The sequence below is a fragment of the Equus asinus genome, chromosome 14 (genome assembly GCF_041296235.1).
Source record: "Equus asinus isolate D_3611 breed Donkey chromosome 14, EquAss-T2T_v2, whole genome shotgun sequence".
NCBI lineage: Eukaryota > Metazoa > Chordata > Mammalia > Perissodactyla > Equidae > Equus > Equus asinus.
Genome location: NC_091803.1, coordinates 42,444,761 through 42,586,191, shown reverse-complemented (window position 1 = coordinate 42,586,191; position 141,431 = coordinate 42,444,761). Strand labels below are relative to the sequence as shown.

General features: G+C 51.3%; 2 protein-coding genes and 1 long non-coding RNA gene across 14 annotated transcripts; 2 read left to right on the top strand and 1 right to left on the bottom strand.

Moving 5' to 3' along the window:
* Nucleotides 1–11,755: 11,755 nt before the first annotated feature.
* METTL22 (methyltransferase 22, Kin17 lysine) lies at nucleotides 11,756–32,382 on the top strand. Of its 10 annotated transcripts, XM_070484952.1 has the most exons (13): nucleotides 11,809–11,884; nucleotides 13,559–13,650; nucleotides 14,868–15,034; nucleotides 16,511–16,852; nucleotides 22,172–22,212; nucleotides 22,302–22,446; nucleotides 25,753–25,824; nucleotides 26,072–26,152; nucleotides 27,321–27,374; nucleotides 28,397–28,477; nucleotides 28,928–29,030; nucleotides 30,680–30,848; nucleotides 32,275–32,382. In XM_070484952.1, the coding sequence occupies exons 3-13, from the start codon at nucleotides 14,929–14,931 to the stop codon at nucleotides 32,308–32,310; spliced, it is 1,230 nt and encodes a 409-aa protein (XP_070341053.1). In that variant the 5' UTR covers nucleotides 11,809–11,884; nucleotides 13,559–13,650; nucleotides 14,868–14,928; the 3' UTR covers nucleotides 32,311–32,382. The 10 variants fall into 10 exon arrangements, 6 of the variants coding, with proteins under 6 accessions (XP_044602492.2, XP_044602493.2, XP_014705441.3 ...); XR_011494333.1 differs by lacking the exon at nucleotides 13,559–13,650 and having other exon boundaries at nucleotides 11,756–11,884; nucleotides 30,525–30,848; XR_011494335.1 differs by lacking the exon at nucleotides 13,559–13,650 and having other exon boundaries at nucleotides 11,756–11,884; nucleotides 26,072–26,310.
* Nucleotides 32,383–49,580: 17,198 nt separating this feature from the next.
* ABAT (4-aminobutyrate aminotransferase) lies at nucleotides 49,581–138,566 on the top strand. Of its 3 annotated transcripts, none has more exons than XM_014849953.3 (16): nucleotides 49,581–49,720; nucleotides 98,829–98,943; nucleotides 105,352–105,449; nucleotides 107,434–107,463; nucleotides 109,114–109,231; nucleotides 112,723–112,772; nucleotides 120,244–120,324; nucleotides 120,972–121,064; nucleotides 121,546–121,608; nucleotides 123,971–124,034; nucleotides 124,516–124,664; nucleotides 127,498–127,635; nucleotides 128,458–128,625; nucleotides 129,786–129,932; nucleotides 134,221–134,332; nucleotides 135,338–138,566. In XM_014849953.3, exons 2-16 carry the CDS (start codon nucleotides 98,874–98,876, stop codon nucleotides 135,457–135,459), a joined length of 1,503 nt encoding a protein of 500 aa, XP_014705439.2. In that variant the 5' UTR covers nucleotides 49,581–49,720; nucleotides 98,829–98,873; the 3' UTR covers nucleotides 135,460–138,566. The 3 variants fall into 3 exon arrangements, with proteins under 3 accessions (XP_014705439.2, XP_070341049.1, XP_014705440.2); XM_070484948.1 differs by lacking the exon at nucleotides 49,581–49,720 and adding an exon at nucleotides 52,401–52,483; XM_014849954.3 differs by lacking the exon at nucleotides 49,581–49,720 and adding an exon at nucleotides 81,465–81,703.
* On the bottom strand, nucleotides 92,862–96,850 carry LOC123276744 (uncharacterized). Its single transcript, XR_006513254.2, has 3 exons — nucleotides 96,401–96,850; nucleotides 95,649–95,922; nucleotides 92,862–95,338 (listed from the first exon to the last, which is right to left on the bottom strand). It is a non-coding gene; the product is annotated as an uncharacterized lncRNA (long non-coding RNA).
* Nucleotides 138,567–141,431: the final 2,865 nt, after the last annotated feature.

Below are 141,431 nucleotides of genomic sequence, written 5' to 3'. Positions count from 1 at the left end.
AAACCTATACTGAGTATCATGGAAGGCAAGAGGGTGATATTTCTAAGTGGGGAGAGGGTTATAAACAGGCTTCTGGGGGTTCCAGGAATGTCTGTCTCTTGAACTGAGTGGTAATTACGTGGATGTTGGCCTTATAACTATTGACTATATTTTACATCTATGTTGCATGGATATGTCATATAAATTTTATATTTCATAATAAAAATGGTTTAAGAATATCATTAGAGAATTGCAGACAAAAACAACAATGAGATACCAGTACACACCTATGAGAATGGCCGACGTCTAAAACACTGACACCACCAAATGCTGGTGAGGATGGTGAGCAACAGGAACTCTCATCCATGGCTGGTGGGAATGCACAATGGTCCAGCCACTTCGGAAGACAGTCTGGCAGTTTCTTACAAAACTAAACATACTCTTAACTACCGTAAGATTCAACAATTGTGCTCCTTGGTATTTACTCAAATGAATTGAAAACTTATGATCATGGAAAAACCTGTATGTGTTGTTCACAGCAGCTTTACTCATAATTGCCAAAACTTGGAAGCAACAAAGATGTCCCTCAGGTGGTGAATGGATAAATAAGCTGTGGTCCATCCAGACGGTGGACAACGACAACAAAATGGAGTAACATATGTCAAGGCTTCTCAAATGGAGCCTGGAGGCCATTAAGGAAATGGGCTTAGGCACAGACCCCACGTCTCTACCCAGATGGAATGTAACTTTTGAACTGTGTTTCCCTGCTGTCATCTTGACCTTCTTTCAAGAAATACACTTACTCCCATTGATAACAACTTTTTGCCTTAGAGATGGCCTTAGCAACCCATCACGTATAGCCAAGAAGTAACTATTGTTACCAGCACCGGTCACAAATTCTGCAAAACAACTCGTGTAATTTAACTCTTTTTGCCTCTATAAACCCTTGTGTCCTTTGTCTTCCCTGAAACACATTTTAGGTTTCTATCTGTATCTGTGTCTCCCAAAATGCAATTCTAATTGCGCAAATAAATATCTGCTGTTTAAATCACAGTGGATTTTTTTTCCTCACTCGCCAAGACAATGGAATATTATTCAATGCTAAAAAAAAAAAAAATGAGGTATCAAGCCATGAAAAGACACGGAAGAAAATCAAATGCACATTACTAAGTGAAAGAAGCCAATCTGAAAAGGCTACATACCCTATGATTCCAACTACGACATTCAGAAAAAGACAAAACTATGAAGATATTAAAAGGGCCAGTGGTTTCCATGGTTTAGCGGGCAGGGAGGGATGAACAGACAGAGCACAGAGGGTTTTTCGGGCAGTGAAAATACTCTGCATGATGCTGTAATGGTGGATACATGTCATTATACATTTGTCCAAACCCGTAGAATGTGCAACCCCAAGATCAACCATAACGTAAACTATGGCCTTTGGGTGATAACGATGTGTCTGTGTAGGTTCATCAGTTGTAACAAGTTTACTACTCTGGTGGGGATGTTGATAGTGGGGGAGGCTGCACATGTGGAGGGGGCAGGGGGTGTATGGGAAATCGCTGTACCCTCCTCTCAATTTTGCTGTGAATCTAAAACTGTTCTAAAAAATAAAGGTTATTAATTTTTTTTTAATGTTTTAAGAAACGAAGGAAAGGAAAGGATGTTGAGCCCATGACTTAACCTCTCCGACCTCATCTGTAAAATGGGAACAACAGAACTTCACTCACAGGGTCCTCATGAGAACCAAAAGCAATAAAACATGAGATGCCTGGCACATGGTCCATTCATCCAGGAGCTACTAACCAGGACATGGCTTTGCACATTCCAGAGTCATTGCCCCTTACGCAGCTAGAAAACATCAATCCATGCCCAAGCTTGAAGGAAACAGATGGATTTTAAATAAAAGGAAAGAGAAATCAGATGAAGGACCCAAAATGGATGTTGGACAGTGACTGTTGAAAAGTGGCTAATCCTGCTCTGGGGGGATGATGCGTTAGCCTCCCCACTCCCTGCCCTTATCACACTGTGGCTGTTGCCAGTATTCAGAGGTACTATTCCCCACAGTCTGGATCCCCAGCGATTGCTCTGGGCCCCTACAATAAGTGCTAGGAGACTGCCGCAATTGGAGGAGGCAGGGAGCCCGGCCAGGAAGACACGTTGCCGCTCAAAGTCCTACACCAACATCTTGAGTCCTGGGTTAACTCACCAGGAAGAAGACAAACAGAGCAGACTTGTGACAGTGGAAATATGCATTATTCTCCCGAAGCCAGACACAGGAAAGAACAGGGTGACTTCTTAAGCCTAGCTCAAAAGAGAACGCTTTGATCCAGGTCTAAATGGATCACTTCAAACCTCTCCTCCAGCACAACCAGAAGGACCACAACTACAATACACAACTGTGTACTCGGGGGCTTTGGGGAGAAAAACAAACAAACAAAACTCAAACAAAAAAACCTCTCCTCCCCACCATGCAGAGGGAGGAGATAGGGTGTCAACGGCCAGCTTCTCCGAAGTGACATCTTCGCGATGACACCCAGGCACAGACCTCCAGTCTCTGGTTCATTCTGCAAATAGTCCCTGAGCCCATGTGATGCCCAGATGCTCAGCAATCTAACAATGATCCAGACAAGCAGGGCCTACTCTCACGCGGCTTATATTCTAGCGCAAGAGATGGACAAGAGACAAGTAAACAATAAGCAACGAGTCATTCCAGAGAGTGACAGGACTATGCAGAACACAAAACAGGGGTGCGATGGACAGGTGATTGGGCAGATGGTCAGGAGAAACATGATAGGATGGGCGGGGAGAAGCTATCTGAGCAGGGAATTTTAAGCTATGAACTGTAGGAGGAGAAGGAGCCGCTCCTGAAGGTGAAAACTGGGAGGGGCCCTGGCATTCTGAGCCAAGGGGACAGCAAAGCCAACAGGCAGGAACCAGCTGAGACTGTCTCTGAGTCTCTTAGAGAACCACAAATCGGGTGGCTTAAAACAATAAGGATTTATTCTCTCTCAGCTTTGGAGCCCAGAAGTCTGAAATCAAGGTGTGCGGGTAACCGAACTCAATGGGTTCGCCTCTTGGTGAGTGTGGAGCCGCAAAGCACAACTAGGGCTGAAGTGCATGAAGAAAAAGCTTTATTGCTTGCACAAGCAATGGCGAACAGCAGGGAGAATTCCCACAGCAGTGCCCCAACCCTGAGCTTAGTGCTGGTGCAGACTTCATACCCTAGGATGAAGGGGATGCGTTGCAACTGTATAACAACTGGGCCCCATCAGGGCCATGCACAGGCTATTAGATAACAAGTTCAAGGTATCATTATATAACAGGCTCAGTGCAACAAGCCATAACGAGTTCATGGTAACTTTTGAACACTTAGAGCTGGAGCAAACCGGAGGGGTCTGCTGCAACCATGTAAGTTCCACTGGAAGATGGCAACATCTGCATAAACCAGGACCTCAGCCTCTGGCAAACAGCACATTTAGTTTTCTCCTTGTCTGGAAAACTTTTGACAGACCTTGTTAATTTTTTATCAGATTCTCAGTAACCCCTTCCTTGCCTGGTTCCCCGGCACACGAGCAGCGTTGGCTCCTGCAGGAGGCCCGAAGGAAGACTCTATTCCACACATCTTTCCTAGATTCTGGTGTCGCCAGCAATCTTTGGCATGCCCTGGCTTGCAGACACATCATTCCAATCTCCGCCTCTGTCTTCACATCACCTTCTTCTCTCTGCATCCTCTCCTCTTTTTATAAGGACGCTTGCCATTGGATTTAGGACGCAGGATGATTTCATCTCCAGATCCTTAACTAGTTATATCGACAAAGACTCTATTTCCAAATAAAGATCCCATTCGGAGGCTCCAGGTGGACAGAGAATTTTGGAGGATGTTATTCAACCCACTACAGACCCTCAATTGCGTGATCTTAACACGACAGTGGGTCATCCGCAGCCCACCGAGGGCCATTGAAGGCTGTGGAGGATAGAGGATTGGCTGGGTTTTCCCAAAACAATTCACAATAATAGCAGCAGGCTCTATGGATATCTCACCATAACCCCTCACCCTTAACATTTCCATCCATACGGGCTGACTTCTAAATGGCAGCCCCGGAAGGCTTCCTCTCGTTTCTGGAGTCACCCTGCTCACACATGGCCGGCCAGAAAAGTCAAGTAATCAGTAGCCCTTAACCAAGGACGGCAGGATTTGGTGTATAAATACTCCAGCACCCTTGCCACTTGGGTGAGACAAGTCAGAGCCACAGGTTTTACACTGGTTCCAAGATTTCCCCAATAAGATTAAACTCCAGGAAACTGGAACTTTGACCCTCAGCTGGAGGGAATGTAAAATGGTGCAGCCACTTTGCAAAACAGTCTGGCCGTTCCTGCAAAGGTTAAACATAGTTATCATAGGACCCAGCAATTCCACTCCTACATATGTAGCCAAGAGAAATGAAAACATATGCCCTGGCAAAAACTTTGCATGAATGTTCACAGCATCATTATTCACAGTTGCCAAAAAGTGGAAACAACCCAAATTCCCATCAATGAATGAATGGATAAATAAAACGTGGTCTATCCATACAATGGAATATTATTCCCGTTGAAAAGGAATGAAGTACCGACACATGCTATAACATGGATGAATCTTGAAAACAAGTTAAGCTGAGTGAAAGAAACTGGACACAAAATAGTACATACTGTATGACTCCATTTATATGAAATATCCAAAAGAGAGAAATCCACAGAGACAGAAAGTAGATTCGTGGTTGCGGGGGGAGACAGCAATGGGGAGCAAATGCTGATGGGTACTTTTCATTTTGGGGTGATGAACATGTTCTGGAATTAGATAGTGGTGATGGTTGTACAACATTGTGAATATACTAAATCCGCTGATTTGTACACGTAAAATGGTGATTTTTTATGGTATGTAAATGATATTTTATCCTGGTTTGCTCAGGCTCCTGTAACAGCATACGATAGACTAGGTGGCTAATAAACAGCAGAAATTTATTTCTCAGCTGTAGAAGCTGGAAGTCTGAGATCAGGGTGCCAGCAAGGTCAGGTGAGGGCCTGTGGGAATATCCTGTCCCCCTAAGTCTTTCTCCCCAAGGTTTTGACATCCATTGATGATTGTTGTCTGGCTCAGTCATTATTATGGTAACTTTAAAGAGCGATTTGCTGTTTCTATCCATCCTTCCTTCTACACCTATTCATTGCAGCTTCCCATCCACCCCTTCCCTTTTAAAAAAAATTTATTTTATTACCGTTAGGAACTCATGGATTTTTTTTATTGAAGCAAAATTCACATAACATAAAATTCACCATTTTAAAGTGAGCGATTCAGTGGCGTTTAGTCCACTCACAATGTTGTGTAACTGTCACCTCTCTCTAGTCCCAAGACATCTTCGCCCCCCAAAAGGAGACTTCAGACCCATTAAGCAGTCAGTCCCCATTCCCCTTCTCCCCAGCCCCGGGGAACCACTGGTCCGCTTCTTTTCTCCATGGATGCGCCTTTTCTGGATATTTCATATAAGTGGGATCACACAATATGTGGCCTTTCGGGTCTAGCTTATTTCACTTAGCAAAATGTTTTCAAGCTTCACCCTCATCATAACATGTATCGGGACTTCATTCCATTTCTCGGCTGGATATTATTCCATTTTATGGATTACCACCTTTTATTTATTCATTTTTCAGCTGACGGACATTTGCATTATTTCAACTTTTTTGCTGTTATGAATAGTGTTCTTCTGAACATTCGTGCACAAGCATTTTGCTATGGTCTGAGTGACTGTCACCCCCAAATTTAATATGTTGAATCCTAACCTTCAAGGTGATGGTATTCGGAGGTGGGGCCTTTGAGGGTAATTAGGTCAGGAAACAGAGCCCTGATGAATGAGATCAGTGCCCTTATAATCTAGAAAACTCACTCCTCCCTCCCACCACGGGAAGTCAGCAGTACGAAACCCAGAAGAGGATTCTCACCTCCTGGCGCCTTTATCTCAGACTCCCAGTCTCCAAAATTGTTAGAAATAAATTTCTGTTGCTTACAAACCACACAGTCTCTGGTACTTTGTTATAGGAGTCCGAACAGACTAACACATTTGTTTGACTACCGTTTACATAGATTGTTTTCATTCGATGTGTCACATTTTATTCCCACCGCTATTCATTTCAATGCTCATATTGTCCCACATTTGAGCAGTGAAAGCCCCTTTTCACTTTCATTTTTAAATATATTTCTAACTACATGAGTAATATATGATCCAGCTATTTAAAAATTAAAGTCCCCTTGGACCTGCCCCCATCTCAGCCGCCTCCGGAGAAGGAACCACTGTTTCTGTTTAAGAGCATCTTTCCAGACTTTTTTCTGTACATTTACATAAAATGCACCTATCTGAGAAAACATATACTATTTTGTGAGTGTTTTCTCTTACATGACTGATATTATGCAGTTGTATGGCACTATAACTTGCTTTTTTTAATCTAACAATATGACTTGGTAAAATTAATGAAATCGGTGGGTTCTTTAAAATGCAACAGATACTGTCAGATACTGTCAAGAAGAGCAGGAAAGTCATGCCTGGAACTTCCCACGTGTTATGTTTCACTCATTCTCACAGCAACCCTTCAAGGTAGGTCTTATGATCAGTGTTTGAGAAATTAGAGAGTTAAGTTTCAGAGATGTAACTTGCTCGACTATCTAGCATGTGGAAAGCTCTCCACAATGATGCATTGAACGAGTGAATATGCTTAATCAATGGCCGAGCTGAGGATGTGAGCCCAGCTCTGTCACACCCAAAGGTCGGCTTGGCAACTCTCCACATAGAACGAGGACCAGAGAGGCTGTCACTGCACTGGTTGCAGCTGCTGTTAGAAACTGGTGGCAGGCAGGGGGCAGAATTATAATCCTCTGCTTTCCGCAGTCCTAGAGGAAGAGAGCTCTCTCCAGGAGGACAAAATCTTCTAGGGCTGAGTGGGAAAACACATCAAGCATTTGGTAAATGCACAACCTTTGGAATAGTTACCGTTCTGAATGCCTACGTGAATAGTAAATAACCACCTGATAGCGATTTCCTGCAAACTGGTTTCTTATCACACATCTGGCAGTTCGGCCCCCTGCATTTGTTGCATAAAGGATCTGTCATTAGCCCAGGCGGCGGAGGTAATGGACACTCCCGCGTAGGTGAGATAGCACCCTGACCCTTGTATCGCCAAGCCTGCGGGAGATTCTCAAAGGAAGAGACGTGCTCAGGGTGCTGGAAAGGGGCCTTTCATGCTGAGGCTCCATCCGACAGACTCACTCAGACGTTTCGGAGACCTGAGTCTGCATCCCAGCCCTGCCACTCAGTAGCTGGGTGACTCTGAGTGAGACACCTCACCTGTCTGAGCCTCAGGGGTGGTTGTGCGGATGAAGGAACTTAAAGGCATCTGGGCCAGCAGAGTGGCTTGTATATAATCAAGACTCAGGAATGTAGAGGGTCCTCTCCCTACACCCCACCTTTTACAGGCCTGCAAAGAAGGGCTGGCTTCCTTCCCCCTTAATCTGATAATCTACCACTGTGTTGTAAACTACCCCAAAATTTAGTGGCATAAACAATCACCCTTCTGTTATGTTCATGGACTCTGTGGGTCAGGAATTCAGGCAGAGCACAGTGAGCCTGGCTTGTCTCTGCTCCACAATGTCTGGGAGCCTCAGCCGGGAGGACCCGAAGGCAGGGGGGACGCACACAGCTAGGGGCTGAATTGCTAAGTCTGGAGCATCCCTTCCAAGATGCTTTCTATTGTGAGTCGAATTGCGTCCCCCAAAAAGATATGTTCGAGTCCTAACCCTGTACCTGTGAACATGGCCTGACTTGGAAATAGGGTCTTTGCAGACGTGATCAAGTTAAGATGAGGTCATACTGGATTAGGTGGGCCCTAATCCAATGACTGGTGTCCTTACAAGAAGAGGAAATTTGGACATAGATATACAGAGAGGGAAGATGGCCAGGTGACGACAGGGGCAGAGGTTGGGGTGAGGCAGCCACAAGCCAAGGAACACCTGGGGCCACCAGAAGCTGGAAGAGGCAGGAAGCATTCTCCCCTGGAGCCTTCAGAGGGAGACAGCCTTGCCGACACGTTGATTTCAGATTTCTAGCCTCCAGAAGAGTAAGAGAATAAATATGTTATTTTACACCACCAAGTTTGTGTACTCTGATATGGCAGCGTACATGGCAATGAATATACCCCGAACACACACCCCTGAAAGGGAGTGGGGATGGGTAGGTATGCAAAGGAGATCAAGATGGGCCAATGGGTTCCTTCGGGGGCTTTATCCATATACATCAGGTGTACAGATCTTGTGAGTTTCTTGGACCTCTGGGCAATCCTCATTGTTTGAGCAATGGGGACAGGAAGAATATGCAGTGGCTGTCTTTGGTGGAGGGACATTTGCAAATGACTGCTCAGTAAAAACCCCAAGAAACTGTAGCAGGTCCAGAGCACCACTGTCCCACAGAGCTCTCTGAGACGATGGAGAGGTTCCACACCAGCCACAGGGAGCTCCTAAGCCCTTGAAGTGCGCCTGGTTTGATGACAGAGGACTTGAATTTTTTATTTAATTTCACTTTAACTCATTAAACATAAACTGAAAGCCCACCTGTGGCTAGAGGCTACCCTATTGGACAGCACAGTTCTGGAGAGTTTTAATTTCCTCCTCCTTGTGGATGCCTTCTGCAAAATGAAGAGGGGAGAATGGAAGAGGAAGATGTCCTGGCGGTGAAAACAGTAAGTTGTCATTTTAAGCCACGCGGTTTGCAGTAATTTGTTACAACAGCCCTAGGAAATTAATGCCATTTCACTGCTCACATTTGCAGGGCCTGGTGGGATGGTGAAGAATGGATTCAGGTGGACCAGTTGATTAGAGGGGTCTGCACATGGCCCACCCAGCATGTCAGGGGTGTTTACTAGCTGACCGAACTAGGATAAGTAATAATAATAGCTTATAACTACAGTTGCCATGTCTTGAGTGCTCACAGCATGCCAAGGACCATGCTAAGTGCTTTACAAGCATTTTTCTATTTCCCCTTTTGGATGGAGAAATCCAGCACGGGTTACTGATATGAATCAGCAGCTGCTCCTGCCCCCAAGGCACTCAAAACCTGATGGGGGAGACAGGTAAACAGGTCGTGACAACCAGAGACACAGGTGCTCTGATGGGGAGAGCAGAGGGGACTGGGAGAGCCCAGAGACTGGTCAACATGAGCTGGAGGAGGTGGAATCAGGAACGGCTTCCTGGAGGAAGTGACCCTCAAGTAGTGTTGCTGTTCTGCCATAACGTAGGGGAAGGCCCTCATGGCCCCACATGGCAGATCTCGATTCAGGCCTCATGAATGATGGAAGGGACAAAGTGGTAGGGACCAAGGACTCCTCAGATCCCATTAGGGAAGGGACCCAGGAGCTGCTCCGTGACACTTCCCCTTACATGCCATTGGCTTGCTCCCATTGGTTTAACCCCCTGACCTTACTAGTTGCAAAGGGAGGCTAGGAAACAGTTTTGAATCAGGGGGAGGCATGTGGCCAGCAAAAATATGTACGACTATGGGAGAAGGAGAGAATGGATCTTGTTTGTGGCTCAGGAAAGAAAAGTTAGCAGGGCCCAGAGGGAGAGTTTGAACTTGACCCTGAGGATGATGCGAAGCCTGAGATGGCATGAATCACCTTGACATCACAGTGACAAGCTGCCCAGGCCCCCAGCCAGTCTCTGTCCAGCTCCTTAACACACTCAGGCAGCCCAGAGATGGCCAGCGACATCCAGCCTGCTTTTGTCCACCCTCTCTGCCCACCCACCCCCCGCCACCCCCGCACACTTCCCTCTTACCTCCCTTCATTCATTCAACCAATTGAATTTGTTGAGCAGCTCCTATGTGTCAGGCATGGGTCTAGGCACTGGGAACAGAAGAGCAAACAAAATAGACAAAACTCCCTGCCCCCTGGAGCAGACAGAGAAGCACTTAAATAGGTAAGTGGTCTAGTCTGCCCAAAGGTGAGAAGCGCCTTGGAGAAAAACAAGGGGAGAGGTTGCGATTAAACAGGATGGGCAGGGAAGGTCTCAGTGAGCAGGTGATGCTGCAGCGAAGGCCTGAAGGAGGGAGCGAACAAGGCTGGTGGGTGTCTAGAGGAGAAGCATCCCCAGCGAATGGGAGCAGCCAGTGCAAAGCACTTGCAGGGGTCCATGCTGATCAGCGGGTCTGGAGTGGGGATAGTAGGGGATGAGGTATGGAGGAAATGGCTGTGAGAACACTGGCTTCTCTTTCTGTCCAAGATGGGGACCCTCAAAGGGTTTGAACAGAGGAAGGACATGATCTGACTTTTGTTTTTATACATATATTTTTTACTTTTTGGTGAGGAAGATTAGCCCTGAGCTAACATCTGTGCCAATCTTCCTCCACTTTGTATGTGAGATGCCTCCACAGCATGGCCTATGAGCAGAGTAGGTCCACACCCAGGATCCGAACTCACAAACCCAAGCCATGGAAGCAGAGCACATAGAACTTTAACCACTCAGCCACGGGGCTGGCACCTGACTTATGTTTTTAAAGGATCTCTCTGCCTGCTTTCTTTTCTTTCTTTTTTTTTTTTTTTTGAGGAAGATTAGCCTTGAGCTAACATCTGCCGCCAATCTTCCTCTTTTTACTGAGGAAGACTGGCCCTGAGCTAATGTCTGTGCCCATCTTCCTCTACTTTATGTGGGATGCCTGCCACAGCATGGCTTGACAAGTGGTGCCATGTCCGCACCCGGGATCTGAACCGGTGAACCCCGGGCCATCAAAGCGGAATGTGCAAACTTAACTACTGTGCCACTGGGCCAGCCCCATGCCTGCTTTATTCTACTAGTTTGAATACAAAAACCTCAGGGGTGTGAAAACCACCTTCCTTGATGCCCTCCCAGCAGTCACACACTCCCTGCGGACAACAGAGAGTGCCCTGAGTGAACAAGAGAGAACGAGAACCAGAATGGCGTCCCAGGATGCCCAGCCGGCTGTCACACCATCTATTTCCTTAAAAAAAGGAAACAATCCATTTCTTTAAAAAAAGGTTTTTTCTTATTTATGTTGCTTGGTCACCCTATCAACCCCTCGTGCTTTATCACCAGAAACCATGCAGCTGATGTTGACCCTCTTCGGTCTTGGAAAGAGAAATCCACTTAAAAATAGTTAAGACAAAGGTACTAACTGAGGTGCTGTGTGTGCTTGTGCGCACGCACATATATTTGACACCTGTGGCATTACGTGCTTGGAAGTTTCCTTAGAGCGCAACATTTGTGTCAGATTTCATCTCCCCTTAGACTCAAATTAAGACCGACATTCTTCATTTGCCTGGTGCTGGCTACACGATGAGTGGATGGATGAATGAAATAACGACCATCTATTATTAATAATGAGTACTAAGAGCAAGGATGATCTTAACAATAATTCATAAATAGCTGGCATGCTGGTTAACAGCACAGGTTCTAGCGCCCTGGTACCTGGGTTCGGATCCAAGCCTCGCCTCCTATTAGCTGGGTGACCGTGGGCGAGTTATCTGATAGCCCCCCACGCGCAGCCCCGCCCCACCCAGGCTGGCCACCCCAGCAACCCCAGGCACGTGAGAACAACACCGGCCACGTGAGAACTACACCTCCCCCTGCCGCCGCTGCCAACGCCGCCAACGCCGCCCTGCCTCCTCGGAGCACAGGGCTAAGTCTGCACCTGTCGGCTGGAGGCCCCGTCACGCATGCGCGACCCAGACAGGTAGGCGTGGCCACGGGGCGACAGGGGCGGACGCACGTAGAGGGGGCGGGGCCACGCCTGCGCAGGCTGCTTATCATGGCGGCCGCCTGAGCCCCGCGGTGGGCGTGTCGCGTGGGACTGCAGGCTGCGCCCCGCGGCCGGTAAGTCTCCGGGAATGCCGGCGGGACTGAGTAGGAGGCAGGGGGTCTTCTGGTACCGAGTTTGGCTTTGAAGTCCGGGCTCCCAAGGACCTGAGGCCAAGTCCCCACTCTCAGCCCCAGTTTCCCCTTCTAAGGTGTTCGAGGGTGTTGGGGTAAGGAGTCCATGTCCTTATCTGGCTTTCTGCCTGGCGTTCAAGCACCCCCCCCCCTCCCGCTTCCGGATTAGAAAGGGATGCCCACCCCGCGACTGCCTTTTGAGAGGGCGATTCTTAACCCACAAGGGTGGGGTTCAGGGAGGCGGCAAGACAGAACGAGGAGCCCCGGGGGAACGAGGTCCCAGGAGCCCCTGACCCCGTCTCTGCGCGCCGTGGCCAGGGCCAGGTCTTTTCCCCACATTCCCGGGCCTCGGTTCCTCCAACTTCCCAGTCTGCACCCCTGCCTTCCGTTATCCTGCGCCTGGCCGTGAACCGTCATAGAATCGGCGCCCGGCTCCTGATTGTTGAATGAGTGAGTGAGTGACACCTGTCAGAGAGAAAGACTGGAAGGCGGGGAGGTGTTTCAACCCCCTGACCCCAGCAAACTGCTTTTTGGGGGGCAGCCCTGACCGGGGAACCGTAAGGGAGGAAGGATGACTGCGTCTGGGTCTGGCCTCACAGCCTTGGAAGAGCCAAGGACTCTTGTCAGCAACTGCTGCGGGATGAACCTGCAGCCCGAAAGAGGAGGGGGGGGGTCCCATCCGCATCTAGGCCTCGTTTCTCTGCTCTGCCCCGTGAGGAGAGGGGCCTGAAGCTCAGCCAGCTCCCGCATTCCCAGGTGGAGACTCTGAGTCAGCTATTCCTAAGTAGAGAAACTGATTATTGCCTTTTCCCATCTTCCAGTACACCCTTTAATGTTAGTAACTATTATTGTTATATTGACAATGCTTACTATTATTTATTGAGCATTTACCACGTCCAGAACCCTAAAAGTGATCCTTGACTCATTTAATCCTCACACAGGCCCTGAGATAGGTAGCAGATGCCTCCATATTCCCAGTTATCTGGTTCTAGGAAAATCCCCTTAAAGGAAATCTTCTTCACCTGGTATCTCAGTTGCAGAGTACCTTTCCTAGCAAGCCTGGTTCGTTGGAATTTTAAAACTGAAAATTCAACTAGAAATTAAGAATATGAGTTTATTTTTTGTCTATATTTAAGAAAATTTGGTAATATTATGCTCATTTTTGGAAAGAGCAAAGAACATTCATTTTCTGGGATGTAATTTTCCCAACAAAATTGTGCTCTTGCAAGGACAGCATCTTTTGGTTCATGCTTAACTGTCAGCATCATCACAGAGGATCCTATTTTTTTCCTCCAAAATTATATGCAGAAGTCCTCAATTTTTCCCCAGGACGTATTTCAGTTCTGGGAGCGCCAACTCTGCCTCTTCCTGGGTCTGGTCTAATTTTTTCCAGTCCTCTTTGCCATTTGCCTGGGGGCTTAGCATTTCTCCTCCATCACTTTCTTTACCGTCATGAAATCCTGCATTGATACACGGGATTCACAGCCTCGCTTTGCAGCCCACGTGCTTTGTGCTGGCTTATATAGTGTCGGGTAGGAATGCCAGCGTGGAAACTAATAAGGGGTCCGCTTTTTCATAAAAATGTTTGTGTTGGGACAACTTTTTGCTTCCCTATAGCAAGATCCCATTCTCCACTTGAAGAAGTTCAGAGGCTCAGAGAGGTTTCCCGAAATGCCTCGGGCACACAGCTAATACGCACACCTACCCAGGTAGGAATGCTTCCTGTGGGAGGTCAGGGTTTATGGGCGGGTTTATGTCAAACACCTGAAACCAACCCCAGGCCAGGAAGTTGCTGGTATTTATTAAGAACTGCTGTGAGCAAAGACTCGGCTCAGCACTTCACCCCCCCAGTAACCCTGTGAGGTGAGGACATAGCTGAAGAAACGGGTCCAGAGAGGTGAAGTGACTTTCCCAAGGTCACATACCAAGGAGGGAAACCGAGGTTTACCCTCACTCTGCCCAGCATCAAGGCCCGTGGCTTGTCTGCTCGCTGCTGAGGCAGGATGTTTGGTTGGAGGGAGAGCCTGCCTGTTTTTGACCACTTCGCCTTAGGCGTGGTTTTTCCAAATTTTAGATATTGTGTCACCTTCATAATTTTTCTGCATCTACCACCCATACAATGATTCCCCTAATTGCTTTTCCTTTGAATCCACTCACTTTTTTTTTCAATTTAAAAAGAAAGCTTTAAAACAACAAATGGTGTGGGGGTAGCTGGGCTCAACTTCTAGAATAACAAAGATTAAAGAGAAAATAAATGCAAATCGTAAATTATCATTGAATACTGGTTTGGGAAAAACTGGCTGTAAAAGGCATTTGGGTGACACATGGAGAAAATTGACTATGGACTGGGTTTTGGATGACACAAGGGAATCATTCGTTACCTTAGCTTACTCATGGTCTTGTGGTTACATAGGAGCATGTTCTAGGGAAGAAGAATTTAGGGGTGAAGTGTGATGTCTAGAATGTACCCTCAGATAGTTCAGGGGAGGAAAAAACCGAGATAGATCGAGTGAGCACATAGGCTAAAACGTTGGTGATCATTGAATCTAAGCAATGAGTATATGGTTGTCTATTATGCTCTGCCCTGACTTTCTTATCTATCTGAAAAATTTGTAATAATAAAGTTGGAAAAAATTTAGAGGGAAAGAACTTTATTGTATAAATGGAAATCCAGATCTCTTGCCATGAATGAGAGATCGCTGTGAAAATGAACACAGTGCAAACAAAACAACGCAATTCTAGCTGGTTTCTTTTCCCCAGCCCAGGCTCTGAGATGTTCTCTCCCAAAAAAAAAAACGTAAAAGAGAATTGAAAGGGAAGCACTTTCTCCCGGAGTGGCCCGAAGCTGTTCACCACCTGGCTGGGGTATGTTTATACCCTTCCCCTTTGGGACCTCCTGTGCTGAGGACCTGTTCTTGCCTCGAAGGTGCTGCTGGCCCCTGGTGAATGTGGAACCCTGGCCTTGGTAGCTGGCTCCCACCCCAGCCATGGACGAGGTCACCTTCAGAAGTGACACTGTGCTGTCAGACGTCCACCTCTACACCCCGAACCAGAGACACCTCATGGTGCGGCTGAACAGCATGGGGCAGCCTGGTAAGGTCCTGGTGCTTGTGGAGGGGCCTGTTGGATCCCATTTCGTTTTCTGCTTTCTCATACTTGTTTTTAGGGGAAAAGATTGGGAAGACTGGATTGTTTAATTGTTATCCTCACTCCCCTTAAGTGCCTTTCTTTCATCAAGTAAACTCCTGGGCTTTCCTGAGCACCCACTGTGTGCCAGGCTCAGGACTTGATGCTGGGACTGCAGAAGTGAATGAGCCAAGCTCTGCCCTCAGGGAGCCCATGGTCCAGTAGGGAGACAGGGCCCTGGGGCTCCATCTGCCCACTGTCCTCCGTCCCCACTGCCCCTGCCCCATCCTGCCACCTTCTTACCTTGCCTGGCTGCCTCCATCTCCTTCCCCTGGGGCTCCCTGGTCTGTCTCCTACACACCCTCCCCACACTTATGTCCCCAGCAGCCAAGGGGATCTTTTGAAAGTGCAGATCACGTCACTGCTCTGATTTAGAACCTCCAGTGGCTTCCCCTTGGCCTGAGAATAAAATCAGACTCCTCACCTTGGCCTGCAAGGCCCAGCCCAACCCAGCCCCTGCTGTGTGTCCACACCTCCCGCCCCTCCTCTGCTCTGCAGCTACTTTCTGTCCCTCCCACGCTGCTCGCACCTGCCTCCCTCAGCCCCTTCGCTCTTGCTCTTCTCTCTGCCCGGAACGTCCGTCCGTCTCAGCCCTGGCTCCTCAAATGTCCTCTCAGACAGCTCCTCCCTGGCCACCCTGCCCAGCTCTGGTCACCCTGTACTAGCTTCTCGTCCTGGCGTGATCAGTGATTCCCCTTTCCCTCGTGTCCCAGTTTGGATTCCTGGATTCAGGAAACTGAGGCTCAGAACAGATAAGTGACTTGCCTGCGGTCAGGCGATCTGGGGAGATGGAGGGCCCCAGCCCAGGACTCTCTGCTCAAGTCCTCGCACCCCTGCCTCCGGCCCGCCTCTCCTGGCACACATACTCTTCGTGAAACTCGTCCCAGTGACGTTCTGGCCACCAGATGGTGAGGGACACTTCATGTCCTGTCCTGTCCTCCAGACCTTAAGAGGCGGAGCAGTGTGGTGAGAAGGGCATCAGCTTAGGATTCGAGTAGCCTGGATTTGAGACTTGCCTCAGCCAAAGCCATGCAGCCTTAGTCGGCTCACTTAAGCTCCACGCCTCAGTTCCCACGTCTGTGAGATGGAGCCGATGCCGCCATCCTCATGGCGACTGTGAGGACTCGGTGAGCCAGCGTGGGCTTGGTGCCCGCCCTGTAGGTGCTCATCCAGTGCAGTCCTCTCGGTGGTGGCTGTGGCTGCTTTGGTGGCCCCATCATCACAGCTGAAGCAGACAGGCCTTTTCTGTCGACGTTAGCGTATCTCCACCTGGCCTTGGAAACTCTTTCCAGTTGGAAATCAAGTTTTCCAAAAGAAGGAGAGGAAGAAGAAAAGAACAGACAGCTTGGAAATATTCTCCTTTTGTTTTGTCTTGCCTTTCAGTTTTCCTGTCCCGGTTCAAGCTTCTGTGGAACCAGGACTCTTGGGCAGACTCAGGGGTTGAGGCCGGCAGTCTCAGAGCTGTTCGTGCAGAGGAGACTCCTCCTGCTGGGACGGGCAGCCTGGGGTCCCCTCCGGGGTCTGGCCACAGTGGTGACGGGGCAGGAGCTCAGCTGGACGAGGATGGCGATCTGGATGTCGTGAGAAGACCACGGGCTGCCTCTGACCTCGAGCCGGCGGGGCCTTCGAGAGACAAGGTACATCCCGTGATTCTAACGCAGGAGGAAGACGACCTCCTGGGAGACGAAGCTCAAGAAAGCAGCCCCCACGACGTCATCAAAATAGGTAAATACAGGTCTGGCTCGCCTGCCGCCGAGGCAGCTCCCCAGTGCCGACCAGGGCGGTGTGTGTGTGCGTTAGTTCGGGCCCGGGCCAGGGCGTTATGGGACAAGACGGGTATCAGGACCAGCTCAGGTGACACTAGGAGCCAGTAGTGCTGCTGCCAGCAGGGGAGCTTTCCAGAACGCAGGCAGGGCACCCTCCTGCTCGAGGCTCCTCGCGGCTCCATTGTCCTCAGGGTACAGTGTGGATGGATGACCCAGCCTGGCTCACAGGCCCTCTGACATGGCTCTGCCTGCCTCTCCAGGCTTAGCTCTCGCCACTGACCTCAGGCCTTTCCCCACCTCCTCCCCAGGGCCCCAGCTTGTGCTCCACCTCCTTCCTGGGCCACCTGCCCACAGCCTATGCTTCCTCAACACATCCCTCATTGTCACACATGTCCCAGCTCAGCCCTCGCCTCCTCCAGGAAGCCCTGCTGCCTCTGCCTCCCGCAGCCATGTCCTGATCCAACCCGGTGTGCTGGGGGGGTGGGTCAGGGGTAGGGTTTGTGGAAGACTCAGCCAGCCTGGGCCGGCAGCAGGGGGCCATGGGAGTTCCCGGAGCTGGAGCGTGGCAGAGGCACGCGGAGACAGAGCCACAGTTACGCTGGAGGAGTGCTGTGGGCCCATCAGATGGCCTGGGGGCTGGGGCCAGGGGGGAAGGGGGCAGGAAGGGGGCCTCAGCAGGCTCTCAGAAGCAGGAGCCAGTGTCGACCGTGCAGGGGTGGAGGCGGGCAGAGGGCTTGGCGAGTCCAGGACTTCAAATCTCTAGAAATGCCGGGAGAAGGAGGGAGCCAGCGCAGGGAGTGAGCCAGCAATGGTTTGGCGCCTGCTGTTTTGATAGTGTCCCTACGTCACCTTGTATGGTCCTCACAGCCCCCTCTGAGGGGCTGTACAGATGAGGAAGGGACAGGCCAAGCCCGTGCAGCTTGTTGTCGGTGAGAGAGGTTCTGAATCAGTCCACATGGTCCGTCTCCACAGCCGGGACTCTCGCCACCCCCAGCACTGCTCACTGGGGGAGGAGCTCTGGTTCAAGTCCATTCATTGAGGTCCAGGGTCCCTGATGGTGCCTGAGGGCCCAAGGAGAGGCCTCCCCAGCACTGGCCAGGGCTGGGGACACGGGGTCACTTGGGGCACTCTCAAAGACAGAGCAGCAGGTCTGATATCTACCCACACCTGCGTCCGTCCATTCAGCCATTACTGAACCCCTGCCAGGCACCAGGCAGGCTCTGTTCTGGCCACTGCAGTGGGGGCAATGTGGCATTCTCACCAGAACCTTATTCGTGTTTTCCATGGATCACCTCTGGTCCTCCCCAGGGATAAGCATTCCTTTTTCACAGAGGAGGGAACCGAGGCTCAGAGAGGTTGAGGAACTTGCCTGAGGTCACACTGCTGGTCAGCAGCAGAGCCACAGCTCATGCCCGGGTCTGTCTGACACCACAGCCCATGTTTTTACCCGTCACGTGATCAGAACGTTTGGAAGTGGCTAGGAAGGCACTGTTTCTTGAGGGGGTCAATGGGGATGCCTTTCTCATCCCTCACTTCACTAGCCACCCCGAGGAGGGGGTGGCTGACTTGTTATTCCACAGCGAGGGTTTGGCCTCCCGTGTGGGTGTGTCTAACGCTCTGGGAGTTTACCATCCTGAAAGCTGAGAACAGAGTTTAGGGGAAAGGGCTTGTGCCTGGCTGGCTTCCCTGCCTCCCTTTCCTCTGACCTCACCCAGAGGCCCCGCGCCACAGTGCCGGGAGGGTCTCCTTCTTTCCAGCTCGCTCGGCGGGTCCTACCAGCCCTGAGGGAGGACGGGGAAAGGTAATTAAATGTCTGAGTTGAAGCGATGACCCCTCGTTATTCCATCCACACTATAATACTTCCATCTGTAGGATGGGATGTAGGGGATGGGATCTTGGACTCTGGGGTCCTGCAGAGCTGGGTCTTGAACCCGCCTCCACCCCTCACCAGCCAGGTGACCTTGGACGAGTGTCTTGCCCACCCAGAGCCTCAGTTTTTGCACCTGTGACACGGGGTCAGGAATACTGCTCTCTCTGGGTTTTGGCGATAGTTTAATAATAGTGCCTAGTATGGGCCTGGCAGAGAGGAGATGCTACGCAATGTCACTCTCCTGACCGCCCTTTTCCCCCGATTGATAATCCAAGCCACTTTTTTCAGGTTATGGATCCATTTGAGAAACTGATTTTAAAAACACTTCCCAGGCCAGCCCCAGTGGCCTAGTGGTTAAGTTTAGTGAGCTTTGCTTTGGCAGCCTGAGTTTGGTTCCCAGTCATGGACCTATGCTCCTCTGTTGGTGGCCATGCCTCCACTGGCAGCCCACATACTAAAAAACAGAGGAAGATTGGCACAGATGTTAGCTCAGGGTGAATCTTCCTCAGCAAAAATAAAACCAAAAAAAAAACCAAAACTTCCCTGGGAGGGAGGAGATTGTGTATTCTAAGCTATTTCAGAGGATTGACAAAAACCTGAAAAGTTTGTCTGTGGACCTGCAAGGAATCCACAGACCCAAGGTTCAAAGTAAATTGTGATCATTTTCCCCATTTTATTGATAAAGAATTCGGAAGAGGCAGGGCTGGAACTCAGGCTGCGGGAGTCCCAGTCGTGCGCCTTTTGCACTGGCCCTGTGAACTGGGCAAGCCGCTCAACCTCTCAGAGCTTAGTTTCCGTGTCTGAAATGGCAACAGCCTCCTGTGGCCATGAGGAGCTGAGGGAGACGGCACAGGCACAGCTCTTAGCCCAGGGCCTGGCACGGAGCAGGTGTTGAATGAACGTGAGCCACCGTCAGCTTTAGTTCCTGGGGGTGACCTGAGGGGAGAAGGGAGACCTGCCGAGAAAGAGTCTAGCTTCCCGCAGGTCTAGACTGTTGGCAAATGAGAGCAGGGGTTTTGGACTCCGATGGCGGCAGGATGCAGATCAGGTTCTATCTGAGAGTCTCGTGGTGGAGTTCCTCAGGCCAGGCTTCACGTTCTCCCGATGCCACTGGCATTGTTTAAATACAAACTGACTTTCCACTGGGGCAGGAGCCCCACGAATGAGGCAGTGATGTTATTTGCATTTTCTAAAGGAGCAAACGTGGCTCTGGCACTTGAGTCACCGAGCTAGACCATGGCAAAACCTGTCTGACCTCCGTCCACGTCCTTTCTCAGGGGAAGCAGCCCCACCTTAAATACAGCTGGGAGGCAAAACTTATGTCCACGAAACCCCTCGAAGAAACTGGCCGAGTGTGACCGAAATCCCGATGGGAGGGCAGGTCCCTGGGGCTGGCGAGTGAGAGACCAGGGAGGCTGGGCCGGGCCGACTGGAAGGAGAGGGTGGAAGACGGACGAGGCCCACGTGAGGGGCGCGAGCCACACCCAGGATGCTGCGCGGTGGGGCTGCAAAGACTGGGAAAGAGGGACCGGGCACCCGCGGGGCCACGGAGCAGGGCTGTAGAAGCGAGGACCCCAGGAGGCCTCTTCCCCTCCCCCCCAAGCCTTCAGCCTGCCTCGGGTGGCCCTGCCCCCCTTGCTCTGGGAGCCTCTGCCTTGTTAACCGTGTCCCTGTGCAGCCTTTGGGGTTCTACCCCCATTGGGGAGGAGGCTCTCCCCTCTCGGGTGAGAAGCAGGCCCACAGCAGACAGCCTGACTTGCACTCCCACGTCTGCCACTTGCCAGCTCTGTGGCCCCAGGCGGCCTGTGTCACAAGGCCCCCTCCCCACCCCGACTCATGTTCCTGTTTGTAAGGTGGCCCTGGAACCTGTGGCCTAGGGCGGCCTTGGGTAAATGAGGTCTGCTCGTGAAGCGTTGAGCACGGTGCCTGGCGTGGAGAGGGTGCGCCTCCCCGTCACTTTGACCGCTGCAGCCCTGTCTCAGTGTCGTCTTCTGTAAAACGGGCTGATGGTAGCCGCCTTGCAGGGCTGTTGTGAGGGTCAAGTGGTGACGTCTCAGTGGCACCCAGCGCAGGCCTGGCTCAGGGCAGGTGCCGTCAGGAAGTGTTCATGGGGGATGTCAGTGGGTCGGTGGACATGTTTTTGTTCCAGCTTCAAACAAGTGAATACATGTTGGGCTTTAGCAGTCCGAAGGCCTTCAGACACGGGCATGTTTTACTTACAGTGACTCCTTCCAAACCACAGCATCAAATCCAGCCAAGACGCTGGGGAGCAATGCGTTGGCCTCCTCTGATTCAGGGATCAGGTTCCAGGCGTGTGTGAAGGGCAGCAGCCTCTGGTCACATTTACCTGGAGAAGCCGTCAGAGCAGCTGCCCGGTCCCCAGGAGGACTGCACTCAGCCGCTTCTCACCTGGCTTGGGGACAGATGGCCGCTGCGTCAGTTGAGACCACGCAGAGCGGTTGGCTCATGTTCTAGACCCTGGTTCTATGAGTGGCACCCATCTTTACACACAGCGGCACCCTTGGCACCGGACATGCTCCCACCTTGAGAGCTCCTGGGGACCGAAAACAAACAAGGGCGTGCAGGCTGCCCCCCTGACCTCCAAGGGCAGCCCCTCCCGGAGGGGGCTGTGGCCTCCCCGACTACTCACACCAGGCTGGGCTCCTCCCCCGCCGGCTCCTCAGGCCTTGCTCCTGTGTTGTGAGCATGTGGTTTGACTTGTGGGATTCCGATGAGCGTGCAGAACTGCCCTCCTGTGCGTGTGTTGCGTGTGAGTTGATAGCCATCACCATCTTGCCTACAAACGTGAAAGCCAGTTCTTATTTAAAAGCAAAAACGTTTGACATCATTCCTTTTTCTCCTTAATCTCCTATTTCTACTTCTACCCACCACCCCCACCACCACATCTGATCCTGAAATATCTTGTGCTGGAGCAGACTTCTTATCGTACTTACTTATCATGCTTCACCTAAAAAAGGGTAAAAGTTCAGACTTACTTTAACTTCTAGGGTGGTTCTAAGTATGAGAGAATATTTTAGAATGAGTTGTGATTATTTATTGTCAAACAATTGATCAAAACAACATAAATATATCACAATGGTAATAGGCAGTTATTGAGCATAGAAAAGTGGAGTATTTGATTATTGAGCCAAGACCTCTCAGGCCCGTAGTCCTTGGGCTGTGGGACAGAGGTAACCGGTCATCTGAAAGAGAGGGAGCCGCGGTGCCTGGTCTGCTGGTGACACGCAGACACCTGCTAGCGCAGCCTGGGTTTCTGCCCTTTAGAACACCTGACTCCAACACCCACCCCCCTGCCGTGTCTGCAGATTGCTGTGCCCCATGTGTCTGTCTTCTGTGCATCCCCTCTTTCACAGTGGCCCTTTCTCTTTTGATTTCTGTCCTGTCCAGAGCACACCATGGCCACCCCACTGGAGGATGTTGGCAAGCAGGTGGGTAGGTCCCGTCCACTTCCCGTGGCCCCAAAGGGTCCCTCCCGAGCCTCACGTCACCTGTCATTCCTTGCCTGTCTCCCCTGCAGGTGTGGCGGGGCGCCCTGCTCCTGGCGGACTACATCCTGTCCCAGTGGGGCCTCTTCCAGGGACGCACTGTGCTGGAGCTTGGGGCAGGCATGGGGCTCACCAGCATCATTGCAGCCACCGTGGCACAGACCGTGTATTGTACAGGTAACACCCATCTCAGGCTGAGAAGTGGCCTCTGCACAGAGCAGGTTCTGACTCTCAAACAGTGAGGGAGAGAAACTGGAAGCTGGCCGTCGGCTGCTGTTGCCTTTGCCATGCTGTTCCGCTGGTTTTCTCCGCCTCTGCCTTGTTTTCTCAGTAATGTCAGAATGACCCAGCAAACCCGGTCCACCACTGCAGGATCACCCAGCAGGCAGAGGACCACTTAGCGTCACAGGCGCCGGCCGCTCTGCGGGTACCTCTGCTCCCGCCCCACGACAGAGCAGACGTCCCGGAAGCTGGGAGGAATGGGCCTTTTGCGAGGCTGACAGCAAGCTTATTAGTTTCTCCTGATTATCAAAATCTTGCCTACTCTTTGAGGAAGACTTGCAGAACAGCAAATAAAAGCAAGTCATAATTCGACAGTCCCCAGATTCCTGCAGCAGTGTGCAGTTGACTGAGCCCCCGCTGTGTGGCAGACGTGGTTCTGGATGCGGAAGACCCAGGAGGGAGTGAAACAGAACAGTCAAGTCCCTGTCCTCGGGGAGCTTACATTCTAGCATCTGCATTTTAACTGTTTGTATATATTTTTTTTACAATATTTTTCCTTGTCCTTTGTACATTTTCCCAAATAATAGCTTAAATCAAACTATATATATTCAGAGCTGTATTCTGCCAAAAATACTGAAAAACATTTTTTTTTAAACATTTTGTTTACCCTTTTTCTCTCCAAAGCCCCCCGGTACATAGTTGTGTATTTTTAGTTGTGGGTCCTTCTAGTTGTGGCATGTGAGATGCCACCTCACCATGGCTTGATGAGCGGTGCCATGTCCAGGCCCAGGATCCGAACCAGCGAAACCCTAGACCACTTCAGCAGAGCGCGCGAACTTAACCACTCGGCCACAGGACCGACCCCAGAAAAACATTTTTTTAAGAAGTTTCCAGCCAGCCCAGTGGCATAGGGTTAAGTTTGTGCCCTCCGCTTTGGCAGCCCCAGGTTCACCTGTTTGGATCGCAGGCACGGACCTACGCACCGCTTATTGAGCCATGCTGTGGCGGACGTCCCACATATAAGGCAGGGGAAGATGGGCACAGATGTTAGGTCAGGGCCAGTCTTCCTCAGCAAAAGGAGGAGGATTGGTGGCGGATGTTAGCTCGGGGCTAATCTTCCTCAAAAAAAAGAGCGTTTTCTCATCTCATTAAAAATTATAATTATTCATAAATACAAGTTTTAATGATGTAATATGTCATCTTTTTTTTTTTTTTACCATTCTTTTGCTGGAGATTTTAGTTCCCGTATTTTTGGGGTCTCTTTTTTTGCATTTGTTGGTTGCACTGCAAAGAACAGCGTTGTACATCGTTGTCTGATCATCCTTTCCGATTCCTCGAAGTGGGTGTGAACTTCCTTAAGCTCTTGATACATATTGCCAACTGATTTCATTTTTAATTTTTTATTTTGAAGTAATATTAGACTGACATAGAAGTTGCTCAGATATTCCAGAAGGTGTCATGTCTCCTTGGCCCAGCCCCCCAATGGTGGCATCTTACATAGCCACGGTTGATGGAAGCCAGCACGTGGACACGCGAGCAGTGCTCTCACCTGCCCTTCAGACCTGCCAACGTGCCATTTAGAAAGCTTTATCAGAGAGCACGATCTCATCAGTGGGGCAGTAGTATGGGATTTTTTAAATCTTTAACATCCACTGGTCGGAAAATGGTACCTGCCGATATGGTTTGCATCTCAGTGATTCCCAGTGAGCATTTCATGGCAGTCGTCTCTTGCTTCTGAGATCGGAAGGGGGAAGCTAGGGGTCACCGGGGACTTGGGCACACTTTTCAGATGTCCCGAGGGAACCACTGGTCAGCAGTTTGTGGGCAGCCCCCTGTTGCTGCTCCTGGACAACTTCCTGTAAACTGCAGTGAGCACTTCTGAGGGTCAGGCTGCCAGGCAAGACCCAAGAGCTGTGATCTCTGCTGGTGCCTAATGGCAGGACGAGGTCCAGGTGTCTGACCCTCGAGACCTTGCGTTTGGATGACACGGTACAGTTAGTATAGACTTTTCATGTGCATGAGCACCTGCCTGTGACTTTACAGGGACCCTGGGCAGTTGCCAGGGAGCCTGTCACCATCCCTTTTGTCCAGATGGGCAGTCTGAGGCTGAAGTCAGATGGCTGGCCTGAGGTCAGATACACAGCTGACGACTCACAGCACGGGGCTTTTCCTTACCTGGGGGTTTTCAGACTGTGTTCCATGGAGCAGAGATCTCTGAGCTCCCCCAGGGGTGGGCTCGGGGTCTCCCACCCCCGTTCAGCCACAGTTGCCCCCTCTTACCTGTTTTGTATGTTAGAATCCCACACAAGATCTGTTTAGACAGAGGCTGTGATAAAAGCTTAAAAACGGCAGAACCAGTCGTGTGCTGTTAGGCCCACACCGTCGGTATTCTCTTCACTGGTGGCCCAGGAGAAAGGGACAGATTGGTCCCTTCTCCACCTTTCCCAGGCTCCACATGGCTCCTGGGATGGAGATTGTCTAGCCCCAGGGAGTCTGCAGTGTGTGGGGTGGGGGCGCCCACAGCCACAGGGGGCCAGAAAATGTCATTAACGAGACTTTCTGCACCTTCCACACATACCTTCTCCTGATTGAAAATTAATATCTGGCAAAGCACCACCCCACTCCCATCCTCCATTAAGGGTTCGCTGTGCTGGGACTCAGTTCTGCCGAAACGACGGGAAACCCCACCCCGTCAGAGTAGGAGATGCACATGGCAGCTGCGGTGCATCCCACTCGGGAGAGCGGGCCTCCAGCCGGTGGGAACCTGCTCTGCGTCTCCGTTAGTCACGTTTGAACCCGTTCTGACTCTGGTCAGATTTCTGGGTGTCAGAGAGCGAGCCTAGATTTAGAGTCAGAGACACCTGGGTTCAGGTCCCACCCTGGCCCTTACCGTCACTTGACTGCTCGAGTTGCTGCCTCTGCGCAGTGGGAGTCACGATACCACCATGGGGTCGTGAGGGGCATTCAGGGTGGGCCCTGGAGAGTGCCGTGTGGGTTTCATGTGCTCAGGGGTGTTGGGACCTCTCACTCCTTCCCTCTGCAATGTCCCTACTAGGATGGTCATCTCTTCTTCAGGGAAAAGGTCACTAGGAAGAGCCGAGGTGCACACATTTAACTGGGCAGTGCAGGGCGCGGGAGAAGCCTTGGTTTCTGCTGTGTGCCTTTCTGCGGCCGTGCTGTCGATCGGCCCTCTCCAGGCAGAGGCACGGACAGAAGCGTCGAAACGGCTGGCACCTGACGCACGCCCTCCTGTCATTGCAGATGTTGGTGCAGACCTCTTGACCATGTGCCAGCGGAACATTGCCCTCAACAGCCACCTGACCGCTGCTGGAGGTGAGGCCAGGAGGGTGGGTGGGCGCTCTGTTTGGCAGGTGGGCCCAGCTCCCTGACTCTGGGGGCAGGGTTCCACCCGCTTCCTTCACACCAGGTGAGCGGAGGGAGCAGACGTTGCAGAGCTTCACGTAACTTCAGGTCGTAGATGACTCTGTCCTTGCGTCGCCTCCTTCCCACACCCACCGCCGTGTCTCATGTCAGCTCTCCCTCCTGGATGTGGGCAGTAGCCCCCTTCCTGTCTCCCCAGCTCCTGGTCTGACCCGCCCAAGCTGTCCTCCACGTCGTGTCCAGAGGACCTTTCAAAGACGCAAGCCTGACCCTTTCTGGGGTGAAGTCCAAGCTCTCGCTCTGGCCCCGGCCTACTTTTCCTGCGTCCGCTCCCAACAGCCCCACTGTCCAGCCCTGCTTCCAGCGAGCCGAGGACTCATTTCACATGCTCTTCCCTCTGCCTGGAGTGACCCCTCAGCCTGCCTGCCTGATCCTCAGGTTCCTGCACCGCCTGCGGGAATAAGCTCACGTGACAAATGCCGGCAGCCAGCTCCTAACTGCGCCCCTGGCCAGACCTGCCTCCTCGAGCAGCTGAGGGCACATTTCCAGACTCAGATTAGCGCCCTCCAGGCCACAGCCTTCGGCCCCTTCATGGAGATTTCCCGGTGCTCTCTGAGAACACACCAGCTCCTTTGCTAGTCCCGGCCCCCTCCACCACATGGGCCCCCTCTCCAGCTGTCCTGGCCTTGCTTGGGCTTCCCTCCCCTCAGGGCCTTTGCACTTGCTGCCCCCGCTGCCTGGAATGTTCTCTCCCTCTTCCTCCTGTCAGGTCCTAATTGTGCTCAGGTCTCCAGACCCCCAGCTGAGATCAGAGTCCCCTAACGGACTCTCATGACACCTTGAACCATCACATTTTGACATTTGTTTGTGTGGCTAGTTGATTGGTGTCTGCCAGCCATAGACTCCTGAGGGCAGGGCCCTGTCTGTGTTCAACCCTGCTGTCACAGTGTTTGTTGAAAGCCCGGTGTACAGTAGGCAGTCACAAAGGCACAGGCGTGAGTCCCTGTCTCTTTGAAGCCCTGCCTGACACCCCCGTCTGACACCAGAGCCCCTGTCTCCTCCTGTGCCCCTCGCACGGCCCTTTAACATTGCCCTGAGCACACTGCCTGGTCCGTGCTCGCCTAGGCTGCTGCTTCCCAGGGACGGGGACATGTCTCAAATCTGACTCCCCCTGCCCAGCATAGGACCTGATACTTAGCGTTCAAGAAATGCTGGGCAGGTAGAAGGAAAGGAGAGGGGGGTGGTTGTGGGTGAGTGGGAAGACGGATGGGTAGGAAGGAGGGCGGGCGGGCGGGCAGCAGGAGGCTGCGAGGAGGGAGGGAGGGAGGGAGGGCTAGGAGGATGGCTAGGTGAAAAGGAGGAGGGAGGAGTGGATTTCGGTGCACTGTGTGAGCGTTTCTCTTTCTCCCGGTGGTCTGTAGAGTTTGGGGCTTCTGTGTGTTTTACAGGCGGCGTGGTTAAGGTCAAAGAACTGGACTGGCTGAAAGACGACCTCTGCACAGGTGCGTTTTCCTCTCCTGTCCCATCTCATTCGCTGGGTCCTTGTCATAGCTCGAGGCCATCGGCCTGTGGCCTTGACTGGCCAGCAGAGCCCCAGCTGCTCCCACGGCCCCCAGCTCACGGCAAGTGCTCTCCGTGGCCGCTGGCTGACAGCTGTCACTCTGGGCACACCTGCCGTGTACCTGGCTCCTTACCGCTCACTCTGTTAGTGGGACCCCAGAGCATCACTGTATGGTAGTTGCAGTAATCGATGAATTAGGAGTGAAGACTGATGCTCAGAGAGGTTAAGTGCCTGCCCAGGGTCACACAGCTGGTACTTGGCAGGGTCAGGGTATGAACCTACATCTGTGGGACTCCAGGGCATAGACCACAGTAAACTGTTTGCAGGAAGCTGCCTCCCGCTTGGTGCGCTGCCCTGTTCCCGCAGCAGGGTTGGCCACGTGGGTTCAGGCCCTGGATGGGAGGGTTTTCTAAACTCCCTACGCGGACTGTTTCAGACCTGCGTGCTTGTCTCTGTATGAAAGCTTTTCTTTCTCCTGTTAGACATCAGGTGAGGAAATCACTGCTTGTTCAGAGCACCTGTCACCTTCTGCGCACTTAGCATACATTAGGTCCTTTGATCTCCCGACAGTCCTGTGAGGGAGTGTAGTTATACTCATTCTAGTGTGAAACTGAAACCCCGAGAAGTGCAGCACCTTTCTCCGGGTTGCACAGCAAATGGGGGCAGGAGTGCTGTGCATGCAGGTACAGATCACATTGTGCACAGGCTACTGGCCAGGGCAGCAGGTCAGCCAACATGCGCCTGCCCCTCACTGGCTGAGTGGGCACCACTTTCACCGCGGTTCTCCATGGGGGCAGCCGGGGCCCTGAAGCTGGGCTCTGGGATTCAGGTCTGCCTGGTGGCCACTGCTAAACTTCCCCAAGCTGTTCTCCCTCCTGGAGCTTCTTTGGTCAGCCTCTGGGTTAGAGCCGGTGGCCCGCAGAGAGGAGTGAGCACAAGGCATCCTTTCTTCTCCTTTCCCAGATCCCAAGGTCCCCTTCAGCTGGTCAGAAGAGGACGTCTCTGACTTGTACAGCCACACCACCATTCTGCTTGCAGCCGAAGGTAAGAACATCCTGCATGTCACAGCTGGTGTCACTGTCAGAGCCGGTGTCACCATCATGGGTAGTCAGGTGCAGTGTCCCTGCTGCTCCATGGAGTTCTCCATATTTTAGAACAGTCTTTCCAGGGCCTGGTGGTTAAGTTTGGTGCATTCCACTTCGGCAGCCTGGGTTTGGTTCCCGGGCGCAGACCTACACAGCTCGTCCGTCAGCAGCCATGCTGTGGTGGTGGCTCACATACGAAAAGAGGAAGATTGGCAGCAGATATATCAGCTCAGGGCAAATCCTCCTCAGCAAAAAAGAACAGCCTTTCCAGGACATTCCACCACATCTCTGTGCAGTTGTAATTCCAAGAACTGTCACTGTCCTGCGTCTGTAAGGATTTCCCTCCAGTGTCTGTGGGGTCCTTTGAGGGAGGGATTCCTCTGACATTTGCCCGTTTTCTTCCCCGCAGTGTTTTACGACGATGACTTAACAGACGCTCTCTTTAAAACACTCTTCCGACTCACTCGCAAGTTGAAAAATGCCTGCATAGCCATTCTGTCCGTGGAGAAGAGGTGAGCTCTGCAGCTGGGGCCGTGCCGCCTTCCCGAGAGCCAGGCTCCCACCTTCTGAATGTGTCCCCATCAGTGTCATCATTGTCACCTGCTTTTTGAGTACCTGCTGTGTGCCAGGCCTGTGCTGGTCCCTTACACACGGGGTCTCATTTAATGCACATCCCAGCCCCACCTCTGCGTAGGCGCCGCCGTTCCCGTGTTTCAGGTGAAGAGGGGAAGGCCGAGCAGCATGAGGGGCCTGTGCAGGCCTCAGCTGGTCAGTGGGGAGACGAGGTCTCGAGTGCAACCCAGGCCGTGCCCCAGAGCCGAGCTGCGGGGGCCCCCGTGCTCCATCAGGGCCACTCTGAACAGTACCTCCAGGACGCTGGCAGTCTCCTCGGCTACATGGGTCCCTGTCCTCCCAGAGGCAGACAGAGCCCTCAGTGTTTCCGCCTGGATAGCCTGAGACATTAGGGCTGCTGTTGGCGGAGTGTCCATCTCGTGATGGACATGGTGCTAGACACTCTGTGCACAGTTTTCTCTAATTCTTATGATAGCCTATGACTCTCCTGAAGGCGATTAAGAATATGTAGCAAAAGCCATGAAACCAAACATACTTATCGACCCGGCAGTTCCACCTCGAGATTTGCCCTGTGGAAGCGGTCACGGCTGTGTACAAAACTGTCCGTGGGCGCACATCTGTTGTTTGTACCGATGACGTCGTGGCCCCCGGGAAGGCACACGTGACCAGGGGCAGCCTCACTTGGTTGGTTGGACTCCACGTGGATTCTGATTTTTTAGACCGTAAAGGAAAAAGTCAAGACAGTCAAAAAAAGTTGAACACTGGATATTTGATGTTAAACAATTATCGTTAAATTTGTTTTAGGCAGCAGAATCTTTGTCTTTTCAAGATACACGCTGACATATTCACGGCGGAAATGCTGTGATGTCTGGCATGCGCTTTTTAGCAGTTGGGGGAAGGGTGGAGGGCAGAGGTGACAGAGGCTGTGAGCTGACGCTGGTTGAAGCTGGGCAGTTCATCCCTCTGATCTCGCTCCTTTTATATGCTTGCAATCTCTCTTAATCAAAGATTTTGTAAAGAAAAGGGAAAGAGGCAAAGCATTTGAATTTGGTGTTAAATCACCAGATGAGGGGACAGAAAGGTGCAGGTGGCCAGGCTGGGAGTGCTCATGAGGACCCGGTTCTGAAGTCACCCCCGCTCCCTGACCCCACCAGCTTCCCAGCTCTCTGCCCCCCGCGCTCTCAGAGCCTCTGCACATCCCTCTGCCCTTGTCCATTCGTTGAGTAAATGGGCAGCTCAGCCGCCAGTGCCGTGCTGGGTGCGGGGTGGGGGACAGGCCTCGGGTGTTGGCCCGCCTCCCCCTCACACCAATTTGTGGCTCCTCAGAGGCAGGGACCGTCTTGAGTAGGGTCATCTTGGGCCCATGACTTCACCTTCCTGAGCCTCAGTTTCCACATCTGTAAAATGGAGGTGGTAACCATTTCCACCCCCAGGCTCTCCCACACGTTCAGGAAGGAAGTGCCCTCGGGCTCAGCACGCGGCAGGCACGCAGTTCAAGTCCCCCGATGTGACGGGAGATCAGAGCAGCAGGAAGGCGGGCTGCGATGGAACCGCAAATCCAGGGTGTGTGTCGGCTGCTTGTCTGCAGGCTGAACTTCACGCTGAGAGACCTGGACGTTACCTGCGAGGCCTATGACCACTTCCGCTCCGCGCTGCGCCGGCTGGAGAAGCTCGCCGACGGCCGGCGGCGCTTCGTGGTGGAGCCCGTGGACGCCTCCTTCCCGCAGTGCCTCGCCTATGAACGCATCCAGCAGCTGGTAGGTGCGGCCTGGCCCTTGTGGGGGCCACTGTCACTCTAGCTGACACCGACTCTGGGGTGAAGGAGGCTGGCTGGCACCACGCCTCCCAGACGCGGGGCGGGGAGCAGCTGGCAAGGAGAGCACTGTGGCTTTACTGGGCCCATGGTGGGCTGCCTCCCGTCTCGGGGGTCTTCCGTCCCGCTGGGCCTGCGGGCGCACCTTCCCGCCACCTCCCAGCACGTTCTGTCCCCGCAGTGCCCGCTCCAGGGGACGCCAGGCCGCGGGTGGAGGGCTGCGGGAGGTAGGAGGCCAGGCTGCGGGTGGAGGACCACGGGAGGCAGGAGGCCAGGCCGCAGGCAGAGGGCCATGGGAGGCAGGAGGCCAGGCCGTGGGTGGAGGGCTGTGGGAGGCAGGTGGCCGGCAGGCGCCTGGTCGGTGGAGATCTCGATGCAGGCCTGGTGCTGACAGGCTCATCTTCGCTCCCAAAAGGCGCTGGCCTCGGACTAGGCGGGCTTGTCTCATGACCCATGGCCCTTGTGACCCTCTCTGTGGGAGCCCTCCACCTCGGCCTCTGCCTTCTCCCCTAAGGACGCCGTGCCAGGCGCTGCGCTCCTTCGCCCTCCGTCTCGGTTCATGCTGGGTCAGGGCCGGTCAGCCAGCAGGAGACGCAGAGCTGGGGCGGTCCCACAGCCCCGAGGCTTCCTCTCACCGTTTCAAACCCAGCACTTGGGGAAAATTCGACAGTCAAAATTTCTCTTGAAAATCCCTGAAAGTTTCCAGGTGCTGGCTTCCTAGAAGTGCAAAGGTGGAGAATTAACATCTTGTTCTCTCCGCCTTTGGCTGCGGCCTCCCTCTCTGGGGCTGTGGGAACCAGGCTGGTTCTGAGGAGGAATGGGGACAGGGGCTCCCTCTCACGCTCCAGTCCTGTCCCCAGCAAGCACAGCGCTGCGTCTATGTGGGTGCCGTGCGCCATACGCTGTGAGGAGCCTCCTCTTGCCACGCGGCCTCTGGGCAGCCTCCCGGAGCCGGCAGACGGGCTCCTGGTGCTAGTGGGGACACGAGCTTCCCACTGAGAACTTGGCATGGTCCAGACCTGCCCCACCTGCCAGCACTGAGGGGAGCATCACGTGGCCCAGAAAATCAGCCACACTGCACGGCACTAGAGACCTCCCCAGATGGAGGCGTTGTGGCGACCTGCTGTCCTTCTCCTGGTCCCTTTTGATTATGTGGCATCCTGGCGCCTCCTGGGTTAATGCCAGGACTGACCCTTCAGCTTCTCTCCTGCACTCAAGCAGAGGGCACAGCGCAGAGCGACAGAGACGTCAGAAGAAGCTCGCGCCGCCTGTGTTCGTGTGGTGTTTGTGCTCTCACAGTCACTTCCCCATGGGATTGTGACAGGCTCATCTGCCTACCTTGGGACTCTTCCTTTCTCTGTTTGCTGCAGGAGCTCTGGAAGGTCCTTGTGGAGCCAGTAACGTGACCCGTCGCGTCCGCAAGCACGGCTTCAGACTGTTCCTGTAAGAGCTTCCTAATAAAACCAGAAGCCCGCACAGCAGTGTGCTTGAGATCTTATCCTTTTAGAAACATGGCGGGTGCCCTTTGTATGACCCCGGGCGGCTTCCTGGAGTCCGTCGCTGCCTCCCAGCCATGCTGATCTGGGCTGGGAGTCCATTTAGTCGTGGGTGTTTGCCAAGCTGCCAGCTGGGAATATGTGTTCCAGAATGCTCGGGAGCTGCTTGGTCCAGTTGGGCAACTGTCCTCAACTTGATTCCCCTCCAGTCGATCACTGTAACCATGCAGGTCCCCTGGGGGCAGGGGTCTTTTATGGTCCCCTGTATTAACTGCTTACAGATGCTTTTAATACCATCGCCACAATTGCTGTACTAACGCCACTCAACACGAGGCACAGAAGCCTCATCCGCTTCCAGGCTGTGTGTGCTCTGACCCTGCCCCTTGGTGGGGCCCTTGGGAGGAGGAGGCAGAGGCTGGCTCCTGGACTGAGCTCGCCTGGCAAGTGGTCTCCAGTTTCTGTTTTAACCCTTTATAACCCAAATCAGGTGTGCTTGGAACAAACATAAGAGCCACTCTTTTGGGTCCTGTGTGCCTGTCCCAGCGTCCATGCAGTGTTCTGCCCTGTGGGCGTGTCCCTTCCGTGCCGGGCTGGTTCCGCTGCTCCCCTCCGTCCCCCTCTCCGTCTTGCCTCTGTCTGTACTCCTCTCCTATCCACCTTTCCCTGTCACCCTCCCCCTTCACCTTGTCACTCTACGCCCCTCTCCCACTGTCTGTCCCTCCTCCTCTCTCCTTTCCAGTCTGGGCTCCATCTTGCTGCCCCTGCACACTTTCCTCCAGGGCCTGGCATGGCCCCTCCCAGCCCAGATCTCCTCCAGTGCAGCTGTCCCTACCAACGCTCGCGTCTCCCCAAGCACCAGGCCAGAGTTCCAGGCCCATCGGATCCCCAGTCCTTTGACTTAATCCAGGCACCAGAGCCAAGGCGTTTGCAAGTTTAACTCATTTCGTCTTCCCAAACGACTCTAGGAGGGCAACAGCCTGGTTCTACCCACTTAACAGTTGAGAAGACTGAGGCTCCAAAAGGAAATCTCCATGTCAGGGACCTTGTTTGACTTAATATATTCCTGGCATACAGTCTGGCCCAAAGTAGGTGCTCAACACGTATGTTGAATGAACCGTTGATGTGAATTATTGCTAGAATGCTGTTTCCCACTTGTGGGCAGTTTGCCACCAGGGCATTTGGCAATGTTTGGAGCCATTTTTGATTGTCACAACTCAGGGAGATGGGTGCTACTGTCAGGGATGCTGCTAAACATCCTATAATGCACAGGCCAACCCCCCACAACATAGAATGACCCAGCCCCAAATGTCAGTAGTTCCAAGATTAAGAAACCCTGGCTTGGAAAAGAACTAACTACTTCAGGAAAGAAGAATGAGTCTCAGCTGAACCTGTAGTGAAGGCAATGTAGGGGAAGGAGTCCCCCTCCTCCCCTCTGGGAGTGGGAAGAAAATGTACATGTTATCTCTAAATCTTACAAAGACCCTAAAAGGTGGAAATATCCCCATTTTATGTATGAGAAGTCTGAAGTTCAGAGAGTTTAAGCAACTTGCCCAACGTCACACAGCTGCCAAGTGGCAGAGTTAGGCTTGGAGCTCACACGTGTCTTGCCTGGGCAGGCCCATGCTCTTCCCACGTTCCCACAGGGTGGTGCCCGGACCAGTGGCTAAGGTGGTGGCTTCACCTGGGAACTTGTTAGAAATGCAGCAGCTTGGGGCCGGCCCAGTGGCATAGTGGTTAAGTTCACATGCTCCACTTCGGAGGGCTGGGGTTTGTGGGTTCGGGTCCCAGAAGCAGACCTACACGCCACTCATCAACCCATGCTGTGGTGGCATCCCACATACAAAATAGGGGAAGATTGGCACAGATCTTAGCTCAGGGCCAATCTTCCTCACCGCCCCCCCACTAAAAAAAGCAGCGTCAGCCCAGACCTGAGTCAGAATCTGCATTTTGACAAGACCCCAGATGATCTGTGTCTACAGTAGTTTGAGAAGCATAGCCTTTGGGCTATTCCCATTTTCCAAGCTTCCTACCCAAAAACCGGCCCTGATGGACTTGGGTGATGGAGCGGAGTTGCAGATCACGACAGGTTATGTTAACAATGAGTTCAGGCAGAACCCCAGGGACAGAGCCCCCAGCTGGCGATATGTCGGCGCTGACGGTCACACTTTCCCAGCGCTCCCGGGGACGAGCCCGTAAGTGGCATTGGCACCCAGCAGTAGAGCCATCCCGGCTTTCACCTGGCACTTGAGGGAGAGTGTTTTTGTGTCTAAACCACTCGGCCTGATGGCTTCCTCTCCGTGGAGCCGGGGATTAATCTTGATCCCCATAACTCACAACATCGTCAGAGTTCCACTTCTCAGAGTTGGAACACGCCCCTCTCACCGTGTTTTATGGCTTAGCTGGAGCCTCTGTGAGTGCTCGTTCGGCAGCCGTATTTCAGAATCATCAAACCATCGCGATGTTCTGCTGGGGCGTTAACCTGGGCCGTTGGACTCTTTTTTTTTTTTTTTTTTTTTGACACAGTGTAACGTTTTCAGAGAAATACGTGGCCCAAGGAGGGACTTGGTTGCTGACGCCTGCACAGGGCAGATTTGGCAAAACCAACACGTGACACTGTGGCCTCCAGCACTTCTCAAATTACCGTGCAGGGAAACCACCGGGGGTCTTGCCAAAGTGCCGGTCCTGGCTCAGTTCCTCGGGCGGGGCTCGAAGCTGCGGTGGAATGACGCCCCAGCTGGTGCGGGCGCTGCTGGTCCAGGGACCACTGTGAAGACCGAGGCCGTGCGTGTCGTTTCTGGTTAGGAGCACACGCTCTGGTGTTGTGTTCACATCCTGGCTCTGCCACAGACCCGTCAGATGACCTTGCACAAGTGACTTGTCCTCTCTGAGCCTCAGTTTGCTCATCTGTAAGGTGACTCCTCTCTTCACAGAGTTATCGTGGAGATTATATTAGACAATCCGTGTAAGGTGTCCCACGGGCGTTTTCGGTAGATTGCAGGTGTCCTAATACAGGCTTTCAGTCGTTGGGCCTTTTCAACTTGTGCTTGGTGGCCTGTGTGATGTATGAGGTTGATTGTCACTGTCACCTGCTAGACAAATCATTAGGAGCGATGTCTACCCATCTCTATAAAGAAAATGGATCCCATTTGTTACCCCGTCCTGCAGCAATACCTGGGCGAAGAGCAAATTTGAGAAGTCGTGTTGAACAGGCCACCTTAGATTCCAGGCTCCGTGTTATCCACGAAGGTCACTTTGGAGGCCCTCAGAGGAATAGGCAAGTCATCCTCCACAGGCTGAGCCCCGCCTCCAGCAAGACGTACGGTGGGCTGCCTGTAGGAGGAGACGTGCACCTGGCGAGACGACCTCGGCGTCCAAGCTCTTCGGTACAGAGGGAGGATGGAAGTGGGGTGTCATGTCTGCCCGGTTTGCTGGGAACCCTGGATCCCAGCTGGAACCAGGGCGACCTTCCCGACTGTGCCGCATCTCACACGGCAACTCAGTACGGTGCCCCGAAGTGGGGGCCAGCAGGGACTTGCTCTTCCAACAGTGGTCAGTGACGCCCAGCAACGCTGGGGCGGCCAGCCAGTGCTGCTCACATCCATGGACTGTTAGGTGATGTTATGGTCCCTCTCCCAACAGACTGAGGAGTCCACCTGAGGGTTTGTGGATTGTAGCCTCTGTGAGAACCACAAAGGGCCGTCTGCTCTGGAAGTTAGTGGGCCGGGTCAGCCCCTCAGGCTGGGGGTTTGGGGATGAAAGATGCCCTGGACTCTCGGGGCAGCCCGATCCCTGTCCCCACACGGGCACTCATTCTTGTCAGACCCTCTGGCATTCAAGGGTGTGATTTCTGTGACAACAGGAAAATACTGATGGAATGAATGGAAAGGATGGAGGAAGTGGAGGAAGAAACACCGTCACCATCAGTGATTAAAGGCCACGGGAAATATCTATCAGTTGATAGATAGATGCCTGGTCCAAGTGGGTCTTGAATTGTTTTCCCATGGGAACGACTTGGTGATTTTAAGCGGCAGACTTGTAGCGATGAAAATCTAACTATTCTTGAGCTGCCGCATGTAGCAAAGCCTTAATTAACTAGAACTTGGTTAATTAAACCTGCGTCCCCATCACTAGACACGGCAACAGACAATAAGCATTCATACATCCACACCCTATGTCAGGTTGTGTACCGAACAACCATCCAGTAACCAGAAGTAAGGAGAAAAGATGGCCGTGCTCTGGAGCGTCTGTGAGAGCGTATCCCGGCACACGGCGGATCGGGGCACGAGCGTCATACAAGTCTGTCAACTGCAGATTTTCTTTTCTGTCCAGTAGGAAGATAACCCCACGGGGTACAAAGTCTTTTGCCCTATAGGACGTTAACCAAATTTGCCTAATATGGCGATTTCATCTCATCATCTTTCCCACTTACTATAAAAGTCCCCGTTTTTCGTGTTCTCTTTTGCACCGGCTTGGTCATCCTGCACAGCCCTCAGTGAATGAAATAAGACGTGGGCATGTGCTCACTCTCAGTTTTAAGAGAATTAAGTTTTAATGGTTTGAGAAGTATAACGTTGACAGAGTTGATAAGCTACAAAGAAAAATAAAGCCGTCCAGGAGGCGAGGAGAGCGTTCACCAGGGGAGGCGATGGGGGAGGCGATGGGGGCAGGTCCTGAAGATGAGAAGGAGCCAGTCGTGCCCAGTGAATGAACGGATGAGTGAATGATTGAAGTCAATGGAAGCCCGGAGCTTTCAGGTCTTCTTGCTTTAAGCCAACCCATGGTGGACACGGGTGCGCAGCTTGTTCTTGGCTTCACGCCTCCCAACAAGCCTGGAGGTCGTTTTCTCCTCCCCCGGCTTCCAAGGCTTGAGGAGGCGGGACCCTCTCAGACCCTCACCTCGGCGCTGGCTCACTGGAGGACTCCCGCCACGAGGTGGCGCCCCAGCCTCATGAATCCATAGCGGGAACCAACGCTAGAAATCCAGGGCACAGTCACCAGTCCCTTAGCCACCAACAGCGGCTCCAAAGCGTGTGTCCCCCAAGAGTCACTGGGAACTCTATAAGTAACGCGCTGTACCTTATACAGTGGCACATTTGTGCTGAGAGTGGCCAGCACCCAGCTAGCCCCACACCCTAATTCAGATCAAACCCATGTATGTTAAGCACTTACCATTGATCTCATTTATCAGCCCACCGACACTGTACCCATCTTAGAGGTGGGCAAGCTGAGGCTCCAAGAGCACCTGTGGGCTGTCCGAGGTCACAGGACTCGGAAGTGGCAAGGGTGGGGTCTACACCCAGGTGTGTCTGACTCCAGCCAGCATTCTTTCCACTGCCCCCTGCCCAGAGCAGATTGTTCGTCTGAAGGCAACCAGGAGCCGTGCAGATTGGAGACTGTGCTGTGCTGTGTCCTAGGAGAGATGGAAGGGTTTGACGTGCCAGGGCTGAGACGTGATTCTGCCTTAGGCTTTGGGAAGCAACAGACATCGGAGCCATGCGGGAGCATTTCTCTGGGGCAGGCGTGTCTGGACCAGGAAGGGGCCAAGCTCGGAAATGGGCTCCACAGGCAGATGGTGGAGTCTCCAGCTTCAGAGCTCACCAAGCAGAGAGCCTGGAGTGGATGGTTTGGACGCTGGGGCCAGGACACAAGGAATCGAGCCTTCTCACACCGCCTTCCAGGGGAGGATCCTGAGAGGCAGTAAAGCTTGGTGGTTAGAGCATGGCGCCTGGTGTCTGAACTGGGCTCAAACCAGCCCCAGCACTCAGCTCTCTGAGCCTCAGCATCTGTGTCTGTAAAATGGGCATGCTGCTGGGGCTTTCCTCTCCAGGTCATCCTTGATAATGCGTGTGAAGCGCCAAGCACTAACGTGGCCCCGGGGAGAGGGGCGAGAGCTGGTGGCCGTCCTCATCCTCATCCTCATCCTCATCCTCATCCTCCCTGTTACTAATTATTCGCTGTTGCATTTCTATTAACTACCTGTCTCAGGGGGGTGGAAACTCCCCAAGCAGGCACTTTGCTGAACAGTTAATGATGGTAGAACAATCTCGCCTGCCTAACCACTTTGCCTAAGTGTTGCTTGACTGACAGGATGGGCTATTTTGGGAAGAAAAAAATCAGTCAAGCTCTTGAGTGCGCCATCCCTGAAAGGTTGCCAGGACAACACACACCTGGATGTTCCAGGGGGAGGGCGGCCACGCGGGGAGAGTCAGAACTAAAGTCGAGAGATGGGGAGGGGTCCTCCCACTCCTCCTATTTTTCTGGCTCTTTGTACAGCCCTGGGCAGAGTGCTTCACGTGAGTTCTCTCGCTCTCTCGCTCTCTCTCTTTTTTTTTTGGTGAGGAAGATTGGCCCTGAGCTAACATCTCTTGGCAATCTTCCTCTTTTTGTTTGAGGAAGATTGTCACTGAGCTAACATCTGTGCGACACCACCTCAGCCACTGAAGTGGAGCACACAAACTTAATCACTATGCCACCAGGCTGACCCCTGGCTTATTTCTTAAACCTCACCACAGCCCTATGAGGGAAGTACTATATTCTTACCCCCATTTTACAGATGGAGAAACTGAGACTCAGAGAGGTTAAAACGTGCCCAAGATCCATCAGCTAATCACGCGCTTTCTGGTTTCCTCTGTCCGACAGATGAAACAGAACAGAATCACAGCAGTTTCTCACCCTCGGCACTACTGACGTTTGGGCCGCATCACTCTCTATGGTGGCACCATCCTGCGCACTGTAGATTTTTAGCAGCATCTCTGACCTACACACTAGACACCAGTAGCATCTCCCTCCTCCTTCCAGTTGTGACAACCCCACATCTCCCCAGACATGGCCGATGTCCCCAGTTGTCCCCCCGCCCCGGGCTAGGTAATATCCTTCCTTACAGTTGTACAGCACTCTGCGTTTATAAAGCTCTTTCACAGGACTGTCTCGGGGGATCCACATGTGATCACGTGACTTTGGGGTCCTTAATGGTGAACATCCTGGGGCCAGTGGGGAGCCCAGTGCCTCAGTCAGGGGAGGAGCTCAGGAAATCAGGGAGAAACCCAACTGCCTGGCCTCCTCGGTGGGCAGACGGGTCTCGCAGTGCCACCTTGTTTTATGGGCAAGAGAAGAGGAGAGATGCCCAGAGCTCCTAGAGCCTGTGGGCTGCTGGGCTGGGTAGGACCTTGGCGGGTCTGACTGGAGGCTGCGTGGTTTCCATCGCAGCCTCTAAGGTCCCAAGGTCTCTCTTCATGGTCTCTACCACCCAGCTCGGCTTACGGTGCTGTATCACAGACCTGAGGAGGGGCCGGGCAGCCTGGAGTCCTGGGCACCCCCGCTCAGGACCCGGCATGGCAGATGTCAGGCTCTCGGGGACACATCCCCGGGGATGTGGTTAAGGAAAGTGGCTGTCTCTTCCTGTGGTTACAAAAGAGAGTGGAGGATGTTTCAGTGAAAGCAGGTTTAATGCACTCCACGGTCCTCATAAGGAGGATGGGGGCCTTATGTGGCCTGAGCATTGATTTCCCAAGCCACGTGAACAAGCTGCCACATTTCGTCCTCTCAGCAAGCAGCCAGGAGAAGCCACCATCTCCATTTGGAAAGCTGAGGCTCAGAGAGAGCCAGTGAGGGGCCCAAAGTCAAACAGCTGGGGAGCAACGGCCGGCCTGGGACTGGAACCCTAGTATGGCATGTTCAGGTCAGAGAGAAATCAGTGCCACATAAGGCCCTCATCCTCCTTATGAGGACCACGGACCACATCAAAGCTACTTTCGTTGAAACCTCCACTCTCCTCTATAAGCACAGGAAGAGACAGCCACTTTCCTTAACCACGTCCCCGGGGATGTGTCCCCGAGAGCCTGACATCTGCCATGCTGCGTCCTGAGCGGGAGTGCCCAGGATTCCAGGCTTCCCGGCCCCTCCTCAGGTCTGTGATACAGCACCATAAGCCGAGCTGGGTGGTAGAGACCACGAAGAGAGACCTAGGGACCTTAGAGGCTGTGATGGAAACCACGTGACCTCCAGTCAGACCCATCAGTGCTAGGAAAGAGGTGAGCACAGACTGCGAGAACCCGAAAGATGGCATTTAAAACCTTAGCAGCAGTCAAAGATGACAACGACGGTGATGATAATGATGATGAGGATGATGGAGGAGGAGGAGAAAAAAATCCACAAAAATCTGAACACTGGGGCTGGCCCCGTGGCCGAGTGGTTAAGTTCGCGCGCTCCGCTGCAGGCGGCCCAGTGTTTCGTTGGTTTGAATCCTGGGCGCGGACATGGCTCTGCTCATCAAACCATGCTGAGGCAGCGTCCCACATGCCACAACCAGAAGGACCCACAACGAAGAATATACAACTATGTATCAGGGGCTTTGGGGAGAAAAAGGAAAAAAAAAATCTGAACACTGACATCACCAAATGCTGGATGTAGAGCAACAAGAACTCTCATTCATTTGCTGGTGGGAGTGCAAAAGGGTGCAGCCACTTTGGAAGACAGGTTAAGGGTTTCTTACAAAACTAAACATGCTCTTACCGTATGATCCAGCAATTGTGCTCCCTGGTATTCACCCAAAGGAGTCAAAAATATGTCCCCCAAAACCTTCACAGACATTTATTGCAGTTTCATTCACCATTGCCAAAACTTGGAAGCAACTACGATGTCCTTCAGTAGGTGGATGGGTAAACAAACTGTGGTCCAGCCACGCAATGGGATGTTTCGTTGTTAGTGCTGTTGAGTTGATTCCAACTCCTAGCGACTCTGTGCACAGCAGGGCAGAACTGTGCCTGGTCTTTCTGTACCATCCTCTCACCTTCCGGCGCTCTATCAGACAATGCTCCTCTGCTATTCATATGGTTTTCATGGTCAGATGTTTTGGCAAGTGGTGGCCAGGTCCTTCTTCCTAGTCTGTCTTAGTCTGGAAGCTTTGCTGAAACCTGTCCACCATGGGTGACCCTGCTGGCATTTGAAATACCGTGGCATAGCTTTCAGCATCACAGCAACACACAGCCACCACAGTATGACAGTCAACAGATGGGTGGCGTAGTTCCCTGACCAGGAAACAAACCCGGGCCACAGAGGTGAGAGCGCTGAATCTTAACCACTGGACCACTGGGGCTGGCTAATGGAATATTATTCAGTGCTGAAAAGAAATGAGCTATCAAGCCATGAAAAGAGATGGAAGAAACTTAAATGCATGTTACTAAGGGAAAAGAGCCAATCTGAAGAGGCTACATTCGTTTATATTTCCAACTCTGACATTCTGGAAAAGGCAAAACTATGCAGAAGGTAAAAAGGTCAATGGTTTTCAGGGGTTAAGGGGGAAGGAGGGATGAATAGTGGAGCACAGAGAATTTTCAGGGCCACGAAAATATTCTGTATGATACCATAGTGACGGACACGTCACTATAAATTTGTCCAAACCCATAGAATGTCCAACACCAAGAGTGAACCCTAATGTAAACTACGGACTTTGGGTGATAATGACGTGTCAGTGTAGGTCTGTCAGTTGTAACAAATGTCACATTCTATGGGGGTGTTGATAATGGAAGGCTGTGCATGTGTAGGATCAAGGGGGTATACGGGAAACCTCTATACCTTCCCCTCAATTTTGCTGTGAACCTAAAACTTAGCACTCATCAACAATGGTGATGATGATGATGATGATGATGGTGATGATGGTGATGGTGATGGTGATGATGATAATGGTGATGATGATGATGGTGATGATGATGATGGTGGTGATGATGATGATGGTGGTGATGATGATGATGGTGATGGTGGAGGAGGAGAGGAAGAAGCAGCTGCTGCCGCCCTGCTCAGCATTCCCTATTTCTGTGCACGCTAGCCTGTCATCTACCTATCACTATCTGAGACTCAGCCTGAGGGCTCTCTATGGCCCTCTCAGCCTGCTCAACTCCAAAGGGACAAGCAAGAAGTGTCAGGCAGTTGACACCCTGGGCAGGCAGTCCTTGACCAATGACTGGTAGTAGTTGGTGTATAAACGCCCCGACTCCCTTGACCCTCAGGGGGATAACTCTGAAGTGAATGTTCCACACTGGCTCCCAGCGTTCCCCAGTGGAATGCAGCTCCAGTGCCCACAGCGATCACTTTTCCTTTCCTATCTCACTACCCCACTCCCCTACTGGTGTCTTTGGCATCACTTCCCAGGTGAAGCACTCGAATCCTTGTCCTTCCTCTGGAGGAACGGAAACTATGAGAGTGATGATTATGATAACGTTCCTAGTAATAGCTAATATCCGTGGCATGCTCACTACATGCCATCCACTCTGCCACATGCTCTGCAGACATTTCTCCCATTTAACACTCAGGAGAGCCCAATCGTGCAGGCATTATTATCCTCATCCCCATTTTACAGATGAGGAGCTGAGGCTCAGAGAGCTTAAGTCATTTGCGTAAAGTCATACAACTCTTAATTGTCACACCTAGGATACGAACCCCCATCTCTGTGACTCCAGAGTTTGAGGATATAACCTTTCTGCCACACTGTCTCCTGGCTTTCCTCTTCTGTTGTCTGTAGGGAGGAGAGGGCAGGATGAGGGGGAGAAAGGGCTGTGGGTTTGCTGGCCCTGGGGGAAGACTTTGATCTCCGTTGGGAACGCTGTGAAGTTCAGCTGCTGGACAGCTCCTCTGGGCCAGGCATTCCCCCAGGCAGGGGCCTGAGGAGTCAGCGCCCTCCCTCAGCATCCTGCTCAACACTGTCCTTTGCAGCAGTGAAATTGATCAGTATTAATAAGGCACCTGCCTCATGCCAAGTAGTGTCCTCAGAGATGTCAGAAATGCCAAAGATCTCAGACATGCCTACAGAGTCTCAAAAGTCTCAGAAAAGATACAAATACTTAGCTATTTTCTCCAGCAATGGAGATGAGAGGGGAGCCACATCCAGCCACGGGAGGAAAGAACCGGGAAAATATTAAGCTCCTTCCATATTCTTGAAAGTACATACATGTTGTTTAATGCGAGTTTCTCAACGTCAGCACTATTGACATTCGAGCAGGATAATTGTTTGTTGTCCGGGGCTGGTCTGCCTCTGGGAAGCCCTGCAGGGCCTGGAGGTGGCACTGGGGATGACACAGTCGCTCTGTTGTTTCAATGTGCCTGAGCTGGAAGGGGAACTGCACTTTTCTGTCTCTTTCAGGCTGGCAGCTCTGAAGGGCCTAGTCCTCACGATGACAGCAGAATGAAGCCGTGATGCGTCTGTGACATGTCAGATGGAGCAGCTGCTTCTGTTGGGCATCGCGCACCTACCCACGTGCCCCTGTCTCACCAGGGGCACTCAGGTAAAGAAAGCTGGCAGCAGCCCCCGTGTCTTCTCAGAGCCCCGTGCAAGGGACAGAATGCATGGGAATGAGCACAAGGAAATCCCTTCTCTGCTCCCTCTTAGCATTCAGGCCTCGGCTTAAATGTCACATCCTTCCAGGCGACCCCCCGACCATCACGGTGGAGGTACATGCTCCCACCCTGGGCACATAACCCTATTTTTCATTTCCCTCAGAGCGCTAGTGTCAGAAATTAGCTTCCTTATTTACAGGCCTGCCTTTTTTACATGCTGTCCCCCAGCACCAGAATGGAGGCTCCGTTGGGGTGGGACTTTGAATGCCCAATGCCAAGAACAGCTCAGCATCTGGCACATAGTGATGCTAAATGCACGTTTGTTGACTGACTGAATGAATGAATGAACAGATAAATTACTAAATGAATGAATGAATGAGCTCTGGTCAACTTCTCACAATCGGGTAGGTGAAACTAGTAATAAGAACAGCTGCCAATGTACGGTTACCCACCAGGCACCAGGAATGAACGCCTCTCATTTACCCCAAACGATGACCCACTATGGTAGATACTTTTTTTATTATTGTGTTAAAATACATATAACACAACCTTTGCCACTTTAACCATTTTAAAGTGTACAATTCAATGGCATTAAGTGCGTTCACAATGTTGTGCAACCATCACCACCATCTAGTTCCAGAACTTTCCCATCACCCTAAAAGGAAACCCATACCCAGTAAGCAGTCACTCTCCATTCCCCCCGCCCCCCACCCCAGGCAACCACGAATCTGCTTTCTTTCTCTACGGATTTACCCATTCTAGACATTTCATGTAAGTGGAATCATATAGTGTGTAGTCTTTTGTCTTCAAGATTCACCCATGCTGTAGCGTATATCAGTACTTCATTCCCTTGTATGACTCATAATATCCCATCGTGTAGACAGACCACAACTTGTTTATCCATCCATCCGTTGGTGGACATCAGATGGCTTCCACTTTTTGACTGTTGTGAGGAGTGCTGCTATGAACATTCATGTACAAGTTTTTGTTTGAACACCAGTTTTCACTTCTTTTAGGTATCCACCTAGGAGTAGAATTGGTGGGTCATATGGTAATTGTACGTCTAACATATTGAGGGACTGTCCAAGTGTTTTCCACAGTGGCTGCCCCATTTTACATTCCCATCAGCGATGTATGAGGGTTCCAGGATCTCCACATCCTTGTCAGCACTTGCTATTTTCCACTCTTTTGATTAAAGCCATCCTAGCGTTGTGAAGTGGTATCTCATGGTGGTTTTTTTTTTTTTCCTTTTTCCCGGTTCATAGTTGTGTATTTTTTTTAGTTGTGGGTCCTCCCAGTTGTGGCATATGGGACGCCGCCTCGAACCGGTTAAACCCTGGGCTGCTGAAGCAGAGCGCGAGAACTCAACCACTCAGCCACAGGGCCGGCCCCTCTCATGGTGGTTTTGATTTGTATTTTCCTAATGACAAATGACACTTATCATCTTTTCATGTGCTTGTTGGCCATTTGAATATCTTCTTTGGAGAAATAGCCATCCAAGTTTTTCGCCCATTTTTGAATTGAGCTGTTTGTCTTTTTGTTGTTGAGTTATAGAAGTTCTTTATGTATTCTGAATACTAGACTCTTTTCAGATATTTGATTTGCAAATATTTTCTCCCATTCTGTGGGTTGTCTTTTCACTCTCTTAATAGGGTCCTTTGCCTCCGAAAAGTTCTTAATTTTGATGAATTCCAAATTATCTATTTGTTCTTTTGTTGCTTAGCTTTGGGTGTCATATCTAAGGAGCCATTGCCAAATTCGCGATCGTGAAGATTTACCCCTACATTTTCCACTAAGAGTTTCTTAGTTTTAAGTCTTATGTTCAGGTCTTAGATCCATTGTAAGTTAATTTTTGTATATGGTGTGAGGTAAGGGTCCAACTTCATCCTTTTACTTGTGGATTTTGTGGTAGATAATTTAATGAACCAGTTTACAGATAATAACACAGATGCTGGGAGGGGTAAATGACTTGTCCAATGTCACGTGGCCGTTGGGAGGTAAACCAGAATTCAATATCAGGTCCCAAGCTGGTCCTCTTTCCATCACACCCAAATGCCCCCTGTGATATCCCTTTGTTATTTTGTGGGAAGTTGGTGTGGAAAGCACAGGCCTCAGAAATAAGGCACGCATTCTCCTCTGGCTCTGGGCAAATTCTTCCTCTCTCCAGGCCTCAGTTTCCTCTTCTGTACAATGGGTTGCTGATCTCGAAGGGTCTTTCCCGCTCAGACTGCTGGTGCCCCAAGAGCTTCCTGCTCCATTGCCCTCATTTCTCCTCTCAGGAGGTGCGGTGGGAGCCCTCCCAGCCAGAGCCGCTCTTCTGGAAGGAGCTTCCATCCTGGGCCCCAGCCAGCCCTTGGAAAGCATCCTCAGCTTTCGCTGGAAGACACCTGCAGCCCCGAGCAGCCCCACAGGGAAGCCATGGGGCTGTGGAAAATGCAAGCGTGGCTAATGTGAGAAGGGCTGTCTCCACCTGCTGACAGTTTTCACAAGTGTCCCAGTGACGCTATTTGAGAATCAGCTTGCAAAGCACCCTGGCTTTAAATATCCCTCTCACACCCCTCCTTAGCCAGAAATAACATGGCTCCTCTAAGTGCCCAGGACCAGGGCCTAACCCACAGTGGGCACTCAATACGTGGTTGAATGAATGAATGAACAGATGAAGGAAGAGGACTCCACACGCTTTCTTTCCCGGATGGCCTTAGACCAGGGCTTGGCAGCCTTTTTCTAAAAAGGGCCAGATGGTAAATATTTTTGGCTTTGGGCTATATGGTCTCTGTCACATCCACTCAGCTCTGCCACTGTAGCACAAAGATAGCCATAGATGTTGCAAAAGTGAGTGGCTATGGCTGTGTTCCAATACAACTTTATTTATGCACAACGAAATTTGAATGTCATGTAATTTTCATGTGATACAAATATTCTTCTACTTCTGATTTTTCTCTACCATTTAAAATGTAAACTCATTTTACATCATAGCTTGCAGGTCATACAAAACAGATGGTGGGCTGCATTTGGCCTAGACTTTTTGCCTTTTTGTTTTTCATTTTAAATATTTTTTTCTTAGTACAGGAGCAATATATATTTGTTATAGAATAATTAGAAATTAGTGACATGCAAATAAAGTAAAATTAGAATCATCTATAATTTCAACATACAAAGATAACTACCTCTACTAATTGACATTTATTTTTTCAGCTTATCTGTCTGTCTATATTGGTGCTGTCCAATGTGATAGCTACTAGCCACAGATGACTATTTAACTTACAACTAAAATCAGATAAAATTTAAAATTTCAGTTTCTCAGTCAGCTAGTGACATATCAAATGTTCAATACCTACGTATGACTAGTGGCTACCACATTGCACAGCACAGATACAGAACATTTCCACCATTGCAAAAAGTTCTCTTGGACGGCATCGATCTATCTATATCTATTTATGTAGATTTAACAAAAATAGGACAATACCAAATAAACTTCTTTGGTGAATATCTTTGCTCACTTAATATTTTGAGACGACATTTCCATACTATTCGATATTCAACAGCTTTGTTTTGTTGGAGGCATTCTATTTCATGCAACAGATGTCCCTTTGGAGTCTGTGTTGTTGTACATTTCAGTTGTTCCCAGTCTTTTACTGCAGTAAACACAAGGACAGCAGAGCACTTTATCACTACACTTTTGCACCATTCATTGCCTGAAGATAAATTCATAGAGGTTCAATTGCTAGGTCAAAGGGTAAGCTCACTTTTAAGTTTTCTTTTTTTTTTTTTTGAGGAAGATGAGCCCTGAGCTAACATCTGCTGCCAATTCTCCTCTTTTTGCTGAGGAAGACTGGCCCTGAGCTTACATCCGTGCCCATGCTTCCTCTACTTTATATGTGGGACGCCTACTACAGCATGGCTTGCCAAGCAGTGCCATGTTCGCACCCGGGATCCGAACCCTGGGCCGCCAAAGCAGAACATGTGCACTTAACCGCTGCGCCACTGGGCCAGGCCCTTTAAGAGTTTTTTAAAAATAAGAATACCCAGTTTCTCTCCAGAAAGGCTTTATCATTCATACTCCCATCAGCAGTTCATGAAATTGTCCACTTCCTTGAAACCTCCACAAATAATAGTCATTATATTAATAAAAACAGGGGCCATTTTGGTATCTGAAATTTTTCCATCTCTTTAACTTGTCTTTCTTAGACAAACTTTGTTTCCTCCCGTGATTATGGACCATTTTATTTCTTTGAGCAGGTTTTGGGCAGTAAAGGGGATTATCTGCACGGCTTAGGTTTTAAGGAAAAATTGTTAGATTTATAAACCAGGCCTCATAAAGTTCTTCAAGCAAGGTGGTAGGATTAGCATACCAAAGAAACTGGCAACGCTCTCAGTCTCAGCAGAACTGTGGGCCAATTAGATTTTCTGTCTGTTCCTTTGAATTGTTCTTATTTATTGTTTCTTTTTGGTCCCATTTGTCTGGCAGTTTTTTGTTTATCTATTTGTTTTATATTTATCTTAGTTCCTTAATTCCTAGGCCTACAGTTCTCCTTGCCTAATCAGAGATAGGGCAGTCTGGACTCGTTTAAGGCAGGGAGGAGGGACCTCAGGGCTCTGCAAGATGCCAGCAGTCCCTGGAAATAGCTGATCAGGCAGAGTGGGGAAAACCAAGCTGTATTCTTTCTGGGCCTTTTACGGTCTGGAATCTCCATTCATCCATTCATTATGAGCACTTGGCGATGTCACAGTGTTCTGATGGGCAGTTTCTTGTATCTTTGATTTTAGCACTGAATGAGTGGGTCCTCTTTCCAAATACCTTTAGAAAGCTACCGGGTAATCAGTCATTTACACTTAAATGTTAACTAGTTTTCATCCAGCATTTTAATTTTTTTTTTGAGGAAGATTAGCCCTGAGCTAACATCTGCTGCCAATCCTCCTCTTTTTGCTGAGGAAGGCTGGCCCTGAGCTAACATCTGTGCCCATCTTCCTCTACTGTATATGTGGGACGCCTACCACAGCATGGCTTGCCAAGCGGTGCCATTTCCGCACCCGGGATCTGAACCGCGAACCCCCAGCCGCCAAAGTGGAACGTGCGCAGTTAGCTGCTGGGCCACCGGGCCGGCCCCCCCAGCATTTTAATTTTTATAAAAGCACCTTTCTCACATCTACAATCTCATTTACTCCCATAAAGGAGTTACCACCACTATTATCTCCTCTTACTATTGAGGAGATTGAGGACCAGAGAGGTATAGCGACCTACCCTAGATCATGCAGAAGGAACCCCGGACTCCTAGTCCAGTGCTCTTTGCATTGCCCCCACGATGCACAAGCCATTTGTCCGGAGCTGGTGGGCCAGGAGGTGTTAAGTGAATGGGAGCTCCCAGGACTGAGCGAGAGGGCCCTGACCGCCCGCACTGGGGGGCCGGGGGGACAGGGCATGATGCTCATTCCCCCTCCTTTTCATAGGAAACTTGTCTGACTCTGACCCAAGGGTTCCAGAGCCCAGGATCGGGGGCGCGGGGTGCAGGTCGGGCAGCTACGCTCGTCTGCAGCCGCGAGGGCCCAGAAAAGGGGCAAGGAGTCATTGAGGTCTAGGTTAAATCAATCTATAGAGCCGCCTCCTTTTCGAGAAGGGCTCCTCACCCGCCTTCCTACAGCCTCCCCTCCGGCTCCTTGGAGGTCCTCCGCCGCCTCCTCCGCAGCCCCAGCCCTCGCGGTCCCTCCTCCGGGCCCCCGGCTCCTTCGCCCCCGGAGGCCGGACTCTGCCCCCGCCCCGCCTTCCCTCCCCGCCGGAGGCGGTGGCCCGTGGCGGGCGCGCCCATTGGCTGCCGCGCGAGCGAGGGCCGAGGCCGGCGGCGCTGATTGGCCGGCGCCGCTCGGCGGAGCCAGGCAGCCCCGCGAGTCGCTGGGGGAAGCGGGGCAGAGCCGCGCGCGGCCGGAGCGCAGGGCGCGGAGCCCGCGAGTCGAAGCCCGGAGATCGGAGTCCGCGCATCGGAGCCGAGGCCTGGAGGTAAGGGCGGGCGCCCGGTCGCGCGGGGCGGGCCCTTCCGCAGGAGCCGAGATGGAGTCCCTCGGCCCTGCCCCCAGGGAGCAAAGCCTGGGCATCTTCTCCCAGAAACGGGGCCCTCATCCTCTCGAGACGCGGGTCCCCTCCCCCGAAAAGAAAGGGTCTCCAACCCCCAGGGAGCGAAATAGCTTCCTTCTCCCTTCAGAAGTGGGCCCTTCCTCCTGGCCCCCGACTCGAGAAATGGGATTCCTCTCCCTAATTTACCCCTTGGAATGGAATGTGCCCCCCCCAAGTGGGGTCCAGCCTTCCCAGGTATCTAGGGCCCCCTCTTTGGAGACCCATGCCCCTTCTCCTGACCTAAGAAACTAAGTTTGGCTTTCTTCTCCCCACCCTCCCTTCGGAATGATGGGGGTCTTCTCAGCTGGCGGATAATGGTGCACTCCCTCCATGGAAAATGGAGGCCCCCAGATGTTCTGGGAAATAAGCCCCTCCTTAAGATGAGGAAATCCCAGGGCAGAGACTCTGCAAGTCACCCTCAAACCGAATTCGGACGTCCCTGCATCTCCCACCTCAGAAACTGGACTCCGGGATTTGCCTTTAGAGATGATGGTTCCCCGCAAGACCCCCTCTGTACCTGTAAGAGAGCCGTGGCTGCCTCAGACACCCCCACACTAAAGGCATTTGGGGGGCTTCCTCTCTTCCTCCAGTAAAGGTGTAAGAGGAGGGGCTTTCAGACTCAGAAACAGGGCAAGGGGCTTTCCACCCATCCCCACCGAATCTCCCACCTCCCTCCACCCCTCTCTAGCCTTTCACGCCCATCCCACTAACACCTGACACGACCCCTCCCCCCTCCCCCCACCCCATCCTTCCCCATCTGTGCTCACACCTCCCTGCTCCACCTAATTCCTTCTCTCCTTCCCTCACCACCCTGGCCCCAGATAAGACCAGAGGAAGAGGTTTAGTAAGAAAGGTTTAGTAAGACTGAAACCCTTAAAGCTGGGACCCTGAGCCTAGAGACCCTTCTAGGAGTCTCCAAACTGGAATAGCAGAGATGGCCTGTGAGGCAGCAGGACTAGCGGGGACCCCCCACACACACACACACACACAAAGGGCTGTGTTCCAAATATTGTCCCCTGAGACAGTCCGCCCCCTCTCCTGGAGAAGGGGGTGTCAGTGCAGGGAGAAGGGCCCCAATTTGCTTCCTGGGGCCGCTCCTCCACCCCCCAGCTCCTGAGGGCATTGCCCCGTGGAATTCCCTGGGCGCTTGGCCAAGGGAGATGGGTGCTGCAGGAACCATCCATTGGCCTGGAGACAGTGTTGGCCTTGCTGCTGTGATGAAGCTGGACTGAGGGACAGGGTGTCGGTGACCTGGGTGGGGGTGGGGGCGGGCTGGAAGCAGATCTTCTCTGGTGGGCCAGGTTAGGGGGCAGGGAAGAGAAAGATAAGGAGCTTTGCCTGGCTCTTTGGAGCTGTGCCTGTGACATGGTAGATGGAGAAACTCGCGTCCTGGGTGACCACTGAGGTCAGCCCTGGGCAGAGATAAATGGCCCCGTCTGGAGCCCTAAGACCTCAAAGGGCTTCTAGATCAAAGATCCTGCGCCTTCATTTGACAATTGAGCCAACAGAGGCCCAAAAAGGGGAAGAGACTCGTTCAAGGTCACCCAGCCGGGGGGTGGCAAAGCTGGTCACAGCCTCTCCAGGGCCTGTGGGGTGCTGGGGTCTAGACACTGCCTCCAGTCCTCACGTTTACAACCAGGATGCTGGGTGCTGCTGTCCCCACTTGTCATAGGAGGTGCAGAGGGCTCTGAATGTCACGCAGCCAGGAAGGGGCAGAGCTGGAACCTTGTAGAATCCATTCCTGAGGGTCTGCGCTTCACCACCCACCCGTGTGATCTTTTTATTGAGCCCACTGCGAAGTCTAGGCTTGCCAAAATCCATATCGACGCAGGATAGCATATAAGGTTGGTTGCGATATGCCGGAGCCGAGACGGCTGCAGGAACCTCAGCTGCATAGCTGGGTTCGCCCCAGGAACTTTGGACGGGGCCCGAGGGACCCCCATGCCCTGCTCCCCCCTTCTCTCTCAGTCCCAGCCTGCTCCCTTCAGCCCCAAGTTTCCTGCAGGATCTCCCGTCCCTGCTCGGAACCTGCATCTTTTCCTGAGACACTGGACGGGACAAGAGCTGAAACGCTGGCAGCAGGCTCTCCACGCTGGGCTGCCCAGCTGGGCTGCAGTGACAGGCCCCCACACATCCGAGGGTCTTGAGGTGGGGGCTGCCCCTGCCTCCAGCTAAGAGGTTGGCTGCAGAGCTCCAATTTAGAGCAGGGAGCCAAGTCCGAGGTGAAAGTGCAGAGCGTGAGGGAGAACTGAAGTGCACAGGGGTTGGGAGATTGGTCTCTGGACACAGGTTATCTGAGTCTAGAGCCCAGGTCTGCTACTCAGTGTGATCTTGGGGAAATTAATACGCTCACTGTGACTGGGTTCCCTCCACGTCCCTGTCAAGCTAAAATGAGTTAATCTTCTTCAGGTGCGTAGCACACTGCAAATGGGTGGAAGCAATGATTATGATTATGATTACATTGCACGGTCATAAAACCTCTAAAACTGGGTCAGGGGGATGTGCTTTTGGTTAAAACATTAACCTGCCCTGTAGATCAGCTGCCAGGGGCCAAGGCAGTGGACAGTCGGCCGGCGCTTCGGGACAAGGATGATGTGTTCCCAGAGACACAGTGCGGTGTGCGGGACGGACCACAGACCCTCAAGTCAGGTGGAGCCCAGAGTCGACTCCTTGCTACTGCTGCCTGGGGAACCTTGGGCAAGTCATTCACCTCTCTGAGCCTCAGTTTCCCCATCTTTGAATGTGGTTTGTTGGGGGGTAGCCATCAGATAAGAGCTGGGTCTAGAGCGGGCTTTCTTGTCCTTGGCAGTGTTGACATTTGGGGCCTGATAATCGTCCATCGTAGGGGGCCGTCCTGTGCATTGTAGGATGTTCAGCCTCGTTCCTGCCCTCTACCCATTAGCTGCCATTGCAACCCCCTCTAGTTATGACAAGTAAAACTGTCTGCAAGCATTGCCAGATGTCCCCTAGGGGGACAAAATCATCCCCCCCATTAAGAACCGCTGGTGTAATGTATGCCCCGCACGTAGTTGATGCTTCATCTAAGACAGCACCTTCTCCTCACTCAGGCTCCTCGTTCTGCTTTCTGCACGATGCAGCGGGGGGGTGGTGTCCAGCCGCTCAGCCTCCCAAGACTAACAAGAGTTTTAATACCTCCCATTTAAACAGGACTTTACCGCCTCCAGAGCATGTATGTTACTCTGGGTTTCCCATTTTACAGATGAGCAGACTAAGGAATACAGAGGTTAAATGGCTTGTCTAAGGGCATTACCCGCTTCCCTGCTAGAGGTGAAAGAAACATTTATGCCAGAAACAGTTTCAGAAATAACCTAGTTCTGGAACCTTCTTCAGAAGATCACTTGGCAGTCTCTTTCAGAATTTAAACTGCATGCCCTTTGGCCCTGTAATCCCGCTTCTAGGAATCCCCTATAGAAATGCTCACAGGAGCACACTGATGAGGAACGCAGGAATGTTCCCTGCAGGGCTCCGTACACCAACGTGGGGAGAGGTCACAGGACGGTGCATTCCCGGGGGAAATGAGCGGTCTTTTTAGAAGAATGAGGGAGAGCTACATTCCTGACCTGGAACAGCCCCCCAAACATGTTATTTAGTGAAAATGATAAAGTCACAGGATTATATATACTATAATCCCATTTGGGGGAGGGGAAGATACATGTAAATACATATGAAAATGGATAGTTATGGAAGCGAGGAACATGAAAGGGACCTATATATATACGAATATATTCACGAGGGAGGAAGAAGAAAAGGAATCCTCTAGCCAGCTTCCCAGGCGTTAAAAATGAGCAAAGTGCAGCCCACAGAGGCGGAGAGACTTGCTCAGGGTCCCTCAGTCAGGAAGCCCAGCATTAGGTCCCCAGCCGGAGTTCCGAACCCCAGGCCGGGGCTCCTTCAGCTGCCCAGCCCCCAGGAGGAAGGCTGCCTTTGCCCCTAGTGGCAGCTGTTGGGCATGGACTGAGGGCAGGACATGCCCTCTCTCCAGGGAAGTGATGACGCTGGAAGGCCAAAATGCATGCCTTTGCCCTTCCTGAGGGTTCTGGGGCTGGGAGACAGGAATCTGAGGCCTCATCCCCACAGGCTGAGCCTCTGCCCTGGCCCTGGGGAATTCCTTCCCCAGCATCCCAGCGGGTCTTGGGGTCGGACTGACTGGAGCTGAACTGGGCTTCTGCCAGCATGATGGCCTCAGGCTGCAGCCACTTTGCTTCTCAGTGTCTCCTTTCTCCTCTTTAAAAAGGGAATAATAGTTAAAAAAAAAAAAAAAAAAACAAAGAACAAAGTAGGAGGAGGGTCAGTGGTGGAACTTATCTCACTGGGTTCTTGTGAGGATTAACGCAAGTTGTGGTCCAGCACCTGGTACACAGCGAGCCCTGGCTCTCCCCGCCTCTCTCTGCTGGCCTGCCGCCTGGCCAGAAGGCAGGGGAAAGAGCCTGGCTCCTGACAGCTGGGGAGCCTGAGGCCTTCAAGAATGCTCAGCTGGCTGAATCAATGACCGCCCCTCGACTGTGTCCCAGTGGGAAGTCTGGGTTCTGAGGGTATCTGTTCTCTCCCTCCTCCCCGTGTCCGACCACCCTTGCTTCTCTAGAAGCTCCATGCATTTAACTGATTTACTCATCGTGCGGACAGGACGGCCTGATGTGACCTCTAGGCACACATTCCTTCAATAACAGGGTCGACCCTCCGAGGCTGTCTCACATTCCAGCTTTCGTAGCACATCTCCCTGACTCTCCCCGCCCTCAGCCTGGGCAACCGTTTCTCCTCTGAACTCCGGTCACCCGCGTCCGAGGCTTCCTTGGGTCCAGCATCCGGGGCTTCCTTGGATCCAGCACTGTTGGCCGGTTTCTCTCCAACCTCCTGTTATTCCCTGGAGGGTGGAGGTCACACCTGTGTCCTGAATGCTTCCTGGCACACAGTAGGCACTCAATGAGCATTTAGTGCGTGCATCAATGTATTTTTTTTATTGTGGTATAAATACACATAAAATAAAATTTACCGTTTTAATCATTTTAAAGCGTGCAATTCAGTGACATTAAGTACATTCACAAAGTTGTGGAACCATCCCCCACCACTGTCTAGTTCCAGAACTTCTTCATCACCCCAAAAAGAAACCTCGTATGCATTAACTAGTCACCATCCCACCCCTCCACCCCACCTCCAGCAGCCACCAGTCTGCTCTCTGACTCAGTGGATTTGCCTGCTCTGAGTATTTCGTATAAGTGGACTCATTCGGTGTGTGGCCTATTGTGTCTGGCCTGTCCACGTCGTAGCATGTGTCAGTACTTCATTCTTTTTTATGGCTAAATAATATTCTGTTGTATGGATGTACCACAATTTGTTTATCAGCAGATGGACATTTGGGTTGTTTCCAACTTTTGGCTGTTGTGAATAGTGCTGCTGTGAACGTGTGTGTACAAGTTTTGGCTTGGAGACCTGTTTTCAGTCATTTTGGGTATATGCCCAGGAGTGGAACCGCTGGGTCATATGGTAATTCTTTGTTTAATCTTTTGACGAACTGCCAGACTACACCATCTTACTTTCCCGCTGGCAATGTGTGAAGGTTCCAGTTTTCCACATCCTTGAGAACACTTGTTATTTTCTGTTTGTTATTATTATTATCATTATTATTGCCATTCAAGGAGATGTGAAGTGGTATCTCATTGTGGTTTTGATTTGCATCTCCCTAATGACTAATGATATTGAGCATCTTTTCACATGCTTGTTGGCCATTTGTATATCTTTTTTGGAGAAATGTCTATTCAAGTCATTTGCCCATTTTTGAATTGGGTGGTTTGTCTTTTTGTTGTTGAGTTGTAAGAGTTCTTTATATATGTAGATGTATTTTTTCTGTTGCCATTTCCTCTTGCGGTTAAACATTTGCTTAGCTGCTGGGGGTCAGGCACTATCTTGTGACCTTGGGATATCAAGGTGATGACAGTACAGTTCCTGCCCACAAGGCGCTCACAGATAGAGCAAACTTTTTCAACCTCAACACTATTGACATTGCTATGGGGGCTGCTGTGTGCATTGTAGGATGCTTAGTAGCACTCTGACCTCTACCCCACTAGATACCAGTAGCACACCTCCCCCCAAGTTGTGACAACCAAAAATGTCCCCAAACAATGCCAAACGTCCCCTGGGGAGCAAAACTGTCCCTGGTTGAGAACCACTGGTTTCGAGGCCAAAGTACGTATGTGTATCTACAATTTCAGTCATATTTCTTGTGCCTAAAAGAGTAAATACTGGGCATTCAGAACATATTTGTTAGGTGTTGGATGGGTGTGAGGGTAGATGGATGGACAGATGATGGATGAATGGATGGATGAACACAACCCCTTTGTTGGTTACATAATTGATGGGTGAGTCTGTGAATGGATGGAGGAATAAATGGAGGCAATTTATGAAGTCTGGGCATGTGCCTAAAATTCTACTATGGGGAAACAAAACACTGTTCTTCCAACTGGAATATTCTATCCCTTTCTCTCTGCCTAGCACAGTGGTTCTCACACTTTAGCATCAGAAGACTCCGGAGAGCTTGTTAAAACACAGATTGATGGATCCAGAATTTATGATTCAGTAGAATCTCTGGCCTGGCAGAATGCTCCCAACCCGGTTTCCATGTCCTTTGGGAACCTGCGCCAGACTTCCTTCACCTCGCCAACCTGTCCATTCTCAGAGGTTCCGTAGGCTTAACTGCCAGCATGTCCCATTTAGGTGCTAACATTTATTGCCTCAGACTATCAACAACATGCTGGAAATCTCTCCCTTGGCTGCACTGAGAATTCCTTCAACGCCCCAACCCACTGTGTCATAGCACCTTGCCGCTGGAAGTGTGGTCCAGCGCCCAGCAGCATCTTGTCATCTGGCAGCTGGTTAGAAATGCAGGCTCTTGGACCTCACCCAGGCCTGGAGACTGCAAATCTGTATTTGAACAATATCTGGGGGCAGGGTGGCATTCGTGGGCACATGCCAGTTTGGGAAGCCTATCCTGCGACATCACTATAACCCTCACAGCTCAGAGTTAAGCCCGGGGTAGCTTTGCCGATGGCTTGCATTGACAGCACCTGTTACAATGTAAGTGGTATCTGGGCTGGAACCCTATTAGGGTCTTATTGGGCATTCCTGTCCTTGCCTCGTGTACTTTATTTCTTGGAATGTCTAAACTGACCTTGCTTGACCCATGGGAAAACAGAGGCCCAGAGGGGCAGCACCTTGCTCAAGGTCACACCGTGACCATGAAGCAGAATGGAATTTGCCATCCATTCGCTAAAGGGGCTCTGGAAGGGCTGCAACACCACGGTGGCGATACATGAAAATACGGAGTGGGAGGGCAGCATGCTGAAGCTGCTCTGTTTGTTCTTCAAAAGTGGAGAAAGGTAAGAGCACTTAAAAATGGGCCAAAAACAAGAACTTAAGTGGTATTCTTTCATTTATTCAGCAAGTGTTTGTTGAGTACTCAGTAGATGCCAGAGACTGGCATCTAGGATACGATGCTGAACAAGGAAAACAAAGTCTTGTTTTTGGTGACTTCTGTCTAGTTGGGCAGTATAGGTCATCTGACATCCATTCATTCATTCATTCATGAGCGTGTCCATTTATTCCACAACTCTGTGTGTCCTGTATAGTCCTAGGAGTGTGTGTGTGTGTGTGTGTGTGCGTGCGTGTGTGTGATGAGGGACAGATAAAGACCCAGTTACTACACCAGAGAATCTTCTAGAATAGCTTGGGGAGATGTGCGCATAAACCACTGCCGTTCAGTGAGATGAGTGCTGGGGGAGGATGGGAGTAGTTACAGGTTCTAGTTCGTCCCTTGACCCTGGGGATGCTGGGCAAAAATTTCAGGAGGAAAAGGCAGAAAAGACAAGAGAGATGTTCTCGATAGAGAGATCATACACAGAGGCTTCGTGGAAAACTGTGGAAAGAAAATCTTCAGAAAAGAAGGAGAAAATCATGCCTCCCATCCAGATACAAAAATGAACACTTGTTAATGATTTTATTGAGCTCATTCGGTGAGGGAACCAGGCAGATGTTAGAGCTGGTTCAGAGGAAAAGTCAAATAAAGCACAGTTGTGTATGGAGTTAAGAAATGTTGAAATGAATTGCAAATGGAGGCAAATAGTGGTTAGACAAGACAGAATTTGCTTGTCTGTCAGTTTCCTACAACTTACAAAAAGTTGGAAAAAATAGCTCGACGATCATGAACAGGGCTAGAATCAGATAACAAGCAAGTTTGTGTTGTATGTAGACACTGCATAATTTCCCACTGAGACACAATTTTTTTTCTATAAAACCAACGTTCAGAGGATGGGAGAGGCGTTTGCTGGGGCACGGGGTGGGTGAGTGAGGAGAGGGGAAGCTGCAGGAGCCCCAGATCGTGGACAGCCAGGTGACCCATGATGAAGCATTTGGACTTGACCCAGAGACCAGTGGGGAACCGTGGAAGGGTTTTAAGCCAGGAGGTGGCCTGATTTGATTAGCACTTGAGAAAGATCCTTCTGGAAGCTGAGTGTAGAGTAGACCGACTATAGAAAGATCAGAGAGAGGAGCTTGTTAAAAGATAGGTCGGTGGGGACTTCACCTAGAGTAGGGCTTGACAAGTTTTTTTGTATAAAGGAGCAGATAGTAAATATTTGAGGCTTTGTGTGCCACACAGTCATGATCTCAACTACTCAACTGTCTGTAACATGAAAGCAGCCACAGACCATGTCAATGAATGGGCGAGTCTGTGTTCTAATAAAACTTTATTTACAAAAACAGGCTGGGGGGCCAGATATCCCCCCTCCCAACCGTAGTTTGTAGCAATGTCAGAGAAGCTAGAGCTGTCCATGGTTTTGAGAGGCCTCCTGTGTCCCTTCCTCCCTAGAGGTGTTTAGAATCCATTGGCAGCTGTTGGTGGGAGCTCAGGGCCACCTTCTCCCACTTGCCTTTGAGCCCAGGTTCCGTGAGGGAACCTGACAATTCCTGAGACGGATCTCTGGCCTTCCAGCAAAAGCTTTTAGGACCTCGAAGCTCCTTCGGGGCAGAGTTGGCCAAAAGCCTCTTACAACAGCCAAAAGAGCAAGCCACCACCTCGGCAGGGCTGTTCCCGTGCGGGAACAGAGCCTGCCTCCGCTCTCCTTGCCCAGAGCTGTAAATAGCTCTCTGCTGGCTTTGCAAGCTGAGCACCGTTCTGGGACAGGCTGGAAATGAGCACACCAAGAAGCATTTGTGCAGATTCCTGCCTGCATGTGGATTGGCGAGCCTGGCACCCTGCCCCAGCCCTAAGTGCACAGTCTTCCCCAGGGCTGACAGCAGGGCTCAAAGAAGAGCCACACGCAGAAGGGCATGGACATTGTAACCTGGGGACAGGGTCCAGGACGAATCCAGAGCTGGGCTGTCAGGGCAATGATAAGCTCAAGGGGCAAGAGGAAGCCTTCAGAGGACCCTGGATGGAGTTTCTGCTCAGGCTCTGCCCATCCTAATAACAATGACCCCTAAATAATGGCAGCTCGCGTTTGCTGAGCATTCAGTGAGTGCACAAACTGTTCCAAGGGTTTTGTGTTTTGTGCTCATCTCATTGCTCACAATCCCAGGAGGAAAGACTGATCAGATTGCAGAGGTGGGAGATGCAGGCTTGGAGAGGATGACTACGCGCCCAGGCTCTCGTGGTAAAAGTAGCATGTCTACGGGGAAACCCAGGCTTACAGGCTCCGGGGCCCCAGAGCCACATGGGTGCCTCTGGGTGTGCACACTGCTCTCTCTGGCCTCAGTTTACTCATCAGTCAATGGGAATAAGGATGTCTTATCCCTTGATGATCACAGCAGAGTTTTGGAGGACCAGCTGCCACAGCAAATGAGAAAGCAGGGTTAAAAAGTCAAAAATGGGGGCCGGCCCCGTGGCCAAGTGGTTAAGTTCGCACACCCCACTTCTTTGGCCTAGGGTTTCGCCGGTTCAGATCCTGGGCGGGGACATGGCACCACTCATCAGGCCATGCTGAGGCGGCGTCCCACATGCCGCAACCAGAAGGACCTACCACTGGAATATACAATGATGTCCTGGGGGGCTTTAGGGAGAAGAAGGAAAAATTTTAAAAAGAAGATTGGCAACAGATGTTAGCTCAGGTGCCAATCTTTAAAAAAACAAAAGTCAAAAATGCTGAATCAAACCTGTGGGAGGTGGAGAAAGTCTGACGCACTTCCTTCCCGCAGTAGCCGCCCCCAACCAGCTGGGGTCGATTGCAGCCCTTGGTCAGATTTGCCCCTGAGCAGCCCCTCAGAGGCCTGCCGTGGGCCCGGGTTGGGGTCTTTTTCTTAGACGCTCCTGTGGGGTCAAAGGAAAGATTCTGTATCTGGAAAGCAGCTGTGTTGCTGGCCCCCCAGGTGCCCTGGAGATTGCGGCCCTGGACGTCGGTCTCCTCTGTACAAGGGCAGCAGCAGCACTACGTTTCGAAACAACATATTGGCGGTCATGAGAACGAATGACGGGAGCGAGTGTGGTTGAAGGCTTTCTACTGCCAGCACTGGGCTCTGTCTAGATTATCTCACCGATGCTCTCAATAGCCCAGCTGGGAAGGTCCTCTTTTGCGGATGAGGACACAGAATCAGAGAGGTTTACGTTGCTTGGCCAAGGTCACAGAGGAAGGAAGAACCAGAAACTGGACTTGAACTGAGATCCACCCGGCTCCAAAACCCAGGTCTTCAAACATGCGTTTCACTGGGGACCTTCGAGTGCTGAAGAGTTTGAAATCCCGCCTCCTCTTCCCGGGCCTTTATTGACCTGGTCTCTGCATATTTATTCTGCTTTTTAATGATAATTAATTTTCTGAATAGGCAATGTAGCACGTGGTGAAACTCTCCAACAGCACAAATCAGTATACAGAGGAAAGTAAATCTTCCTCCTTCACTCCTATCTCCTGGGCCCCGCCCGCTCCCAAGAGGCATCTCTGTATTTTAAAAGTGGTTACCGTTTGGCACTTTGATTTTTATCCTTAAAATATATCACAGTTTTTCTTATCCTTTTTCATGGCTGCAGAGTATTCCACAGTGTTGAGCACTTAGTTTATCCGACTGATCCCATATCGGTGAGTCTCTAGGTTGTTTCTGATATTTCCCATCACAGAAGCAGCAGCAATGGACAAGTTTGTACACAGTCGTGTCACACATGTGCAAATATTTCTGTAGAATAAATTTCCAGAAGTGGAATTGCTACATCAAAAGGTATGTGTGTGTTTTTTTCAAATACTTTCTGTAAACCTTTTTCTCATAAAATATAACATGCGTACAGAAACGTAAGCAAAACAGCAAAGAAGAGCTCAGTGATTTTTTCACAAAGGTGACAGTCATCTGACTGCAAATGAGGTCAAGAAGTAGACCACCGAGGGCCAGAAATAGCAGGCCCACATGCCCTTCTCAGTCATTACCGCATCCCCATGTAATCCCACCCAGTCTCTCACAGAGACTCTTCCTTGCCCTTCTTCAGAGTTGCAGTCCACTACCTGAGGGTGCATCCTTCATTCAAGATGAGTTTTGCTTGGTTTTCTTCCCTGTGTTCTTCTGTGTCTTGCTTCTTTTGCAAACCATAACATCTGTGAGCTTTATCCATGTCGTTGCCTGTGGCTTTGTCCATCCATTTTCATGGCTGCGTAGTAGTCCGTTGCATGAATAGGCCACAAGTCATTTGTCTGCTCCCCTGCTGATGGACATCTGGGTTGTTTGCAGTTTGGGGTTTGTCTTAGTCTGCTCAGGCTGCCAAACAAAATACCATAGACCTGGTGGCTTAAATACAGAAATTTACTTCTCACATTTCTGGAGCTGAAGGTGTGAGCTCAGGGTGTCAGCACGGTCGCGTTCTGGTGAGGGCTGTCTGCCTGGCTTGCAGACTGCCGCCTCTTCCCTGTGTCTTCATGTGGCAGAGAGAGTGCCCCGGTGTCTCTTGCTCTTCTTACAAGGACACCTATCCTATCATGAGAGCCCCACCCTCATAACCTCATCTAAACCTGATTATCTCCCAGAGGGCCCACCTCCAAATACCATCGCCTTGGAGGTTAGGACTTCAACTTAAGGATTTCAAGGAAACACAGTTCAGTTTATAGCAAGACTGTGACAAACAGTGTTGCCACGAACATTCTAGAACAGAGTAGTTGCCCACTGGACTCCACCAGCATGTGCCTGTGAGTCCCAGTTTCTCCACATCCTCTCCAGCTCCAGCACCTCGACTTGCTGTTGTGTTTTCTCGTTTTAGCCATTCTGGTGCGTGTGTAGTCGTTTTTGAAATTTCTCTCCTTATTAACTGAATTGGATCATCTTTCTACGTGTTCATCAGCCATTTGGGTTTCCCCTTTCATGAAGAGCCTGTTCAGGTCCCCTGTCCACTTTCTTCTGCGTTGTCTATTCTTTTCTTCTTGCTTTGTAGGAGCCTTTTTCATGCTGGATACGATCTCTTTGACAGCTCCGTGTCTTGCAAATACTTTCTGCTCTGTGATGTGATTTTCATTTTCGGTGGTGACACCTGATGATTGGAATTTTTAATTTTTATGTAGTCCATATCATTAATCTTTTCTCTTATGGTTAATGCTTCTTGTGTCCTATTTCAGAAACCCAAGGTCATTCATATTGCCCCCTCCAGTATCTCCTAGAAGCTTCCTCATTTTCCCATTCAATTTACCTCCACAAGCCACCTGGGGGTGATTTTTATGTACTGGATTAGGGAGGGTGATGACTAATCTTTCTTTCCATATGGATAATCTCATTGTCCCAATATCACTGGCACTTTGTGGGGAATCAAGTGTCGGTGTGAGCGTGGGTCTGTTTCCTCTTCTCTGCTCTCTGTCATTGGTCAGTGTTTATCTTTGCCCCTACACCACATTACCTGAACCACGGTAGCCTTAGAAATGATAGAACATGCCGGGCGCCCTCTAAAGCGACTGCCCCGATCAACACTCATAGGAACAATTCAACGAAAAAGCGTCGTGAGGGCCTGCTACGGTTCCAGACGGTGTAATGCTGGGGGTCTGATTTTAAGCATAAAAATGGCTTAAAGAGGTTTACAGTCTTGTGAGCGGCCAGACATGAACCAAATAAGTTTATAAACAGAGGTACCATGTAAATGTGATGGAACCACGAAGGGGAGTGGTATGTGGGACAAAGAGTGTGCTAAGAGGGGGGTTTGAACTGGTAGGAGAGGGTCAGAGAAGGCTTCCTGGGGGAGGTGCCTCATGAGTTGAAATTAGAAGGGTGAGCAGGAATCAAGGAATCGGAAGCAAGGGAAAATATTTTGGGCAGTGGGAACAGCATGTGCCAAGGCTCTGAGGTAGAAGCCCACGCAGGATGGACACCAGATCCAAGTGGCAGAACCCAGAGGGAGGGGAAGGTGCTGTGCACGGAGACAGGGCAGGTGAGCAGAACCTGACCTCAAGGCCTTTGAGCCCCATTCAAGGGCTGGTTTTTATGCCAAGAACAACTATCCTAAGAAAATAACAGGAGTCTCATTGAATCTCCCAGGTGAAGTTCCACGAGGCTTTTCAGCACGTCGAGGGTGGCTTCTTTGCAGGAGAGCATGTGTGGCAACCTCTGGTGTAACACACCGGCCCTATTTAGCTTCACCCCCGAGCTCCTGGCACCGAGCGTGTCGGTTTTACTAGGAGTGGAAGCGACAGTTCTGCACAGTCAGCCCGAGTCCCGCTGGTAGCAGCATCTGCCGGGCCCCATACCCGGTCTGGAACGCTCTCCCCAGCCTGGCGAGCGTGTCCTGCCTGCTTGGGCATTCCTGGGATGGGCCTGGGGCCAGACACCGTGCTGTGGACTTGAACTGTTCCTCCTGGTTCATCAGCAGCTCTCCTCATCTCCCTAGGGAGGTGTTGTTATTCTCACTCCACGGCTGACAAAACGGAAGCTCAGAGAGCTCAAGTCACTTGCCTAAGACCACACAGCTTCCAAGGGGCAAACATAACCATTTCCAGCTCTCTTCAGATTTTATTTTCTAAACTTGTGGGGAACCTCTTTTCCTTTTCAGAATAAAGAGGGGATCAGAGTGATGGGGAATTTTACCTGCACAGTAACAACAATTTTTTTGAGTCAGGATTCTAAAATGTTCCCAAATCCTTGCCTTGAGCTGAACTGATGATTACCCAGGCCTAAGAACCCTTGTCCTGCTCTTGGCAGTGCCTTCTTTTTTTTTTTTTTTTTTTTTTTTGCTGAGGAAGATTAGCCCTGAGCTAACATCCATGCCCATCTTCCTCTACTTTATATGTGGACGCCTGCCACAGCATGGCTTGACAAGCGGTGCCATGTCCACACCCGGGATCCGAACCAGCAAACCCCGGGCCGCCGAAGTAGGACGTGTGAACTACTGGGCCACTGGGCCGGCCCTGGCACTGCCTTCTTAATTGGGTAGCCAGCATGGGGTTTGGGTTCTTCTTGTACCAAGCAGAGTAATTGAGGAGGTTTTAATCAAGATGTATGTCTGCTGGGTTTTTACGGAATTGGAGCCGGAGGAGGGAGCTCTGTAAACACCAGCACTCAAAATCTCAATAAACAGGTCCATCCTCGTCTCCAGACGGAGATGCAGACACAGCCGACAAGATTGACGGCGTTCTCATGAATCCAGACCTCAGTTGTTTTCCTTGTGGGTTTTGAGGTGGGAATTTGTTGGCAAAAGAAGGAAGAAGCCAGGAGCTTCGGGAGGTTTCAGAGCCTGGAGGGAGGGGGCAGTCCTGGGATAGGCCTGCTTTCCTCTGGGGTGGGACGTGTTGGGGGAAAGCCAGAATATGGATCGCTGTTAGTCCCTCCCCTGTCACACTGAGCTCCCCACATCGGTGCACTTGCTCTGTCTGTTGTGCATCTACTCTGCTTGGCAGGATGTGTGCTGGGGACTGCGAGTCCGCTCTCTGCGGACCCTGTGACGACCCTGTGATGTGACCTCAGACCCATTTTACAGATGAGGAGCTGTTACAAAACTTGGCCCTGCTCCCCAGGAACCCGGGGGGGAGCTGCTTCGTCTGTACGCCTGCGTCTGCATCGTGGCTGGTACCTCTCCTCGGAGCAGAGGACCTGCCCTCGCTCCTTAAGGGTGGAAGCTCTCCACTGGGGCAACTGGGCCCCCGTCCCCCACCCCAGGGGACATTTGGCAAGCTCTGGAGACGTTTTGGGTTGTCACAACTGGTGCGGGAGGGAGGTGCTACTGGCGTCTGGCAGGTGGAGGCCAAGGATGCTCGTCAACACCCTACGGTGCACAGGACAGGCCCCCCCCAACCCACACACAAAGAATGATCTGGCCCAGAAAGTCAATAGTACTGAGGTTCAGAGGCCCTGCTTAAGAGCACGCCTTCCCAGTACACTTTCTAGTGTTTTCAGAGGGAGTTTCTGTTAGGGAGTGCATCTCCCTCTAACACCTTCTCCCTTATGATTTGTTCTTACTGGATTTCTAGGTTTTTCTTCCGCTAGGATAGGAGGGCCTAGACTCTGGGGTGGAGTCGGTAAAATGCCATAGATAAGATCCATAGGAGGGGGCAGCTGAACCCGGGATGTTTGGCTCATGGTAGATTTTCAAAACTCACCATTCTGGAACCCTTCAGGACGTTTCCCATACTGCGGTTTCACCCCTGTGTTGACTAGGAGATTGAGAGGAAAGTCCTCCCACAGGGCCTGGGGCTCTGGGCATTTCCTCCTTCTGGGAATGGAGAAAGTTAGTAAATTCATGCCCTTGCTGCGAGATGAGCTCTCTGCAGTCGATCTCGTGGGAATGAGCAACGGTGCTCAGCTCTCGCCCTTTGTGTGGGGTTGCTCCCTTGCCCAGCTAAATAGAAGGCTCCCCCAGTGTGATTAAGGAGGATTCGCTTGGTTCAGACCTTTGACAGATCCAAAGGCATCTGTAGGAGATAGTAGATTGTAACCGTATTTCAGGGGAGTGGCAATCTTTAACCTGCAGAAGGTTATAAACCGAGGTATCCCCAGCTACCAGGCACTGAGGTTGCTGGGAAAGTCCTGCCAATGCTCAGCTGGGGGCTGCAGGCCCCCCTCTGCATCCTGCCTCCCAACTTGAATGAGCAAGGCCGGCCCAGGGCTCAGGGACGTCCACACACGAAAGGTAGACCCGGAAAGCAAGGCCGACGATGCGAAGGCTGCTCGGGCCTCTGCTCTCAACAGGGAGCAGAAGCACACGAAACCCTTCGACTAGTTTCTGTTCTTGCTGAGTACTTGACACGTATTATCGTTTAGCGCTCAAGGTAGGACCTGTTCTCCTCGACATTTTACAAGCGAGGAAACTGAGGCACACGGAGGTTAAGTAACTTGCCCAAGGTGGAAATTTCCATCTTACGTGATTCAAAGAGTTCAAGAGCAGTCTGGCCCAGAGAGGCTGCCCCTCGGTTTAGGCAGGTCCCCCTTCTCCACGCCCCGGGCCAGTTCCCCCCTCTCTTTGGGGAAGTCGTTGCCCGGGGTCTCCTTCTCACAGGGGTTTATCCCTCTCTGTTGTAAGTCTCCAGTATGTGTGTCTCCAGCACTAGACTGTGGATCCCATGAGGACACAGGCTTTACATGTCCTTTCTGTGTCCCCAGCATCATCCCAGGCTCTGGCATAGAGTGAACATGTGGCCAGCGTTTGTAGAGTGAATACGTGAATACGTTACTTGGATTAACTTTTTCAGGGTTTCTGAGAAGCTTCGGTGTATATTTCAGTCTTGAATTTGCTTTGAGGGATTTCTCTTGTTTCGTCTTGCCCTTTTTCTTCAAGTACGCTCTTTGTTTTGAGATCATTGTAGATTGGCGCAGTTGGGAGAAATAATCCAGAGAGATTCCACGTGCTCTTCACCCAGTTTCCCCCAGTGGTGACACCTTGCTAACCTATAGTCACAACCAAGAAAGTGACACTGATGCCATCCACTGGTCTTTGCAGACTTCCCAGTCTTAAATGCGCTCACCCTGTACGTTTTTACCAACAACGTTTGCTGGTCTCACAAGGGTGCCGGTTAAAACCAGAAGGTAACAGCATCTCGGGGTGACTCGGGGCTTGGGTCTGGGTCCTCGACATGGAGGCTGTGGATGGTGGCGCAGGAGAGCTCTGCAGGCGCCGGGTTACCTGAGAGTCGGGCACCTGGTAGTCGACTCCTAGATCGTCAGGAGCTGGAGGAGTGAAGGTGGATGAGGACGCTGCCTCTGCAGATGTGTTATGACAGTCCCCTGATGACTGCCCAGTAGAGAGAGAGAAAGGTGCTTCTGAGAGAATTCAAGGTGATGTCTAGTAAATGCCCTGGAAGCAGCTCATTTGTTCCCCAAGCCTCATCCTTCTCATTCCACATTCCGTAGTTTCGTCTTATCCAAGCGCCACCTAAGTGCTTGTTTCCGGGTTCGAATTCCAGCTCAGCTGCTTCCCGCAGTGGAGACTTGGGCGTGTTAGTTAACCTCTCTGTGCCTCACCCGTGCAATGGCGGTGATCATCGTACCTACCTCGTAGGTTGTTATGAGGATTGAATGAAGCAAGATGTGGAAACGGTCAGGAGAGCGCCTGACACAGAGCACTAATTACTCGATGGATGTCAGCATTATTATTAACACCCATTATTTCTTTTTTTTCCTGCACTTTTTTTTTTTTGAGGAAGATTAGCCCTGAGCTAACATCCGCCACCAATCCTCCTCTTTTTGCTCAGGAAGACTGGCCCTGAGCTAACACTCGTGCTCATCTTCCTCTACTTTATGTGGGACGCCAGACACAGCATGGCTTGCCAGCGGTGCCCTGTCCACACCCGGGATCCAAAACCAGCAAACCCCGGGCTGCTGAAGCGGAACGTGCGACCTTAACCACTGCACCACCAGGCTGGCCCCTCATCCATTATTTCTTTACATTAAATTGATTTGCTTTCTTTACGGAGCTTCACCCTAAGCAGCCACATGCGCACATTAATCGGTTTCACTTTTTTTTCTTAATGTATGCTAAAATAAAGATTACCATTAAGATAAATGTTTACTTACATGCCATCTAATATCATCTCTCAGGAAACGCAGTTTCAGACCCCAGGACTTGGGGTGGCTCAGTGGGTGCCTCTACCTGTGTGAGTTGGGGCCGCATGACTCCGAGCCTCAGTGGCCTCGTGTGGAGAATAGGCGTGATTGTCGAACCTGCCTCACAGAATTTGTTGTGAGATTTTGGTTGTCAAGCCTCAGGGAGACCTGAAATAGAGCCCTGCTCCTTGCCTAGCACCTCCGATGAGACATCAGACACGTTGCTCATCTTCCCTGAGCCTTGTTTTTTCACAGGTTAAATGGGAGGGCTGGGCAAGATCTCCGAGGTTTTTATCCAACTCGGAAAGTCTTTAATTCGAGATGCCCAGTGGCCGCTGCCCCTTTGCTAAGAGGGGCTTGTATTCCGGCGGAACGGTGGGCCTGGCTGTGGCACGTGTGCTCTGAAGGCTGAGCCATCCCTGGAGTGACTTTAAAAACCTGTCCCTGGGCCCTGTCGGGCAGAGAAGGAAGCAGGAGGAGGAGGCAGGCCAGCACACCCTAACACCTGAGTTCCCTCTGGGGCCTCAGGAGGGCAAGTTCCAGTTTGGGGAACACGGCTCTGTCCTCCCTTCGCCCACACGCTGCCCTCCCCGACCCCCTCCCCGTTCCCGGCGTTTGGCTCGGGAAGACAAGGCCCAGCAGGCCGCGCTCTGCCGGAGCCGCTGGCCAGGGAGCCCGAGTGTTGAGCCTGAGCTGCTGGTACAGGGGACACCAGATCCATCCTCGTGTGATCAGGGCCCGTGTCTCTTTGTGCCAAGTCTCCTCAAGCCTGTGAATTGCAAAGTCCTGGCTTTGCTGGGCGACGTCCTTTGGAAAGAAGAGTGGCATGTTGATGCCACATGGTTTTCGGGGAAAGTTGCTGAGTCTACAAGACAAGTCCTCACTTGAGTTGGCATTGTGGGGGAGAGAGGAGAACTCCTCCGAGATTTCTGTTAAAAGGCCGGAATGAGAAGCAGATGGTTCCTACCGGCGCCGATAAGAGGCCGGTGTCTTGCTCTAGTTGTCGTTTTCTGCAGGAGCCAAATGATTGTAAAGACTGCGTTTCTCCATTTGTATAGAATCACCCCATAGCGCCGTGCTCGTGATTCTGCAGGAAAGCGAGGCACTCAGACAGGCTTGGGTTCAAATCCCAGCTGCCACTTATTTGCTCCAAGAATGGGGGTGAGTTTTGCTTAATCTGCAAAATGATCCAGCCATTGCGTCACAAGTTGTTGAGAGGACCGAGGCTATCTGGAAATCAGGCGGCCGAGAGTGAGTGTGGATAACGCCTGAGCCCCCGAGAGGGGCCCTGCAGCTCTCGTTGCCTGGGTTTTCTGATCTGCTAAATGGGAAGAAGTCTTCCTGTGATGGCGCGATGCTAAGTCTCAAAACGAATAACACTGGTGGGAGTAGAGAGACACAGAGCAGCCGTCAGTGTAGCTGAACAGAGCAGTGTGCCCCTGGGACACCAGCTCAGTTACCGGCCATTCCTCAGGGCAGAGCAGTGGCCCCGGGGGAGTGGACGATCAAACAGTGCACAGCATCTTGGAACCTGGGACCCAGAGGAATTTCTTAGTTATTGAGCCCAAATCTGCCCATCCTGGTTACTTCTCTCTCCTTTTGTTATTTCTCCAGGTTGCAGCCATGGCACAAGGCACCGCTGGGACTCGAACCCAGGTCTCGGTGCACAGTGCATGCCCATAAACCCCGGGCCCTGTTACCTCTGTAACTCAGGGTCCTCTTGCTGCATTCCAGTCTGCCCAAGACTCAGCATAGCTCTGGGCACACAGTAGGGCCCGTGTGACTGCTCAGAGGGCCTCCTGGGGGCTTTCCAGAAGTTTGGGAATCAGCAGTCTGACTGGGTGCTGTGTTCCCTGAGTCCAGGCCAGCCCTTCTGCTCTGCAGATGCTGCCCGGATGATGGGGGCGGTGCAGGAGCGATGCAGGAGTGCTCCCAGGAGCCGGCTGCCCCGGGGGCAGACCTAAGGAGCACTGGTCTCAGACCGGCCTGTCTGAGCTGACCCAAGGCCACCTACTTCGCCGGGAGGCAGCTGCCCAGCTTGAGTCATCATTTGTTGATTTTAGTTTTTCCTCTCACAAAGTCAGCCTGCTGCTCACGTCGCCAGAGGTGCCCACGTCCCAAGGACTGAGCATTCAACACCTAATGATCTTGCACATCCGCGAGGGGATAGAGGTGAATGAGAGAGCAAGGAGCTCGTGTGCTGGCGCAGGGAGACAGACGCATCGCTGGCGCAGGGAGACAGACGCATCGCTGAGCAACTGAGAAACCAGTGAAGGGCCACGGCACACAGAAAATTTAGTGACGTGAAGTAGTGGGCGGCAAGGAAGACCTCTCTGAAGGGTGGTACTTGAGCGGAAGGTGGCACCGGCCATTCAGAGCCCGTTCCAGGCAGGGCCACAGCAGGTGCGCAGCCAGGCCCAGCCCGGGGCCTTGGAGGTTATAGTGAGAAGGTTGGGTTTTCTTCTCTTTGCAATCAGCTGCCTTTGGTAAGTTATTAACCAGAGAGTGACAGCATCTGTGTCCTTTCAAACAGTCCCTCTGGCTGCTCTGTGGAAAGAGAATTAAACGGGGGTCATGGTGGAAGTACCACAGACTGGGGGCTTCCGACAACAGAAATGTGTTCTCTCACGGTGCTGGAGGCCAGAAGTCCAAGGTCAAGGTGTCAGCAGGGCCGTGCTCCCTCCACGTGCTCTGGCCTTCCAGCTTCGTCTGCCCGAGTGTTCCTCCAGCCAGAGGGAGAATGGAGAGCAGCTGAGCTCACTGTTCTCCTCCAGCCATACCTTCGGTCCCCTCCCCCCGTGGCCACTAAAGGCCATCCCATCACAGCTCTCTGAGAGGGGAGAGCTGGATCGATCAGGCAGACCAGCGGGGGTGGCCAGAGAGGTGGGCACAATGGGGCTGTCCCTGGATGGAGCCCCTCTCCTTAGAACCACCTGAGAAAGCAAGTATGGCGCTCATTTTAAGGAAGCTTGGGTTCAAAGAGGTTGAGTTACCTGCCAGAGCTAACAGGGGGTGGCCAGACAAGCCAATATTTGAATCCAGGCAACGTGACATAGAGCTTAGGTCCTCTCCTTCCTGTGGCGGGCTGCCCTGTCCATCAGCCATTGACAGAGCCTCTCAAACCTAGCGGCTTCAGACAATTGATGATGATCTCCCACTTCTGTGGCTTGGCTGGGCTCGGCTGGGTGCTTCTGGCTTGAGGTCTCTCGTGCAGCAGTGTGTCAGGGGCAGCTGGAGCTGGAATCATTCAAAGGCTCGACTGGGCTGGGCATCCAAGGGGTGTCTTCACTCACAGACCTGGCACCATGTGCCTCTCTCCCCACAGGGTCTCAGCCACCAGGACCCTTCCACGTGACTTGGGCTTCTCACGGCTCGGAAGTCTAAGTAGTCCTCTTCTTCCGTGGAGGGTGGCTTCCAAGAGGCTGTCCCTGGAACAGGCACAGTGTCACTTCCGCCATGTTGTTCTGGTTTGTTTTTAACGGCTCTATTGAGATATAATTAACACACCACACAATTCCCCCATTCAAGGCATACAATTCAATGGGTCTGGGTATATTACATTATTAGTGTTTTTAAATTGTGGTAAAATATATATAACATAACATTTGTCATTTTAACCAATTTTAAGTCTACAATTCAGTGACATTAATTACATTCACAATGCTGTGCAACCATCACCACTATCTCATTCCAAAACTTTTTCATCACCCCAAACAGAAACTCTGCAGCCATTGAGCAATAACTCTCTTTTCTCTCCTTCCCCCCAGCAACTGGTAACCTCCGATCTACTTTCTGTATAAGTGGAATCATACGCTGTCTGTCCTTTTGTGTCTGACTTCTTTCACTTGCGTGATTTTTTCAAGGTTCATCCATGTGGTAGCATGGATCAGTACTTCATTCATTTTTATGGCTGAATGATATTCTGTTGCATAGATCGACCATGTTTTGTTTATCGGTTCATCTGTTGATGGACACTTGGGTTGTTTCCAATTTCTGGCTGCTGTGAATATGCTGCTATGAACGCAGGCGTACAAGTATCTGGGTCCCTGCTTTCTCTTCTTGGCGTCTATACCCAGGAGTGGAATTGCTGGGTCACACTCTAGTTCTATGTGTAACTTTTTAAGGAACTGCCAAACTGTCATCCACGGCGTGCCATATTGTTTTGGCCAAAGGAGCCACCGGGCTTCCCAGATTCAGCAAGGTGGAGAGACAGACCCCCACCTCCTGCTGGGGGAGCAAGGTCACAGAGACAAGATATGCAGGATGGAAGATACTGTGTAGCCATCTTTGGAACGAGCAACCTGCTGCCCTGGGCATTGGTTCGTTCTTTTATTTATTCTTTCAGTGAATATTTATCAATGCTTACTCTGTGCCTGGTGGCACTGTGCTGGGGTGGGGATGCAGACGTCACCATCCGGCGTGTGGGTCTTACCCTCTCGGAGCCTACAGTGACTTGGAGAGAGTCCTTAACTAAAATGATGCAATTAATTTCAGGGGAAGAGAGCTAGGTTTTCTTTTTTTTTTTTCTGCTTTATTTCCCAACCCCCCCCCCCCCCCCCCCCGCCCCGTACATAGTTGTATATCTTAGTTGCAGGTCATTCTAGTTCTGGGATGTGGGATGCTGCCTCAACATGGCCTGAGGAGCGGTGCCATGTCCGCGCCCAGGATCCAAACCCTGGGCGGCCACAGCGGAGCGCACAAACTTAACCACTCGGCCACAGAGCCGGCCCCTAGGTTTTCTTGATATTCCCTTTCTCCTTTCTTTTACCTTATTTTAAACTGATGAGTAACTTCATATGGCAAACCGCACTAAACCTAAACGTACAGCTCCGTGCATTTTCACCTCTGGAAATGCCCACGGAACCGGCACCCAGATCAAGATGTAGGGGATCCCAGTGCCCAGAAAGTTGCCTCATGCCCCTTACCGGTTAATTAGTCCCAGAGTCCTTTCGAGTTAACATCTGTCGGCCGAGACCAGCTTTGCCGACTCCTGAACTTCCATGGGCGGAATCACGTGGCAGCTGCCCTTTGGTGTCAGGTGTGTCCCTCCGCCCTGTTTGTGAACTCCCACAATTAGTCTTTAGTTAAAAGCTGCAGTGAGGGCTATGGAGAAAACAGGTGCTGGGCCACAAGACCGTATATACGTTGTAGTGAGACTATATACGTTGTAGCAAGACAGAACCGAGTCTGGAGAGAATAATATCAACACTAGTAACAGAAGAGCTCGCCCTTACTAAGCACTTATTATCCACCGGGCCCTACCCACCCATATGAGGTGGGGGGCTGGACTCATGGTCAGAAGGCCACGGGCTCTGGGACAGTCCCCTGTGGGGCTGAACCCCACCTCTGCTCTTTACTATTGGGCAGGATTCTGGGCAGTTTACTTTAATCTCTGTGCCTCAGTTTCCCGTTTTGTCAAATTAGAGTAATCGTCTCTGCATCATTTCACATAGCTCAGTGATCAAGATAGACACGAAGCTCTGTACCCACGGAGCCGTGTTCTTCTGGGGGTGCAGGGAAGACAGATGACTTTGTAAGGTAAGCAAAACAGGCGAGATGTGTTAAACAGAAGGGGGAGGGGACACGGAGGCCAGGGTGCAATTTACAATGGGATGACAAGGAAGACAGGAAGGGAGCCATGGGGGTCTCTGGGGAAGAGATTTTCAGGCCGTGGAAAAGGCGAGAGCAAAGCTTTCGAGGCGACCTCGCCTGAAGTGCTTGAGGAGCAGCAGGCACCAGCGTGGCTGGAGCAGAGCAGGAGGGGGCTCGGGGAGACGAGGAGACAAGGAGCAGGTGTGGGGTGGGCGGGGTCGTGCATCGCCATGGCTTCGGCTTTTACCCTGGGATGGGGACCACTGCAGGGTTTTGAGCAGAGGGAGGATGGTTGTGATCTGACCTAACTTTGCAAAGAACCACTCTGCTCCTGTGTTGATTCCATCCAGACCGCAGGAAGACGAGGAGGACAGGAGGTGGTTAGAGGCCCTGAGGAGAACCTGGGGGCTTGTGTATGAGGGGCAACGCTGGAGGTGGGAGGAGTGGGCAGACTCTGGATCTGTGTCTAAGGGGGAGCCAACAGGATGTGCTGATGGATTAGCGGTGATGCTGGAGAGGGTCCCCGGAAGGGTGGAGTGGCTTAGAGCCTCGTGCGGGCACCAGAATTCAGGGAGAGCTGACGAACACAGCTCTGTTGTCATTGTGTTCATTTTCGGGGACCTTCTATTTATAGCAGTGATGACACTGCTTTCCAGACAGGATACTGATGTCAAAGTTCCCACTTAAATTTACTTCTGTTAAAAAGCAAGATAATCCCAAGGAAAAAGAAAGGTCTGATAAATACAGAAAAACTAGGCAGACTGTAAATGCTGACTCTGGAGAAACACGCGTCGATATGTTAGCAGAAAAAGGAGACAGTGCCTGGTGTGGAAGTGGCTCTCCCAAACCAGGGTTCGCGTACTTCCTCTAAAAATTGAACTCCTCTTGAAACAGAACGAAACAGATCATCAGGTGGTTATGAGGAAGACAGGACAGATCTGTGGTTTCAAGGCTTCGAATGCCGAGGTCAATGTTCAGCAAACTTTCCCTGTAAAGGGCCAGGTGATGAATATTCTCAGCGGTGTGGACCGTGCGATTTCTGTCGCAGCTACTCAATTGCCATTGTGGCACTTAAAAGCAACTGTAGCAGCCGTAAAGGAACGAGTGTTCCGATAGATCTTTATTTACAAAATCAGGCAGGTGGCCGTAGTTTGCAGACCCCTCGCCTAGAATGTGAATCCCAGGGCAGCAAAGCCTCAGAATGTCGTCTTTCCTCGCCTTCCAGAAATTCCAGACTTCTTAACTCCGAGCTTCCCTTTCCTCCACTGTCTTCAGATGAGCCGAGAAGTGTCACTTTGTGTCGACTACAGACGCACTGAGCTCCCTGACTGTGTTGACCTACTTGCAACTTTTAAGACTTTCCACCTGGGGATCGGATCCACCTTGACCTGGTTCAGTGCCAGAAAACTAATGTCCTTTTTATAGTCCATTTAGAAGCTCATCTCCTCTTTCCGCACCTTCAGGAACCAAATCGAACTCGGATCAATTTTCAAGTGCCTCTGGGGCTCTCTGTTAATGCCATGTCAAGCTATTCAATAATTGTTTTCCCGTAATTAAATGTCTAGACACATTCGGCTGCCATCAGCTGAAGTCGTGCTCACTCTGTTTCGGTTTCTCTCTGGATATTATTCGGGAAAGCTAGCGAGGCATCTTTCCAAACATTTGAATAAATTAATAATACAGGTCATTAGCAGTGGTTCAGAAAATATAAAAAGGTGGAAAAAAGTAGACCGCCCCTCCATAGCCCCGTCTCTAAGATAAAGCAGGGTTGAAGAGAAACACATTTCTTTCCAGCCTTCCTTTCTCATGTGTTCGTTTATGGTGTTGTTTTTGTGCCTCTAACAAAATTATAACCAGACTGCATATAAAATTTTATGGTCTTTTCTCTCCCGTTCTGTGGCTTCAAAAATCATTTCCTTGCCTTTTTACACAGTTGTCGGTAAATAATTAAGTTGTCGCCTCACCGCTTATTTGAGCGTTCCTCTGCTGTTGGTTGTTTACACTGTTTTCAGCTGTCTGCTCTTCTTGTTACACTGTTCCCTGCTGTGAACCCCTCTGAGCACAGGACTGTTCCTTTGTTTAGTGTTCCTCACGTTAGCTAAATTTCTGGAGGTGGAATTATTTGGGGCTAAAATATTTCATATCACTTGATTCCTTGTGGCTATGTTGTTTTCCAAAAAAGGCTGGACCCAGATACCAGCTAGCAGTGTGTGTCTGGAGGGAGAGCCAGAGGTGACGTTCTGACTCTCAGACCTGAGATCAGAAAGATGTGACTCCTGGTTGGTTGGTTGGTTTTTCCTTCTAGATCTTATTTCAGCGAGAGGAAATTGACTCCATACCTAACACACACCCTCAATTTCACAAAGTGGTTAAGAGAGAAGGCAGGCTACATCGTTCCTGTGGCAAACGATGCTGTTTCTTGAGTATAACTGTGTGCCGGCCATCCATCCACCCACATTTCTTGATAGAGCCTCTTGACCCTTTGGGTTAAGACTTTGCACACAATAGCGTATCAGTAATTTTTTTTGATAGTTGTGTCATTTGGGAAAGTTTCTTTTCTTCTGAGCCCTCAACTCTCTCATCTGTAAAATGGGAATAGTAAGAATTTACTCAACAGATATTGAACGTGTCAATCACGTGCGCCAGGCATTGTGCCAGCTGCTGGGGATGCAGACCATCTCCGGGGAACGGGGAATAGCCTGGAAGGCATGCATTAAGGAAATCCACAAATAAATGTGTAAGTGCAAACTGCGATGAGTGGAAAGAAACAGTAACACACGGAGATGGAACAAATTACAGTGGGCAATCATATTTCCATGAAGATAAAAAAAGCTTCTCTGAGGAGATAACATGGGATGTTTGAGCCCTGAGGGATGCATAGAAGTTGGCTAAGGGGGAGGGAGGGAAGCAGTCCAGACAGCAAGAATGGGCGGTACAAAGGTCTTGAGGCCACGGAGCTCTGTGCTTTCCAGGAATCAGAGGCCAGAATGGCCAGAGAGAGTGACCAAAAGGCAGAATGGCATGAGTTAGGAGAGACAGGTAGGCAGGGGTGGCTCAGGCTGTCTCTCAGGCCTCATGGAAGACTGGGAACCGATGTTGAGCTGAGGAGTGACAGGCTAAGGGGGTGGAAGCAGAGGATGATTCTACCCCTGCAGTTGTCCTGGTAAGAGGTGACAGGGTGGTCTGGAGGAGGTCATGGAAATGAGAAGGGGGGAAGCAGATGCTTTAGAGACATATGTGAGGCAGACCAGAGTTCCCTTTCCTCTTCCCTTCTCTGGTTTCATCCTCAAGCCGAGGACCAGGTAATTCTGCTCCTGGTCACAAAGTCAGGGATAAAGTGTGGTTGACTTTTAAGCCAGTTTGCAAGAGGCGAGAGAGGTGCCTGCCTTTTGGAGGCTGCAGCCACACTGTGGAACCAGAGAGCTGGCTGCACTCAACTCCGGTGCATCCTGGCCAGGAGTTAGGGGGTCAGCACCCCAGCTCATGCCTCTCCAGGGCTTTGAACAGGATCATCCCAGAACCAGTCATAAAATCACCACCACCGTCCCCATCCCTGGTAGAACATAGCCAGCGCTCACATGTCGTCATTAAAATCAGCGGCATGTTCAGCCTGAATGGGAAGAGCGAACTGGAGCCACCCGGCCTTCCCACAGGTGATCCCACGTAAGGATGAAGCCACCGTTATGTCCCACAGGGAGCTGCTCTGAGCGGGTGGAAGCCTGGTCCTGCTCGTTCCCTCTAATTCATGTCCCATTGAGACAAAAGGAGGCGCCGACGGGGGAATTCAGTGTCTGGTGTATTACCAGTTCTTGAGATCCCACGCTGGGACCAATTCAGAGTGAGTTACCTACTTTTTAACCAATGCTTAAATGATCTTCTGTATTGATGGATCAGAGTGCTTAAAATTAAGTGGCACAAGTCAAATCCTTTTTTTGGCAATTTAGTTCTTACAGACCCGTGTGACCGACACGTTGTGATAGGAGATGCGGCGTTGGAGGCCACAGGAGGGGCCAGGTTTCTGGAGGGACTTGGCTTCAAACGCCAGCTCCTCAGATGATTAGCCCTGTGATCTTGGGCCTGTTGCCTAAACTCCCTGAGCTTCCTCTTTCTCCTCCGTAGCTCGTAAGAGCACCTGCTGCCCGGGGTCATGAGAAAAGATGGTGTTAATACAGGTGAAACAGGTAGAGCAGAGCCAGGCAGATAGCAGCTGCTCCATAAATGGCGGCCAATGTCACTATTTAGGGTTTAGACTCTTTCCAGGTCTAGATCAGTGCCACCTAAGCTGCCTTCTCCAGTAAAGCCACACGTGGCTGCAGAGCACGTGAAATGCGGGCAGTCAGAACTGAGACGCGGTGTAGGCATGTCATATACATCAGATTCTGAAGACGTAATATGACCCCAAAAAAGAATATTCATATTTATTAAGTGTTTTTTATATTGATTTTGTGTTGAAATGATATTTTGGCTATATCAAGTTAAATAGAACATAAAATTAGCATTCATTTCATCTATTCCTTTTTAATGTGGCCACTAGAAAATTCTAAATGGCACACATGACCTGCATTTATATTTCTTTTCGACAGCACTGGCCTAAAGGTCTGATTCAAGAAGGAGAGTGATTAAGAAATGAGAAAAGCATTTCTGCAGTCAGAAAGTCTTGGGTGCTATTAGGAAAGTCCCTTAACCTCTCTGTGCCTCATCTGTAAAATGGGGGCAAGAATCCCCACTACCAGAGTTGTTTTGAGAGTTAAATGAGATCATATATGTAAGTGCTTCCCTCCGGCAGGCACTAAACAGATGCTCAAATGAAAACGAAGCTTACAGCTTTCATACATGCGCTGGGCTGTATAGGATTCAGAATTAGGCTGATAGATCCCAAAGATCAATTAATAACAATAGCTCATCTGTTTAGCAAGATGACTTTGAAGTGCTGTTTTCCCCACCGTCGCCGCATTTGACCTTCAGAACGACCCTGGGAGGTACACTCAGCCCCTTAGAGAGCGGGGCAGACTGATGCCCAGGAGCCCTTCCAGGTCTGAGCAGGAACTAGAACTTGGCGTTTTCCTGTCGATCCTGTTGTGCTCGCCCAATACGTGCCACGCCTCCGAGGTGTGTTCCGTTCTCGCGTCACCTTGCGGTTAGGCAGCTTCCGCACTCGTGCCCTGAGCGAGGGAGAAAAGTGATTCATGGCACCTCCCAGCAGCCCGCAGGGCCCACCTTGCCCGACGGTGCCGGCGGGGTGCTATGGACTATCTGGGTGGCTCCAGAGGCAGCAAGGGTGTTCCTGGCCTCAACTCTTCTGTTCTCCAGCCCAGTGAAGAGCTAGTGCTGACACGTGATGGAGAAGAGGCAGCTCATAAAGCCATGTTCCCTGGACACTTTGTTACCCACTTAAGTCTCTAACCAACATGATCGCCAAGTGGAGGAGCTGCTGGGGGACACAGGAGGCATTGCCCAAACATGCTCCATTGCAACTTGCTTTCACTTAGATTAAACACTTTCTGTGTCAGGACGTAAAGCACCGCCTCATTCTTTTTATTCTATATTATAGATGTACCAAAATTGATTTAGCCAGCTCCAACTGATGGACATGTGGCTTGCTTTCAGTTTATATCCATGAGACAAATTTCTTCAAGTAGAATTATGCTGGGAAAAAATGGTTGGCGCATTTAAAGTTTTATAGATTTTGATAAATTCCTTTCCAAGATATCTGTATAGATTTATGCTCCCACCAGCAGTGCGTGAGATGCCCGTTCCCCCACACCATCAACATGGCCAGATGTTTCATGGTAATAAGTCAGTGTGGAGAAAACAGAGGGAGGGTGAGGTCACAGCTGCAAGGCCAGTCAGGAGGCTGGGGCAGCTGAGCAGCCATGACATGATGCGTACCTGGACCAGGACAAGAGAAAGAGAGGAGAGGATGGGGAGACCTGAGCCTAGTGTGGAAAATCCCAGGGCGTGGTGGTGAGTGAAGGTAATGAGAAAGAGGATCTAGGGTGGGTCTCAGGCTTCTGGCTTGAACAAGTGGGTAGCAGTGGTTCTGTTTACTGAGATGCTGAACACAAGAAAGGGAACAGGTGTGGTGAAGGGAAAAGGATGATTTTAGTTGAGAACATATTGAGCTTAATATGTAAGACATGCTGTTGGTGGTATCTGCTGGACCAGGAAGGAAGATTCAGGGATGGTGAATCATTTGTGGAAATCATGCATGTGCATGAGATCTCCCATCGATGCATGGATGGATGGGTGGATGAATGGGAGACTGGGTGGATGGCTGAATAGAAAAGAACATGGGTGAGTGGACAGATGGATAGTTGGATGCATGGATGGATAAGTGAGAGACTGAGTGGGTGGCTAGATAGAAAAGAAGATGGATGGGTGGATGGACGGATGGATGACAGATATAAATCTAGATTTGATTTTATTTATTTTTTGCTGAGGAAAATTTACTCTGAGCTAACATCTTTTGCCAGTCCTCCTCTTTTTGCTTGAGGAGGATTCGCCTGAGCTAACATCTGTACCAATCCTCCTCTATTTTGTATGTGAGCTGCTGCCACAGCATGGCCACTGACAGACCAATGGTGTCGGTTTGCACCCAGGAACCAAACCTGGACCACTGACGTGGAGCATGCCAAACTTAACCACAAGGCCACGGGGCCAGCCCCAATTTTTATTCTATTTAAATGGAATCATGTGAAAATTGCTGTTTTTCTTGTTCAAAAATGATCAAATAATTTTATGCAGGCTGAAGTGTTTGAGGGGGAAGGGTCCTGATGTCTGCAATTTACTTTGAAACGCTTCAAAACATAGAGGGTTAACGGATGGCTAGAGGGGTAGATCTCTGATAAAGTAGGCGTGGCCAAGTGTGGACCGCAGAAGCTAGGCGTGGGTGTGCAGGTATGCGCTGTCAGATCCAACTTGGCTGCCTGTTGGAAATTTCCACAATAAATTCACGGGAAATGCTTGCCAATGGTCAAACGTTGGCAATTTCATGTGGTTTCACCTAATGTTTACTCTTCATTTGGCTGAGAGAGCCTTCCAGGTTCCCATTCTGGAGCAACAGATCTGCCTTGAGGAGTCTCCCTGGGCCTTATTCTCCCCGGAGCTGGGGGCTGGAGGTCGGCATTTCCCCCTCCCAGAGCTCAGGTCGAATGGCCCTAACGTGCTTATTACTGCGCGGAGTTCGCCGGTATCTGGCTAGTAATAATTATAGATTTCCTCTGCGATTTGAGCCCATTGGTTGCCACGGCAACGGCGTAATAGCTCAACTGAAGCGCCGTCACCGTGATTTAGAGCCAGCACGGTCTGTCTTGCAGCCTCCGGGCTGGGCGCCCCCACCCCCTTGCCGTCGTCATGGCAACTGATGAGCAGCACGTGACCGAAAGCTCCGCGTCCCCCCTGCGCTCCCCCTCCCCATCTTGTGACCATTCCCCCGCTTCCTCTTCTGGGCCCCTGTGGACGGGCATTGACGCCCCCTCCCCCAGCTTGGGCTCTAATGGGGGTGGTAGAGTAATGGATTCCCCCAACCTCCCCCGCGGAGAAGGCGTCAGGTGGATTTTCAGAGCCGGAGCTGCCCCTCTGCCCCCGGAGGTCTTGGAGATGACTTGGGGCCCCTCCGAGCCCCTTCCTGGCTGCCGCCATGTCATAGGCTGGGTCTGCTGAAGCCCCCGCCGCCAGCGGAGTCCTGGGGAAGCCATTTGGGAATCGAAGGCTTGGGTCTCCGCTTTGTAGCTTCAGGGTTTCCTGGCCTGTTAGAGAAAAATCTAGGAAGAGGCCCCCTGGAAGGAGGAAGGGGAGGCAGACAGCCTTTTTCAGAAGGTCCCAGCTCATCTTTCCAGCTGAAATCAAGCTGGGCTTAAAACATCTTTTTAAAAAAATCTGTGTTCTATTTTTCTCTCTCTGTTCATCTCTTTCTTTCTGTCTCTGTTTCTCTTTGCCTCTGTGAGGGTTTTTCCTTTCTGCTTCTGTCTGAAAATCTCTCTCTCTGAATCCCTCTTCCAGTCTCTCACTCTCCCCGCCTCCTTCACCTCCTCTCCATCCCTCTGCCTCTAGCTCTTGCTGGGAACCAGCTGAGCACATCCTTTTCCAGGAGTCCTCCTCCTGCCTGTACCTGAGCCCATGTTCTGGGGACTGCCTGGAAGTCCGGAGCCTCCTCCCGAGGGGGACCTGGTGCCCGGCGGCCCCTCTTAGGATGAACCAGCCGGTCGAGTCCCTGGGACTCTGCAGAATGACATAGAGGAGGCATTTCAAGCAGTTGGGAGCTGGGCTTGCTTCAGGACCCTGCCAACTGTGAGTGCAGACATGTGTGTGTGTGTGTGTGTGTGTCCTCGTGGATTTGCATGTATCTGCTGACATGTGGAGGTGCGTCTCAGCATGTGTCGATGACTGTTAGCTGTGGGACTGGGCATGCAAGTGTGTGTGTGTGTACCCATGCACACGTGTGTAGCTTTCGGTCTGAAGGACACACAAAGGTACAGGACAGATTTTTCAAGGATGCTTTGTGGAGAGAACACCAGGAGATGAGCCCCTTTACAGCGGGAACAAAATAAACAAAGATGGGTATTAAAGTGACAGATAAGGGCTTTGCTTTAGTCCGTGGGCTGGCAGAACCATTTCTACAGTTGTCTGCCTTCTGGTCCCAGGAAATGAAGTGAGGGTCACCTTGAAAAGGCGTCTTTGCTCAAGCCCCAAAATAAACCCTTCCTTTCCATTCTAAGGGCTAAAACAGCACACACACACCCCTTTCTTTCTGAAACCCAGGGGAAAGGAAGGCTCAGGGATGCGATCAGAGGGCATTTTGCTTTCTTCTCCCCATAAGACAGAAGGAGTTTCCGTGAGAATCACTCGCTTGGCAACCTGGGTGGCTGATGCCCAGAGCAGGTGGAGGAAACTGGAGAGTGACTCCCCTGGCATCCTTTCCTTCTGCGGGCAGTTAGAGGTTCATTTTGAAATTTTTCACAGGAGCAGCCCATTCCCCAAGAGGCGGCCTGAAGGAAGCAGGTTGAGAAAGCCACGTTTCATTGGCAGGGAAGGTGTGGGAATCCTGAGGCTGTGCCCTTTACGATCCTGCAGTGCGTATGTGAGAGCTGGCAGCCACGTCAGCCCTGGAGGGGAGTCGCCATTCCCTGAATATCTGGGAGACCTGGGGGCCAGGCGCTCTGTGACTGGATGCTGAGTGGGGGCTGGACACGCCGTGGGCGCCTGGGGGGCAAGGCCAGATCCAGACACAAGGACCGGCCTCTGGAAGGTTCCGGTCCAAGTAGGAACAGACCGTGATCACGGCGCAGTGCCCTCACACGGAGAGGCGTTGCTGCTGTTTGCCGCTCTGGTTCCCCTACGCGGTGGCCTCTGTCTGCAGTGGCCCTGCCACCTCGGTCACCCGCCAGAGCTCTCATCACCTTGAAGCATCCTCTGCCACTGCTTCCAGGAAATCTTTCACTTCCACCCGAGTGGAGCCAGTGCTGTGCGCCCTCCCTGGCCCGACCCCCGAACCTTGTACCTCGGGCATCCTGTCCCCCGCAGACCTCTCTCTCCCTCCGCCTTCGCCCTGAGCTGCAGTTTATTTTACAAGGCCTTAAAGACAAATAGTGATTAAGATGAAATGCAGGCAGAGCATCTAGCCTGAACTCTTAAAATGCCAACGTCATAAAAGGCAGAAGGGCTGAGGAATGGTTCCAGGTGAAAGGTGATGAAAGGGGCATCTGAGGGATCCTGGGTAGAGCCTGGATCCGGGGAACAAAACAGCCACAAGACACCTTTTGGGGACAAGGGGGGGGATCTGCATGTAGATATATTAGCTAATAGTATTATGTCAGTGATGAATTTCCCGACTGCGAATGAAATACCGTGTATCTCAGATCGTCTGTACTGAGGTTATATAGGAGAATGTCCTTGTTCTTAGAAGATGCAGGCTGGAGGGTTTCAGGGTGAAATATGGGGTACAAATGTGGCAGAGTATGAACAAGCAGTGGTTGTTGAGCTGTGCTTGCAACTTTTCTGTAGGTTTGAACGTTTTTGAACGTTTTACGTGGATCGCCTCATTTAGTCCTCGGAGCAGCCTGGGGGTGAGGGAGCTCTATCATCCCCATTTTCCAGTTGAGAAAACAGAGGCCGAGCCAGATTCAAACCCAAGCCCAAACCCCATTATTCCACGGCCCCACTGCCCACCGTAATTGTGAGATTACGTAGGGTAACTCAGCAGTCTTGTACCTCTAGAAGAAACACTTCTGGTTTGAGTCTGAGTGACTTCTGTGGTGTAGAGCACTGGATCTAGAGCCAGCCTGGGTTTGTATCCCGGGTCGGCGACTTCATGGCTGTGTGTTGTTGGGCAAGTCACTTAACCTCTCTGTGCTCCCATTTCCCTTTTTTCTCTTTTTGGTAAGAGAGGATGATAATAGTAACTACTTTAGAGGGTTGTTCTGAAAATTAAGGGCACTGTTATGTGTCAAAGCTTAAAACAGGGTTTGGCCCAAAGTAAGTGATCGGTAAATGTTGCTGTTGCTGTTATACTCGATCTTGTAATGACAGCACTGCCTGCCTTGGCCCAGGGTGGATAAACCTGGAGGGTCTTTCTCTTCTGCAGCCAGGGCAGGCTTGCTTTCCAGAGCTGGCCTCTGAGGTCCCCCCAGGCGTCTAGGCAGGTGGCCCGTAATAGGTGCTCCAGAGATCTCAGTGTAGGGTGGGGGAGGGGGTACGGGCCTCCGTATGCCGCCTCTTCCCAGCAGGACCGCCCTCCATAACTCCCCCGCAACAGTTACTCAGGTGTGCAGTGAAGGGCTCCGAGGACACCCACCTGTTCCCATGGAGCCCTTGACCCACGAGCTCAGCAGAGCCGCCCAAGTCCGTCCCTGGGGGCTGGCCCCAGCCTCTTGTATTTTGTCTGTCTGTGTTGCCTTCACCCATTGACATTATAGCTCCTCAGACTGATCCGGAAACAGGCCAGATGGGGACCGTTGATAAATTCGCCTGGTTTTGCGAGCCAGATGCTCTCACACTTGAGAAGTCATCCTGAGAGCAGACCGCGGAAGGCAGGGGTCTCAGGCCTAAGCAGGTGGGGCGGCTCCTCAGTCGTCTTGGTCCCCTTCCCTGTCCCCCTTCACGGGGGCGGGCGGAAAGGAAAGGACGGTTGCCATAGTGACCCCAGAGCGCAGGCCGCGGTGGGACCCTGTGGTCGGAGCACCTGGCTGGGCAGCACAGCCAACATTTGTGGACGTGGTGCGGGATGCTGGGGGCACAGAGATGCGGCGGTCACTCGCCATGGAGTTCTGCTGATGCCCCTCACTCATCACAGTGTGAAATTATCTTATTTGTCTACTTATTTGTCATCTGTCTCTTCCGCTGGAACAGAAGGCAGAGACTCTGCTGTCCGGGCCCGACCTTGGTCCTTAGGATTTAGTATCGTGTCTTCAGGCAGTGGGCCATCAGAAAATAGTGCCTGGCGGTGAATCCATGAACGAATGAATGGGTGCACAAGTGAATTTCACAGGCTAAGGGGAGAGACAGAGATGTGAACAGATTGTCACATTACAGGTGACCTGGAAAAGAACGTGTATATAAATTGATGGCAAATGTCGACAGTTGAAACTAGGGGTAGGTATAGCCAAGTTCATTCTGTGTTTGGAAATTTTCATTAGAAAAAAAAAAAAGATAGATTGCTGGAGAAATACAGATTGAGTGGCATCTAACCCTGAATTGAGGCTCAGGAAGGCTTCCTGGAGGAGGTGACCAGAGGTTCGATATAAAAAGATACACGGAGTTAAGGGAATATAAAGAGGAGGTGGGGGCAGAAAGGATGTTTCAACAGACATTACCACGTAAGTGGTGACCTGGAGGCAGGAAAGAGTGGAGCATGCAGGTCAGTGTCAGCAGGGCAGGAAAGGGCAGGAGATACAGGCTCTAAGAGGGCTGGGTGCCCAGCCCCGCAGCTCAGTTTTATCCTGCGGGTAACAGGGAGCCAGGGAATATTCAAGCAAGAGAGCAGCTGGGTCAGCTCTGTTAGGTGAGAAAATAAAATGGTGCACATTTAAAACTCTCCAACTGCTCCTGCAGCCCTTAGCTCTTGACCTGGAGGATGGCTGGGGGGTTTGTACATGTCTCAAAGTGCGTTATTTTAGAGATTTGCTTTTTTTACCTAGCAAGTTTGTTTTCCCCTAAAAGTGGGATGGAGGCCTTTTTGTCAAAGGGAAGCAAGGTGGAGAACGCCTCCTGATGGGAGCCGAGGAGCCCGGAGAGTTTGGACCTCTGGAGGGGTTTTCTCTCCATGGATGTTTGGCTCTGTCTGGACAAAACATTGGGAGAGCACTTGCCGTTGGACAATTGACTGACACTCTTCTAGCCTCGCACGTTGATAGTCACAGGCATCCTCTGGTCAACCTTCTTCCCCTGGTTCCTATCCCAGCTCTTTCTTTGGTGCCACATTTTGTCCTATGAGCCCCACCCCTTTAGCTAAACCCGCTAAACGAGGCATGGTCAGCTGCAGGTTAACGACTCCAGCCACCTGACCCAGCATCCCGAGGGAAGGCTCCGGGCACTCCCTGAGTGGACAGACCACCTTCTATGTCTCGGAAAAACAAGCCGCCAGATGGGAATGTGGCTGGGCACGAGGGTCTTCGAAATCGACTCTCAAGTGCCATCGGGCAGCCTGGCTTCTGGGTCATGGGATGGACGGCCATCGTGGGCACATCTCAAGTGAGGGGGGAGCCTGCCTGTTTGGTCGGAACAGCTTTTTTCGGAAGGCGATGAGTCGTGGTGCTTTCTCGTTACTACGGTAGCTCCCATTATTCGCGGTTTCGCTTTCCAAGGTTTCCATTACCCGCTGTCAACCGCAGTCTGCAAATATTAAATGGAAAATTCCAGAAGTCAACACTCGACAAGTTTTAAATTGCACACATACCGAGTAGCGTGATGAAATCTCATGCTGTCCCGCTCCATCCCGCCTGAGATATAAATCATCCCGAGGTCCACTGGGTCCACCTGGTACCCGCTTCTCGCTGTTAGTCACTCAGTAGCCGTCCCAGCTATCAGATGGACTGTGGCGGGATCGCAGGGCTTGCACTCCAGTAACCCTTATCTTACTTAATCATGGCCCCAAAGCACGAGACTAGTGATGCTGGCAATTCGGATATGCCAAAGAGAAACCGTCAAGTGCTCCCTTTAAGTGAAAAGGCGAAAGTTCTCGACTGAATAAGGAAAGAAAAAAAATCATAAGCTGAGGTTGCCAAGATCTACAGTAGAACGAAACTTCTATTCGTGAAATTGTGAAGAAAAAGGAAATTTGTGCTAGTTTTGCTGTCGCACCTCGAATGTGTATAAACAGGAAAAAACACAGTATACGTAGGGTTCAGAACTATCCGTGGTCTCCGGCATCCACTAGGGGTCTTGGAACGTATCTCCCGCGCATAAGAGGGCTTCTGTATATCCCTGGACCTCCCCTTTGCTGTCTCTCTTGCACCAAAATGTTTAAAGAGTCGGCAGGCGAGTTAGGAAGCCGGAAGAGGCAGGCGACTCCATCACAGATTCCTGTTCCCAGCATGCAGGCGGCGTTCTCCGTCACCTGGAGCTGTCCCAAGTACCGGCAGTCATAGAGATGCCAGTTCTTCCACCCAAAGGACCTAACGTCCCACCGCGGGGGCCAGGGCTCCTCAGGGACTTTGGGAGGAGCGATGCGGTTCAGGAGAAGCGCCAAGTGTGGGCTGAGGTTGGAAATGAGTGTGTGGCCAAAAGATGAGCATCTTCAGGAAGGCTGCAGACAGTGGTAACTGTTGGTTTGGAGGTTTTTTCTTCCTGGAAAAGAGGTGTGTGTTGGTCTGAGTTGTCTGGTGAGGTTTCTGGGTAAGGATTGAAGCCACGAACATGGCAATGTGCCCAGAGCTTGGTCTTCAAGCCCAGACAGTCCTGGTTCTAACCCAGCTCCACCATCTCTAGCTGTGTGTCCTTGTGCAAGTGGCCAAACCTCTCTGAGCCTATTGCCTCACCTGAAAATGGGAAGAGTAGTATTTATCTTCCAGGATTAGATGAGACAGTGTGTGTTAAGCCTTGACACAGGAGGTATTCATTCATTCAATCATAGCCGATCCCTACATACATGCATAAATGAAGGCTCCTTCTGGCTAGTGAAAAGTTGGGATATTTCCAAGGGATTATGGGAATCCTGTCAGGCACACACCATAGCTCCAATCACCAAGAAAGTGTTTCCAAGCCACCTGCGGTGCAGACCTCGAAGAAAATAAATGATTAGGTGGTTATAGGCTGTGGCATTTGCATATGTAGCAGTTCCCGGAGTCCTCAAAATCGTTTGTTTTCTCAGAACGGGAAATGTGTCTCCTCCAATCGCGCTGACATTGTTTGTTTGTTTATTTTGGCCCTCCTCCGGGATCAGAGCGGGACACGTCCTTGTTCTGCATGGTGTCTGCACAGGTGCCCGGTCAACATTGGTGGAACTGAGTGAACAGATGTCAGAGGCCGGCCCTCAGCGTTGGCATAGGCATCCTTTTTAAACCAGATCTGTTCTGTGGGCCAGCCCGGTCGCATAGTGGTTAAGTTTGTGGGCTCCGCTTAGGCGGCCAGGTTCGTGGGTTCGGATCCCAGGCGCAGACCTACACACCGCTCATCAGGCCATGCAGTGGCAGCATCCCACATACAAAGTAGAGGAAGACTAGCACAGATGTTAGCTCAGCAACAATCTTCCTCACCAAAAAAAAAAAAAAAAAAAAGCACACCAGATCTGTTCTTCCACCACTCCTCCCTTGATGGGTGGGACACCAAAAACCAGCTCCTCCGTTCGCAGCCGTGTCTTGCCACGTCTTTCCTGCCCCGGGACGAGGCTGGCTGTCCCTCCCAGGCAGAGGGCTCGGATTTGCAGCTGCGTCTGTTCCTTTTTCCTTCACTTTGCTCACAGGCTGGGGGCCACCCGCTCTACAGTCATGTGTTCCTGCGCCCCGCGTCCGTGATTGACGTTGCCCTCGTCCTCCTGGGGGAGCCTGGATGCACGAGGCTGGGGAGTCGGGGCCAGAGCAGCATCTCAGAGAACCTAGACGTTCTGGTGGGGACACGGGACGTGCAAATAGCGCTTCCCCGAATCCAGGGCGGAGAAGAAACGCCTTCCCTACCCGGTGGAGAGGGGTCTCTGGCCTGAGAAAACGGCCTGCCATGAGCCGTCTCTCCCATGCCCGGTGTGCGTGCCGCTGCCAGATGGAGCACGCCATGACCTCAGGGGTTGGCTCCCTTCTTCCCATTTTATGGGTGAGGAAACTGAGGCCGTGCGGAGCTGAGCGACTTGGCACTTTTGGACCCGGTTTCTGGCTCGTGTGACTTTCTCAACTGCCCGCTCCATCCTTCCAAGGGGTCAGCACGTGCCTGTTTGCAAGAACAGAATTCCCCTCCCCTTATGCAAGTCACCGATGACTGTATAACCCCCCAGAGGCGGGTTATAGGAAATTAGGAACGCAGAGAGGGAGGGCGGGAGGCTGCGGGAGCTGGGGCTGGAGGAGGAAAGCCAGGCCCGAGAGAAAGCCTCCTGTCCCAATGCCAGCCGTCCTGGCCCCGTGAATGGGGCCCTGTTAGCCATCAGCAAAGGCCCCAGGCTCCGGCTTTATTGGTTTCCATGGCGACCCCTGGCCTTGACAACAGAGGCACTGAGCCTGTCATTGTGTCCCATTGGGTCTGCAAGAAAGCCAATGGCTGGGGCTGCAGACAGGAAAGGAATGTCCCCAGCCCCTGCCAGCTCTGTTGTCTTGGCCCCGAGAGCACACAGGAGAATGCAGGAAGCATCTCTGGGGCCCCAGAGAGGTCTGGGGGATCCATCTCTAGTCTGTGCTGCACACAAAGATTTTTGTGTTCACAGGGGCCGTGAGGCAGCATAGTGAGATGAGACAGACGCCATCTTCATAGGGTATTCGTGGAGCGTTGACTGTTTAGTCAGTGATATTTGTAGCCAGGCGCTGCTCTGGGGCTGGGGATACAGCAGGGACCCAAGTCCCAGGTCTCGGTTCACCCTCTGCTGGCCCACGAGGTGGGTCCAACTGGTATTATCCTCATGTTACAGATGAGGAAGCTGAGGCACAGAGAGGTTACTTAATGTGCCCGAGGTCACACAGTGGGTAAAAGGGGCTGGTTTCCCATTCAACGCCCTACACACCACCTGGGAAACAGCCACCCTGGGGCTTCTCTCTCCCTGTCTCTTTGGGAAGTCTAACTTTCAAAGTCAGAAACCCCCATTTCCGGGGACGTGGGGGTCATGCAGACGTGGGTCAAGCACAGGGCCCACCGGCCACCCCTCATGGCCGTAGTTCTCCACCTGGCCTCGGGAGCGTCACCAATGCCCGGATCCCGCCTGGGAGCTCACTCTCCTCATTCCCATGAGCAGCCAAGGGTAAGAATGGCTGGCTTGTGAGCTCTGAGACCTTCAGAGGCTGTCAGGCCGGGCAAACCCTGCAGGCCGCTGAAATTCCACGTGGACGGTGCCTGCATGGCGCAGCAGGTACGGGCGTCACACCGAAGCCCGTGCTTCCACGACTTTTGTTCTCCCTCCTGAGCAAATTGGAAGGATTTTCCTTTCTTCCTTTTGCCCTTTCGCCTGAATTCCTCTCATCCTATTGATCTAAACCTTGTGGACTCTCATCACATCCCGCCCTCCAAATGCTCCAGGCTGATAAGAGGGAGCAGAGAGAACTAGTTAGCATTTTAATTAAAGGAAAAGGGAGAGAGAGAGATGGGAGCAACTGGAGGACTCGCTCTCTGCTTAGAGCCGGGTTTCCCACTCATTTTGACGGAGACACGTAGTAAGAAACAGCATTTTTGCAGGCCTGTCGCATGCCCCACCCGAAAAGTCCCCTCGCTCGCTGTGTATTCCGATGCTTCCTGTTCTGTTTAATTGATGGATTAATTTAAATTTCTCCTTCAGTTCTGATCACGTCAAGGAAACAAATCCCTGGGGGTTTGGGGTTTTTTTTTTTTCTTTTTTTTTGAGGAAGATTAGCCCTGAGCTAACATCTGTGCCCATCTTCCTCTACTTTATATGTGGGACGCTTACCACAGCATGGCTTGACAAGCAGTGTGTAGATCCACACCCGGGATCTGAACTGGCGAACCCTGGGCTGCCGAAGCAGAACGTGCGAACTTAACCGCTGTGCCACCGAGCTGACCCCTATCCAACTTTTAACTCAATGACCTGCCTTGATTTTATTACAGCCTTTCCCCAATCACCTTTATTTGCAGCAAATGAAACTTTGAAGGAAGGGGGTTGGGTAGAGTTTAGAAAGGGTTCTAGGAAAATGAGTTTATTTAAACTTAAAAAACAAGGTGATTTCAAGAAATACGTTAAGTAAACACAAGGGGTGTGAGAATTAATTAAGAAAGTGAGGGGGAACCGCAGTGTGGAAGACACGGGGAGATTTGGGGTTTCAAAGACCAGGAGTGCCCGCCACCACCCCGCTTTCCATTCTGATTTGGGGATTTCTGCAGCCTTCCCTGGGTCACAACCCTCAGGGGGTGCCAATGCCCCGAAGCCCCCCCCCACAGCCCGGGATCCCTCAGGCCACCCCCTCCTTTTCCCAGGTGCATCCAGGGGCCAGTCTGTTCCAAAGGGCGATGCTAATGCTGCTCCTGGGGTCGGAGTGGGGCTTGGGGAGCAGTGCCATGCGGGATGCTCAGTAAACTGTGGAGCTCTCAGCACGCCTGCCAGATGGTTCTGAGGGTCCCAAGGGGCCTTAGAAACGGTGTGCTCCACACCCACGTTTTACACGTGAGGACACTGAGGCCGAGAGAGGGATGCGCCTTTGGTATCTGAGTCAGAGCGGGGCTGTGGTGGACCCTCATGTACGCAGCGACTTCACAGTTGAGGGGAGGGGAATATTGTTGGTAAGTTGTCGTTTTAACATGAATGTCAGACCTGCTCCCTGATTTTAATACGAATCCTCAGATCGGCCTTAAAAGGCAGGTGTTAAGTGTCCTCATTTCACAGCTCAGACACGTTGAATTCATTCAAATCATAAATTGACTCCAGGAACCTTGCCGAGCTCTGGATGCTGTGGAAACAAGAAAAACCCGACCCCTACTCTCTCAGGGTTCACATTTTCTCAGTGTGATTGGAGGGTTTTAGGCAGGAGAGTGATGTGAGATGAATTATCCTTAAAAAGATCAGGGACCGAGTAGAAAGCAGATGGAAGGGGAGCAAGAGAGAAAGCCAAGAGGCCCCCGAGGATGTCATTGCCCTTGTCCAGGTGAGAGACAATGGCGGCTTGGATCAGAGAGGTTAGGGACTTGCCGCCACCACAGAGGCCCCAGGATCCCGGGCGCCCAGCTCTCTGCTGTGACTGTCGATGCTCCAGGCATCTCTACTGGGGAAAAGGAGCCTTCCCTTATGGCCGGCTTGCATCTGAGGGGCTCCGGAGCAAGTCCGCCAGGAGAGTCTGCCCCTCTCTCGGGCCCCTTTCCACAGTGACCCAGAAACCTCCACGGACCTCAGAGCACAGAGCTCTAGAGCTCTAGCATCGTCAGCAGAAAGAGAGCAGAAGTCAGAGACAGAGTAAACTCAAACGTCTCATGTGCCTGTGATACGCCAGGCTGTTTACATCTGCTCTCACTAATTCCCAGCACAGCCCAGCTGTGAGCGAGGCATCACTCTCCTGGTTCCAGAAATAAGGAAACTGAGGCTCAGAGCATTTTCATAAGTTTCACTGTGTTGCACAGTTACATAAGGTAGAATGGTGCCTTGGACCCAAGCTTTATAGTCTGAAGCCCAATCTCGGATGCCAGCTCCATGCACAGCACGTGTACCTGTACTGTCCATCATGGTGCACATGACAGACATGACTAATCAATCACAGCTCTTTTTCCCTCAAAGCCTAAAAGAGGCCATAAAATCTTTCAAATAGTCAGTACCCATTGATCACAATGTGATATTTATTGCCAGCCCAACCCCACCCAGAACCCAGCAAGTTAGCTTCTCCCCTTATGTTGGGTCTTGCAGATGCTCCTAGCCTAGGGGCAGTATGAGAAAGTCCATGGGACAAGTGGGTTCTAGACCCGTCTCTCTCTAACGTTAAGCAGCAGCAGCACAGTCACCATCAACAGTTACTCTGTGCCGGGGCCTTTGCCGCTTAATCTCATTTAGTCCTTGTAAGAAGCCGAGAGGCAGGAACTGTTACTATCCCCCATTGCACAGGTAAGGACACTGAGGCCAGCTGCTAGACTATAAGCCGGGAGAACAGCTTCATCTTGGTCTTGTTGGCCGTTTCAGCAGCAGCACCCACGCACAGCGCTGGCCTGTCACGGGGCGCCGTGATGTCCCTTAGGTGATAAAGGAAGCGAAACCCGGATCACCCAGCCCGGAGCAGGCAGGAGTGCAAACGCAGGCCTGTGTGATTAGTGTGTGCTGTTCTGACCCCCTCGCCCCCATCTGTAAAGGACGAGGGCTCCATAATTCTTTCCTATTTTTATTTTTTTATTTAGGTCAAACTCACTGAACAAAATGAACCATTAACCATTTTAAGTGAACAATTCAGTGCCTTTTAGTCCATTCACAATATTGTGCAGCCATCACCACTGTCTCGTTCCAGAAGCTTTTCGTCACCCCGAACCACTGAGGAGTCTGGCCCACTATCCTTCTCACTTCTGACAACCACTAATCTGCTTTCCATCTCTTCGGCTTTACGTATTCTTGAAGTTTCATATAAATGGAATCGTACAATAGGTGGCCTTCTGTTTTTGAGTTCATCCGTGTTGTAGCCTGTGTCAGCCCTTCATTCCTTTTCATGGCAGAATAACACTCTTTTGTGTGAGTAGACCACGTTTTGTTGATCCGTTCATGGGTCGATGGAGACTCTGGGTGGTTTCCACCTTTTGGCGCTTGTGTGTAGCGCTGCTCTGAATGTACGTGTATTCGTTTGAGTTCCTGTTTTCTCTTCTTTTGAGCACAGTCATGCGTCACTTAACGACAGGGACACGTTCTGAGAAATGTGTCATTGGGCAATTTCATCGTTGTGCAAATATCAAAGAGTGCCCTTACACAAGCCCAGATGGTACAGCCCGCTACACCCCTAGGCTCTGTGGGACTAATCTTACGGGGCCACCATCATATGTGTGGTCTGTGATTGACCAAAATGTCGTTGTGCGGTGCGTGACCGTATATACTTAGGAGTGGATTTGCTGGGCCACATGGTAATTCTGTGTTTGACTTTTTGAGGAACCCATAATTCTTAAAGGCCATGCTAACTCTAAGACTGCAAGTTTAGGAGCCAGGCCCTGACTTCTTCCTCCCTATCAACACCCACCCCACTCAGTGCCCTCCAACATACCTTGTGAGCCCCTTCCCCAGCCCACAGTGACCCCAGCATCTCACTGACATGCCGAGTGCCTGTTCCCCTCCCCACCCCCAACGTGGAGACCTGGCTGAGCAGGACCCTTCTGGATAAGACTGGAGAGCTGGGCTCCCTCCCCCTTGAGAGGGTCTCCAGAGGGTCCTATCAGCAGGCAGTCAGCTCCAGCTGGTCCTGCCGCTCATCTTCCCTTCCACCGCTCTGTGATTTCAGGTCCCAGCCCCTCTCTCTGTGCCCCCAAATCCTTGCCCGTTCCAGGCCTCTCACGCCCCAGAGCATTTGCTCAGGTCTTGCCTCTCCTTTCTTCTTTGGCTTCTGAAACCTCCCAGCCCCTCAAGATGCAGCTCAGGTGACGCCTCATTAGCATCCTAACCGCCACCAGAATTCATCTCTCTGTGTTCCCGTGGCACCTTGCTCAGGCCCACGAAAGTCCTGATTGCATCCTGTCTTATACAGAAGCAGTTGTTGACGGTGAACTGGAAAATCTTTATATATTTACCTTGCCAGGTTATTTTAAGAATTTATTGACATGATGGGTAAAGCGGCCTAGTGCAGTAGAGCTCCCATTTTCTCCCCCTCATTCCTCCGCCACTAAATTAACGAGCTTCAGAAAGAGAGGGGTGTTTTATCCGTCTTCGTTTCTCCTGCACCTAAATAATGCAGTGCCTTGCTTCTAACAGGAGCCTAATTAATTTCTGTTGATTGAATTAGTGGGCTAGAGAAAGTGAACAAGTGACATTAACTCTTCTGGTTGTTAGAACTCTGTCGTGCTCAGAATTAAGGTCTGATGGAGATCAGGTTTCCTTATAAGGTCAGTTTCAACTGCGGGCCATGGAAATGTCACCTCCATCTATTTCCCAGTGTGACATTCTGTAATTGAAAGTGTGCCGGTGTGCGTCTCACTTTTCGCGGAGCATTCAAATGTTAATATTCGAGTTCTCCGAGCTTCTCGCATTTTCAAAAACACGTTTAATGGGAATTGAATGGTGTGGAGTCTTAAGTGCTCCGGTTTGAGACAAATGGTTTTAAATGAGAGACAGCAATTGCTCCGCTAAATTAACAGGCTTGCATGGAGTCGGAAGTGCTAGTATAGATTTTAAAAAAAATACCTATTGAGTTATCAAGGAAAGAGTATGGTTTCTCAGTTAACTGATGGTCACACCTTCCACGTTCATGCTTTTCTCAATAATATTTCCTCTGGTGAAGAGCAACAGAATTTTCTCTCTGAACTAGATCATTTGTATCCATCAAGCCTGAATAGACCAAAGCTAGGTGTTTTGTTATTGGCTAAATTAATCGATATGTTGCAATGAGTGAAAGCAAAGGCTTTGGGATTGGACGGTCCCAGCAATCCTATGACCAAGGCCAGCTCCCGTAGCACCTCCAGCTTCCGTCTCCCCATCTCTGAAATGGGGAGGTGCCCTCCTCACTGGGTGGTTGAGCAGATGGAGGGGGATAAAGGACCCTTCAGAATCTCACCCAGCAACCTCCTCCTACAGTCGCTTCCACCCAGGAGGAATCCTGGAGCTCCCACCGGGAGAGAAGGAGGTTTGCTGGCCGGAAGTCTTTATCCTTAGCCACCCAGCAGGGCTGGACTCCACCTGCAATGCTGAACCGAAGAGGCACTGTCACTCCCAGTGCACTGCCAAGATTTGGGGCTCATGAGTTTGATGCTTTAGCCCTGCTGTTAGCCGGGACTCTGTTTGCAAGCAAGAGAAATCCACTCAAAGTAATACAAGCAAGCCAAAAACGGGGGTGGGGCTTTCTAGACTTTCTTACCTGGGCACTATTGGGATGGGAACACTTTTCCCTCCCTCTTGATGTTTCCTTCCATGGGGAGGGACGACTATGAGCCTGACACTCTGGCTCTCCCCCGCCTCCACCCGCGCATCCCCAGGGGCAGGGGGACTCCGGCTCACCGCCATGCCAAACTGGGCTGCAGGCTTGAGATGGAACCATGGAGGCCCCCACCTCCAGAACCTGCTCTCTTTCTCTGGTGGCTGCTTCTGCTGGTGGTGACTTCGCTGCGTAGGCCACATTCTTCTCCACCCAAACACTCTGTCTGAATGCTGGCTTCTCTCACGGGGTAGATGGCAGCTGACCCCACAGCGCCCAGGATTCTGGTCCAACCCAGTCCGGTCAACCATGGCCAGTGGGTCACACAGAACAGATCTGGCGGCTGGGTCTGCACCTCTGTGGACAGAGGAGGAAGCTTCTGAGAACGGAAAGGCTTGGTATGTTGAGCAGACACCCCAAAAGATGCCTCCTGCACCCACTTCCCAGCAAGCCTCAGTTGCCTCATCTGTGAAGACAGAATAATGATGGCAGCCACCCCCTAGAGCTCTGGGGATGAAACGGGGTGGTGTCTGCAGCGTCAGCCAGGAGCCCGCACATGTGAGCGCTCAGTACCTGGTAAGACTTAGAGGACAGGACTGCATCTAACTGACCGCTGTACCCCAGTGCCCAGTGGAGGGCCAACATACAGTAGGTGCACACGAATATTTGTAGAATACTTGTGGATCCTCAAGCCAATGCCAGCCACCTCCCCCCTTTTCACTCTCTGCTTCTAATATTACAACCTGACACTCCATTAGTCATGGGGGCAAGGGGTTATGGGTTCTGCCAACTCGTCATCCTGAGCTCGGTGGCGGATGCCCACACAGTTCCTCACCTGCGCTGGTAAGCCGCGTGCACTTGGCATTCTGGACCTAACCCGTCATCCATCCTTGTTCCATTCTGTCTTCGGGGATTCAGGCCTCCCCTCCAGCTGAGGATCTCTCTGGATCAGTGACTGTCACCTCTGGTTGGAGCGTCCTCCATGCTGTCATCAAAGGATCAGAGAACTGGGCGGGCGGGCCCTCTTGTTCCTCATCCAGGTCCAAGATGGGGTTTCCACACACATCGGGGCGGAGGGTAGAGTCGGGCAGCCCGGCAGAGAGGAGCCCGGGAGGGCTGCGGCCCTGCCTCCCGAGGCCGTCACGAGCACTTTCGGGTGGCCGTAACTCGGAATAAACCCCCACGCTAGAGACAAGCTAGGACCTCCAAGCCGGACATCTCTGAATCCAAACCCAGGCTCCACTGCCGACCTGCCCTGACCCTGGGTAGATCACATCACGTCTTTCTATCGTGGTAAAAAACACAGGACGTAAAATTTACCCTCTTAACCATGTTCAGTGTACGGTGTGGTAGTGTTAATGATATATATCTTGTGGTGCAACAGATCTCTAGGACCTGTTCATCTTGCAAAACTGAAACTCTATACCCACTGAACAGCTCTCTTTTCCTCCTCCCTCCAGCCCCTGGCAACCACCATTCTACCTTCTGGTTCAAAGAGTTTTACTCTATATGCCCCATGTGAGTGGCATCACGCAGTATTTCTCCTTTCGTGACTGGCATCTTTCAGTCAGCATAACATCCTCAAGGTCCATCCATGTTGTGGCATGTGACAGAATTTCCCTCCCTTTTTAGGGCTGAGTAATATTCCATTGTGTGTATATACATTTTCTTTGTCCATTCACCCCTCAGTGGACTTTAGGTGGCTTCCACCTTTAGGCCATTGTGAATAGTGCTGCAATGTACATGGGTTAAATTACATCACTTCTGGGCCTCAGTTTCCTTGTCTGTAAAATGGGGATAATCCTACCTACCCTATTGTGAGTGTTCTGGAAAGTGCCAGTACAGCGTCTAGCACATAAAGGGGCCTTGATAAATCATGTTCCTAGCACCCTCTACTTTTCCTAAAAAGCACTTCCCCAGCCGTAATTATACACTTGTTTGTGCCCTTGTGTGTCTCGTTGTCTGTGTCCCTCACAAGGATGTCAGCTCCACGCCTGGCTCATTCACCCTTGTATGTACGTCCAGCTCAAGAAAGAGTGCCTGGTGCAAAGTCCGTGTGTGATGGAATATTCGTTGCAGAATGAATGAATGGATATCTGTGGATCATTTGGGCTCAGTACTGTGTAATAATGAAGTTTTCTGACTCTGGGGTCAGAGAGATCTGAATTCTGTTTTCAGATCCACCACTTAGCCTCTCTGTGTGTCAGTTTCCTCATCTGTAAAAAGGGGACCACATAGCGTTGTTGTGGGCGTTAACAATAATAAATATCAATCGTTCTGTGCATGGAGTGATCAGCACCGTGTGCGGCACACAGAAAGGACTCAGAAGACAGGGTCCACAGGTAGGAGCGAGAAGCGGTTCCATCGTTGCTCTAAGATACAACACAACATCACTAAAAACACACATGCCAAATGATGAAGCAGGTACTTAGCAAGAAGACCCACAAATAGCAAGGCGCACAGAGAGCACATTTGACTGGTGGCCTGGGGAGGCCGGGAGGGGAGTGGGGCGAGGTGGGAAAAGGAAATAAACAATGTGGGGGGCGGCACTGCTCCAGGCCGGGATGCGAAAGGCAGCAGCAGAGTGAGGCCAGGATTTGGGGGCAGGACTTAGGAGGAGTCTGGAGAGAATCTGCACACCTGTGAGGCGGGAGCCGGGAGCCCTGACTCCCGGGGCTGTGTAGGGTAACCATCTGGTTTGCTGGGGCCCTTCTGGTTTGGAAACGTAAAGTCCCACATCTCAGGAACCCCCTCAGTCTCGAGTGAACTCGGGGCGGTTGGTCATGCTGGAGATGCACAGCCCCCAAAATGGGCCACCTGACACTCTGCCGGTCCCAGGATGCCCAGACAGCCCGATGACCAATATTCCATGTGGGAACAGGGCAGAGGGAGCTCCCGGCTTCCCACATCCAGTTGACACTCGATGTTTGACATTCCCCCTGTCTGAAGGCTTGCTCGCTTGTCCAGGTGGATGACATGCTGAGCTTGTCATCTCGCTTACGGGGGTATCTCGAGCCAACTCTGTCCCCCCTCTCTGTTTTTCCGTCTAGAAAATGGGCATCATAATCCTCCCTGGGTGTGGTCAAGGTCCAATGAAAATGCACGGGACCGGGCTTTGACTTAAAGTGGATATCCAACATGGAAGCAGGGCATCTGATGTCCGAAGAACCTTCTCCACTGTGTGGGGAAGTGGTGGGGCTGGGGTACGTGGCCGGCAGGGCAGTGGTCTTTGCTGGCCTAACTCTGGTTCTGGTTTCTTTCAGGGAGGTAGCGTGTGAAGGGGGTCTCTGTTCCCGAAGGAGGGGATCATGGCCTCCATGTTGCTCACCCGGCGGCTGGCCTGCAGCTTCCAGCACAACTACCGCCTACTTGTGCCCGGTAAGCCCTGGTCCTGATGGAAGCCACAATCAAGACTGGGGATTCTGGGCTGGAAGAGTCCTTGGGGATAAAAGGACTGGCCAGCCAGCGCTTCTGGGGCTGTCCTATTATCCCCCATAAAACTGTCCCCATCACCACCCCTCGCAGCTCCCTTCTCTGTCGTATGCTCTTGTCCCCGGTGGACAGCTCTGCAGTGCCAAGACAGCGGATCATCCTGGAGCCACTCTCTTTGCACGGAGGTGGTGGCCCCAGCAGCCAGAAGGGCCCAGGCTGCCCCGACAGGGACCATCTGGGGAAAACACATAGCTGGGCTTGCTGCCAGGAAACACGAAAGCTACAAAAGTCTCAGTAATTGACGCAAAGTGTTCAAGGGCACCGGACAGGAGGCGGCGTCCCAGGAATGTCCCACCCCCCACCGCCCTCTCTCCACCTCTCCCTCCTTTCCCACACCCAAATGGCCGCCAGCGCCGGCTCACTCGGCCGCCACCATCTCTCGGGTGCCTCTGTTTCCCTCTGCCCCACTGAGGGCAGGCAGCTTAGCCAAGCGAGCATCCTGCGGGCATGACCTTGTGAGACCTCCCTCCCCATAGTCCCACCAGCAAGGCACGAGTGAATCCTATTTTACAGGTAAGAAAACCCAGGCTCAGAGAAGCGAGGTCACTCGCCCAAGGTCACACAGCCACTTGAATCCAAGTGAGTCTGGCCCCAAACAAGGGAATTACCAGCCCTCCTCCATATGCCTCCTGCGGCTCTGGGAGAAGGAGACACAAACAGGAGCCTCCTTTGGATGCCCTGCGCCTCCGGTCTGTCCCCAGGCTCTCAGAGCCCCACGTGTGTGGTCACAGTGTCCCTTGTTATTGTTGGTCCTGCCTGCCTTCTGATGGCCATGTTCATGGTTTGTATGTTGAATGTGGTGTTTGTGTCCCGGGTGGGATAAAAAGCAGGAGTGTTTGCTCCTCTCCCAGGAGTATGAGCAGCTTTTGTTTTAAAATAGACATCTTATTTTGGAATATTGTTCATGTACAGAGAAGTTGCAAAGGTGGTCCAGAGAGATCCCCTGTGCTCCTCGCCTGGCTTCCCTGTTTCACATCTTCCGTCACCAGACGCTCTTGTCGAAACTCAGAAACTGACCTGGTCCTGGACAGTGGTGTTAACCAAATTCCAGACTTCTGTTTGCATTTCACCTGTCTTCCCCTTAATGCCTCTTTCTGTCCCAGCGTCCAGACTGCATTATTCGTCACATCTCCCCAGTCTCCTCCCGTCTGTGACAGTTGCTCAGTCTTTCCTTGTTGTTCTTGACCTTGATAACCACAAGGAGTTACTAGTAGCTTTTGAGGTTGTGCTTTATTTAATTATAAGAGACGCATATTAGTGCTCACCCATAATTATGTTAAGAATCAACAGAAACCAGAACGGCACAGGTATGGCGTATGCCAAGCTGTCGGCGTGGAAAATTCATTCATTCCATGACTAACAGTGTTGATCACCTGCTCAGCGCTGCACTCGGTGCCGAGGACACATCAGTGGAAAGGGAACGTGGCCCCCGGCCCCCCGCATGGCCAGGTGGCACACGCAGATCCACTTTTGAAGGTCATTCTCAAGGACATCCAGGACTTCCCAGGGAGACAAGGAGGAAAGAGCAGTGGATTAAGACTCAAGGCTGGGCTACTGGCTTTGCCACTTGTTAACCACGCGAGCCGAAGCAATGGGCAGAGCCTCCCCACCCCTCAGCTTTGTCGTCAGGAACGTGGGGGTGACAGCAGTGTCCTCGCTGCTCCACCTGTCTCCTGTATCAGAAGAAATGGTCCATGGGAGAGCGCTTCACTGACATTCACAATAAGGTGGAGAGTGTCCTAACAGAAACGGAGGCACAATGCAAAAAAACGGAAATGGCTAAATCAGAGTTACTCGGCTGTGCGTTGTCTTGGTTGGAGTTGAATCCTTTTTTGGCATTCTTCTGCCAGATTTAGAAAACCATAAGATTTTTTTCTTTTCTTTTGGCCTACCAATTTGGCATATCTAGTATGATAGGTAGATAGGTGATAAATAGATTCTTTTTTTTTTTTTGAGGAAGATTAGCCCTGAGCTAACATCTGCTTCCAATCTTCCTCTTTTTGCTGAGGAAGACCGGCCCTGAGCTAATATCCGGGCCCATCTTCCCCTACTTTATATGTGGGACGCCTCCCACAGCATGGCTTTTGCCAAGCGGTGCCATGTCCACACCTGGGATCCAAACCGGCGAACCCCAGGCTGCCGAGAAGCGGAACGTGTGAACTTTACTGCTGCGCCACCGGGCCGGCTCCAGATTCTTTTTTTAATAGTAAAATACAGTGTTGGCAAAGATGCAGGAAGATTTGCACTCTCATACATCGCTGATGGGCTGGTCACCACCAGGGGATGGTTTTGAAATGATAGAAATAATCTCTTTTAATCTGTTTTGTCCTCACCACAACACCATAAGATAGAGGAAACAGACTTAGAGAAATTAAGTAACTTGCCCAGAGTCTGGCAGTTAGCAAGTGGCCGAACCAAGCTCTGAATCAAGCCAGTGTGGCCCCAGGACCCACACCCTTAACCTCTGTATTGTTATTTGTTGCCACATAACAAACATCCCCAGACTTAGCAGGTTAAAATAACACCATCTCACAGTCTCTGTGGATTAGGAGTCTGGGGGCGGCTTGGCTGGACCCTCTGGCTGTAGGTGTCTCCTGAGGCTGCCGCTGAGCTGTCAGTCGGGGCTGTGGTGTCTTCTGGAGGCTCGCCGTGGGAGCTGGGAATCCGCTTCCAAGCTCACTCACAGGGCTGAGGCTGGATTCAGTGCCGTGTGGACCTCTTCACGGAGCAGCTCACAACACGGGAGCGGCTTCCTCGCAGTGAAGGAGAGCAGGAGGGTGCCCGAGCCGGAAGGCACAGGCCGCTCCCACACCCGCCGTGCTTATGTGGAGTCTGCACCCACTGGACCACGGTGAAGCCGTTAACCGTGATGCTAGGTCATGACCTGAGGCCGTGTTCCCAGCGGCGTTGCTTCATGCCCGCCCCCGAAAGTTTGTAAACACATATTGGCAAATAAAGCACAGAGAGTGGAGACTAGACGGCAACGTGGTTATCTCAGGGTGTGAAAGTACACGTATTTATTTCCCCATTACTGCTGAGTGATATTTTCCTCGATGCTCGTGTTATCAAAAAATAAATGGGGTGGAAGTTGAGGGGATGATAAGATTTTTTTAAAGGAAAAACAGAGCAAACAACTCCAGTTGAACTTGACCTTGACTTTGACCGGCTCGCATAAGGAACCCTTGATGTTTGGGGAAAATGACGTTCATTTATTACTCTCTGTATAAAGATCAAGAGGATGTTAAAAAGGTTCGATGACTGTTTTTATGGTTTGGAGTTAAAAACTGACTGTGGATTGGCGTGGCCCCTGAGGGTGGTGAGCATCATTAGCCGACGCAGGGGGCCCGGCTGCGTTTACCCACAGTGCTGGGTCTCGTGTGTCACACCCCCCCACTTCTGGGCCTTCTGTTTTATTCATGAATGAAAACGCTGGGTCATTCAATATTAATTCAAAGTTTTTTTGCTTCCTTGTGCTACAGATAGTAATTTGCCTCTGTGGGAAGTGAGTTGTTTTCCTGCAAATGTTTCATTTCAAAGACCGGCATTCGATGAGATGAAAGGTATCATCAGATACTTTCATGGTGTCTAGGAAAGGAGAGGTCAGACAGACAAATTAGACAAATTTCCAGCTTCGTCGCTTACCAGCTGTGTGACCTTGGGCAAGTTGATTGACCTTTCTGAGCTTCAGCGTCTTCTTCTGCAACACAGGAATAATAATAACCTTTACCTCCTAGAGGGTTGTGAGGCTTAAAGGAGGTAATCCATGTCAAGCACTCAGGATAACACCTGGTACATTCACACATTCATCATAAGTGCATGATAAATGGATCTGCTCGTGTGACTTGTAAGAGAGCCCAGCTCCAGCGCCCCCGGCCGTCTGCGTCCCATCCGCGTATTCCCACTTTCCAATTCCCGAGAGATCTGATGGCTACGAGGCGACGTCAGGGCATTTTCTGGAGAAAGGAGGGAAGGACTTGCATGTCTTCAAGTGAGGACAGCTCTGCTCATTTTGAGTTTTTCACTTCCCTCTTTGCTGGAAGGAAAGAAAGATCAGCACCCGTTGAGAGTCAGTCTTGACCCAGTAGCCCTGAGTTCTGGCCAAAGATGACATCAACAGTTTAGTATAAAAAAAGTCACCAGTATGTCCTCATGACCCTGAACTCTCCGATAATGGAATAAACTCTTTGTATTTTAGGATCCGACAGAAGACGATAAAAGCTGGTTTCTTCATCCCTTAAAATAAGTATAGTGTTGGATTTTTAACTGGGCTTTATGTTCAAAGGGCTACACTTTATTACAGAATTAATTCAGAATCTTTCCTTGATGTCCAAAGCAGTCATGGCAAATTAAGAATAAGTTTAAGTGTTTTCTAATGTCGTGGTTTTGTCTGTGTGTGTGTGAGAGACAGAGAGACGGAGAGAGACATCCTGGCGCATTTCTTCCCTCTCTGAGTTTTAGTCTCCCCTCCCGCGTAACAGACACAATAACTACCCCACAGGTTGTGTAAGAATGAAATGAGATCACATGTATGATTGATAGGAAGTGTTTACGAGTCCCTAGTTTGATGCAATTATGGCAACCCAGGTCAGAGAAACTAACATTTCCCAACCATCAAACGGGTGCCAAGAAGATAAAAGATGAACAGGGACCCGAAAGGGATTTCTGGGGGCTCCTGGGGGTAAATCCTCACACACTGCTCTTGGATTCACCAACCTGACTTTCCCTCAGTGATCAAGGAGACTCGGGGCTGCCACTTCCCTTTTTTTTTTTTGAGGAAGATTAGCCCAGAGCTAACATCTGCTGCCAATCCTCCTCTTTTTGCTGAGGAAGACTGGCCCTGAGCTAACATCCATGCCCATCTTCCTCTACTTTATATGTGGGACGCCTACCACAGCATGGCGTGCCAGGCGGTGCCATGTCTGCACCCAGGATCCAAACCAGCGAACCCCAGGCCGCCGAAGCAGAACGTGCAAACTTAACCGCTGCACCACCGGGCCTGGCCCTGTGACTTCCATTTATGTCTCAGGAATACGCTGAGCTGAAAAGCCGTGTGGGGTCAGCCTGGGACACCCTCTCTATGTATATTACTCTATGTATGTTACTAAGCAAAAAAGGTGAAATGGGTCTCAAGAAAATGACTTATAACCAAAACTTCTTTTCTTTTTGAACAAAAAGCATCCATAAGTGGGGGCCACTTGAATTTAGACATTTGATTGTTCCCTCCTGGGTGATTTTTGATTGTCACAAATAGGGGCTAACTCAGGGGGAAGTGCTACCGGCATCTCGTGGGTGAGGCCAGGAATGCAGTTAAACATCCTGCAGTGCACAGGACGGCCCTGCACGACAAAGAATTATCCAGCCCACAGTGTCGGCAGTGCCAGGGCTGGGAAGCTCTGGTCTATGCATACATTTAGATATAGATTAAATTTTTACAAAATTTGGATAACTTTTATAATCTGACCTTTCACATGTTAATACCATGGGCATCTTTCCATGTCCATAAATATTCAAAATGTCAACCTCAACACTGTTAATGGGTGGATAATATTCCATCATCCGTGAAATGGTCGAATATGTCATATTCTGTTTAACTGCCCTCCATCCTGGTACACTTAGGTTGCTTTCTCTTTGTTGTTGTTAGAGCCAGTACTATTATGAATCTTTTTGTTATTCTTGTTGTTTTGGGGTTTTTTTTTGAGGAAGATTAGCCCTGAGCTAACATCTGCTGCCAATCCTCCTCTTTTTTGCTGAGGAAGACTGGCCCTGAGCTAACATCCATGCCCATCTTCCTCTACTCTCTATGTGGGACACCTACCACAGCATGGTGTGCCAAGCAGTGCCATGTCGGCACCCGGGATCTGAACTGGCTAACCCCGGGCCGCCAAAGCGGAATGTGCAAACTTAACCACTGCGCCACCAGGCCGGCGCCCTGTTAGGAATCTTTTTGACCTACGTCTTTGTGCACTGGTCCCACTATTTTCGTAGAATGAATCCTAAGAAATGAGATTGCTCAGTTGAAAGGAATGGGAAGCCGCATCCGCTTGTCCTCACGCCAGCAGGACGTGAGCGTGCCTGTTTGCCAGCAACTTCACTGACACTGGGCTTTCCAATTTTTACATCTGCGGTGTTCTTGTGGTTCCCGGGTCTGGCCAGATCCAGTGTTCAGCGCTGTCTGGCTGGGATGGGGTTGAGGTCCTGGCGCTGCCTCTGTTAGGGCCCTTGGGTGTTGGTTCAGGCAGGATTCTCGTTATATCTGCTGTCATCAGGGGTTCTCATCATCTTTGTTTACCACAGGACCCAGACACATCAGCCAAGCCGCAGCCAAAGTCGACGTTGAATTTGATTATGACGGGCCTCTGATGAAGACGGAAGTCCCAGGGCCTAGGTCTCGGGTGAGTGGAGCACACCTGAGTGGGATGTTTTGGAAAACAGCAGAAGGGGTCCATGAGGCAAGAACACAGCTAAGCTTAGAGACCTGTATTCTTAGCTGCTTTCAGAGAGTTGAGCCCTAGACGTCCAGGACGTTGAACCAGGCCACTCTGCATAAGAAGTCTAAGAAGGCTCCCCAGAGGAGATGTACCAGTTATCCAATGCCACAGTAATGCTGCGTAACAATCACAAGACCTCAGTAGTGTACAGATTGCTCATGCATCTAGGGTTAACCGGGGCCTGGGCAGGCGGCTCTGCTGGGCTCATCTTCATTCCTGGGGCTGGCTGGCTGTTGGTTGATCTAGGCTCGGTTTGTCTTGGTCACTGCAGTGACTTTGCTCTGCTCCGTGTGTCTCTCATCCTCCAGTAAGCTGGGCTGGGCTCATTCTCATGGCAATGGCCGAGGAGAGCATGCAGGGGTCTCTGGAGGCGTAGGGTCTGCACTGGCCCACCGGCTCTTCCACCTCATTCTGTTGGCTTGCTGTGAGCCCAGGGTCAAGGGCTGGGGCAGAACATCCCAGCAACAGTGGAAGAACGTGGCAATGCTATATGGCTCAGGGCATGGATAGGAAATGCCCTTGAACTTGATCTTGAAAGATAAAAGGGAGGAATTTGCCAAAGGAATGCATTGTCTTCTAGGAAAGTACTTGTGGACAGTCCATGGCATATGAGAGACTTTGGGTAGCTCTGAGCCCCTGGAGTAGATGTTAGCGTGTGAGATGGAAGAGATGCAAAATGAGTTTGATGAGGGAGGTTGAGACTTCTCCTCAAAGAACATGCTGCAAAACCTGCATATCACACATTCTGGAAGGCTGACTTACCTGGATTCTGTGTTGTGATGTGCAATACTGTTTCTAATGTTTGCATCTAAAAAAATAACAGTGTCAACCTCTTTAATACAGATTTACTTTTTTCTCGCATATTTTGTAGATTTTATCCAGTGTCATTTTTTTACCATGAAACCATACCCCTGTTTTCTTTTCTTTCTTACTTTCTTTTTTTTTTGGTGAAGAAGATTGATCTAACATTATTGCCAGTGTTCCTCTTTTTTTTTTTCAGTCTTCCCAAAGCCACAGTACATGGTTGCATATCCTAGTTGTACGTTCTTCTATGTGGGACGCCACCACAGCATGGCTTGATGAGCGGTGTGTAGGTCCACACCCAGATTCCGAACCAGCAAACACTGGGCCGATGAAGCAGAGTGCGCACCTAACCACGATACCACCGGGCCGGCCCCCATACCCCAGTTTTCATTGCAACTACTTGATAGATCCAGAAACCTTTGTACTGATGTAATTAACTGTAGTTATTTGGGACAGTGTATTGCTAACACAAGGAGACACTTTTTTCATGCATATTTCTCTTGAGGAGGGGTGGATTTTTAATTGAATAGTAGTAAAATACTTGGAATAATTTTTCATATTCTTATCATTAATATTATTTCTATTTTTTATGCAGAAATATATAATTTTATGACACTAATTGCTAATGTTTATTTTATGTCAAATTATTTTTAGAGATGAAGTCTCTGTAATGGTAAAGCAGCTAGCTTATGTTTCCCAGTTTCTACATAGAATTGCATGAATAGTTTATGGAGCTTTTGGATTATAAGTACAAATGGTTCTTTGATATGCAAATTAATAAATGCCTTGAGCTTAGGTTTTTTCATTAAATATTTTAGTTTATTTTATTGCTCTCTCCCAAGTGTTTAAATGTCCAGTCCGTCTGTTGTAGTTAGTGTTGGTTTAGCTGGCAGGATTTATTTCCTGCCAACTATTTATATTAAGCAAATTTTAAATGTTTATAATATTGTTGACTAAATAGCTGATTACTAATTTATTGGCATGACGGGGAAGAGCCCCAAGACTGGGGAAGACATGAACGATTTTAAGCTACTTTGGCAAGAGTGTGTCTTTGCTATAATGCTTTTGTTCTTCTTACCTGCAGGAGTTAATGAAACAGCTGAATCTAATTCAGGTAAGTGGGGCTGGGGTAGCCTTTCTTCCATTGCTTCTCTGTCACAGTTCCCCTGAGGGACGCAGACGCTAACTCTGGGCTGGCTCTTTTTTTAAAAAAAATGCCACTGACTTTCGTTCCAAACCTTTTTTTTCCCCCAGTTTCCCTTGTGATTTCTTCTTTGACTCGTTGACTATTTATGTGTTGTTTTCACTTCCACGATTTTGCGAGCTTCCCAAATTTCTCTCTGTTACTGATTTCTGGTTTCATTGCGTTGAGGTTGGAAATCACGTTTTGTGTGGTTTCAGCCCTTTTCCGTTGATTGAGCCCTCCTCCTGCCTAGCACGTGATCCATCCTGGAAAATGTTCCGCGGGCTCTAGAGAAGAAAGCGCGCTCTACTGTTGCTGGGGGCGTGTCCACAGGTGTTTATGAGATGCGTTGGTCTAGGTGTCGTTCGAGTCTCTTTCCTTGTTCATCTTCTGTTCGTCCTGGCTGTTCGTCCATTGTTGAAAGCCAGGTGTCAAGAGTCTCCGATTATCGTCATAGAACCATTTTCCCTTCAATTCTGTCGGTTTTCGCTTCATCTCTTTTGGGGCTGTGTTGTCAGCTGCTTCTATGTTTATAATTGTCATATCCTCTTGGTACACTGACCCTTTCATCATCATCAAACTGTTCCCTTTACCTCTGGGAACATTTTTTTTCCTTTGTTTTACGGTCAAGTTTGTCTCATTTTAGCAGAAACCATGCCAGCTTCCTCGTGATTGCTGAGAATCATATCTTTTTCCATCCTTTTCCTTTCAACCTGTTCATATTCTCGAATCTAAAGTATGTCGTGTGTAGACCACGTATAGTTGAATCTTTCTGTCCAGTCTGACAGTTTCTGATTTTTCACTGGATCGTTTAATCCATCCACAGTTAATGTTATTATTGGTATGTTATATTTATCATTTTGTTTCTCTCTTCCTCCTTTACTATTATTATTTTTTGCATTAAGTGAATATCTTCTAGTGTAACGTTTTTGTTTCTTTCATAATAACTATATACTTTTTATAAATTTGTGTTGATTTTTATTTTATTTTATTTTTTTGGTGAGGAAGATTGGCCCGGAGTTAACATCTGTGCCAACCTTCCTCTTTTTGTTTGAGGTAACATCTGTGCCCATCTTCCTTTATTTTGTATGTGGGATCCCGCCACAGCATGGCTTGATAAGCGGTGCATAGGTCAGTACCCGGGATCCGAACCTGCGAACCCCAGGCTGCCGAAGCAGAACACACAAACTTGACAACTATGGCACAGAGCCGGCCCTACATAATTACTTTATACTTTTTGGTTTTCTTAGTGGTTGCTCTAAGACTTACCATATACATCTTAACTTATGAGAATCTTCTTCAGATTTATATTGCAACCTTTGTTGTTGGCATATATATAAAACACACAGAGAAAAATGCATAAAATATAAATTCACAGCTTCATGAACTATTACAAAGCAAATCGGCCATGTAAGCACCCCCAGGACAAGATATACGACGTTGCCAGGACTTACATATACCCTCCATGTGTCCACAGAACAGGCAGGTCCTGATTTGCTTCATTAATTCCACCTTAATCCTGAAAGCCTGAGAATCCAGGGGGTTGCAGGTGAGCCTGACTCAGTCTCTTCTTTCCCCAAGAATGCAGAGGCCGTGCATTTTTTCTGCAATTATGAAGAGAGCCGAGGCAATTACCTGGTCGATGTGGATGGCAACCGGATGCTGGATCTTTATTCCCAGATCTCCTCCGTCCCCATAGGTAAGAGCTGGGAACTCAGTCCTCGGTGTCCCCTCTCTCTCTTAGCAGTGGCTGTCCAGACTGGATGCTCCTTGCAGCAGGCACATCCCTGTGTGTTGCCATTCATGTCCCTAAAGGGCAGAGAAAAGGAACAAGTAATTCGTAGAAGGTGTGTTACTAGGGACTTCACCTGTCTTCTCTCATTTACTCCTCCCCAAAACCCCACAAGGTAAAGTGTTCATATCCCCATTTTTCAGATAGATAAGCAAAGCTTGGAGGGCTTAAACAGCTTGCAGAGGAAGCAGAGCTAGGATGCGAACCCAGGTCTGTGTGACCACAGTGTCCCGAGTAAGCTGGCTCAGGTTGGGTTTCCTGGAAGAAGAGCCTGAGGCAAGGATTCTGTGCAAGGAGTTTATTGAGGGAGAGCTGTCAGGAGAAAGGGGAGGGAGGGAAACAGCATAGACGCGAAGAAGGATGAGCTCCCAGCCAGAGACCAGCCTGATCCCATGGGGGGCCCTGGAGCATGACTTGCACCCCAGATTTCATCCCAGACTGAGGCAGAGGCTGGCCTTTTTGTGCCCTCTGCCCGTCAGTCATTGCCTGTGAGCTGTCAGAGGGAAAGATGTATGTCATCTCTTGGGCAAAGGGGCTTCCGTTCACCAAGGACAATTTTCCAGAGAAGGAGGCAACGGGGGCCACATGCAGCAGCTGGGAGAGGAGTGGCCTGCCTGGTGGGACACCAGCAGCGTCTGGTCTCCAGGCTCACCTCCAGGCCACACGGAGCATGACTCGCTGCTATCGGCGGGCACGGCGGGCGACAGACAGACAGGGCTGGTTTGGACATGCAGGTCACTGCTGTTTGTGGTTTGGCTGGTCGATGTTCTTCAGATGGATTCCCTGCTGTGTTCACGGGTCTGTAGGCTGAGCGTCTGATGAAGCCTGGCCCTTTGTGGACGATACCGGAGCGCCCTCCACTCCCCATCAGCAGCTCCATCCGCCCCCGCCCCCGGCAGCCTGGGGCCTTTCCCCCGAGACCCCAAATTCGGTCTCCACCCCTCCTCTGCTTTCCCCAAACCCAGTCCCTCAAACCTATTTCTTTCCCATCAAGATGCAGTCAGACAGTAAGCAGGTGACTCATTCTTTTGGGGAACTCCATCCTTTAGAGATGCCTTGGCCTCTGAAGGCGTTTTGGAGTCTAAGATTTACAAACCCCTGTCTCCATCTTGTGTTGGAGTGAAAGCGATCGGATCTTGAGTTACCCTGAGTCCGAATCCCGGCCCCACCGTATATTAGCCATGGCACTCTTCCCAGTTAACTCCTACATCCCCCACCCCAGCGCCAGGGCCCCTCATTCCCGTCCCCAGCCAGCCAGCCAGCGTGCGTGTGGGGTGGGGGATCAGGCCAGCTGCAGTTGTTAAAAAACTAGAAGTTCTAAAAGTTCTCTCTCTGGCCAGCTTTTCTCCTGTATCTTCAATCTTTGAGACGATTTTTTTTAACTAGAAATTATTGAGAGTTGACAGTATGCCTGGCATGTTGCTCTGCCTGTTATCCCGTTGAATCCCCGTAACATCGGGTCTTTTAACATCACCTCCAGTTTACCCATGGGGACCAGCTTCCAGAGGTTACAGGGTTTGCCCAGCGTGTCCAGGGAGCCCAAGGATTTGAACCCATGACTCTGCCTCCCAAGCTGCCTTCTGTGATAGCAGCCTCCCAGGGGCCGCCCCTGCCCTGCCTCGCAGTGTGGGGATCCCACAGCATCAAAAGCCCGGGCGTAGGACTTCCCCGATCAGAGGGACCAGCTCTGCTTCCATCCTTCCTCCTGAAGCCAACCAGACAAGCTGCATCTGTGGCTTAATAAGCCTTCCCTGGAACCCGCTTATCTACTGAGGCAGAAGAGTCGCAAACACCCAGGCAGCGTGATAAAGACCCAGAGCTGAAAGGCCTCTGGCCAAAAAACTGTTGGAAAAAACCCACAGAGCGCTCCTTCCTTGAGTAAAGAGCGCATTCCAGCCCTGGGCCCAGCAGCCTTGGAGCGGGGTGGGGAGGGGTGGGGAGGGCTGGGGAGGGGTGAGGAGGGCTGGGTGGGGGGAAGAACGTCAACAGCGCTCCCCCTCTGGTCCACGACCACCATCCCCCCAACATCCGTGCTCCCCGCTGCAGGCGGAGTGAAACCACTAGGCTTTTCAAGTCTGTTCGTTCTTTCTGATCCATCGAGGAGGACATCTCCCCAGTAGTGCTGGGTCTTTAACCCCTGTCTCAACTTGCTCATCTCTTCTTCTGGAGGCTTGGGCGGGCCTCTTAGGGTAGTGACGTAAAGTCTCCTTCCAAAGTAAATTTATTTAAATTGAAAAGTGAACCGGTTTTAAAAAAATAAATATGTTAGATGCGTGATAAAAATTGTGATACTTGAAGACCAAGAGATTTTCCCCCAAAGTCTGCTTCCTGCTCCGAGATTCATCCATTAGTCTTTTGTCATCTCCCACAGTTTTGAGTTCTTGCCTGTGTCGCTGAGTCTCCATCTTATTCATTCATTCAGCTAGTATCTATTGAGCTGACCACTTGGCCACTGCCTTTGAGGGTCTCGCAATGTGGTCTCCTGGCCTCTGTGCCTCCTACAACCTTGTCCTTCCTGTGGGACTTGTGGCCGGGATTAGGGATAATGAGCAAAAATCCCCTCGCATAATAGATGTTCAATAAGTGGAAGTAAAGGCTTTGACCCCAGGATATTCTGACTCCAGTTGTTTGCACTACTGTCGGGCTCCCCCTCTCCTTTACAGTAAAAGCTTCCATTCATTGAGCATCTGCTCTGTACAAGGGACTTGCTGGGCGTTACTGCTAATCGTGGCCGCAGCTGATTGGCTTTTGCGGGACTCTAGGTTGTTGTCAAGCCGGGAGATGTTGGAGGGTCGTGATTAAGAAACGTGTACGTCGGTCTTTATGCACATGTGCAGGGGAAATTCATACAAGGGCAGTTGCTAAATCAAAGGGTATCTTGAGCCTTATCGTGGAAGGTCGGGCCCAGTCTGGACAGTAAAGTGGGCGGGACTCCGGGAATAAGCAAATGTGTGAAGAATCGGACGTGCTGGCCGCAGGCTGCAACAGTCACTCACTCAGTCCTTGAGCGAACCCTTAGTGCGATTTGACTCACCCAGCGGGCACCGGGGGAGAAGGCGAGGACCACGTTTGCAGTTCTGCTGCCAGCCCTGGTCTTGCCTTAACCTTGCATTCACCTCCCCTTATGCTGCTCTAGTCCAGTGGGTCTCAAACCTAAAGGAGCATCAAAATCACCCAGAGAGCTTGTTGAAGATTTCTGGGCAGCACCCTGAGCGATTCTGAGCCTGCGGGGTCTGCGTGGGCCCAGGAATGGGCCTCTGTGTCCGCAAAGAATAAAAAGACCCCTTCGCGTGTGAAGAGAGTTGCAGGGTTGGAAAGAGGGCAGGGCAGGCTATGGGGGAGGGGCACAGGGACCCCAAGATGCGATGCTATCTCTAACCATGCCCCCCTCCCCTCAGGTTACAACCACCCTGCCCTCATGAAACTCGTCCAACAGCCTCGGAACGCGGTGAGTCCGGGTAATGCAGAGTAAAGCCCAGACGTGTTCATGCAGATTCAGAGGATGCCTGGGGTGGCCTTTGGAAACAGTCTATTCATTCATCCATTCATTCATTCATTCATCCCATAAATATTTATGGAGCGCATACTATGCACTAGGCACTTGGAATGCCTTGGTGAGCAGAAACACAGCACCCTGCTCCCATGGAGTCAGTCAATTAGCCACACATGTAAGCAGAGATTTGCCACCATATTAAATTCTATGTAGGGAGGCGAGTGGTGCTGTGCGGGCGTAAAATAATGATGGCAATAATAACAGTTAACATTGATTAAGAGTGTAATACGCATAGACACTGTGTCCAGCACTTCACAGCTCTAATATTGACACATCTATGAGGCAGATGCTGTTTTATTCCCATTTTATAGATGGGGAAACTGAGGCACAGAGAGGTCAAATATTTGTCCAAGGCCACACAGCCAGAGGAGGTGCTGGGAATAAAACCCAGGGGAGCTGGGCTATTCAGGGATGGAGGGGCTGGAGTCAGGGCACTGTTCCCAGGGAAGTGACGTTTGAGCTGAGATCTGAAGGGGGAGAAGGTGCTAACAGGTGACGAGCCAGCGAAGAGTGGTCCCGGCAGGGAGAAGGGAGTGAGAGGAGACCTGCTGTGGCGAGCTTGAGGAACAAAAGAGGACTGCGTGGCCGGAGCAGGGGGACCCGGGAGGGATCCGAGTAGGCCTGGAGTGGCAGGCAGGGGCCAGGCGACACGCAGCGTCCCACCCTCGGCACTGTTGGCATTTGGACCCTCTGTTGTGGGGCCGTCCCGTGCACGGGGGGATGTTTGATAGCATCCCTGGCCTCCACCCAGGAGATGCCAGTAGCACCCTCCCCAGTTATGACAACAATGAAAATGTCTGCAGACATTGCCAAACGCCCCCCTGGGGGTGAGTCGCCCCAGTCGGGAACCCCCGTGTGCCCTCAACACACCTGTTCGGTGTGGTCTGTATGTGCATGATGTGGGATATATGGCCCATTTAGATGGCTGTGCTTTCTACATCACAAGCGTAAGATGCTCCCCCCAACCCCGCTATTGGGAACACATAAGTTACAACTGGTCCCCACAGCATGCCCCCCGCCCGTTACTGCTCCCCAGACCAGGTTGGGTGGGCTGCTCCCCTTACCGCCAGCAGCAAAGATGCGTTTCCTCCAGTCTTTGTTGCCACGTAAATGGAATCATGCAGTGTGTGCTCTTTGTCATGTCTGGCTTAGTTCCCTCAGAATCCGTCTGCGTGATTTATCCTTGCTGTGTAGAGCCGCAGACCAGCGTATTCTCGTGGCTTTAGAGCGTTCCGCTGTGTGAAGATGCTGCGATTAATTTACCCCTTCTACTGTTGATGGGCATTTGGGTCATTTCCTACAAAGATGGCTGCTGAGAACGCTCCAACGCGTTTCTCGTGTTGGATCCACTGCGAGGCGTGGGGCTGCTGGCCGCAGTGCGCGCACGCGGTCCGCTTCGGCAGACCCTGCCAGGCACTTTCGGAGTGGCTGTGGGACCCCCACTGCCTTCAGCGGTGTGAGAGTGTTCCCGTGGCTCCACGTCCTCACCAACACCGAGTGTCATTGGGGGGCTTGCATTTTACTCAGAGAGCAACACACTCGTCTGCACGTGACAAGGCGTGTGATTCCCGAAGAGAAATCTGAGAAAAGCCAGTGAGGAAGGACAGCCCAACCCCATTAGAGACTGACTCCCCGGCCTTAAACTTTCTTCCCTTTTAACGGGTAGAGTTGAAGATAATAGGAAATAACCACATTTCCCTCCTTAGAATGGCTGTGCCCTGCTGGGAGGGGCTTGGGGCCGTTCCTGGCCTCTATCCGTTGACAAGTTCAGGGGCTGCTGCAGGGGGATCCGCCAGCCTTCCTGAAATGTCTAGCGAGGCTGTCTGTGGCCTGAGGCTCCGCGGGCGTGTTTACATTCAAAGCCCGGCTTTGTTTCGAAACGTTGTGCGGATCCCAGATGCCTCGGCAGTTGGTGCTGAAAAAAATGTGTCAACAAACATGTCACACACATTTGCCGTGTCAGCTGTCTCCGGAGGCTGAACCATCCCCCCAAAACACGTGATTTGGAGGGCTGGGGAGTCTGATTGGCAGGATGCCCCGCCCCCACCTGTCTCTGCCAGGAGCCTGGAAGCCTCACTCCATCCTTCCTTTCCCCCACCTCCCCCTTACCTCTCACCTTTCACCTCTTGCCCAGTCAGGAACCAGTCCTAGCTCTACAGCTTCCACTTGGATTTTTCCCCAACAGCCCCTCTCCATCAGCCCCCTCCCACCCCACCTCCAGACTTCAAACCATCCTCTAAAATGCAGAGTGCGTGGTCCCCGTTCTGGATACCCACTGCCTTCAGGATGCTTCCCAAACCCCTCTGCTTCAAATGTGAGCCCGCCCCTGCTTCTTCAGCCTTATTTCTTGACATGTGTTTGTCCCCCAATGATTGCTTCAATCTCTGCTTTGTCCTGGGCCCTGTTCTCAGTTCTGGGACTCGGTGGTGAGATCCCAGGCTGGATCGCAGTCCGTGCTGACATGGTCCTGCAGAGCTCTGGGTTTGGGGCAGGGTGAGGGGAGCACCCCGGCACAGTCTTAGAGAAGTGGCAGCTGACGGCCATAAGCTCCGCAGGGTGCGCCCGGGGCATGAGGCCGGAGGAGCATCGCTTGACGTCTTGAGTCTTCTAGGTTCTTGGCCGGAGATGCGCTCCAGTGGTGGGTACGGTATTTTCGCTGTCTGGGGCAGCTTCCTGCCAGGTCACTGAAGTCCTGAGAAGGGGCCCATCAACTCTTTTGTACCCTAACCATGTCACCCTTAAGCGCCAACATAATTATATCATGTGGCTGCAAAAAATGAAGCCATGTTCCCCTGGATCCAATATCTGGGTTCTGTTTACAATTTCTTATGTCGTCAGGGCCACCTCATTACGTTGCCCACAGTTGGACGTTGCACGTGCACAGTCACATGGCAATGAATGATGAGCGCAGATGATATCCGTGGCCCCTGGGATGGACGTAGGGCAACTGGCCTGGTCAGGGATGATACATACCATCCCTGTGACCTCCAGACCTTCCCCCCTGTGTGACTGTCCTTGTAGACTGAGCTCCTGCCTCGTCTTATGCCATGCGGTCTCACCAGCTCCTCACGAGCACCCAGGGAGGGGCCCCATTTTGGCAGATGAGGACTCTGAGACCAGAGAGGTGAAGTGACTTGCCCCGGGAGGTTAAGTGATTGCACAGCCACTTAAACCAAAGCCCGTTCTCTTCACGCTGCGCTTGAGGGCTGCTGAGTCTGACGGCAAGGATTCTCGAGACCTGTCCTCGTTTGATTCTGCTCCTCAATATCCCAGATATCTTCTGTCCTTAATGTCATGCTTTGCTGAACAAGAACACCACCCCTACGTCTTCCCCGGGCCCAGACAGACCGTCAAGCTGCCAGCCAGCCCGGTCATCCGCTGTGTGAGCTGCTTCCCCCGAATCCGATGATGGCCATTCGCCTCCACCCTGATCTCATGATGGGCTTGATTTCTTAGGAGCCCCACTAACAGCTCTGAGCCAAGAGGAAATGCCCCTCAGGGACCCCTACAGGCCAGCCCAGGTCTCCTGGCTGTGCCAGGCAAACTCGTATCCAGCATTACCATGTTCAGGTGGCGGCTGCCTGTGGGGTCTGGCAGAGGATGGAACCTGAAGTCAGCAGACCTGAGTTTGAGTCGTGGTTCTGCTCCTTCCTGTCTGTGTGACTTGGGGCAGGTTGCTTGACCTCTCTGGTCCTCAGTTTCCCCATCTCTGTAATCAGGAGAGTCAGCTTCCCCCGCTACTTATCCTAGACCCAGTCGGGTGGTCACAAAGCAGAAAAAACAACAGACATGTGAACCTGCCGCAATGTCTGGTGGTCCAAGATGAATTCCACAGCCACCAGGAGGCTGAGTCCTGGGGCCTCCCTGTCCTTGGGTTTCCTCCTATCCGATGATGCCACTATTTGGGTTTGCGTTGATGTTATTACACTGATTATGTCCAAGAGAGGGAGAGCCCAAGACGACCCTAATCCTGGGCTCACTACAATCCTCCGTCTTTTCTCTAACTAAGCATTTTTACTTTGGATGAGGTTCAGATTTATAGACAAGTTGTAAAGACAGTTTCCGTCTGCCTCTCACCCCAGTCGCCCCAGAGCCGACACTCACCTCTCCACGGCACCCTCGTCAAAACTGAGACTCACGTTGCTACGTTACATACCACAGACTATTCAGATTTCCCCAGTGTCCCACCCACGTCCACTTTTCTTTCCAGGACCCCATCCAGGATGCCACCCTGCACGTAGCACAATCCCTTTTTGTTATCCAAATCCACTTCCCGGTGAGCTCGCTGTTTATCCATTGTACAGACCCCCTGGGCCTTTTCCCGCTTCCTGCCCCGGGGCCCAGCTGGACCTCAGGGCCAGGACGGCTCTGCTCATTCCATCTCCATTTCCATTTGTGTCTTTTCTATAAGAGTGGACACGTATCCTTATGCATCTGTCAAAACCCGTGGAACGTACAACACCGAGAGTGAACCGTGCTGTAAAATTGGAACGTTTTTCATCACCATTGTACCAGCCACATAACAGCATCTTGAGTTAGTGTCTTAGCTTACTTAACCTAATGTTGGCGTTTAGAGTGTTGCTCCTTTTTGTTGTTATAAACAAGGCTACACAAGTAACTGAATGCATAGCCTTTCTCCACGTTTGAAATCGTTTCTTTAGAGGAAGTCTGGAAATAGCCAGATCAGAGTATAAAATATCATCAGGCTCCTAACAAACAGCAACACCCCACGTGGGTGAAACCTGCGGTGGTCGGCGCCCTTCCAGAATCGAAAGTTATCCGTGTTCTTTGCTTTAAGGAAAGTATTTGAGGACAAGCCTGTGGGGAGGTTGGGAGCGTAGGCCCTGCATGTGTCTCCAACCCCATCACGTGGGCGGCTAACAGCCATGCCTGTGTTTTGAAAGCCAGCAAGGCGCGGGCTGGTCTTCTTCAAGAACTCAGCCACCTGAGTGTGGGCCTGTCCCTCGGCCAGAGGCTGTCTTAAGAGAATTTTGGCCAGCATTTTAAAATGGGGCCATCTCACATTAAAATCTGCGTTTCCCTTTCTTTTGAAATTTGGAGGCGTTGGCTCCCTTGGCCGCAGTCACAGGGCCGGCCTGACCCACCTGGGACGAGTGAGTTCCTCTCAGTGCCCCCTACCGTTTCCCGGGAAGCAGAAGCGAGCGTCTGCTTAGCCTCAGACGCTGGTGGTGGTGTCCTTGCAGAGGGAAACGCTTCTCTGGACCCCCAACTATCAAAATTAGAAGAAAAAAAATTCAACATAGACAAGCAATTTTTCTAACATTGCTTTTCTCGTACTCAGCCCCTTCTATTTAACCAGCTCCCTCATCTGTTTGCCCCCTACACCCTGTTACATGTTTTTCCCTCCCCAAAGCCCCCCAGTACATGGTTGTTAAGTCCTAGTTGTAAGTCCTTCTAGGTCTTCCATGTGAGCCACCACCACAGCATGGCTACTGACAGACGGGTGGTGTGGGTCCAAGACTGGGAAGCGAACCTGGGCCGCCAAAGCTGTGAGAGCGCCAAACCTTAACCGCCAGGCCATCAGGGCTGCGCTACACACTGTTCTCTTTGGAAATTCCAGAGCTGCTACAGCTTCTTAACGACTTTTTCCCCCCATGTTTTTGAAAAATTAAAGTATAATTTACATGCGGTAAAACCCATCCTTTATAGTGTATAGTTCTTTGAACTTCGACAAAAGCATTGTCATATAGTCGCTGTCAACATCCAGACACATTTGTACATCCGTGTTCGTGGCAGCGTTATTCACAATAGCCGAAAGGTGGAAGCAGCCCAGGTGTCCATCGACAGATGAATGGATAAAGAAAATGTGGCATAGCCATACAGTGGAATGGTATTCAGCTTTAAAGGAAAGAAAGTCTGCCGTACGCTGTAACATAGATGAACCTGGAGGGCATTGTGCTAAATGAAATAAGCCAGTCACAACAGGACAGATACTGTTTCATTCCGCTTGTACAAGGCACCTAGAGTCGTCAAATTCATAGAGATGGGAAGATGGTGGTTGGCAGGAGCTGTGGGGAGAGAAAAAGGAGAGTTACTGTTTAACGGGTACAATGTTTCCGTTTCACAAGATGAAAAAGTCCTGGAGATGGACGGTGCTGATGGTTGCGCAACAATGTGAATGTACTTAACACAACTGAACTGTGCATCTGAAATGGTTAAGGTGGCAAATTTTATGTTACTCCTTTTTTACCACAATTAAAACCAACCCAGACCCAAACAGTTCATGACCCCAGACATTCCCCGAGCCCATTTGTAGTCAATCCCACCCCAGCCCCTGGCAGCCATGAGCTGTTTTCTGTCCCTATAGTTTTGCCTTTTCCAGAACGTCCTATAAATGGAGCCACCCAGGGTGTGACCCTTCGATTCTGGCTTCTTCTCTCAGCATCGTGACTCTGAGGTTCTTCCATCTTCTTCCATGTTATTGTGTGCATCGGCAGATTATTCCTTTTTATTGCTGAGTAGTATTCCATGGTGTGCATGTCCCACGGTTTATTTACCCTTCCCCCAGTGGAAGGGCATCGGGGTTGTTTCCACTTTTTGGCAACTAAAAATAAAAGCCCCTGTAAACATGCGCGTGCATTCACCTGTGTGTGGACACGCGTTCACTTCACCTAGGTAAGTACCTGGAAGTGGGTTGCTGGGTTGTGTAGGGTGTGTGTATGTTTAACATTATAGGAAACTCCCAAACTGTTTTCCAAAGTGGCTGCACCATGTTGCATTCCCACCAGCCGTGACTGAGAGTTCTAATTGCTCTCCATCCTCCCCAATACTTGTTATTACCCATTTTTTGTTTTTTAGCCATTCCGACAGGTTTTTTTAGATTTTTCAAATTTTTCCTTTTTCTCTCGAAAGCCCCCCAACACATAGTTGTATATTGTTAGTTGTGGGTCCTTCTAGTTGTGGCATGTGGGATGCCGCCCCAGCATGGCCCAATGAGCGGCACCACGTCGGTGCCCGGGATCCAAACCAGTGAAACCCTGGGCCGCCGCAGCGGAGCGCACGAACTTAACCACTCAGCCAAGGGCTGGTCCCCTGACGGGTTTTTTTTAAATTTCAGATTCAGGGGAAGTTGTAAAAAAATATTACAAAGAGGACCCCTGTATCCTTCACCCACTTTCCCCCCATGGTAGCATCGTGTATAACTACAGCGCCATAGCACAACCAAGAAATGGGCACTTTTTTAAAAAGCCCAGAGCGATCCTGGTGGCCGTGTCTCAAAGTGCAGGAGGAGCTGTCCTACCCACACCGGCCTGTGTGAACGCGTCCACTGTGAAAAGCTTCCCTGGTGGGCAGGGGGCTGGGGCAGGCCCAAGGGGTCACCGTGTGTCTCCCGGCCTTTCTGCAGAGCGTGTTCATCAACAGACCTGCCCTCGGAATCCTGCCCCCCGAGAACTTTGTGGAGAAGCTTCGCGAGTCCTTGCTCTCGGTGAGTTTCGGGGGACTCCCTGCCGTGGTTGGGGCCCCTCCATGGTCCAGCCCCACAGAGGGGCTGTCTGATCTCTTGGAGGCGGTACCAGCAGGGGACGGGGTGGACTGAGATGCCTAATGATTAAGAAAGGGGTATCTCTACTTCGATCCGGCTCTCTGTGCGGTTTCTTTCATAAAGAGTGTTTTTACTTTTCCTTTTGCGGAAAAGAAGGGATTTCTTGTATGCAGGAAGAAGGGAGCTCGGGAGAAATTGTTTGTCCCATGACAGGAGTTTTGCAGACGTTCGTGAATCCTCCCTGACATTTTGGTGTTAGTTATTACGATTAAGGTCATTTGGAACCTCAGCTTCCCACCTGTCAAATGTGGGTGTCTCGGGGTGGTGGTTTCATCAAGAGGGACAGACTGGGCTTTTCTTCGCCGTTTTATCCTCTGCCCTCCAGCCCCAGGGCTTTCCAGGGCTTCTCCTCTGCCCCAAACAGCCCGAGTCCACTCTCCCAGTCCAGCTGCTTCCGGGACGTCCCAGCTTCCCTCCTCCCCCCGCAGCCTTCAAGGCGCAGCGTGTGGCCCCTGCAGAGGCACAGCTCCCGCTCGGGGACATGGGGAGTCCAGACGGAGCTGGGCCCACAGCTGTCTCCCTCTCTGCAGGTGGCTCCCAAAGGGATGTCCCAGCTCATCACCATGGCCTGCGGCTCCTGCTCCAATGAAAACGCCTTCAAGACCATCTTCATGTGGTACCGGGTGAGGCTGGGGCGTGAGTGCACACACGCGTGCACACACACACACACACACACATGCCGAGGCTCCCCAGCGCCCAGCCACACACTCCTTGTCCACCTGTTCATCCCAACTGGCCAGAGACCATGATCGAAGTCCCAGGAGCCACTGCCTGGACGGGGCCTTCCAAACATCCCAGTGGGGTATGGTGCAGAGGGCGGAGGCTTTGTAATTATTCCGTTTTACCTGGCATGACATGTACCATGTCAGCAGATCTCCATTGTTGCTAATGGAATAGTAACACACCTTATATTCATCTATTGATTTCATAGCAAGTACGTTAACCATCTTGTGCTTCAGTACAGAAGTGTAGTGACCGACGTATAAGACCAGCTCTTGAGAATGACTCCCTAGTTGTCAGGACTCAATATGGGTTGAGTGGAAAGTTGAAGCCCCCTCCTGCCCCAGAGGGTCTCTGAGATTTTGTTCTCTTCTGTTTGGTCAGAGTAAAGAAAGGGGTCAAACCGGTTTCTCCAAAGAGGAGCTGGAGACGTGCATGATCAACCAGGTGAGTGCAGGGCCCTCCACCTGGTCCCTGGGGGGCTGCCACGGCCCCCCAATCTGACGCTGGTTGACGGACACTGTTCTTCTCAAATAGGAAGCTGTCATAGTTGGCCATAACAAAATCCCATGGACTGGGCAGCTTAAACAACAGATGTATGTTTTCTCCCAGTTCTGGAGGCGAAAAGTCCAAGATCAAGGTGCTGGCTGACTGGTTCTCCGGGGCGGGCTCTCTTCCTGACTTGCAGACGGCCGCCTTCTCGCTGTGTCCTCCCACGTCAGGGAGAGAGCCAGCAAGCTCTCTTGTGTCTCTTTTTTTAAAGGACACCAACTCCATCTGGGGCCTCCCCTCATGACCTCATCCAACCCCCTTTACTCTCCAAGGCCCCAGGTTCAATACCGTCACATTCGTGGTTAGGGCCTTGACATACGGATTTGGGGGGATGCAAACATTTGGTCCATAACAAGGGGTCCCCAAGCATTCTGACCCCCAGTCTGTTCCCTTGGTATCAAGGCCAAGAGGAGCTCTTCTTGACTGGTGCTCATCAGTTTCCCAGGACAGCTTCCTGAATTTGACCCACCCAAGGAGGCCTTTAATGTATTCTCTAGAAAAATCCAAAATGTCAACACAAATGTTATGTGCAGGAGTGTTCACCCTGTTGGTGCTTACAGTGACGATAGCCAGAAAAGACTGGAAACCACCAATCTATCCAGTAACAGGGAAAGGGGAATTAAGGGTAGGGGTTCCAGATGGAACCAGAAGTGCCCAGAGTTCCCAGAGGTGCCAAGGAGGCCACTGTTGGGGACAGCGGTGGTACGGCCGCAGGGAAGGCCAAGAGAGTGGAGGCCAAGCTCCCCAGCCAGCTTCACCAGAGCAGGCCCAGCCTACCCCATTTCACGTATGGGATCCCATTATGATGTAGACGGAAGTGTCTGCTGCTTAAAAACAAAAGAATCAAGAGCCACTGAGCTCAGTTATCCACTACTTACATCCGCAATATTCTGCAGCAGAAATCATGACCAAGGAGTTCTCTTGGCCCGGAGACATGCATGCTATAATTCAGTGAAAACAGTGGAATGTAAATTGTATGGACACTGTGCTCTCACCCATGTAAATAAATACAGAGGAAATTGCCAGAAGAAATCCTGCTAACGTGTTTACAAAGGGTTGCCTCTGGGTGGTGAGATTTTTATTTTTTTTCTTTTATGCTTTCTTAGTTTTTTTCCCTAATCCCACCTCTTATTGGCAATAGATCCACACCTTTCTCCATGTTCATACAAACCTACAAAAACTGAAGCTTTTTCTTTTTCCTTCTAACCATTTTTTGAAAAAAATGGATCCTGCCCTACCTCTTTCTCTTCTGATATCCAGGGACATCCTATTCCATCGACGTTTTTAGATCTCATTGCTCATGTTAAGTGGCTGCATCACAATATGTGCAATGATGTGTGTGTATCATGTTTATAACCAGGAGCGAACAAAGGAAACTGACAAGAGGGTATCCTGGAGTTTGTGGGGGGAGGTCCTGGAGCTTTTCCCAGGGGTCTCAGAGACCCCATTGGAGATCAGCCAGCCCGAGGAAATGCGGTATCAACCCCCAGAGACTCGGGGCCACTCTGGTGGCCTCTGCAGTGTCCCCAGCCCTTCTGCCCGAGTCAGCTGGAAATGGATCTGTTGCCCTGGCTGGATGGAGCGTCAGGAAACACAGCCGCAGCGCCATTCCCTAGGGGCTGGGTGGGGTGGGGAGCTCATGCACCCCTCCTGAGCCCGGGGGGCAGCCACCATGGGGGAAAGGGGGCTCCTCCAGCTTCGGCCCAGCAGACTTGCCCAAAGACCTAGGGCGTTTCCCGTGAGGTGCTGGCTCAGCCTCACGTCTGGGAGGCAGTAGGCACCATTAGCACCTGGGCCACCTGGAGCAGTCGAGGCCGGAGCAGCCGGGAGCCGGGAGGGCCGAGAAGTGTGTGAAGGGCTTGTAGATCGGGGGCTGAAAACTCAACAGCCCCAGCAGCCCGGCAGGTGACAGCCGGTGACTTAAAGGTGTCATGAAGGTGGGCCTGGGGCAGCGTGCTCGCCCAGCTGTCAGACTCGGCTGAGAAAAATGGGCCCAAATGGTGCAGAATTTGTGAGAAGACAGAAGTTCCAATGTTTATGTGAAATCTCTTCATTTAAAGAACAATTTTTTTACTATATGCACAAAACAAAACATTGGGGGCTGGATATAGACCTCAGGGGTCTGGGTGGTGACCTGGGCCTGAGAAGGGACCCCGGTTCTTCTGATGGACCTCGTGCTCCTCCAGGTGCGCTGGGCAACCACACAGCCCCCCAGTCCCTACAGCCGTGACTGACGACTGCTCTCTCTTGGTTCCAGGCCCCCGGGTGCCCGGACTACAGCATCCTCTCCTTCATGGGCGCGTTCCACGGGAGGACCATGGGTAAGGAGGGCCGCGTGGCCCCGAGGTGGCCGTTAGAGCAATAGCACAAAACAGCAAAAGCGAGGCTGCCTTTGTTCTCACGCTGGCGGTTTGCACCTACTGACTCGTGGACTCCGCCCCGTTCCCTGCAGAGCGGGGTTATTATTCCCCGCTCCGTGTGGAAATCGCGACTCAGCAAGGGGAGGAACATTCCGAGGCCAAATGGCCAGGATTGGAACCCTTGTCTTTGTGCCTTCAAAGTCTGTGCTTAATCTGTGATGAATCAGAACGCAAAACACACACGCACGCACGCACGCACGCAGTTAAGTGTTCACGGGTTCTGCTTCAGCCCCAGGAGGTTACAGGAACTGCGTTTCTGCAGGCGCCAGGCCTCCCTGGGCATTTAACGTCTCGTCCTGAAATGCCCACAGTCTCCTTTTCAAAGCCTGTGCCTCCCGCCTCCCCCAGCCCACCCTCTGCTCTTCTGTTTTGCTGGACCCAGGTTGCTTGGCGACCACGCACTCCAAAGCCATTCACAAGATCGACATCCCGTCCTTCGACTGGCCCATCGCGCCATTCCCACGGCTGAAATATCCTCTGGAAGAGTTTGGGAAAGAGAACCAGCAAGAAGAGGCTCGCTGTCTAGAAGAGGTAACTCCCGGGTCTTCCGGGTTCTCCCCACACCCCCGGCCCCTGACCCTCGCCATCCCGAGGCTTAGCCCGGGAGAAAAGGAACACACACAAAGAGGTCATCTGGGGCCCATGTGGCGGTCCCTGGGAGGGACGGAGGGACAGAGAGCCCCGTGCCCTAAGTGTTCCACATTGGGAAGGGCAATGAGACACATCGATTTTGCCACCCAGCGTCCATCACCCCACTTCTGGTATTGATTTCTGTATATTTAAGTTTCTCTAAGGGCAAGCTTCGCTGACTGTAGAATAAGAGAAAATGGGTTTATGGAAAGAATATGGGGCAGCTCAGAAAAAAAAATGGTTTCGTGGATCCTCTCATCTGCCATTTTTCCATCTTTTCCCGAGTCTGGGGTTTCTGTGGGCGCCCTGGGGGTTGCGGTGGGGGCGGGGGAGGGACTGAGGATGGGCAGCCCCCCATCGCCATGCCTCCACTTTAACCAGACCAGCGCCCCTTTGATCCGTTCCGTATATTGGGGTTCCATGTAAGACGTGGGAGGATTCTGTTGCTGGGGGGGTGGAAATTGCTAATACTCTTCAGGTTTGGATTTGAGCTCAAATAAGGCTAGGTTGAGGCTGGTTTGCCTCTGAAGCACATCACTTTTTTTTAAAATCAATTAATATTTAACACCTACAGGGTGTGAAGCGAAGTGCTAGGTGCTGGGTATTTAAAGGTAAATAAAAGAGACGAGCTAGCAGAGTCTAGGACAGCCGTGTCCAATAGGAATACGACTCAGACCACATATGTCATTACAGCATTTCTAGCAATCACATTTTTTTTGTTGTGGTCATAATAGCTTATAACATCGTGAGATTTCAGTTGTACATTATTGTTTGTCATACACCATATCAGTGTGCCTTTTCACCCCTTGTTCCCACCCTCCACCCCAATGCCCTAGTAACCACTAATTTGTTCTCTTTGTAAGTTTCTTTATCTTCCACATATGGGTGAAATCATATGGTGTTTGTCTTTCTCTGGCTGGCTTATTTTGTTTAACATGATGCCCTCAAGGACCACCCATGTGGTTGCAAATGGGACAATTTCGTCTTTTTTATGGCTGAGTGGTATTCCATTGTGTACATATGCCACCTCTTCTTTATCCAATCATCAGTCAGTGGGCACTTGGGTTGCTTCCACGTCTTGGCTATTGTGAATAATGCTGCAGTGAACATAGGGGCGCATAAGTCTCTTTGGATTGTTGATTTCAAGTTCGTTGGGTAAATACCCAGTAGTGAGATAGTAGCAGTCACTTTTTTTTTTTTAAGATTTTATTTTTTTCCTTTTTCTCCCCAAAGCCCCCCCGGTACATAGTTGTATATTCTTCATTGTGGGTCCTTCTAGTTGTGGCATGTGGGACACTGCATCAGCGTGGTTTGATGAGCAGTGCCATGTCCACACCCAGGATTCAAACCAACGAAACACTGGGCCGCCTGCAGCGGAGCGCGCGAACTTAACCACTCGGCCACAGGGCCAGCCCCTCACATTTTTTTAAATGTGAAAAGAAATGGGTGAAATTAATTTTAATACCATTTTATCGAATCCAAAATAATACTTAAAAATTATCGATGAGATATTTTTATGTTCTTTTCTTCGTGTGACATCTTTGAAACTCGGTGTGTGTTTCGCACCCGGAGCACATCTCAGTTTGGCCCAGCTACCTTCCAAGTGCTCCACAGCCACCTGTGGCTCCATCTTACTGGGGAGGGCAGAGTGTAGGAAAGACAGCACTGGACAAATCAGAAAATAACCACCTAATGACAAACCAGACTATGCTCTGAAAGCGAGAGCATCTCAGAGCTTCCTTGGGGCGACTGGGGGAGACTGAGGCCAAATCACGTCATCCAGACGGAAGGTTTTTCCTTAAATCTGCATATAACAGAGAAAGACTGCACTTATTACTCTACCTAGGTGTATAGTTTGGGGTTTTTTAAATTATATATGATTATTAAATATTAATAAAGTATCACAGTTACTACTCTTTAATTATCTATAAGATGATGCCTATTTTAGAACAAGTCAAGAAATAGATCCACTTAGAGGTAATCAGTTGCTTCTCTACTACTCCGTGTGCTAACAGTTAAATTTTTTTTAATCAGCTTCAACGTCATTAACATATAATTTCCATTCCGTAAAATGCGCTCATTTAAGCATCTAGTTCAATAAGTTTTGACAAATAGATGTACTGATGTAACCATCACCCCAATCAAGGGCATCTCCTCACCCCGGGAGATCTCTCGGATGGTCCAAGGAGTCAGGCCACGTCCCCCACCCCCACCCCGCTCCGCGCCACCACTGATGGGATTTCTAGCATGAGAGATGAGTTTTCCAACAGTTGTATAAACAAACAGACATCTCAGATTCTGCACAGAAAGGATTCCCATACCGATAACGACAAAAATAATAGTATAACAGTGCAATCATGTGGTGGGATAGCAGCAGCTACACTTCTGCTGTGGGGACACCGTGCTGTACCGTCTTGCCCCATCCTCTCCACGACCCCGGTGGGTAGAGTTCTCAGTGCGCGCATCCTACAGATCAGGAAAGCGAGCCTTTAGAAGGTTAAATGACTTGCCCCAAGTTATCAGTGTGTACGCCCGCAGGTGCACCAGTCCCAAGTAGGACATGTTCCCATCCGCACGTGTGGCTCCCAATGGATCCACTGTCTGCACCGGAAGTGCACACGCACACATCTTCCGCATAACTTCCAGGGGTCATGGAGCCCCTGGAACCTGTCCGCCCGCAGGTGCCTCTCAAGAGCCTCTGCCAGCCCTTGTCACTCCCCTCTTTGGAATCCAGGTGGAGGATCTGATCGTGAAATACCGGAAAAAGAAGAAGACGGTGGCTGGGATCATCGTGGAGCCCATCCAGTCTGAGGGTGGGGACAACCACGCGACCGACGACTTCTTCCGGAAGCTGAGAGACATCTCCAGGAAGGTCAGTGTGCCGGGTGGGGTTGGACAGGCCACGGGCTGTTTCCAGTGGGTTTCCCGGAGCACAGGGTTAGCTTCGGGGTTCTTGTAAAATCCTGGATGTTCAGAGGTTGCCCGTGAGGCCTCCCAGATAGGGAAGTCGCTGTCGGGGGCAGGATAAGGAATTCCTCCCTAAAATCTTATTGCAGACTCACTATTGATGGCCTCCAACTGGCCATCTTAGTCAGGGACCTTCCCAATCGGGAGATTCCTGGGAAGGCCTCCGCCTCCTCCCTGTGCTTTCTGGAGACGCCGCCTCATCTTTCAGCCCAGTGTGGTCCACACTCAACAGATGCCAAATGAACAGATTTATGTTAATATCGTGTTTGTTTTAACGTGTTTGCATACATAAGTGGCATGTCCCACTGGTGAGTTCGCAGAGAAAGGCTGCAGACCTTTCTGTAGAGCTGATTTCAACACAGACGCTGAGTAAAGAATCAGCTGGTGATGTGTACATCCAGCAAACGGGGAAGCGGAGGTTTGGGGACCAGGCCTGGGCCCTGCTGCTGGGGTACTGAGTGAGTCGTCTGGCTCAGGCATGGAAGCCAGCTGCGACATTGCTGTGCTTTCTTTCGGGGGTGGGCATCTGACATTCCGTCTCGCGCCAGCTCAGCAGTTTGAGGAAACGTCCAGATCCGGCTCTGCTGGACCTGCCCTGCTGGAGTGTTTGGTCTGGGTCTGCACGGCCCCCGGACGCGGGCTGGGTCTGCAGGTCAGGAAGCAGGGACCCTGGCTGGAGTCAGGCATCCGTGGTTGGCCGACCGTGGTGGCTACTCTCTCTCTCCAGCACGGCTGTGCCTTCTTGGTGGACGAGGTCCAGACGGGCGGCGGCTGCACCGGCAAGTTCTGGGCCCACGAGCACTGGGGCTTGGATGACCCTGCAGACGTGATGACCTTCAGCAAGAAGATGATGACCGGCGGCTTCTTCCACAAGGAGGAGTTCAGGCCCAACGCTGTGAGCGCGCACCCCGCCCCCTCTCCTTTCCAGGGAGGGGGGCGAAGGGGCGTCACTTTCTCACAAACCAGGAGCTGAGTGGACACCGAACGGGTCACAGAGGTTTTCTAAGTTCTTATCAATTTAACTATCCAATGGTTATGATCACCCCAGCTTTCTCTGCAGGGCCGACTTCCTAGCAGTCCATTCTCTTCTGATTTTCCTCTGTGCGCACAATGATACTGTTAATAGCTTTGTGCCTGGCCCAGTTCTAAATACGCCTCGCATACTTTTCATCCTTACAACAATCTAACCAAGTAGGTATTATTTTTATCTCCTATTTTACTAATGAGGAATCGGGCACAGAGAGCTTAAGGAAGTTGTACAAAGTCACACAGCCTGTTAAGTGACAAAACCAGAATTCAAGCCCATGCTCTTTAACCACTACGCTGTACTGCCATGTGCACCTACAGATTCTCTTTCAGACACACACACACACACACACACACACACACACACACACTCATCCATCAGAGGCTCAGAACCCTTCCTTCCACCACTCCTGTGTGTTGTTTCCACCCTCACGTTCACCTCTTGGTCCAAAATGACTCCTGGAGCTCACCCATCACATCTCAATTCCAGGCAGTAGGCAGGAAGAAAGTACAAAGTGGCCCCCTCGACTAAGATCTGGTCATGTGGCCACTCCTAACTGCAAAGGAGGCTGGGAGGTGTGTTTTTGGTTGGCTGCATTGATACCCCGAGTAATTCATGGAGGAATAAAGAGGGTGGTCTCTGAGGGTCAGACTGCCATCCATCCCCTCTCGACGCCACTTCCTATGGGCTGTATTTCTCCTGGAGAAATCACCTAACCCCCAGAACCTCAGCTTCCTCCTCTGTGAAATGAGGGTGACGGTGGCTAAGGGCCGGCGGTCTTGGTTTCCCCAGGAATGAGGGGTTTCCTGGGGGCCCGGGGTGAGCAAGTCTCCCTAATGATGGTGCCTACCTGTGGGGCTGTTGCGATGGAAAGAACGCAATGAGACGTGACGTGTTCTCGTCCCCGCCGCTTCCTACGTGTTTGCTGGGTTCTCTCCTCATAAACGGGGACGAGGTGTGTCTGGGAAGTGGGCCCCCGTGGGATGTGCCTGTGTGTGAACCCTTCCGACACCCGTGCCTCATTCCAGCCTTACCGGATCTTTAACACCTGGCTGGGGGACCCGTCCAAGAACCTGCTGCTGGCTGAGGTCATCAACGTCATCAAGCGGGAGGACCTGCTGAGCAACGCAGCCCATGCTGGGAAGGCCCTGCTCACGGGGCTGCTGGACCTCCAGGTACCCGCTCGCCTGGCCCTGCCCCGCTCTCCCAGGATGCCCATCCCTGGCTCCTGCGGCCCAGGGCCACGTCTGTGCTCTGTCCTGGCAGTTCTGAATGGGCTGTGCCGTTTCTGTAGGGGATGTCTTCCCACCCTCCATCCATCACAGTCCCAGCTCCTAAATGCCTGGCTTTCCTTTGACACCAAGGCCAGACATGGTGCCTTTGAGAAGCTTCCCAGACCCTCCCCGTCTGTCATCCCCACTGTCGTGTCAGCTGCTCCCTCCTCTGTATCGACTTCTACATGCTTATCGCTCTGCAGCAGCACTGTCCCATGGGGCATATTACGAGCCACATATGTGTCTTAACTGTTCTAGAAAACACACTAGAAGTAAAAAAGGAGGTGGAATTTATTTTAATAATGCAGATTACTTAACCCGTTATATCCAAATTATTATTATGTCAACATGCCATCAATATAGAAAGTAATTAATGTGACATTTCATAGTCTCTCTCTTAGACTAAGTCTTCGAAATCCGGTGTGCATTTCACACTGACAGCACATCTCGATTTGGACTTGTCACATGTGGCCACGGCCACTGGACAGTGCGGCTCTCTATTAGAATAATTGTTTGTCCTTGTTATGGCATACTCCCTGCCTGACAGCCCCCGTATACACACAAACGTTGCTCTCCCAGATTTGGGGGGAAGGGGCGCTGCTGGCAGAACCACAGTGTTTCCAGGACTGGCCAGGCCAGCCCAGGAGTGGGGAGGGGGGTGACCTACTCTAGGTGGCTGGTCACAAAGAGCCCCTGCCGCAGGATCTTGAAGCATCCAGTCACCCATGACCTGAGCAGAACCGCCAAGGAGTGATGGTGGTGGTGGTGATGGTGCTGCTGCTGATGGTGGTGATGATGCTGACGATGATGGTGGTGATGGTGCTGCTGATGATGGTGGTGATGATGCTGATGCTGATGGTGGTGATGGTGGTGATGACGCTGCTGATGGTGGTGATGCTGATGCTGATGGTGGTGATGGTGGTGATGACGCTGCTGATGGTGGTGATGGTGGTGATGCTGATGCTGATGGTGGTGATGGTGGTGATGACGCTGCTGATGGTGGTGATGGTGGTGATGATGCTGCTGATGAGGCTGATGATGATGGTGGTGGTGATGATGCTGATGATGGTGATAATAATTATGGTGATGGTAGTGATGATGATGATGGTGATAGTTGTGGTGATGATGATGGTGGTCGTGGTGATGAAAGGCTGAGGGACGATAATAAGAACAGCTTCCATTTATTGAGAGCCCTCTACATGCCAAGTCCTGTAACAGGGGCTCTCATCCACTCTCTCATTGAAGTCCAAGAGTAGTGCTGTGGGTGTAGGCACCATTATATGCCTATTTTACAGATCAGGAAACAGAGGTGTGGAGGGGCCATTAAGTTGTGCAAAGTTGCACAGCTTCCACGTGGCACTGCTGGGGTTTGAAACTGATTCTGGTGGACTTCAGAGTCCATGTTCTTTGCCAATGTTTACCTCTCTGACATGATCAAGAACCTTATAATAATAACAACAATAATAATAATTTCCATGAATTGAGAACTTGCTATGTGCCAAGCATTGTGTTTAGTGCCTTATCTCCCTTAACCTTCAGAATAGGGTTACTACATTTAGGGGGTAAAAAAGAAGCAAGACTCTCAGTTACATTTAAATTTCAGAAGTCTGAGGCCCGGGGGGACAAGCTCAGGACTTGGTTCCAGACACAGGGCCGTCAGGAGCTCCAGGGACCACCCGCTCCCCTCCCCCAAGTAGGGATGCCAGATTTAGCCGTTAAAATCCAGGATGTCCAGTTAACTATGAAAAACAGCAACTACTTTTTTTAGCATAGGAATATCCCGTGAAACATTTGGGACATCCTTAGGCTAAAAAATTATAAGTCATTTATCTGAAATTCATGTGAAAGGTCAGGCTCGGGCCCCTCCTTCACTGTCCACCAGCCAGGCCAACAGGAGAAGTGACAGACCGCGTTGATTTCCCTCGGGGACGTCCAGCCCGCTTGCGGTGATGGCCTGTGCTGACTGTGGGTTCTGGTTGTTCTTGGGCTGTCGTGAATGCGGGCTGCTCCCTGTCCTGAGCTGAGAGGCCTTCCCACGAGGTCCACGCGCACCGAGGCTGGCCTTCCTCGTGAGCTGGGCATTACGCCAGGCTCCTGGGATGAGAAGTGACAGGCAGAGTTCACGGCCTGGCAAGGGGCTTGGGCGGGACACAGAGAAGGAGGGCTGGGGAGATAGAGAAGCAAAGAGGCTCAGACGGCATGAGGTGTCGCTTGACGGGTGAGTCATGGTCACATTGCAAGTTGGCAGTGTGGCTCAGGAACAGAGAGCAGAAACGGGGTTCCCACCCCATGAGTGAAGTCAGACCCCCCCCCAGAGAAGTGAGGCCCAGCCCCAAGGAAGGCCAGCGATGTTTTCTCTGTAGGTCTCGTAAGTGTCCCAGTTGCTGCCGCCCATCCTCAGTCGTGAGGGCAGCTCCTGGAGGACGTGCAGCTTGCAGGGCCCCGACTGAGGCCCCGGCCCTGAGAAGGGGTGTGGAGGACAGTGTTTCCCAAAGTGAGTTCCATGCACAGGATGGGGCCACAAACAGGGTTCCGTGGAAACGTCCCAGAGACTGGCATCTTGCTTTGGGAGCCCCAAGCTGGCTCATTTAAAGGGATGGGAGGGGCTGGGGTCTCCACCAGGGCCTTAAAAAGCTATAGGCCAGGAGGCAGGATTACAGAAATGCCCTCAAACAATGAGCAGACAGAAGGGCGAGAGAAAAGGGAGGCTGTGGATGCGCAGGCCTGGAGGCCTGCAGGGAGGAGGGGGCAGGGAGCCCCGCGTCCTGCCTTGATTCACCAAGTGAACAGTTCCTTAGCCTGACGTTGTGTGTGTGTGTGTGTGTGTGTGTGGCACAGGGGCCCCAAGGGGTGTCTGAAGGTTTGAGACCTTGTTCAAAGCCTCCCCACACCCGCTCTGGAGGGAGAGAGGAGTGTGTGCAAATTGCTGGCTCCCAGCTGGTCAGCACGTGCAAGGGAGGAGTAGAGTGAGGACTGGAGTGACTTCTGAGCCTCAGTTGCCCCACCTGTGGAGACCAAAATGGGTCCCCTTCCCTGGTGGGGTGAGGACTCAAGATCCTGCGTGGCAGAGCCTGGTGCGGGGCCCGGCATGCACATGGGGCCTTTACGATCCCCGGAAGATGGCTTCATCCCCAGCTTCCCCCGAGGGGCCGTGATGCCAGGACACTTGCTGCCGTCTCCACCCCTGCACCCGGAAGCTGTTCGGGGTTATCCAGGCCCTCGTTTGTGGACAGCGGACAGTGGGGAGGGACCAAGAGCCTCTGCTCTGAGTGACCATGTTAGCTTCCTGGGGCTGCTCTCACCGGTCACCCAACCTGGGTGGCTTAAGGCAACGAGAACTGATTCTCTTGGCGTCCTGGAAGCCAGACGTCCGAAATCAAGACACCGGCAGCCTCGGCTCTGTCCGAGGCTCTGAGGGACAGTCCCTCCCAGCCCCTCTCCCGGCTGCTGTGGCTGCCGCCGTCCTCGGCATTCTTTGGCTTGTTGACCTCTGCCTCCGTCTTCACGTGGCCTCCTCCTCTGCGCACGTGTCTCTGCGTCAGATTTCCCTCTTCCTATAAGGGCGCCAGTGTTAGATTTAGGGCCTGCCCTAATGCCGCATGACCTCATCTGAACCCAACTGATAACATCAGCAAAGACCCTATTTCCAAATAAGGTCATGCTCACAGTTTCCAGGTGGACATGCGTTTGGGGAGGGGGATACCGGTGAACCCAGTACAACTCCAGACCCCAAGCCTTGAGTGAGGACAAGCTCTTTTTCTCCTGGAAGAACCACCACCTTTCTAGAAGAAGAGCTGCTAATGGACATGGCTGACATCTGTCCAGCACCTGCCGAGCGCCAGGCCCTGGGCTTAGGGCTTGACGTAGACACCTCGTCTCACCACGTTCTCACCACAGCCCACTGAGGTCAACAGCATTTACGTCCCTCAGTTTCCAAAAGAGGAAACTGAGGCACAGGCCCCTTAAGTGACTTGCTCAAGGTTGTGCTGTGAGAAAGAGGCAGAGCCGGGTTTTGAACCCAGGACTGGAGGTTTCCAGAGCCACAGCTCTGAACCCCACGCTGGTCCTGCCAGTCCACACAGAGGCCCAAAGGCTGGACCAGGGGCAGGAGTGCTCGAGCAACCACAGCCACTGAGCCGGCTGCTACACAGGTGACGGGCTTTGACGCGGCCTTGTCTCCCCACTGCAGGCCCGGTACCCCCAGTTCATCAGCAGAGTGAGGGGACGAGGCACCTTCTGCTCCTTCGACACTCCAGACGAATCTGTACGAAATAAACTCATTGTAATAGCCAGAAACAAAGGTAAGGCAGCCAAGAGGGGAAGCTGAGCGTCCTCGGTGTCCCACGTTACCTGGGGGGACGGGGTGGGGGAACAGGTGGTACATGGGACTGAAAATACCCTGAATGTGCTCTCTTGAAAGAAGGGAAAGTAACCAGCGGGCTCTCTTTATACATTTACTCATTCGAGAGAGATTCACGGAGGAGGTGAGTGGGCCAACCCTGGAGAGGGGCCCAATGATGAACATGGCCATGGGGGCCCTGCCTTCAAGGAGCTTACAGTCTAGCAGGAAGGGCGACATTAAAGGGACTATTTTGTACATGACGGTTGCAATTATGAACCCTAGGAAGGAGGAAAAGGGGCTAAGGCATGGAGAGCTGGGAAAAGTGTCGAGACCAGGAAATCAGGGAAGGCTTCCTGGAGGAGGTGGCATGTTACCGTAAGTCTTGACAGATGAACAGGGTGGCCAAGTGAAGAAGGAGAGGAAGGGCATTTCGGGCAGAGGGAGGCACGTGCACAATTAGCTGAGGCAGGATGGAGCTGACGGAGGTGAAGAGAGCGGAAGGATGGAATGTGACAGACTGGAGGGGCTGGTGCAGGGGAGGGGCGGCCAGGCCCACCTCGCATCGCCCTGTGGATCAGCTTCAAGATTCTGGACTTTTCCCTGAGAGCTATGGGAAGCCATGGGTGAGTTTTAAGTGGGGTAGATCTGGGCACCGCCTGTGTGTCGAGCACAAGGTCTATCTTACAGAACGTGGACTTATTTCCTTTCCCCACCACATCACGAGTTTCTGAAAGGCAAGGCCTTTCTCTCAGGGTTTCTCTCCGACAGACCCAGTGCAGGGGCCTGGGAGCAGGCGTGCAAAGTTGGAAGGAGGGAGGGAGGGGAGAGCAGGATGGGTGAGGTGGATGGAGGGCAGGTGCCTGGATGGGAGGAGTGATGTGGATGTTCTGATGAGGGCAGCCGGCCCTCACTGTGGGTGATGTGTGAGCCCCACCCCTGACCGCCCTCCCTCCTTCCCTTCCAGGCGTGGTGCTGGGGGGCTGTGGCGACAGATCCATTCGCTTCCGACCCACTCTGGTCTTCAGGGATCACCACGCGCACCTGTTCCTCAATATTTTCAGCGACATCTTAGCCGACTTCAAGTAAAGAAGCCGTTCCCCCTGCGCTCGAGAAAGCCCTGATTCAACAGTTGTCAAATTGATTAGTTTGCCTAATTCATGTTTTCACTTAAAGTATCAGAGGCGAATGCATAAACCAGAGGGTTATTGGTGGGGAGGGGACGGTTTGGGGGCTCGGTGGGAGAGGAGGGGCCGAGGGGCTGGCTTGGGTTTTCCTCCCTGCAGAGCCGGTGCGGCACAGTGGTCGAAGCCCAGAAATTCTGCTTGAGCCCTGGACGTAGTCTCAGGACGGCCCACGCGGGTCCTGGCCGTGTATCTGTCCACTTTGACCCTGACAATTTCTTTGGAAGCCAGTCAAGGGAATGACACCTGCTCTAGAACTGGTGGCTGGGACTTGTGGGTTCCATCCCTTTCATTGTAGTAGTCTGTGATCGGGGGTGCTGGCTCCCTTCGCCCTCTGCAGCAAACACGCTCTCACCCCTCACCAGCCCCTGGAGCCCTGAGCACGTCCCATGGTCGGTTCAGGGAGGGACAGGACAGAGCACAGGAAGGCAGGACAGCAGGACATCAGGATGACCCAGGGGGTGTGGGAGGGGGTCTTCTGGCCTCCTTGGGACTTGGGCCACACCTCTCAGTGCATCTGGGGATTTCTCTAAACTGTGAACCCTGTCCTTGACGGGGCTCTGCCCTGGGAGAACCACCTGCGGCGTCACCCACGGTTCTTACTCACCGTCCCCATTCCCCAGACTCTTTCCCTCCTGTTAAATGTCAGCCTAGACCTCTGTGGAAGGAAGGCGCAGCCTGAGCGTCCGCGGGGACACACGGGAGCTGAAGGATCAGAAGCACAAGCCAGTCTCCCAGCAGTTGGGGGTGGGGGGGAGAGGGAGGGGGCAGGAGCCCAGGGGCTGGGGCTTCGGGGGCCCCTTCCTCCCCCTCCCGCAGTTACGTTCTGGGGTCTGACTCACGGACCCTGCATCCCGCAGGCTCTTTCTCTCATCCTTGCTCATCCGCCTTTGTCCACTTCTGAGCAGATGCGGAAACAGCTCTGCTGTTCCACCAGAGGCCATTAACTGCCGAACGAGGTTTCTTCTGGAGGGAAGCGTCGTGAATTACAGGCACCAGAGGGAAGAAACAGTCTGGTGGTTCGAGATGCTTTCCTTGTCCTGGCCACTCCAAGTCAGAGATTTTCTGACACGAGTGAGGATGCCTCAGGGCACAGGCTCAAGGCTTAATTGGACTCTGGCTGGGACGAAGGATCTGTGCTGGAGGCAAGGCATTCTTGGAACTGACTTGACCTCAAATGTTCCCCAAAGGGGCATTGTTAGTCCTACAGCGATGAAGTGTTGATTAGTGGGTGGAGGCAGAAAGTCTGGCTTGTATTCTCTGTCCAGAAAGAAGCCGCCCCGTCTCCTGGTGCCTTGGTGGACTGCTGGGGGAGACGGGCGTGTCGAGGCTCTCGATGAGTACTTTGCGCTTTTAATAATTCATCATCCAAAGATCTCAAAGTGGTTTTTTTTTCTGCTTCCACCCTTCAGCAGACTTGGTCATCCACCTATTTTTGTTGGGAACGAAAGGCACTGACGGGTTGGAGACACGCGGGCAGATCCGTGAATTCGGTTCACTCTGCGTTCTCGAAGTCCGGGCTCACGGTTGCTTTAAGAAGGTGCTCTGCCGTGCTCAAGGCCATTTCCACGGCCGGCTGCACGGCACTGTGGGCCTCTCCCTGCAAGGTTTTACTCATTCATATATTCATTTATTTATTCAATCATTCATTCATGAAACTTCCATGAGGTACCTGCTGTGTCCCAGGCCCAGTGCTAAGCACCAGGAATACAAAGGTGAAATGGAACACCGTCCCTGCTCTCCAGGGACTCACATCCCACTGGGGACAACAGGCTCTTAAAGCAGAGTCGCAGGTGCTGTGACAGAGATAATGTGTAGGAACATCAGGAAACCCGAGGGAGCACCCCAATCCACCTAAGGGTCAGAGGAGCTCTCAAGGAGAAAGTGATGTCTAAGCAGGGTTTTGCAGTATGAGCAAGAGTTCGCCAAGCAGACAAGGCAAGGAAGAGTGGCAGAAAGGGAACAGTATGTGCCAAGACACATCAGTTCCTGGTCTCACACCTTTCCCTGGGGATCCAGATTCCACAGGCAATATCCCAACATCCAAGGCCTTATTTAACAAACAGCCAAAATGCAAACCAAACCATAACTCATTTATTGGCATAAGGACTCTTTCTCCTGAGAACTTCAGCACTGGGTGCAAACATTCAATAAGGTTCCTGGAGTCCAGAAGGTTTTTAAGCCGGGGCACAACCAGAAACTTGGCTCCCTTCAGTGGAGAGAGTGGCTCCAAAATTTTGTTCTCTCCCCACGGGGCACTGGCAGAAAAATGCAATCATTTTGTCTGGAAAGTCATTTCCAGACTTCTTCACTCCTTGCCAAGGGAAGTTACTTCTCAGAAAACTTAAGCCATTTATCCACAAGTTCTTGTTGACTCGGGGCATCGTGAGCTCCTGAGGCATCCTCTTTCTGGGGGTGGGGTATAGCTGGAAGAATTTCAAGGAGAAAATTCTCGGCAGAGCTCAAGATCATAGAAGCTTGGAGGAGGCTGATGAAAACATAGGGAGCCCAGCGGACGGGTCGCTGTCTAGGGCAGAGACCATGAAGAAGCTGTGTGGCCCACAGTCTGGAAGTCAGTCCATCACACATTAGTGCCATAGAGTTTAGTCAACGTCTCTAGTAAGCCTTGTCACTTTTACAGAAAATAAGGTCCAGTACTAGCAAGTCTTAGCACATCCTCAATTTTATTATAAATGGGTGTTTTTTTAATAATTTTTACTGACACTCAGTAACCATGCAAAATTGTGCACAACATTAATATATCGATATACCTATACCTATCTATCTATATATATATATCAGCTCATGGTAGAAAACCATCGCTAGGAGCATCGCCCACTTACGCAGATGAAGTGATCTTGTTTACAGTATTCTGTTGACAGTGCCAATAAATGATAAAGAGATTAACATGTCACAATGTAACTGATGACCATATGCACAATTCCATGAATTAAATGTTTCCTGTGTTAATCAGTATTCTTGAATTAAAAAAAAAAACATTTATAATGGAAACATTGGAGTGAATGTGGCCTTTTTGGTTGGAAGTGGTTTTGTTAAGTAATTATTTGACAAGCACTTATGAAGCACCTATTGTATACCTCTTAGGGATGTCTTGGGGAATGCTCTACCTGCATAAGTCTGCCTTGGGCTCAGGAAGCACTGTGAGGCCACTCACACTGTGAGTTCGTCAAGGACATACCACGTGATAGGGATGGACAAGGCGTGGACCTTACCCTTGGCTCACCTTATAGTGGGGCAAAGGTCACAGCAACCCAGGGTAAGGACCAGGATACAGGAAGACCTTGGATGCTGTACTTGTGCAAAGGATGGGCCCCAGGTGGGGTGGAAGTCAGGCCCTGAGTTTGATCTTCAAGGTTGAGCGGGAGCAGCTCCACTGACCCAGAGGTGGGATGGAAGGCATTCCAGCCCGAGAGGATAGCTAACTGAAAGTGCAAAGGCAGGGCGAGGTGGGCCTTTCTAGCATGTTCAGCATTGCTAGATCCCAGAGAGGGAGACCAGACCAGAGAAACAGGCAGGGCTCGGATCCGAGGGCCTTCATGCAGTGGTGGAGCCGCCAAAGGCTTGGAGCAGGGGGTAATCCCACATGCATTTTGGAACGATTGTCCTGAGTGCCCACTGTGAAGGACAGGGAGGCAGGGAGACCAGCCAGGAATCTTACAGTCAAGATGACCCGGTGGCCTGACTAGAATAATGGGATGGATGGAGAGGGAAAGAAAAGCACAGAATCCAAAGCTACAGGACAGGACTTTCAACACTTCAGAGTCGCCCTAAAGAGCTTTTTAAAAAATCCTAACGCTTGGGCCCCACCCCAAACCAATCAGATTCTCTCAGTCACAGATTGAGGTGGGAAGTTGATGACTGACTGGAATGGGCTGCGGGGCAGAAGCACTATGGGGAGGCACAGAAGAGATGCTGAGGGAGCACCTGTGGACGTGAGTTGGCTCTTTAGTGGTCCTGATGTCCTGACCTGGAACTGGGGACCGTGGGCTCCTGTCTCGCTTCTGCTCCCAGCTGTCTCAGTGCCCTCTGTGGCCCTTCTTTGTCTCATCTGTAAAATGTATGGTTTGGACCACATCATTTCCAAGGTTCCGTCCAGCTCGGACATCCAACATTTCTATGATACAGTTGACTCGGAAGGCAGCATCTACCATTAAATGTATTTTTTTAAATAAACACATAAGGTGATAATAACCATTATTTGTTGAGCATCTGTTATGTGCAAGCATATTCTGCAGGCACATCATAATTTTTGCCGCAAACCTATGAGCTATGTATTTGTATGCCTATTTTTAAATTTTTTTTTTGGTGAGGAAGATTGGCCCTGAGCTAACATCTGTGCCAACCTTCCTCTATTTTGTATGTGGGATGCCACGACATCATGGCTTGATGAGCTGTGTGTAGGTCCACACCCAGGATAAAAACCTGTTAACCCCGGGCCACCAAAGTAGAGTGTGTGAACTTAACCACTACGCCACTGGGCCAGCCCCTGGATGCCTATTTTTAACATGAGGAAACTGATGCTCAGAGAGGTTAGGGGAACCTGTCCAAAAATCACACAACTTGGAAGCCAGAATACACACAGATGTATGAAAGATGACATATTATGACATATTAGTGTCTAAACAAATGTGTTTGTGTGCGTGCACACACGTCGGCTTGGGATTGGTTGACCACAAGAACTGTCAATCACTCAAAGACCTTTCTCACACCAGCCTGGACAGCAGCCTTGGAAGGTTGACTTGAACTGGTCAGCGTTAGTATGAACATTCCTAAGGCGGGTGAGTGGAAGGTGCTAGAACCTCAAGGTCAAGTAACTGTTAAAAATAGTCACTGTTGTCCACTGTTTTCCATCCTTCATCCCCCCTGCGGAGGCCGGATGAGGTGGCAGAATGAACCGCCTCTGCTGCTTTCTACCTGGGTGGGCTTGAGCAAGTCACTTCTGCTCTCTGAGCCGCCTCTGCAAAACGAGGTTGAGAACAGAAACGCCGGCCGATGCTTACCCAGTGCTTCCCTGGACCACGCGCTGGTGTAAGTGCTTTTCCTGCCATCGGTCAGTCCTCCCAACCACCCGAGGTGGGTGCTTTTATTATTGTCGCTTCACAGTCGACCCAAGGCACACAGACTATGTACCTGGCCCAAGGTCACAGCTAGGAGGCGGCAGGGCTGGGATTCGAGCAGGCAAGAAGGCTTGCTTCAAAGCCACGTGCTTCCCCCACATCCATGCCTCCTACTAGTTCTCTACCCCAAACAGCTGCTGGGAGCATGAAATCACACCACGAAATAATCGCCCGGCACAGGGAGGTGCGGAAACCCGGTAGTTCCTTTCACTGCTTCCCCTCCGTGAACAGCCGAGTGTGTCTCCCATGTCACTCTAAGGAAAAATACTGTATTTCGGTCAGAGTTCAGTTCCACTCATCAATATCAAATCTGCTTCCCAACACGGGAACAAGCCCCACCGGATCCCGGAGTGCATCTCAACCGTTGATCAGTAAAACAGGTGTTTTGTCCCCAGCATCGTACACTCGCGGCCAGATGGCATGGGCCCCGCCTGATGAACTGCCATCGGGCGTGATCGTGCAGTTGAATGCTGCGGGAACAAAGCTGGGCCATACAGGGGGACCCTGCCTGGGGCTCAAGGCGACCTGCTGCTTTCCATTTGGGGCCTCACAAGTCCCAAAGTCATAAAGCAGCAAGAGGAGCCCTCCCAGCCCTGGGCATTTAGGCAATTCACCCCAGGCTGGCCCCTCACCGAGCCGCTAAGCCCGCCAGATCTGTTCTGGAGGGTCATTAAACATGGTTTAATGCTGGGCTGGGTGTGGGACATCCAGCCCCATGACAGGGCAAGTCTCATTGTTG

Bases quoted from the DNA above. Each gene is read 5' to 3' on its own strand.
- ABAT (XM_014849953.3), top strand. From the start codon at position 98,874: ATGGCCTCCATGTTGCTCACCCGGCGGCTGGCCTGCAGCTTCCAGCAC. The intron at 129,933-134,220 runs GTACCCGCTCGC...TCCCCACTGCAG, and splicing joins CGGGGCTGCTGGACCTCCAG to GCCCGGTACCCCCAGTTCAT. The intron at 134,333-135,337 runs GTAAGGCAGCCA...CTTCCCTTCCAG, and splicing joins TGTAATAGCCAGAAACAAAG to GCGTGGTGCTGGGGGGCTGT.
- METTL22 (XM_044746557.2), top strand. From the start codon at position 14,929: ATGGACGAGGTCACCTTCAGAAGTGACACTGTGCTGTCAGACGTCCAC. The intron at 22,447-25,752 runs GTAACACCCATC...CTGTCATTGCAG, and splicing joins ACAGACCGTGTATTGTACAG to ATGTTGGTGCAGACCTCTTG. The intron at 30,849-32,274 runs GTAGGTGCGGCC...TGTTTGCTGCAG, and splicing joins ATGAACGCATCCAGCAGCTG to GAGCTCTGGAAGGTCCTTGT.